This window comes from Zingiber officinale, chromosome 3A, assembly GCF_018446385.1.
Source record: "Zingiber officinale cultivar Zhangliang chromosome 3A, Zo_v1.1, whole genome shotgun sequence".
NCBI lineage: Eukaryota > Viridiplantae > Streptophyta > Magnoliopsida > Zingiberales > Zingiberaceae > Zingiber > Zingiber officinale.
Genome location: NC_055990.1, coordinates 115394404 through 115538582, shown reverse-complemented (window position 1 = coordinate 115538582; position 144179 = coordinate 115394404). Strand labels below are relative to the sequence as shown.

The 144179-nt window shown below is 39.4% G+C and overlaps 1 protein-coding gene across 1 annotated transcript; it reads right to left on the bottom strand.

Moving 5' to 3' along the window:
• Positions 1-55753: 55753 nt before the first annotated feature.
• On the bottom strand, positions 55754-136742 carry LOC122050598 (beta-glucosidase 26-like). Its single transcript, XM_042611492.1, has 12 exons — positions 136553-136742; positions 58264-58449; positions 58097-58155; positions 57713-57788; positions 57551-57622; positions 57387-57474; positions 57011-57254; positions 56743-56858; positions 56442-56659; positions 56326-56357; positions 56114-56216; positions 55754-56025 (listed from the first exon to the last, which is right to left on the bottom strand). Exons 1-12 carry the CDS (start codon positions 136740-136742, stop codon positions 55754-55756), a joined length of 1656 nt encoding a protein of 551 aa, XP_042467426.1.
• Positions 136743-144179: the final 7437 nt, after the last annotated feature.

Here is a 144179-nt window from a genome sequence, read left to right as displayed (position 1 = left end):
ATGCCTAAGTTGCATTCTTTTCCTGTGCTGCACATATTATCGAACACCTAGTGTGCACTATTGCACAACCTATGTGTCAAAATTCGTATGCTACTAAACAAAGCAGAAATTCACACGAGAGCTACTTATACTGCAGGTGAGGGGTTTCTTACCTCCTGCGCTAGTTTTCTTATGAATCTAGTCGCTAGTTTTCCAATGGAGAAGATCCCTTCGTCGATCTCCTCGCGTCTACGTGCTCTTCTCTCGGAGAGGAGCGCCCTCGTGTCGGAGTTGTTGCCGGAAGGAGCCCTTATAACCCTATGGATGAAACCCTAGCCTTTCCTTGGCTTTGGCGTGAAGAGAGGGTGCGGGAGAGAGGGGTTCGGCGGTGAGGGTTTGAGGGAGAAAGAAATCCCAATCCAAAATAAAACCTCACTTAATCCTTTCCCTATTTATATTAAGTGGGTTAATTCAGCCAACTCTAACTTAAATAAAATTGTTTCCCTTTCCTTTCAGCACAGCCCTGCTGGGTTCACTTGGTTACTAGAGTTATCTATAAGTCGTAGGACCCCAAGAGCTCTCGGGTTCAATACCCGCCTAGACCCTTTTACGATTCTATTTGTTTTTGCTACTTCCGCTACTCTAAAAATTCTGTAAAAATATCCTAAAATTCCAAAAAAATCATAGAATATTTCTAAAATAATTTTGAGAATTTTCGGACATTAAAAGAACTACACATAAAGTTATCTGCTATATCTATAGGAAACTGAACTGAAGCTAAGCTGAATCCACTTATCTATTTTGTGAAGTTTGAAAACTATTTTCATAAATAGATAAAAATACTAAACATGTTGCTGATGGGCCCAGCAACTGTACTTGCTATGCGCGCATCCCTAACTAGACCCGGGGTTTCAAGACCCGAATTTAGTAGGGTTTACTAGGTTATCTAAACCTAGGGATGACTATGGGAGCCCAACCCAAGGACATCTGAGAGTCCAGTACAGAGCCTCAGATAAAGTAAAATACTGTTTATAACTGATTTATCTTAACTTGCTTTTACTAGGTTATCTAAACCTAGAACTAGGTTATCTGAACCTAGAGGCGACTGTGGGAGCCCACCCATTGGACCGTAGTCCCATATAAGCTGAAGCAAGGCTAAGTATACTATTTAAATGCATCTACAGCATTTAACTAAACTATTAAAATGCCTATTGTGGCATTTAGCTGTGCTAACCATTTCATCGAGCACTTGGTGTGCACTAATTCACACCCTACGTACCGATGGATTTGCATATGACAAAACTAAAGCATAGAAACATACAAATAGCTACTTATACTGCAGGTGAGGGGTTACTCACCTCCTGCGCTAATTTTCCTTGCAATCCAATCGCTAGGTTTTCCAGAGAAGAGGATCTCTTCGACGATCTTCTTATGCCTATGCGTTCTTCTCGCGGAGAGGAATGTCCTCGTGCCGGAATTGTTGCTGGAAAGTGCTCCTATGATCCTAGGGACGGAACCCTAGGCTTCTTGGGCTTGGGCGTCGAGAGGTTTTGGAGAGAGAGAGGTTGGCGGTGAGGGTTTGAGGGAAAAGAAGAATTGCCGATCAAAATAACAACTCTCCACTTAATTTCCCTATTTATATTAATTAATTAATACACCCCAACTAAACCTTAAATATAATTGTTCTCCTCTTCTTTCAGCACACCCCTGTTGGGGCCTCCTGGTTACTAAGTCATCCATAAGTCGTAGAGTTCGCTAGGTCTCGGGTTCAATTCTCGCTTAGGCTATTTTACGTTTTTATCTAATTTTGCTACTTCTGCTACTCCAAAAATTCCATAAAAATATTCTAAAATTCTAGAAAAATAATAGAATATTTCTAAAATTACTTTGAGAATTTAGAATGGGTGAGATGCTAAAAAATTAAAATTTAAAATATTTTTAAACATTTTTTGAAAACTTATATATTATTTTCTTAAGAAATATTTTTCAAATTTTGGTTGATGATTGATTGGGTGTATTATATATAAAGTATTGTTATTTACCACATAAGTCTTTTAGATCTTTAAGTCAACCATGACCGTTAGACACATCTAGAAATATTTTCCTTATGGGTAACAAGGATATCTAAAAAGAGTGTATGGTTAAGGGGGAGAGACTTTACTAAAGGACATTTTTTTTAAAATGCTTAAAACAATATTCTTTACAAATATTTTTGAAAATTATCTTAATATCTCTTAATCAAATATTTTTTGAATTCACTTTTACAAAATTATTTTTTCAAGCATTATCTTTTCAAAATCATATTTTTCACACTCATACTTTTTGAAAAATCATAGTTTAAAAAATACTTTGAAAACTCCTTTAATACTTTATGTTTCAGACTTTGAAAAACTCTTTACAAATCTTTTTAAAAATTATTTTTATGACATTCTTATTCCTTAATAAATATTTTTTGAATGCATTCATATCTTGGTAAAATTCTTAGTAAAATATTTTTCAAATTAGCCTTGACATATTTTATCTTTATTCTGAAAATGATTTTGAAAACTTCTTCAAAAGAATTTTTGACACTAAGAATCAATATTTTTAAAAATATAATTGATGCATGTTCAATTTCAAAACCTATTATACATCTTATTATTGTCTTTCAAAAGAGTGAGGGAATACCTTAAGGACCAACTTGAAAATATTTATAAGTATTCCATCATTGTTGGTGCAAAACTTAGGGATCCTTAGCAATTAATGCTATTTATGAAGGGTCTTTTTGTTGTATGACAAAAGGGGGAGAAAAAGGGTTTAAGTTAGAAATCTAAATCTTTTGAATTGACCTAACTTAAACATATTTGTCAAACATAAAAAATAGGGAGATTGTTGGTGCAATCGACCTCCAAGGTTTTAATGTCAGACAAATATGTTTAAGTACGTTTAAGTATGGAGCTTGATTAAGGGAAGTCCTAGTTGTAGGCTAGGCAAGGGGAGAAATCTCGATAGATCGTGGAAGCCAGGTGGATAGGTCTGGAGGACCTGATCCCTGGGTAGCCGAATACTGAGTCATAGTTGTAGGCTGGGTAAGAGAAATCTCGATATATTGTGGAAGCCAGGTGGATAGGTCTGGAGGACTTAATCCCTGAGTAGCCGAATACTGAGTCTTGGTGAGTGAAGCCAAGTGGAGAAAATCCTAGGGGGTAGTAACCTTAGGTTCTGGTAAGTGAAGCCAGATAAAGTAAATTCTAGGGGGTGGTAACCTTAGGTAATGAGAAGTCTTGGAGGAGAAAACTCCAAGCAAGGATGATCGGATGATTTTCGGTCGACCACGCTTGGTCTACCGGACCAACGGATCTCGGTAAATCTAGGTTTATGTTTACCATTGTATTCTGTATTATTATTGATGTTGGCTAATACAATATTGCAGGAAAAGTCTTAGTGGATCAGGCGATCAGACACTGAGCAGGCAAAAGTCCAAACAGGTCAGGAAGACCAATGTTTGGCAGGTAAGTTGAGGTATGCAACTGGAGGGGCAATAGTGAGGTTGGGTTCCTAAAGGGAATAACCTAAGGTCGCTGATCCAACTGAAAAAACCGAGAAGGTTTCCAAGTTGAGATCAAGATAGTTCTACTATCTATATTACTCATGAATTAAATTACTGTGCTAACCTTTGTTTTGTAGGAATATTGTTTAACTCTGTTTTACAGATTCGGCCTGATCGATCGACTGAACAGGAGGATCATGTAACGACCCAATTTTCCTCATTAGAAGTTCTAAAAGTTCTTAAAAATAATTAGAAATATTTTAGAAATATTCTAGAGATTTTTAGAAATTTTTAGAGTATTTTTATGAAATTTTTGGAGGTTATTTGGTATTTTTACTAAATGAAGGAAGTTTTGACAAAAAATGTCCATGACAAGGTTCAAATCAACGACCCTTGAGCCGGTCAAAACGCAACTAACCAACTGTTCTGCAAGTATTTCGTGAACAAATATGGAACAAGATATATATATATAAGTTATGATACATGCCGAAGAGTATTAAAAAAAGGGATAAGTGAGGATCGGGATTTGTTCTCTCCCGAAACCCTTCTCTCCTTCACCTCTCGCGACGGTGATTCATCCTCGGGCAAAAACGAAGCTAGGGCTTCGTCTCTGGTGGCCGGCGAGCGCTTCTCTCCGTGGGTTCTTCACAGATTCGAGGTCTCCTCGTCGAAGAGAGCTCGTGGGCACGAGGAAGGGTTGAAATCTCAAGTTCTCCGAACCCTAGAGGCTTTCTCCTCTGGTTGTAAGTCGAGGGATTCCGGTAAGTTGCTTACTCACCTGCAGAAGAGTAGTTTTGGATTTCCCGTTAGCCTTTTCTTTTTGATTTTGCAGCATGTTATTAAGAAGGTTTGCTTCCTTAAGTTGCTGCCGCGAATTGAGGATTTAAATTCTTGTATCTTCTTGATGTTTATTTTGAAACATGCTGTAAGGAATAGGTTGTAAAGGGTTAGTACGCGGTTTGAGTTTTACAGAATTCAGATTTAAGCTGTAAGATTTATTGCTTAGGCTTTCTGCCGTGAGTTAAGTTTAATTCACCAAATGACTTAAGTCTTCTGCCATGAGTTAAAAGGAAGAACAGGAAAGGATGAGTATGTGGGGAAATTTTGTTTATTTTTGGTTTTCTGCCGTGCTACAGTTCCAGGAGGAATTTCTTACATGGCTTTCGGGTTTTAGGTTGTAGAGATTCTTGGTTGCTTATAGAAGTTTAAGCTGTGAATTTGCGTTAATGGAATCCTTAGATTTCAGAATCTGGTGCATCATTGTTTTCTTACAGCATTAGGATAGCTTGAAGTTTAAAGGGCAGCAAGTGCTTCATTGTTTTCCTTGGTTCGGATTTCTTCCTATGGTTTCCGGATCATGCTTTACAGTTCCTTAGTTGAGCTTGATCTCAGATTAGTGCCAAATCCAGATTAGTTTTAGATCAGCGTTAATTCTGAGCATGAATAGCTTTAATTCAAGTGTGCAGTCCAGATTTCTTTTATATCTCCATAAGCAAGAACCGACCACAAATTGCATACTAGTTTTAGATCTTTTGCAGACTTAATATGAGCAGTTTTCTTGTTGTAGTAGTGCAGATTTATCTAGAGCAGCTCAGTTTTTGGTTCTTTTCTTTTAGTAGATGCAGCATTAGTTTTTTGGCAGTACTGGAAACTTCGGGATAGTTTTGGATATGATGAGATCATTTCAAGCTATAATGGTTTCTTGTTTTTCGGTTTGTATTGCAGTGATCTCTTCATCGTGTAGTTTAGTCAACCCTTATATTTAGCATACAAGTTTAGATCTTTTTGTACCATTAATCGGCACGAACATCTCTATGTTTTAGCATTTTCTGTTTAGACCTTTTTGTGCTATTTAGAGGGCATGAACAACCTTTAATCTAGGTACATGGTATTAGTTTTCTTTGCTATTTAATAAACATGATCAGCCCTGTTTAGTAACATTGAAAATTTAGTTTTTCTTATTTATTTTATAAGCATGAGCAATTTTTTTTTAATTGCTGTAATGTGAGCATGTGCAGATTTTTATTAAGAAGAGTAGTGCAGATTTTTATTGAGTAGAGTAGTGCTGATTTTATTGAGTAGAGCAGTGCAGATTTTTGTTAAGTAGTGCATGTGTAGATTTTTAATATGCATTGCAATGTAGATTTTTCATTAAGCATTTCAGTTACAAATTTTGAGTTTAAGAAAAGTATAAGAAAGATAAAGAAAAGAAAGAAAAGGCCAAGGACTTAAGTAAATCCCAAAGTCAGGACTTTAGGGATTTTTGGCCCACAAGGTACTTATTAAAATACCGAGGCATTATATATTAGAAGTATTAAAAGATAACAAGTATTTTACTTTTATCAGTGGCACTGTACTGGACTCTCAGTTGTCCTTGGGCTGGGCTCCCATAGTCATCCCTAGGTTTAGATAACCTAGTAATAACGGCACGGTCAACGGTCGACGGTCGACGACCCGAGGGTCGCCAAATGGGCCGCCAAATGGGTCGGGTCATTACAATAGTAAAAGCAAATATAGTTGCCGGGCCCAAGAGAAGTTGATTATTATTTTAAAGTCTTATAAGTATAAGTTTTTGAACAAGTAAAGTAAGTTTCACATAAGTATAAAAGTATTAAAGGATAAGTTTTAAACAAGTGAGATAAAAGAATAAGATTAGAACAAATGAATTAAGTTTCACTTTGTTTTAAAATCAGCAAGTTTAGTTTCCTTTTATGCTAGCATGTTATTTAGATTAGCTTACTGTTCTTTGCTATTAGAAGAGCATGAGTAGCTTTACATGTTTAGCACTTCAGTATATTTGTTTATTTACTAGTAGATGAGCATGAGTAGTTTTCCTTTTGAGTATTCAGTTTTAGTTTTCAGTATATTCACATGCATATCGAGTTTTTGTGAGTTAGATAGCGCTTACTAAGCATTTTGCTTATAGTTTGCATTTCCTCTTACTGCAGATAAAGGAAGGCGACAAGGTGGCACAGATGATGTGTGATGCCAGGACTATGGAAGTCTTGGGACTAGAAAGTAGTTTCTTTAGTCTGCTTTCCTTATTCTTTTTAGTTTCTGCATTTTAGTTATTGTAAACATTTGAGACTGTACTTTACACTCTGTGTCATTGGAGTTTATTCTTGTTCTAGGTTGTATGTAGGATGAGTTCAGTTTAGTAAGTAAATATTTGTGTGTTTGATACTTATTTAACTGCGCGGGTGTTTGATAAATGTTCCAGCCGCCTGTGGCTGATGTATACTATGTTTGTATCTTGGTTTATGGTCATCGGTACAGGGGCGATTTTGCCAAAATTTTTCGGTAGGGATTCCTCGTGGTTTCGATCACACCGGTTAAGTAGAGTTAGTAGTTAAGTAACGGTTATTCTTAGAGTATAGTAGTAGTAGTAAGAAGGGTGGTCGTTATAGTTGGTATCAAAGCAGTTCCCATTCTCCAGCATCACACATCAACACCATTTTTGTCGTCTTCAAGTAAGAAAGTATTTAATTTTTCTTTTATGCTTATTAATTGCGGTATAGAGTATCTGCTTATATGCGGTTAAGTAAGAAGAAAATTCTTGTTTTATTTTTCTATGTTTAGATACATATGCTTAGGAAGAATAGAGATGATTTTAGTTTTGTTTCTCTCCTACATAATTAGATGTCAAGAAGAGGACGTCCCCGTATTGTTCATACTGAGTACCGAGCACAGGAAGACGAAGAGCCCAGAATAGCTAAACCAAATCTCTCTGAAGTTGTGCTCAACTCCAGAGACAAGTGGCGGAGCAGCAACAAGTAATCGTCAATCTGATGGCGAATCAGCAGCCAGTCCCTCCCACTCCTCCAATTATTAATGTGGAGACTCCAGTAGTGACTGAGATTCCACCAGCCGCTCTGGAAGTCCCCACAGCAACTAGAAGACAAGAAGCCTACCTGATACAGTGGTTGAAGCTGAAGCCAGAAAGTTTCTCAAGCACGACTGAGCCCTGGGATGCTCAAGCTTGGTTTAAGACACTGGAAAGCACCATGGAGCTTCTTGACTGGCCAGAAGTCGAGAAGGTCAAGTATGCCTCTTTCTGCCTATCAGGTGATGCTCGTATATGGTGGGAGAGAGTTAAGAGCAAGAGGTTGGTCAATCAGATGAGCTGGGCTGACTTCAAGACAGAGTTTTACGAAGAATTCTTTCATCAATGGATCACCAATAAGCATTTTGAGGAGTTTATAGAATTCAGACAAGGAGAACTGTCGGTGGAAGAAGCAGTAAAGAAATTCAATAGGCTAGCTCGTCTCTGTCTAGAGCTAGTAACTACGGAAAAGGAACGAGTCAGAATGATGCTCAGGATGCTGAGACCAGTAATAGCACTTAATGTGAGTAGTGGAACTCACCAGCCCCAGACTGGTGAAGAGCTGGTCAGCAGAGCATTAGTCGCTGAGCACTATCTGGACAGCATCAAGGCACAACAAGAGCAACACAAGTCAGTCAAGATCGAAAACAAGACAGTGGGAAGCCAGAAACCTCAGTCAAGTGATCAGAATTGGAAGGGCAAGGGTAACAAAAGGAAACGAGGGGATACAGGAGGCAACCAAAAGGGAGGTCCAATAGACGAGCAGGTTAAGTTCCCTTCCTACCCTAAATGCGGGAGATCACATCCAGGAGCCTGTCTTTTGGGTATGACCGGATGTTATTCCTGTGGCCAAGAAGGACATCTAGCTAAGGCATGTCCTAACAAGTTTAAGGCACCTCAGCCACTATCAATGCAATATGGAGACGAGCCTGCACAGTTACACCACATGACAACATCACTAGAGGGACCCTATCTCAGTCAAGGACAGTTGGAAGCCCCGCCCATTCCAACCAATGCCAGAGTATTTTCTCTCACTAAGGAAGAAGCTGCCGGTACCCCACAGTAGTCACAGGTCAAATAACTATTCCTTAGCATTTATCTACCGTCTTACTTGATACTGGGGCTACCCACTCTTGTGTGTCAATTTCTTTTGCCAAACTTAACGAGTACCCACTGTCCAGAATTATTCTAAGTTCGAGGATGAACTTTTTATAAGGTATGGGGGATTGTAACGACCCAATTTTCCTCATTAGGAGTTCTAAAAGTTCTTAAAAATATTTAGAAATATTTTAGAAATATTCTAGAGATTTTTAGAAATTTTTAGAGTATTTTTATGAAATTTTTGGAGGTCGTTTGGTATTTTTACTAAACGAAGGAAGTTTTGACAAAAAATGTCCATGCCAAGGTTCGAACTAGCGACCCTTGACCCGGTCAAAACTCAACTAACCAACTGTTCTTGTAAAATACCGGAAAATAGGCGAATCTTAATAAAGGAATTTTCCAGAATTTTTGGAGATTTTTCGGGAATTTTTCGGAGCTCGTACGGACGAGTTGACGGGGATAAAAATGGGGTCCGGAAAAGCCTGTTTAGGCTACCCTATTTAAGTAAGGAAATGTTTATATTTTCCTTTTTCCTTTTAAATTTATTTTTTTTTCTTTATTTCTTTATAAACTTCTCCTCATCCTCGCCATTTCATTCTCTGCCGACTCGCACCTGAGCCATCCCGACGCCGACGCCTTCTTCCGATCCTTGCCCTAACTGCTTCTCCCAACCGGCGGTTTCCTCCTCTCCTCTGCCGACGCCGGCGACCATCTCTCTGCCCTAATTTCTGCCGCCGACGACGAGAGCCACACCATCGACTTCTCTCCTCCCCAACTTCTCTGCCGCCGGCGACTAGAGCCACAGCCGACTCCTTGTTGCCCTAACAGTGGAGATACTGAGCAGAGGGCCACTGCCGACGCCAACCGACCGTCGGTGCCTTCTCTGTGTTGTGCCCTAGATCCTAGCCAACAAGGTGAGTTGGTTGCACTGGAAATGTTTGGTTGCACACTTGATTTTCTCCTTCTAATCTGATCCAGCAGGTGTAGGGTTTCAATGGAAGAGTGGTCACGGCTGTGAGGGAAAAGGAAGGCTCTGCCGTGAAGTGTTCTAATAACAATCTTGAGTTTCAACACAAAACACGGCTGTGAATTGAGGTAAAGGGTAGAGAATTGTAACCTTGTTGTGGTTTGTGTGTTGTTTGGATTGTTATGATAATAGATTTGATTTAGGTATGAGGTAATCAATTTATATTGGTAGATTGGATTAGCTTTAGATTTTTAATCTAAAGTTATCATTAGGGTTAAAGGTAATTAACCCTAGTTAAACGTTGGATTTAAATTAGGAGTCGAGACTTATGGTTTAGGGTTTTTCCCCTAAATTGTTCTTAAGGATTTTTGTTTAGCTATTCATTTAATTTGTAGCTAAATAAAAATGTATGTGTGATATCACAGGACTTTGATTCGAGACGAGCATCTCGACGCCCGGGTTGGACCATTTCGATTGGAGGCGGGTACTTTGACTTGTGTCTTTTGATATGCATGATAATATGTTTAACATATAACAGTAATTGTGTTACCTGTTTATTTCGGTTGGTCACTACATGATTAGTACATGTTGTTTGCTTATTTATTCTGCACTGCATATTATCTACCTGATCACATATGCCTTAGGTAGTGACCTAACCACATGCTCTGTTATATTCTGGATCTAGGGTTTATTTGATACCCTCTTCGATTTGTGTACCTTCTATTTGATACGTCTTCTTGTGGCACACACTTTGTATCTATTTATATGGATCATGCCATGTTATTCATGAGATTGCCATGTTCAGTATCATGCATCATGATTGCATGCTGTGCGATTGTCGGCTCTACTTTGGTTGAGCTCATCGCCAGTTACATGTACTGCACACATCACCCATGGATTTGTATATCTGGCTGGTGTATGGCGGTTCTGCTGTTTGGCTCCATTGGTCAGGCGACTCAGCGTGGTAGCCCGCTGTTTGGCTCCGTTGGCATTTAGGGTAGCAGCGTAGCCGGCAGATGGTGGACTTTGTTTGGCTCGTTGGTCGAGACTGGTAGCCGCAGAGATATCCTCCCGCCATCGTACCGGGAGATGGAGCATTGAGCTCCCCATTTATGATTTGGGGTCACAGGATAGAGTACTCCGACAAGATCCCGCTTACTCGTCATTGCAGGAGCATTGATTTCGAGTATGGGTTGATATATGCATTTATTGCATTTTTATTTGCTTGTGATTGCTGCACTTATATGCTGCATTTGTTTGGATGCATTGATTGACATGCATACAGGATTATGACTCACTCGGTCTGACGACCTGTTACCTTTATACTTTGATCCGGTCAGTACAGTTATCTTCTGATTTCATTTCAGTTGCATTTATCCTCCTCATATTCAGGAGACTGTACGCATGATTAGTGTTGTCTGTTATTTGTTTTATTATGCATATCAGTTGTACCTGCTGAGTGTTGGACTCACCCCGCCTCCATTGTTGATATATTTTCAGGTTGAGGCTGTCCGGAGCAGTTCCAGTCGCTGGCCCCCATCTGCACGTAGAGCTAGTTCTCTACTAGGTTGTTATTTGCTTTATTTTGGTTTTTCTTCCATCAGACTATGTTTTAGTTTTGTTTTGGATTTTATTTATGGATATTGTACGGATTGTTACCGTTTGATGGACTTTTGGATGGTTTGGTTTTTATTCTACTATATGCCTGCCTGGACGGCAGAAGAGGTGAGTTCGTTGTATTTGAGCTTTACGAGTGTAGTGGAGTAGGGTGGATTTCGAGTCAGAGTCCTATTGTTGTTGTTTACTATTATTAACTGCGTGGTTGTGACAGCTAGAGGCTGGATATCTTTATTAACTGCGTGGTGTTTGTCTTTATTTTTTTTGTTATCATTCCAGCCGCCTGTGGCTGATGTATATGTGATATGTAGAAAGTTTTATTATTGTCCGCCGTACAGGGGAGATGCTGCCGAATTTTCTTCGGACAGAGACTCCTCTGGGGCGTGACAATTTAGTGGTATCAGAGCCAAGTTTACGATACTTGCTGTGTGTTCTGGATTTATACGATCTTTGTTTTCGTATTATGGATACTTTGAATAATCTGATATCAGTTTATTGGGTATCAGCGCGCCAAAGTTTGGCGATAATTATTTGATTTTTGTGTGTTGGATTTTCATGATTTATCTGATACCAATTCATTGGTATCAGAGCAGGGTGTGATACCTGCGTTTGGTATTTTGGACATTTTTATACTAGCCCTAGTTGCGAGACAGATTAGTCTGGGCAGTTATTTTGGGTTGCACGAATTTTCCGTTTCGATTTTGTTATGGATTTCCGTTATTGATTTATATGGATTTCCGATTGTTTTCTCGCACGAATTCGAGGTTCATTTGGGGTCGGACAATGACGGAACATCTCCCGACAAATTAGGTATGGTGTCTTTGTAGTTGTTTATACTTGTAGTAATATCCGTAATATAATTTAACAGATATGAGGCGATCTACGCGTATTGCGGCGAGACGTGGTGCTGGACGAGCACGCACGAGGACCGCAGGATCTCCGGATGCACCAGATGCCTCGTAGATGAGCCTGTCGGCCGAGTGACAGACTCAAGATAATCGTGGTCAGGCTGGCCTTCAGACCGATGGCTCCCTTAGAGGTGCCTACCTCACCTGCACCGACAGTATCCATTACAGTATTTCCGGTACCACCAGGGATACCATTAGCATATCCGACACCAGCTCACCTATCAGATTTGCAGACCGGCCACCGGGCCTATAGTGTACCGATATCGGCGCCTGTGCCCCCAAAGACATCTTGTGTACCCAGCTCCTACATTAGGGATACCTGGGTTGCTTCACATCCTCAAGTGCTCATCAGACTCCACCGCGGCCACCTACCTCACCCTCACCGTACTGATCAGCTTATGCTCCGTTTATCCAGAAGACCGGAGTACCTCCTCCGCTTATCAATGTGCCACCGTAGTATCGGCTCGGTGGTTTCCGCCAGCCCGACAAACTGCCCGACACACTTCATAGATCCTGTTGCGGCACGAGCTAGGATTCCGTTCTTGGCAGAGTCGATGAAGAGTCGATTCACACTCTTCCGAGGTGATCGAGATCCGAGTGTGGCTTTGTCTTGGATCGAGACGATGGAGCGGACTTTCTTTTATATTGCTTGCTCTGAGTGGGAGAAAGCAGAGCTGGCTGCTTTCCACTTACGAGACGCTGCTGACACCTGGTGGCTCACCCAGCGTACTATCATCGGGGAGCAGAATATCACATGGGCCAGATTCAGACAGGCTTTTGAGAGCCGTTTCTTTCCACGGGCTTATCAGATTGCTCGTCGACAGGAGTTCCTGAGTTTGAGGCAGAATAATCGTACAGTGTCTGAGTATAATGCAGAGTTTGACAGATTGTCCAGATTTTGTCCAGAGCTCGTTGCTGAGGATAGTTCACGCATGCAGCAGTTTATACAGGGGCTGGATGGACATCTGCAAGTAAAACTTGCCGGTCTTGCTATTTCTTCCTATCTAGAGACGTTAGACAAAGCTCTATTGATTGAGGCAGCACAGCAGAGAGCGTTTCCAGACAGAAAGAGGAAACAGCCAGGTCAGACATCTGGGCAGATCCAGCAGCCTCAGACTACACCACCGCAGGTCAGACGTAGTCGGACAGATCAGGGTACATCTGGGGGATCACGTAAACCCCAGAAATCAGGGCAGTCATCTTCAGGACGTTCCCGGTTTTCCCAGCAGAACCGGAAACAACCCACTAGCGACATTCGTTGTTTCAGATGTGGGTCTAGAGATCATATCACATCAGCTTGCTCTCTGGGACAGTCAGTTTGCTTTCATTGCAAACTGCCTGGGCACCAGAGCCGAGATTGTCCGCAGAGGACCCAGCATATGACTTCCGGAGGGTCTGATCTTGGAGGACAGTCCAGTCAGTCCGGTACTTATCGAGGAGGGCGACGACTCCAACCTTCGCAAGGCCAGCCGCAGAGTGCTTCACCTGCAGCAGCGGCATTTGGTATGCTTGGACAGGAGTATTCCAGTGCTTCCATAGCACCTCAGAGTTCGGTTCCGGGACTTTATCATACGACACAGGGGCAGTATCAGATGCAGCCTCAGCTTACAGGCCAGTACCAGACTCAGTCCCAGCCAGCTGCCCAGTATCAGTTACCATCCTCTCAGTCTTCTCTGGCGCAGTATCCAGCACCGTCTCAGTGGCAGGCTTCTGCTCAGCCGCAGCAGCCGCTGGCAGCGTTACCTCCTCCTCCTCCGCCAGAGACTGGACGTGTTCATGCGATGACCAGAGAGGATGCGCAGCGAGCCGACAGATCCGTGTTCCGCGGTATGATTTCTATTTATGCCTTATCTGCAGATATACTGATAGATACTGGTAGCTCGCACTCTTTTATATCTCGTACTTTCATACGAGAGGTTGGTAGATTACCCACTTGCAGATCCCAGCGATTGACGGTTTCTCTACCCTCCGGTGACACCATGGATGTCACCCAAGAGGTCAGAGGTTGCCCGTTAGATTTTGGCAACCTAATTATTACAGTGGATCTTTTAGTATTGGAAATGGTTGATTTTGATGTTATTCTTGGCATGGACTGTTTGTCAGCATATCATGCCACAGTTGATTGCCAGACGAGGGTGGTCACATTCCGGCCTCCGAACCAACCCTCGTGGGATTTCACTGGCATTAGAGACGACGGATTATCGATCATTTCGGCGCTTCAGGCTCAGAAGTTATTGTCACATGGCTGTCAGAGTTTTCTGTTATCTTTGATCAGTACTGAGGACAGCAGCAGTTCGCAGCTCTCCGACGTTCCTATAGTCCGGGAGTACCTAGATGTATTTCCAGAGGAGCTGCCAGGTTTGCCACCCAGAAGGCCAGTGGAGTTCGCTATTGAGTTGATTCCGGGAACCGCACCGGCATCGAAAGCTCCTTATCGTATGACACCAAAAGAGTTGAACGAGCTGAAGGTTCAACTCCAGGAGATTTTGGATAGGGGATTTATTCGCCCTAGTGTTTCTCCATGGGGTTCTCCTGTTTTATTTGTTAAGAAAAGGACGGCACCATGAGGTTATGTATTGACTACGCATCTGAATGCAGTGACCGTTAGAAATAAATATCCTTTACCACGGATCGAGGATTTGTTTGATCAGCTCAGAGGTACATCGGTGTATTCTAAGATTGATCTGCGATCCGGATATCATCAGCTAAGAGTCAGAGACTCGGATATTCGGAAGACAGCTTTCCGTACTCGATATGGTCATTATGAGTTTTTGGTAATGCCATTTGGGCTTACCAATGCTCCAGCGGTATTTATGGACTTGATGAATCGCATATTTCTAGAGTATTTGGATCAGTTTGTTATCGCTTTCATTGATGACATATTGGTCTACTCGCATTCCGAGGAGGAGCATAGTCTTGGAGATTCTTAGACGACATCATCTGTATGCGAAGTTCGGCAAGTGTGCATTCCGGTTATCCTCATCGGTTTTCCGGGACATGTGGTTTCTAGTAGAGGTATTTCAATGGATCCTCAGAAGATCGAGGTCACCGGTTGGGAGCACCAAGTCGATCAGAGATCCGAGCTCGATTTTGGACGGATATTACCGACGCTTTGTCGAGGGTTTCTCGCGTATTGCTATGCCGTGACACGCCTTACCGGAAAGGCGTGAAGTTTACGTGGACCGAGGATTGCGAGACCAGCCGGAGCTGAAGCGGAGATTAGTGTCGGCTCCAGTTTTGGTTTTACCTTCTGGAGAGGATGGGTTTGTACTTTACACCGACGCATCTCTTCAGGGTTTGGGCGCTGTTCTGATGCAGCACGGCAGAGTAGTCTCTTATGCTTCTCGTCAGTTGAAGGAGCATGAGAAGAACTATCCAGTTCATGACCTAGAGTTAGCCGCCATCATTTTTGCTCTGAAGCTATGGCGACATCATTTATACGGTATCACATTTGAGATTCTCACTGATCATAAGAGTCTCAAATATATTTTCACTCAGAAGGAGCTTAATCTCCGACAGAGGAGATGGATGGAGTTCCTGAAAGACTACGATTGTACCATTAGCTACCACCCAGGAAAAGCTAATGTGGTTGCCGATGCACTCAGCAGGAAGTCCAGAGGGACTTTGGCTTGCCACTGGACTTCAGTTACAGACTTGATTCAGAGTTTTTCCGAGTTAGACCTTGAGGAGCAGGGATCTACAGAGCAGGGTATTCTTGTTTCTATGATTGCTCAGTCGTCGATCAGGACGAAGATCCGAGAGGCTCAGGCTGGTGATCAGCATTGTCAGTTTATTAGTAGTCAGATAACTTCCGGGCAGCAGACCGAGTTTACACGAGACGAGGAGGGTGTTATATTTTTCCGAGGCAGATTATGCATACCTCAGTCTCATCCGGTCTTACAGGAGCTACTTCAGGAGGCTCACCGATCTCGATTTGCGATCCATCCAGGCGGAACCCGTATGTATCGAGACTTGAGACGTTCCTACTGGTGGAACGGTATGAAGAAAGACATCGCGGATTTCGTAGCTAGATGTCTTGTCTGTCAGCAGGTGAAGGCTGAGCATCAGAGACCTACAGGATTACTTCAGCGGATTCCTATTCCTGAGTGGAAGTGGGATCATATTACCATGGACTTTGTGGTAGGATTGCCGAGGACACGACGAGGCCATGACGCGATTTGGGTAATCGTTGATCGATTAACCAAATCCGCGCATTTTTTAGCGATCCAGAGGACTGATCCCCTGGATCGATTGGCAGATCTGTATTGTCGGGAGATCATCAGACTACATGGTGTTCCGTTGAGTATTATTTCGGATAGAGATCCACGGTTTACGTCTCGTTTCTGGCAGAGTCTGCAGCAGGCCTTGGGCACACAGCTCCGACTTAGTACAGCTTTCCATCCACAGACAGATGGACAGTCAGAGCGGACTATTCAGACTCTTGAGGACTTGCTGAGATCATGTGTTATGGATTTTGGAGGCAGTTGGGAGGACCATCTGCCGTTGGTAGAGTTTGCTTATAACAACAGCTTTCATTCGGCTATCCAGATGGCACCGTTTGAAGCGTTGTATGGTAGACCTTGTCGGACACCCGTCCTCTGGGATGAGGTTGGAGAGGCCCAGTTGTTGGGACCTCAGAGAGTTCAGCAGGATGCAGAGTTGGTCCGTACTATCAGACGGAGGATGTCAGAGGCGCAGGATCGCCAGAAGAGTTACGCTGATCGGAGACGCAGACCACTAGAGTTCTCTGTTGGTGACCATGTATTTCTGCGAGTTTCACCCACGAAAGGGGTGAAGAGATTTGGCATCAGAGGTAAGCTAGCTCCGCGGTACATTGGTCCTTTCGAGATCTTGGAGAGGATCGGAGCAGTAGCTTACCGACTGGCACTACCACCGTCCCTGTCAGGCGTACACGATGTATTTCATGTATCCATGCTGAGGAGATACGTGCCCGACCCGACGCATGTGCTGGCAGATATTCCAGTTCCAGTTCAGCCTGACATTACATATGAGGAGGTTCCGGTACGGATTCTCGACCTGAAAGAGCGTCAGTTGCGGAACAAGACAATCCGACTAGTTAAAGTCGGATGGCAGCATCATTCGGATGAGGAGGCTACTTAGGAGCTCGAGGATACGATCCGAGCTCGTTATCCTCATCTTTTCACAGGAGGTATGTGATTTAATTTACCGTTCAGCATTTATACTTTATATCTGTTTTTAGTATTTGCTGATGGTAGATAATGAAATTTGGGGACCAAATTTTTATTAGTGGGGGAGAATGTAAAATACCGGAAAATAGGCGGATATTAATAAGGGATTTTTTCGGAATTTTTTTGAAATTTTTCGGAGCTCGTACGGACAAGTTAACAGGGATAAAAACGGGGCCCGGAAAAGCATGTTTGGACTACCCATTTAAGCGAGGAAAAGTTTATATTTTCCTTTTCCTTTTAAATTTATTTTTTTTCTTTATTTCTTTATAAACTTCTCCTCATCCTCGCCGTTTCATTCTCTGCCGACTCGCACCTGAGCCATCCCGACGCCGACGCCTTCTTCCGATCCTTGCCCTAACTGCTTCTCCCAACCGGCGGTTTCCTCCTCTCCTCTGCCGACGCCGGCGACCATCTCTCTGCCCTAATTTCTGCCGCCGACGACGAGAGCCACACCATCGACTTCTCTCCTCCCCAACTTCTCTGCCGCCGGCGACTAGAGCCACAGCCGACTCCTTGTTGCCCTAACAGTGGAGATACTGAGCAGAGGGCCACTGCCGACGCCAACCGACCGTCGGTGCCTTCTCTGTGTTGTGCCCTAGATCCTAGCCAACAAGGTGAGTTGGTTGCATTGGAAATGTTTGGTTGCACACTTGATTTTCTCCTTCTAATCTGATCCAGCAGGTGTAGGGTTTCAATGGAAGAGTGGTCACGGCTGTGAGGGAAAAGGAAGGCTCTGCCGTGAAGTGTTCTAATAACAATCTTGAGTTTCAACACAAAACACGGCTGTGAATTGAGGTAAAGAGTAGAGAATTGTAACCTTGTTGTGGATTGTGTGTTGTTTGGATTGTTATGATAATAGATTTGATTTAGGTATGAGGTAATCAATTTATATTGGTAGATTGGATTAGCTTTAGATTTTTAATCTAAAGTTATCATTAGGGTTAAAGGTAATTAACCCTAGTTAAACGTTGGATTTAAATTAGGAGTCGAGACTTATGGTTTAGGGTTTTTCCCCTAAATTGTTCTTAAGGATTTTTGTTTAGCTATTCATTTAATTTGTAGCTAAATAAAAATGTATGTGTGATATCACAGGACTTTGATTCGAGACGAGCATCTCGACGCCCGGGTTGGACGATTTCGATTGGAGGCGGGTACTTTGACTTGTGTCTTTTGATATGCATGATAATATGTTTAACATATAACAGTAATTGTGTTACCTGTTTATTTCGGTTGGTCACTACATGATTAGTACATGTTGTTTGCTTATTTATTCTGCACTGCATATTATCTACCTGATCACATATGCCTTAGGTAGTGACCTAACCACATGCTCTGTTATATTCTGGATCTAGGGTTTATTTGATACCCTCTTCGATTTGTGTACCTTCTATTTGATACGTCTTCTTGTGGTACACACTTTGTATCTATTTATATGGATCATGCCATGTTATTCATGAGATTGCCATGTTCAGTATCATGCATCATGATTGCATGCTGTGCGATTGTCGGCTCTACTTTGGTTGAGCTCATCGCCAGCTACATGTACTGCACACATCACCCATGGATTTGTATATCTGGCTGGTGTGTGGCGGTTCTGCTGTTTGGCTCCGTTGGTCAGGCGACTCAGCGTGGTAGCCAGCCGCTTCTGCTTGGCTCCGTTGGCATTTAGGGTAGCAGCGTAGCCGGCAGATGGTGGACTTTGTTTGGCTCCGTTGGTCGGACTCAGCATGGTAGCCGGCAGAGATATCCTCCCCGCCATTGTCACGGAGATGAGAGCATTGAGCTCCCCATTTATGATTTGGGGTCACGGGGATGAGTACTCCGACAAGATCCGCTTACTGTCATTGCACAGAGCATTGATTTCGAGTATGGGGTTGATATATGCATTTATTGCATTTTATTTGCTTGTGATTGCTGCACTTATATGCTGCATTTGTTTGGATGCATTGATTGACATGCATACAGGATTATGACTCACTCGGTCCGACGACCTGTTACCTTTATACTTTGATCCGGTCAATACAGTTATCTTGATTTCATTTCTGTTGCATTTATCCTCCTCATATTCAGGAGACTGTACGCATGATTAGTGTTGTCTGTTATTTGTTTTATTATGCATATCAGTTGTACTTGCTGAGTGTTGGACTCACCCCGCCTCCATTGTTGATATATTTTCAGGTTGAGGTTGTCCGGAGCAGTTCCAGTCGCTGGCCCCCCATCTGCACGTAGAGCTAGTTCTCTACTAGGTTGTTATTTGCTTTATTTTGGTTTTTCTTCCATCAGACTATATTTTAGTTTTGTTTTGGATTTTATTTATGGATATTGTACGGATTGTTACCGTTTGATGGACTTTTGGATGGTTTGGTTTTTATTCTACTATATGCCTGCCTGGACGGCAGAAGAGGTGAGTTCGTTGTATTTGAGCTTTACGAGTGTAGTGGAGTAGGGTGGATTTCGAGTCAGAGTCCTATTGTTGTTGTTTACTATTATTAACTGCGTGGTTGTGACAGCTAGAGGCTGGATATCTTTATTAACTGCGTGGTGTTTGTCTTTATTTTTTTTGTTATCATTCCAGCCGCCTGTGGCTGATGTATATGTGATATGTAGAAAGTTTTATTATTGTCCGCCGTACAGGGGAGATGCTGCCGAATTTTCTTCGGACAGAGACTCCTCTGGGGCGTGACAGTTCTGCAAGTATTTCGTGAACAAATATGGAACGAGATATATATATATATATATATAAGTTATGATAGATGCCGAAGAGTATTAAAAAAAGGGATAAGTGAGGATCGGGATTTGTTCTCTCCCAAAACCCTTCTCTCCTTCTCCTCTCGCGACGACGATTCCTTCTCGGGCAAAAACGAAGCTAGGGCTTCATCTCCGGCGGCCAGCGAGCGCTTCTCTCCGTGGGTTCTTCACAGATTCGAGGTCTCCTCGTCGAAGAGAGCTCGTGGGCACGAGGAAGGGTTGAAATCTCAAGTTCTCCGAACCCTAGAGGCTTTCTCCTCCGGTTGTAAGTTGAGGGATTCCGGTAAGTTGCTTACTCACCTGCAGAAGAGTAGTTTTGGATTTCCCGTTAGCCTTTTCTTTTTGATTTTGCAGCATGTTATTAAGAAGGTTTGCTTCCTTAAGTTGCTGCCGCGAATTGAGGATTTAAATTCTTGTATCTTCTTGATGTTTATTTTGAAACATGCTGTAAGGAATAGGTTGTAAAGGGTTAGTACGCGGTTTGAGTTTTACAGAATTCAGATTTAAGCTGTAAGATTTGTTGCTTAGGCTTTCTGCCGTGAGTTAAGTTTAATTCACCAAATGACTTAAGTCTTCTGCCATGAGTTAAAAGGAAGAACAGGAAAGGATGAGTATGTGGGGAAATTTTGTTTATTTTTGGTTTTCTGCCGTGCTACAGTTCCAGGAGGAATTTCTTACATGGCTTTCGGGTTTTAGGTTGTAGAGAATCTTGGTTGCTTATAGAAGTTTAAGCTGTGAATTTGCGTGAATGGAATCCTTAGATTTCAGAATCTGGTGCATCATTGTTTTCTTACAGCATTAGGATAGCTTGAAGTTTAAAGGGCAGCAAGTGCTTCATTGTTTTCCTTGGTTCGGATTTCTTCCTATGGTTTCCGGATCATGCTTTACATTTCCTTAGTTGAGCTTGATCTCAGATTAGTGCCAAATCCAGATTAGTTTTAGATCAGCGTTAATTCTGAGCATGAATAGCTTTAATTCAAGTGTGCAGTCCAGATTTCTTTTATATCTCCATAAGCAAGAACCGACCAGAAATTGCATACTAGTTTTAGATCTTTTGCAGACTTAATATGAGCAGTTTTCTTGTTGTAGTAGTGCAGATTTATCTAGAGCAGCTCAGTTTTTGGTTCTTTTCTTTTAGCAGATGCAGCATTAGTATTTAGGCAGTACTGGAAACTTCGAGATAGTTTTGAATATGATGAGATCATTTCAAGCTATAATGGTTTCTTGTTTTTCGGTTTGTATTGCAGTGATCTCTTCATCGTGTAGTTTAGTCATCCCTTATATTTAGCATACATGTTTAGATCTTTTTGTACCATTAATCGGCACGAACATCTCTATGTTTTAGCATTTTCTGTTTAGACCTTTTAGTGCTATTTAGAGGGCACGAACAACCTTTAATCTAGGCATATGGTATTAGTTTTCTTTTCTATTTAATAAACATGATCAGCCCTGTTTAGTAACATTGAAAATTTAGTTTTTCTTGTTTATTTTATAAGCACGAGCAGTTTTTTTTTAATTGCTGTAATGTGAGCATGTGCAGATTTTTATTAAGAAGAGTAGTGCGGATTTTTATTGAGTAGAGTAGTGCTGATTTTATTGAGTAGAGCAGTGCAGATTTTTGTTAAGTAGTGCATGTGCAGATTTTTAATATGCATTGCAATGTAGATTTTTCATTAAGCATTTCAGTTACAAATTTTGAGTTTAAGAAAAGTATAAGAAAGATAAAAAAAAAAAAAAGGAAAAGGCCAAGGCCTTAAGTAAATCTCAAAGTCAGGACTTCAGGGATTTTTGGCCCGCAAAGTGCTTATTAAAATGCCAAGGCATTATTTATTAGAAGTATTAAAAGATAACCAGTATTTTACTTTTATCAGTGGTACTGTACTGGACTCTCAGTTGTCCTTGGGCGGGGCTCCCATAGTCGTCCCTAGGTTTAGATAACCTAGTAGTAACGGCACGGCCGACGGTCGACGGTCGACGACCCGAGGGTCGCCAAATGGGTCGGGCCACTACAATAGTAAAAGCAAGTATAGTTGCCGGGCCCAAGAGAAGTTGATTATTATTTTGAAGTAATATAAGTATAAGTTTTTGAACAAGTAAAGTAAGTTTCACATAAGTATAAAAGTATTAAAGGATAAGTTTTAAACAAGTGAGATAAAAGAATAAGATTAGAACAAATGAATTAAGTTTCACTTTGTTTTAAAATCAGCAAGTTTAGTTTCCTTTTATGCTAGCATGTTATTTAGATTAGCTTACTGTTCTTTGCTATTAGAAGAACATGAGTAGCTTTACATGTTTAGCACTTCAGTATGTTTGTTTATTTTCTAGTAGATGAGCATGAGTAGTTTTCCTTTTGAGCATTCAGTTTTAGTTTTCAGTAAATTCACATGCATATCGAGTTTTTGTGAGTTAGATAGTGCTTACTAAGCATTTTGCTTATAGTTTGTATTTCCTCTTACTGCAGATAAAGGAAGGCGATAAGGTGGCGTAGATGATGTGTGATGCCAAGACTATGGAAGTCTTGGGACTAGAAAGGAGTTTCTTTAGTCTGCTTTCCTTATTCTTTTTAGTTTTCGCATTTTAGTTATTGTAAACATTTGAGACTGTACTTTACACTCCGTGTCATTCGAGTTTATTCTTGTTCTAGGTTGTATGTAGGATGAGTTCAGTTTAGTAAGTAAATATTTGTGTGTTTGATACTTATTTAACTGCGTGGGTGTTTGATAAATGTTCCAGCCGCCTGTGGCTGATGTATACTATATTTGTATCTTGGTTTATGGTCACCGGTACAGGGGAGATTCTGTCGAAATTTTTCAATAGGGATTCCTAGTGGTTTCGATCACACCGGTTAAGTAGAGTTAGTAATTAAGTAACGGTCATCCTTAGAGTTTAGTAGTAGTAGTAAGAAGGGTGGTCGTTACAGATCGGTCGACCGAACCAGCTTGACTCAGACCAGAGATCAGTTCAGACCAAAGCGAAGCACAGTCAGATCGAAGCTTGATCGGTCGACCGATCCAATCAGTATTAATGGAGCATTAAATGAAGATCTCAGCAGATTTCAACGAACAGGGAAGGAAGTTGTTCGATCGACCAAAAATGAGGTTCGGTTGATCGAACCCTTAAAGAACAGTAAATGCAGAAGATCGAGCCAGCGTCAGACTCTAGTCAGGAAGGAAGGGAGTGGGTTCAATCGACCGAACAGAGGGATTGGTCAATCGAACGACAGTGGATCTTATAAAAAGGAGCTCGAGATCTGAGGCTTAATATAACACTATTGATTAATCAAAAGGCTCTTCTCCGCACAAGCTGCTCGTACTGTAAGATTCACTACAACTCTTCAAGCTACTTCGGAAGTACCGACCGAGCGTCCATTTCTACATCTTGTCGGTATAATTTTTATAGCTTGCATTGTAATTAATTTAAGCAAGATAGTAGGGTGTTACTATCTTGCTCATTTGTACGATCTACTTCTTTCTAAGGATCTCGGAAAGAAGGGTTATAGTGGATTGCCCATCGGTGCGATCAAGGATCGCGGGCCTTCGAGTAAAAGTCGAGCTAGGCTCCGAATGAAGTAAAAGAACTTGTCTCTTTTCTTATTTTCCACTGCACGATTCTGATTTACAATGTAAAAGAAAAGTTTTAAATGAAGTGATATTCACCCCCCCTCCTCTATCGCTCGCATCCGATCTATCATGCATGTTTCACCCTATTACGATATCTCTCAAAACAAAACTCAGCATAATCTGCAAACACATCCCTAAACAAAATGATTAAATACTAAATCAAATATACATATGATCTTTGGATATGTGACATTAGAAATTCTTAGATTACAATAAGCATAATCAATTTCAATACTATGAGTAATTATTCTACTCTACTACTTACACTATCTTCGGAAAAATAAAAATAGAATCTTTATGTATCAATAGAAGATCGTAGTGATAGAGATAGACATATGGAGTAATACCTAATAAAAAATAAAAATAAAATATTTAAAAAATAAAAAATATGTAAAATGGAAATATTATCTATTAGTTAAAAGAAAAAAGATCAAACATATATGTCATGGTTTCTTTCTTTGACAGGGTGAAAATATTTAAATTTCATCATCCTTTTAGAGATTTTTTCAGAACCATTGTTGATACTAAGGTTAGTAGGCATAAATTTGATATTTTCATGTATCAAATATAATATCATGGTTAATTCCTAAAGTTACCTTCTAGTATTAAACTATCAATTAACCTATCATAATAATCTACACCTTTCCAGTTCATAGCTCTCGTATCTCGTTCCATCTACAAAATAAAAGGAATAACAAATTATTAATATTTAAAAAGGTAAGCTAATGTAAGATATTGAAAAAGAATTATATCTTTCCATTACTTAGTAAAATTCTACTCCTAGAGATTGAGAATCAATAAGCATCAAAATTGTGCTCCTTCATAATGTCAATATCTTCCTATACAATCAAACTCAAGAAACACTTAAGGAAAAGATAAAATCTATTTGCATTTTAGTTGTCTCCGGATAACAATAATTTTAATTTTTTTTCCAAAAATATAAATCAGAATTTACCTTGAAATGATGATACTCATTAACTGTAACATCACTAGTTGCATTACCTGGAATTATAGCTACACTTACAACAAACAAATCAAATCCATTTCACAATATAACTTCAATTTAAGAAATAAATAAGTAAATTTATACAATGAGTGCCTAGAATTTTTACAAATTCTTCCTAGATGCTAGGTCCCCGACCACCTTTGAATGCCTCCCTCTCAACTTGATAAGAAGTCCCAAATACAAAACCATCGGAGAAGATACTGTGACTTAGTTTATGTACACTTGAAGTCAATTTCACATTGTTTATGCCATATCCATACATACATTGGACTATGAGAATTGAGAAGTAAAATGAATGCAAAGGAAAACAAAGAGGAAGACTCTCTAAGATTCAATGTGGAGATGAGTGTGTGCACTATGATTAATAAAGAAGAGGAAATGAGTTCTATATATATAGGAGAACATCAATATTATCTAAATCTAAAATATCATACAATGTTTACGCACAAAAGATTAATTCGTTTGAGATTTTCATCTATATTTAAAATATCATTTAAATTTTTTTAATAGACATAGAAGAGATTGATTTGTGTGACTTTATCATCCATATCTAACATATCATATATAAATGTTTAGAGATTGATCACTTATTTTTCATTTGACTTGTTCTTATCATTAGAATTGTTTAAAAATATATCATTCATTATTTTAAAATTAAAAAATAAAATTAATACTATAATAAGTATATATCCATATATCGGTTGTTAATATATATTTTTAGATTGACATATTAAATAAAAATAATAATAAATATTGAATGAAAATTAAGTGACTTTAATTTATAATTTTTTTAAAAAATTATATAAAATTATATACTCACCCAAAACCCTAAGGGTACATTTAGTTCAAGTCATCATGTATAACATTGGTTATATAATTATCTGGTAATCATATAACTAAAATTACGAAAGAATAAAATATAACTTAATGTTGTTTGGATCAATCTAAATAATGCAATAAAAACTTATTTATTTGGAGATTCTAATGTATATTTTAATTTAATATTTTACTATATTATCTTACAATACAAAATCAAATATTATTATTATTATTATTATTTAAAAAATTTATGTTTTTTTTAATTTTATATATTTTCCTCTTTTTGAACATTACGCATTTCTTTTTTTACTTTACGAGTTTTTCCTTTTTAAATGTTTCATTTTTTTCTCTTGTTTTTTTTCTATCTTTATGAATTTTTAATATTTTTTACTTTCCTATATATATTTATATATAATAAAATATCACATATTTTTATTTTTTATTTAATAATAAAATATCACATATTTTTACATATATAATAAAATATCACATATTAAAATAAAATTTTTGTTATAAAAAATTCAAGGGTATTTTTATCTCAAGTATAAATATCAGAAGATATTTTTGGTCAAAAAATTTCATTAACCCTAGAATCAAGAAAAATCTCACTTTTTTAAAGTTTTCCGATTTCAGTTGCGTGCGCTTTTGATGACATATCGGGCATGGATCATTACTCAGGAATAATCGATTACTTAAACCAAATAAAGTTTTTATTGATAACCTTATATGGATAACTAAGATTATCAAGGATAAGCCCTAACCAAATACACCCTTATATATTGCATTCATATTTGTTGAATCCATTGTTATTTTAAAAAAATCATTTAGTAAAAATGAATGGTAGATCAAACAATTAAAAATATATTGATAAATCTACAATAGTGACTGTAATAACTTGAATTATCAAAAAAAAAATTCTAGTTTTGCTTTTCATTTTTATTTAAATAAAATTTAGAAATACAAAGAAATACAAAGAATATAATTTGTATCATTCACTTATTTAAACCATGTGGTACATGGGGATTTGATGTGCGTAGATTATATACATTTATTTAATATGTTTTGACACACATTTATATATTTTACTCATACTTTGTCTATGCACTTTCATACTCTTAGTCTTACTTTCAGCATAATTACTCTTCTTTGTTCGGAGATCTGCTCTTGTGTATTTTCTGCTTATAGGAGTCGAATGTGGAGAGGAAATGATGCTCGTGGTCAATCCTGTCAACAAAGGACGGAGGACAACACTGGCCATGTGAGCCACATGGTCATGCCAAAGAAGTAAGGAGGAAAATAGCCTAGCCTGTGTGGTGCAAACAGGCCGTGTAGCTTTACTAGAGGAGGAGGATGACATGGCCATGTGGATCCACACGACCGTGCCATCCCAGCAGCTTTTCCAGCACACGGTCGTGTAGATCTATACGGATGTGCAATGACTCCACAATGAAAGCAAGCTCAGGTCGTGTGTGCCACACAACCGTGAAACGTTTCCAGAAGCCAATAATGGCCTGGCCGTGTGAGCCACACAGCCGTGTAAGCCATCCAGAGTTGCAGCAGCATACAGCCGTGTAGATCTACACGGTCGTGTTACCTTGGCCGAGAGCAAGACTTGTGAGGCCATGTGAGAGCCACACGGCCATGGCACGGGTTGTGTGGTGCCCGTGCCCTGCTCTATATAAGAGGGTTTCTTCCCCTTTCAAGAGGAGAAGGCTCTCCATTTTGGGGAGATTCAACTTAGGGCTATTATTCATCCTCTCCAACTTTGTTCCAATGATCCTAAGTCATCTCCACCTCCGTATCGACTCCAGAAGCTAAGGATTGGTTCCGAAGATCACTCATCATCTCTAGATAAGCATTTCTATTCTCTCTTCTCATTTGGGAATTGGAATGTTTGTAATCTCTTTATCTTCGGATCTCTATCTTTGTACTATGGAGTAGATTCATTATTCTAGGATTAAGAGTGTAATTGTGGTGTGATTTGATGTATGAATCTCATGGATATGTCAATTTCCTATTTGGATGATGTTGATGTGTTTTGTATCTATTTGATCTTGTATCACTACAACAAAATTGTTAAAAGATAACACCATAAAGACAACGGTTTTAGAAGGAACTGTTGTTAATTTAGTTAAAGACAACAGTTTTTGACAAAACCGTTGTCTTTGAGCGCCTGAAAAAAAATAAAAGACAATAGTTTTGTAAAAATCGTTGTTGTTGAGCGATTTTTTGTAAAATCAACAACACATTTTACAACAGTTTTCTAAAACTGTTGTCTTTAAGCGCTTTTTTAGGGGTCAAAAATAACAGTTTTAATAAATCGTTGTCTTTGACTTTATTCTTTCGTCGTTTTTCTCCTTTGTTGTTTTTTTGGCGCTCTATTTTCCCCCCTTAACCTACCCGAACCCTAAACCTCTCCCCTCATATGATCTTTCTCCTCATACGGCTACGCGACATGGCGCTGAAACCAAACCTTGATCCCTTCGGGGACTTCACCAATAATCTGCGACACCTTCCGCCGCCATCTGCTTCCCCCGATCAACCCCCTCCCCTACTCCGTTGCCGGCGTCATCAAGGGCCAGCTTCGTGAGTCTCCTTCTTCTTTGCCTCTTGTAGATTTGAGGTTTTAGGTATGGATGGCGGTAAAACTCAGATCTGAAAGAAAGATCTGGTTTTCCCTTTTTGATCGAGTTACCCCTCGCTCACAAAGCTTGATGCCCTTCTCTCTCTTGGCTACGTTCTCAGCTCCGTGACCAATTAGGAGCCCCCTCGATCGCCGAGATGGACTGTGGATCGACATCCCAAAACTCCCGCCTAGTGGAGGAGGTGTTCCGCGACATCAAGGGCCGGCGAGCCGCCATCATCAGGGCTCTCACCACCGGTAACTCCACTCTGCTTCTTTCTTCTTTTCCTTTCTCAACGATGTTATCGTCATTGTCCTTCTGTTGTTTCCTGGTTATTTGCCTGTGCAGATTTCGAGAACTTCTATCAACAATGCAATCCCGGTTAGTAATTCCACAATCTTAGCTGCTGGTAGTCAACTTGGTTTTTGAATTTCAAGTACTTGGGAGTTTTATCTCAAATGGGGTACGGTGTGTTGGGAGGTGCTTATGGTGCTCTAGCTTCAGGGTTTCAGCAGGTATAAAGTACAACATGCTTCTTTAAGGAAAATGAGAAAGGCTCATTGTTTTACTGCATTATTTGCCTTACCTTTTGTTTCTCATATTTCTGTTCAGAGGGTTTTGCATATCTCATTTCGCCTACTTTGCAGGCTATGGCTTATGGAAGGGGACAGATCCCTACTGGCATGACAATGGTGCCCATGGTCTTACCCGATGGATGACTTGGATATGTGATGTAAGTGAGCTAACAATTGTTTCAATAGATAAACATTCTCGTGGAGTAACAAAAGCTCTTTGTTTTTTGTCTTCCATATGTTTTTTTTGTCTTGTTTTGCAACTAAGATTGTTAAATCATCAATACATTCTCCATTTATCTTAGGCAACAGCCTGAAGCACCTGTCTCAAGACCGCAGCATGGGGGAAAATATGGTGGCAGCTCAAGTGGAGGTCAGAACAATGACAGTGGACGTGGACGCAGATATAAGCCATACTAAGTCATTTTGGTTCTCTCTTCTAATTCCTGGATTTCAAGCTGTATTGATTGGATCCCTATGAGTTCAACGTTAATTTAAGTAGCTTACTTTTCATAACCTCTACGTTAGATTATGCCGGAGCCTGTTGAATCAATTAGGGAATTTAGAAATATGTTGGGTGGTCTTATTTTGAGTCCTATTTTAGTCGATCCCATCTAATAAGAAAAAGTTTAATTGTTGTGGTAGTTGTTTGTCGTCTCATGCCATTATTTCATATTCTGTCAATTATATTAACTTAGCTGAGACTTGTCTCTTTTCTTTCTATTAACTCCAATTTCACCACTTATGGCCACCGTCCCTCTGTCACTTAGGTTTTTTATGTTCGCCTTTTCACAATAAATAAATAAATAAATAAATAAGGTAGGTGCACCGTGGTGCCGGTCGTCAATTTTTCTGGATTACAAGCTTATTGATGGATCGATGAGTGTGAACACATGAAGTAGCACTGTTACCTACTGTGTTTTCACGTTTTGAGTCAGTTTCACCTACATAGTTGGAAGAGGATGGTTTTGAAAGCACGACTATCCGGGATGTTCTTACAGCTAAGGGGAAGAATGCTGATGGTTCCTGGCTGTGGTGCACAACTGATGACACTGTTTATGATGCTGTCAAATCTGTAAAAGGCCATTGTGTCAATCTTGTTTGGGATTACCATCCAGCTTTAAATAGTTTTAACTGATGGCTTATGCTCTACTGTTTCTAGATGACACAACATAATGTTGGAGCTTTAGTGGTGGTGAGACCCGGAGAAGAGAAGGCAATTGCTGGAATTGTTACTGAGAGAGGTAATTGGTTGTCCATGTTTGTTTTTGTTGGCTGTGAAATGGTATTAAATGTGCTCATGGGTGCATGGATAAAGCTAAACATTTATGTGAAATCATATGATATTTTCCAATTAGTTGGTAAATTTCTCAATTCTATGGTTGCTCCAGTAGATTCAGCTGGGTAGATGATTTTCATATGTTCTTCGGTAGCTTCAATTTTTATAGAAATCTTTTTACAACTGAGTGTACGCCAATGTGAAGTTTTAAATTTCAATTAAGTTAAAAATTATCTAATTATTCTGAAAGTTATTTTCATGACATTTTGATAATCACATTGTCTCAAACACAATCATTTACTTGATGCAAATCAATTGTGTGATGGTCCAATGTGTGTGCCAGTTCTCTCTAAGCAGCAGATTTGTTCTTCACCTCTTCAAGACATTAGGGAAATAAGTTTAAGACAATTTTAACATCCTACAAGAGCAGTTGATTAGCAGATAAATTTGGTCTTCACCTCTATTCAATATCTTTTTTGAAAACTAAGAACCATTTTTGATAATGGTTCTTTTATGCAATTATACTTGCCGTGCAAATTACTTATGTTCTTAACGATTCCTTCTTCTTCAGATTATCTCTGGAAAATGATTGTACAGGGAAGATCTTCCAAGTCAACTAAAGTTGGTGACATCATGACTGAAGAGGTAATTTTCAATCTCAAGTTGTACAGACAATGTCTGAAAATTTTGAATTGAGTAGAAGTATTATTTCAAGATTTTGTTATTTTGCTTCCAATCTGATGTCAATTCTTTTCCTATATCCAGAATAAACTGATCACAGTGACTCCAGATACCAAGGCTCTGCAGGCAATGCAACTGATGACAGGTCTCTTTAGCAAGATTTTGTTAATAGATTGTCTAAATCAATTCAACTAGTTAATCTCTCAACATGTATTAAACTGTTGGTTTCATGCATTTCAATACAACTTTGTTGGCTGTTTACTAGGACCACGTGGGAACTCCTTAAAAAGAGTTGAAGCTTCAACTCAATGCAGGGTTTATATATGAGGTCGAGGTTCAGTGAAGGATTCTATAATGGTATGTGGATATCATGTAATATTTATCTTAACGAAAAATGAGTATATTCCAATCTCCCAAACCTTGATGTATTATCCTCACTATTAACTTTTTAAGGCCTACCTACATAAAAAAAAGATCTTTGTCTTTATGTTTGAAGGCAAAATAATCCATGTTTTTGAATGTGATATGGGTTTCTCTTCTCTTGTTTCTGCTAGAGTATGTTGTTCTTTGTACAAGTTACACCGACATTAAGTTAATCATGCATTTTAGAACTTATGTAATTTTCGATATTAGTATCCTATAATATGTCCTAATTAATGGATTATTATTATCAACTCAAAAGCTAAGGTGCATTATTTCTTGTCTTAATACTCAAGTTTTCTCTCCTTTTTTTGAACAGGAATAAAGCTTATGGGATAAATCTGGATATGAACACTTAAACGAACCGCTGCACATACTATTGGAGGCAGAATTTACACCAGACATAATTGATGCTCGCTTAAACCAAGCTGTTGCCACCCTTGAAGATCTTTTGAAGCCTGTGGCAACAAAAACTTTCACCTAGGTTGCATCCTCCTCATTATTCTACAAGATGTCGACGCGAATGTTATTATCGAAACATAGTCACTATTCAAACTCCAAATCTTGCAGGACGAGTCAATGGACTACTACAAGAAGCAAAAGCTCAGGGAGTTGGCCATACTCAACGACACGTTGAGGGAAGAGAGTCCACAAATGAGCCCACAAACATTCAGGGAGTTGCCCCACAGGAAGCAGTTGTAGATGGAGTTTATTTGTTTATTTGTATTGGGATAAATTTTATTTGAATATGAGACATGTTTCTTCTTTTATGATTATAATACTTGTATAAGTAACATTTTGAATGACATTGATATGAGAAATATTCTTTCTTTTGTGATTATAAGCTTTTATTATATATTTATATTGAAATATAATATATTGGTATTAAAAGACAATAGTTTAAAAGACAACGATTTAAAATTGTTATTATTGTTGTCTATCACCCTAAAAGACAACGGTTAAAAACCGTTGTCGTAGTCCCAAAAACTGTTGTAACTGACAGTAGCGTTATTAAAAGTGCTCTAAACAACAACGGCTTTAAACCGTTGTCTTTTCATTCAAAGACAACGTTTTTAAACCGTTGCAAAACTGTTGTCGTTTCATTCTATGACAACGGTTTTAAACCGTTGTCGTAGCCCCCACTTTTAACAACACTGCCAATTGCAATGGTTTTAAAGGGCCTATGACAACGGTTTTTAACCGTTGTCTTTTAATGTTTTTGTTGTAGTGTATGGATGCTTATGTTTGGATCTAATTACCATGTTTAATTGAATGTTTGTGAGGCTTTTGGATCCCGTAGAGGGATACCCTAGATTGTATGACTGAGGGGCATTTGTGACAGGCTGCCCCGCTAACGGACGTCTAAGGGATCACCTTGAAAGGTGAAGCTAGTCTCTACAAGGAGGTGGGATAGTTGAATGCATTTAGTTCCTGCACTTTTATGTGAATTGAGTGGTGTTGTGTTTCTGTGTTGTATGACCGAGGGGCGTTGGTGACAGGTTGCCCCACTAACGGGCTTCATAGGGATCATAACCATTTAATCGCTAGAGGTGTAGATTGAAGTCCCTTGCAAGTTGTCTTCTATAGGAGAAAACCGGCAACTTCCTACAAATGCATGTCAATTGAGAATATGAATTGGAGAACCATGCTACATCAATGAATATCACAATGAAACTGAATCCTAGAACACTCACCAAACCATATACTCCATTTACTTTCCTAGTTCCATTTCTAGTTGCTACTTAGTTTATTCCTTACCTTATTGATTGTTTAGCTAATTCTACGCGAGACTGTTGGTTGCTATGCGGAATATCATACCGGTTCCCCTATATAAAAATTTTGTACAAGTCCTGAACCTTTACTAACAATCTATTGTGTTATTTAGAAATTAAATTAGGAATCGCAAACAGAACTTAACATTATTGATTCAAAATTTAACTTATCTGTTCTTAGAGGTTTAGACTTGAATCGCAAACGATACTTAACATTATTGATCCAAATCCACCCATGTTACAAATTCAATTAAATATTAATTTCAGAAATCGGCTTCCAAGTTAAACATGGCGAGGCACTAGGCCTTCTTGGGTATGGGAGCATCCATCACTTCCTAGATGAATCCTTTCAATGAAATCTAATATTTAATTTTCTTATATAACCCTAGGTTTAACCAAAAGGAATAATCGAATCACAAATTCAAAAAACAAAAAAAAAACACAAGCTCGAATCACAAATTCGAAAACTAAAATCATATGCCTCTTGTGTTTGGAATTCATACAAAGAAAACTAGTATGATGCAGAAAACAATTACTAGTTATACCTTTCTTTGTAAAAAACAACCTCTTAATCTTCTATCGTATTCCTCTCCTAATCTCGAACGTTGTGTGGGTAACGATCTACCGAGATGAGAATCCACTAAGCCTTCTTCTTCCTTCTTCCAAGTTTCGGCCAAGCACCTTTCTCCAAGAGATAGCAAGTCTCGGCCACCAACCAAGCTCCAAGGGATGCAAGAGCAAAGCCTCCTTTCTCTCCTTCTTCTCCTAGCAAGAACCGCACACCACAAGAACTCCAAGAAGGGGATGCACCAGCCACTAAAGAAGAAGAGAAGAGGAGAAGAATAGGGCCAACCACACACCAAGGAAGAGAGGAGAAACTATAGAAGATATATTGTGAGGTGAGGCACCTCTATCCCCTCTTTTATATTTCTTGGTCTTGGCATATAAGGAAATTTAATTAAAATTTCTTTATTCTCCTTGCCATTGGTTAACAAAAAAAATTTAATTAAAAATTCCTTTTAACCCATGCTTTGGCAGACCACATCACATACTCCAAATAAGGCAAGTTTTAAACACAAAATTAAAACTTCCTAATTTGTTTCCAGAAATTTTAAAATAAAAATTTCACTAATAATTTTTCCCTTCATGGTTGGTTATAAAAGGAATTTTATAAATTAAAATCTCTCTATTAAAACATGTGGATGATTTTCAAAAAGGAAAGTTATCTTTAAAATTAAAATCTTCCTCTCAATCTATAGATAAGGAAATATATCAAATCTTTTCTTAATCTTTTATAGAAACTATAATAGGAAAAATTTAATTTTAAAACTCTCTCTTATATCATCAAGATGGTTACAAAAAAGGAAAGTTTTATCAAAAATTAAAATCTTCCTTTTAACTACAAATAAGTAAAAAGATATCAAACCTTTCACTTAATGTTTTGTAGAAAGCTATAAAAGGAAAGATTTAAATTTTAAACTCTCTTTTAAAACCATGGTATCCACATATGGAAAAATTTTGAATAAAATCCCTTTTATTCTTTACATGGCCGGCCACACCAAGCTTGGGCTCCAAGCTAGGGCCGACCACCTATACTTGGCTCAACCTATGGATTAGCCGACCCAAGCTTGGACTCCAAGCTTGCTTGGCCGGCCACCTAATGGTTGGGTAAGAAGGTGGGTATAGGTGGGTATAACAATTTATAAATAAGAGACTACGATAGGGACCGAGAGGAGGAATTAGTTTGGTCTCCTGATGAAATTAAGCTTCTCGTGTTCGCCCCGAACATCCAACTTAATTTCATCAATAATAATTCATACCACTAAAGAATTATTATTGAACTACCGCACCAATCCCAAATTACATTTTGGGATCCTTTTTATTATGAGTGTATCAGTCTCCCTGTGTTTAAGATATAAAATGTTCACTAATTAAATGAATTACTAGCAACTCACTTAATTAATATCTAGCTCCAAGAGTAGTACCATTCAACTTCATTATCATGTCAAACTAAGTCCACCTGCAGGGTTTACATGACAATCCTAATGAGCTCCTCTTGGGGACATCATCAATCTAGATTACTAGGACACACTTTCCTTCTATAATCAACAACACACACTATAAATAATATCATTTCCCAACTTATTGGGCCTCTTGATTTATCGAACTAAATCTCACCCATTGATAAGTCAAAGAATAAATACTAGATATATGTGTTTGTTATTATATCAGGATTAAGAGCACACACTTCCATAATAACAAAGGTCTTATTTCTTTATTCAGTCAGTATAAAAAGAACTTACCTTAAATGGTCCAGCTTAATATACTCAGAGTGTACTAGTGTAATTTTATAGTTAAGATAAACTAATATCAAATTACACTACGACTATTCCAATGGTTTGCTTCTTTCCATCTTAGTCGTGAGCTACTGTTTATAATTTATAAGGAATTGATAACATGATCTTTTGTGTGTGACACCACACACCATGTTATCTACAATATAAATTAATTGAACAACTACACTTAGCATTTAAATGTAGACATTTGACCAATGTGATTCTTTATTTCAAAATAAAATATTTACAAAAGGATAGGCTTTTAGTATACACTCTAACAGAGACATCTCTTATGCTTATAACCAGTCCCTGTGGGATCGATATCTTATTATTACTGACAATGAAACCATGCACTTGCGGTTGCGTAACATGATTCCATGATTACTTTGATTCACTTGTTGTGAAATCATAATAAAAAATGATTAGATATTTCTCACTTAAAGGCTACACCTTTAAATCAAAACATAGAAAAATTTATTAAATGACTTTAAATTGACTAAATCGTATAAATTTTTTATCAGTGATTGGAACCATGTTGAACAATACCCATTTTCATCCAAATACACTTAAAATTTTTATAAGTGAATTGTAACTTAAACAAAAAAGTCATTCCATCCAAATATAATTTTTAAATGCTTACACTTCTAAATTGAGATAACTTTGAGATCATGTTAGTAACTAACAGTCATCCACCAGAGCCACAACGATACTAGAATTGATAATGTAAGACCCAGATTTTGAAATTCTCGATAGTTCTATTTATAAAAGCAAGGGTTCTCAAGATGAAAACAACTACAATATGCAACTCAACTACTCTCTTTCAGAACTCGCACTTCAGCTGCAACCATGGGATTAGTATTGGTTTCAACTTCTTTTTTTCTCCCCTTCTCTCTCTTCTACTAATTTTTTCTAGTGAAGCTCCTCCACTATGTGTATAGTAATTGCAATGGTTTCTTTATTTCTGGCAATTAGAATAGTTTCTTTATTTTTTAATGTAAAAAAAAAGAAGAGTCAACGAATATAAAAAATGAAAAGTTAATATAACTAACTAATTATTATCGATGTTTTTCATAACACTAGTGTTAGTTATTAAAAGTTACTTCAGAGACAAGAAAAATAAAGTTAAATTTATTTGGGTTATTCACTCAATTCCAATTGAATGCAACTGAGAAAGGTTTTGCTCATTATTAAACTAAATCTCACGCATTGATAAGTCAAAGAAATAAATACTAGATATATATGTTTGTTATTATATCAGGATTAAGACCAGGCACTTCCATAATAACAAATGTCTTGTTCCTTTATTTAGTCAGTATAAAAAAAACTTACCTTAAATGGTCTAGCTCAATACACTCAGAGTGTACTAGTGTAATTTTATAGTTAAGATAAACTAATATCAAGTTACACTGCGACTATTCCAATGGTTTGTTCCTTTCCATCTTAGTCGTGAGCTACTGTTTATAATTTATAAGGAATTGATAACATGATCTTCTGTGTGTGACACCACACACCATGTTATCTATAATATAAATTAATTGAACAACTATACTTAGCATATAAATGTAGACATTTGACCAATGTGATTCTTTATTTCAAAATAAAATGTTTACAAAAGGGTAGGCTTTTATTATACTCTAATAATCTCCCACTTATACTAAAAGACTATGCTGTTATAAAAGCTGCCATACATATGATTCTCATTCCTTCAGCATCCCGATCGAAAGCTTTCGCCGGAAGGGCCTTAGTGAAAGGATCTGTCAGGTTATCCACTGATGCAATCTTAGAGACAACAACTTCTCCTCGCTTGACGATATCTCATATCAGGTGATACTTGCGCTCTATGTGTTTACTTGTCTTATGGGCTCGTGGTTCCTTCGAGTTTGCTACTGTACCGCTATTATCACAATAAATTGTGATGATCTTGGGCAAACCAGGAATCACATCTAAGTCCATTAGGAAGTTCCTGAGCCATACAGTTTCTTTGGCTGCCTCAGAGGCTGCCACATACTCAGCTTCCATGGTTGAGTCAGAAACACATTTCTTCTTAACACTCCTCCATGTAATGGCTCCACCTCCTAAAGTAAACACATAGCCTGATGTAGACTTACTATTGTCCCTATCTGATTGAAAGTCAGAATCTGTGTAACCCACAGGGAATAAATCATCTTCTTGGTAAACTAGCATATAATCTCTAGTCCTTCTCAGGTACTTTAATATATACTTTACAGCAGTCCAATGTCCTTGTCCAGGGTTACTTTGATATCTGCTAACCATGCCCACGATAAAACAGATATTCGGTCTCGTGCACAACATATCATACATTAGGCTTCCGACAGCCGAAGCATAAGGAGCTGCCTTCATGTCCTCTATCTCCTTTATGTCTTCGGAGACATCTCTTTAGATAAAGCTACTCTAAGACGAAAAGGTAAGAAACCTTTCTTGGAGTTTTGCATGCTAAAAAGAGCAAGGATTGTATTTATATATGAAGCTTGAGATAGGCACAATATCCTTTCCTTGCGATCCCTTATGACTTTGATCCCAAGGATGTGTGCACATTCTCTTAAGTCCTTCATATATAATTTTTTGGAAAACCATACCCTTACGTCCAATAACACTTTGACATTGCTGTCAATTAACAAAATGTCATCTACGTATAGTACAAGAAATACCACCACATTTCCGTTATACTTCTTGTATACACAAGACTCATCCGGACACTGAATAAATCCATATGACTGGATTACTTCATTAAATCGGATGTTCCAAGATCTTGAAGCTTGCTTCAGTCCATAAATGGACCGATTAAATTTGCACACTAGATGCTCTTTGTCTTTTTCAATGAACCCCTTTGGTTGCTTCATATGGATGTTTTCTTCAAGACTTCCGTTAAGGAAAGCTGTCTTGACATCCATTTACCAAACCTTATAATCCATATGAGTGGCAATAGATAAGAGTATCTGGATAGACTTAAGAATAGCTACCGGTGAAAAGGTCTCCTCATAATCAATTCCCTCTTTCTGAGTATACCCTTTCGCAACAAGTCTTGCTTTGAAGGTTTCTACCTTCTTGTCTGTCCCTCTTTTCCTTTTGTAGATCCACTTGCATCCAATGGCTTTTACACCATTTGGTGGTTCTACAAGCTCCCAGACCTTATTAGAATACATAGATTCTATTTTAGAATTCATTGTTCTTTGCCAAGATGCTATATCTTTATCTTGGAGTGCTTCGTCATATGTCCGGGGATTAGGTTCATGTTTACTAGGGATTAAGTCCGAAGACTCTCCCAGAAACATGAATATTTCAGGTTGCTTAACAACCCTCCCACTACGACGAGGCACTGTCTGTAACTGTGCATCATTTGTGACACGTGTTGGAGTTTCTTGTGGTACTTCATCTTATACTGTTGGTACTAAAGTAGACGTGTCCTCTCTCATTTCTTCTAGAACAATCTTACTCATGGGCTTGTGGTCCGTTATATAGTTTTCTTCTAAAAATTGAGTATTGGTGCTAACAATGACCTTCTGATCTTTAGGTCTATAAAATAAAGCACCTTTCGTTCCTCTAGGATAACCCACAAACACGCGAACTTCTGTTCCTGATTCCAACTTGTCAGTGTCTCCCTTCAGTATATGTGTTGGACTACCCCAAATCCTAATGTGTCTTAGACTAGGCTTACGCCCATTCCACAATTCCGTGGGAGTAGAAGGTACTGATTTAGAAGGTACCAAGTTCAGAATGTGCGTTGCCGTTTCCAGAGCATATCCCCAAAACGAATTTGGTAATTCAGAATTACTCATAATCGATCTAACCATTTCCATAAGAGTCCTATTCCTTCGTTCTGCCACACTGTTCTGTTGGGGTGTACCAGGTGCAGACAATTGGGATTGAATCCCAGCCTCTGATAAGTAATTTCTAAACTCTTCAAAGAGGTATTCGCCACCACGATCAGACCGTAGTGTCTTGATACTTTTACCATGACGTTTCTCCACATCAGCCTTGTATTCTTTGAACTTATCAAAGCATTTAGACTTGCAGCGCATCAAGTAAATGTATCCGAATCTCAAATAATCATCTATAAAAGAGATAAAATATTCATAACCACCTCTTGCCTGGATAGACATAGGACCACACAAATCAGAATGAACCAGTTCTAACGCATCTTTGGCTCATACCCCTTGGCCTTAAAAGGTCTCTTGGTCATTTTACCTTACAAGCGAGATTCGCAAGTTGGAAAGTTTTCCAACACTAATGAACTCAAGAGTCCATCGACTATTAGCCTTTGAATCCTACTTAAGTTAATATGACTAAGTCTTAGATGCCAAAGATATGTTTGGTTCATTTCCGAAGGTTCCTTTCTCTTATTAGAATTAAAAGATGTGTTATTAATTTCCATTTGTTGCTTTGTGGGAGAAATTAGATTTAAAGTATACAAATTGCCTACTAATGTACCAGAATAGATAATAACCCTATTCTTCTTGATAACTACTTTGTCATCAAAAGAAATAGAATATCCATCCACAAATAATTTAGAAACTGAAATTAAATTCTTTCTAAAAGTTGGTACATAAAGATAATTTCTCAAAATTAAATTTCTATTCCAATCGAATGATAAGTAGACGTCTCCCACTACAACAACCACCACTTTCGTAGCATTACCCATGTAGACCATTATCTCTCCCTCATATAGTCGTCGGGTTTTCTAGAACCCCTGCAATGTATTACAGACATGATGAGTGACTCCTGTATCTACACACCAGGTGCTGGTAGATAACACCACAAAATATGTTTCAACTAATAGAGAATAAGATATACCTTTATTGTTCTGATTCCTACGAGGACAATCTGCCTTCCAATGTTCAGTTTGCTTGCAGATGAAGCACTTGCCCTTTGGCTTCTTCACTCCAGCTTTAGGTCCAGTACCTAGAGATCTCTTCTTTGCTGAGCCAGCCTATTTCTTCTTCTTCTTTCCTTTCAACTTAGAAGTAGAAACATTTTCAGTAAAGTGAATCTGAGAACTATGACAAAATATACCTTCTGCTGCCTATAGTTTGGTCAGAAGTTCCGCCAACGTATAAGCCCTTTTGTTCATGTTATAGTTCAGGTGGAACTGCTCAAAATTTCTAGGTAGCGTTTGGAGAATAATATCGATCTGGGTTTCTCCATCGATCTCACCTCCAAGGATCTGTATTTCATTCAGATAAGCCATCATCTTGAGGATATGATCCCTTACGAGTGTCCTCTCTGACATGGTGGCTGTCATTAACTTTCTCATTGTCTCTTACTTAGTAGCTCGATTCTGGTGTCTGAAGAGTTCTTTGAGATTATTCATCATGTCATAAGCAGTTGGTAAATCCTGATGCTGATGTTGCAGCACATTTGACATTGAAGCCAAAATGTAACACCGCGTCATCTCATCTGCCTTTACCCATTTCTTAGAGCCTCAATCTCCTCTTGACTAGAATCACTATTAGGCACATTATGGCAGATCTCTAATAGTACAAACTTATAGTCTTCAATAGTTAGGACAATGTCCAGATTTCTTTTCCAATCTATGTAATTTGGACCAGTAAGTTTGTTCTCTTTTAGTATAATGACCAGTAGGTTGAAAGTCATCCTAAGAATCACAAACTAAACTTTGGTCAAGACTCTAAATTTAGAATAATATTGATTCCTCAAACAATACTATTTAAATTTACCAATACCTCAAAACACCAAGAATTTTGCATGCCACGATAGTATGGACGTATACAAAATCAAACATTTGTAAGAGGAGGTTTTACCCATTAATTTTATTCTTGTCAACCTAACTTTATGATAAATAAAATTAATAGTTGGTTTTTCCTTCGGTTGCACAAATAATAGCAATGACTCTGATGGGGAGGATACTATTCAATGTGTCTAAGTGTATACCATTACTTAATACTTAGTCCATTAAATAGGATTGTGCCCCTTCAGATGGAGAAGATCACACACTCCTAAATAATTTCCTATAACCATCCATAAAGGAAATTTGATCTAGTGATCTGCAAACAAACTCATCCTATGGGGAGGGAGGCACTAAGTGCCAACACGCAAGTTTGTCGCATCACTTACAAACCAGTAATGGAGACCGTGAAATTTATTTACTAATCCCTCTCCCACTTAGCAATTTAAGGTGAGGAATTTTAACTATGCAAGCACACATCACACACATCACAGTAAATAAAAGCAATAAATATGAAAATTAATTTTCCAACTATTATGGTTTTTTTCATCACTGTCCTCCGTATGCTTGCTGCCATCTTTAGCCACCGCAATCGGGTCCAGTCACCGCATCCATCTTGCTTCCTTTTCCGCAGCATCTCTGGTCCTCAAAAAGTACCATACCTCACAAGGATACGATTCGCGACAAAAATAGAATTTTACATTTATCGATCCTATATTCCATAAAGGAATGTACATGTAATCTAGATCGAAAGAAAAATATAAAATCCTAAAACTAGTACAGCTCTTGCTGTATTTAATACATACAATCATGCACACACATAAAATGCCCTTGACATATCCAAGGGTCCTATCACACACAATATCTATAAGCCATAATAATTGGAGTCTGCAACCACAGAGTTAGCACATCCTACAATTATCCTACCTAAATTATGTATGATATATGCATAATTAAACTGAAAACCAAACACACAGAGGCAAACCCTATCTCTGATACCAATTGTTGGTTATTATGCGGAATATCATACCGGTTCCCCTGTATAAAAATTTTGTACAAGTCCCGAACCTTTACTGACAACCTATTGTGCTCTTTAGAAACTAAATTAGGAATCACAAATGAAACTTAACATTATTGATTCCAAATTTAACTCATCTGTTCTTAGAGGTTTAGACTTGGATCACAAACAATACTTAATATTATTGATCCAAATCCACCCATGTTACAAATTTAATTAAATATTAATTTCAGAAATTGGCTTCCAGGTTAAACATGGCGAGACACTAGGCCTTCTTGGGTATGTGAGCATCCACCACTTCCTAGACAAATGCTTTCAATGAAATCTAATATTTAATTTCCTTATATAACCCTAGGTTTAACCAAAAGGAACAATCGAATCACAAATTTGAAAAATATAAAAAACACAAGCTCGAATCACAAATTCGAAAACTAGAATCATATGCCTCTTGTGTTAGGAATTCATACAAAGAAAACTAGTATGATGCGGAAAATAATTACTAGTTATACTTTTCTTTGTAAGCAACAACCTCTTAATCTTCTATCGTATTCCTCTCCTAATCTCGGACGTTGTGTGGGCAACGATCTACCGAGATGAGAATCCACCAAGCCTCCTTCTTCCTTCTTCCAAGTTTCGGCCAAACACCTTTCTCCAAGAGATAGCAAGTCTCGGCCACCAACTAAGCTCCAAGGGATGCAAGATCAAAGCCTCCATTCTCTCCTTCTTCTCCTAGCAAGAACCAGCCACCACAAGAACTCCAATAAGGGGATGCACCAGCCACTAAAGAAGAAAAGAAGAGGAGAAGAATAAGGTCGACCACACACCAAGGAAGGGAGGAGAAACTATAGAAGATATATTGTGAGGTGAGGCATCTCTACCCCCTCTTTTATATTCCTTTGTCTTGGCATATAAGAAAATTTAATTAAAATTCCCTTATTCTCCTTGCCATTGGTTAATAAGGAAAATTTAATTAAAAATTCCTTTTAACCCATGCTATGGTCGGCCACATCACATGCTCCAAATAAGGCAAGTTTTAAACACAAAATTAAAACTTCCTAATTTGTTTCCGGAAATTTTAAAATAAAAATTTCTCTAATAATTTTTCCCTTCATGGTTGGTTATAAAAGGAAATTTTATAAATTAAAATATCTCTATTAAAACATGTGGATGATTTCCAAAAAGGAAAGTCATCTTTAAAATTAAAATCTTCCTCTCAATCTACAAATAAGGAAAGATATCAAATCTTTTCTTAATCTTTTGTAGAAACTATAATAGGGAAAATTTAATTTTAAAACTCTCTTTTATATCATCAAGATGGTTACAAAAAAGAAAAGTTTTATCAAAAATTAAAATCTTCCTTTTAACTACAAATAAGGAAAGATATTAAACCTTTCACTTAATCATTTGTAGAAAGCTATAAAAGGAAAGATTTAAATTTTAAACTTTCTTTTAAAACCATAGTAATCAACATATGGAAAGATTTTAAATAAAATCCCTTTTATTCTTTACATGGCCGGCGACACTAAGCTTTGGCTCCAAGCTAGGGCCGGCCACCTATACTTGGCTCAACTATGGCTTGGCCGGTCCAAGCTTGGACTCCAAGCTTTCTTGGCCAACCACCTAATGGTTGGGTAAGAAGGTGGGTATAGGTGGGTATAACACTTTATAAATAAGAGGCTACGACAGGGACCGAGTGGAGGAATTGGTTTTAGTCTCCTGAAGAAATTAAGCTTTCCATGTTCGCCCTGAACACCCAACTTAATTTCATCAATAATAATTCATACTACTAAAGAATTATTATTGAATTACCGCACCAATCCCAAATTATATTTTGGGATCCTTTTTATTATGAGTGTATTAGTCTCCCTGTGTTTAAGATATAAAATATCCACTAATTAAATGAGTTACAGATAACTCACTTAATTAATATCTAGCTCCAAGAGAAGTACCACTCAACTTCATTATCATGTTGGACTAAGTCCACCAGCAGGGTTTACATGACAATCCTTATGAGCTCCTTTTGGGGACATCATCAACCTAGATTACTAGGACACAGTTTCCTTCTATAATCAACAACACACTATAAATAATATCATTTCTCAACTTATCGGGCCTCTTGATTTAACGAACTAAACCTCATCCATTGATAAGTCAAAGAAATAAATACTAGATATATGTGTTTGTTATTATATCAGAATTAAGAGCACACACTTCCATAATAACAAAGGTCTTGTTCCTTTATTCAGTCAGTATAAAGAGAACTTACCTTAAATGGTCCAGCTCAATATACTCAGAATGTACTAGGGTAATCTTATAGTTAAGATAAAATAATATCAAATTACACTACGACTATTCCAATGGTTTTGTAACGCCCCGCCTTCTACTGACTAAACTATAAGGTCGGGGGTTATGGTTGCTAAACTATTCTGTGCTTTCACTGAAGTATAATGTGCGGAAAGCTGAACTAATTTAAATCTTCTGCTAATTGTTATAGAATCTGGAATTTATGATCAAAATACATTTTCATTGTTGTACATATGCTAAAGGATGGAACCTAACCTTTACATGCTATATCATACAATTGAACACCATAAACTAAGCATTTACACAACTAATCATGCCGCTAACAGTGTCCCAACATCCCATATGGTCAAGGAGCCGAAATCAGATGTTTCCAGCCGAGTTCAGACTTTCCAATCGATTGAAATTGGGACTCAATCGATTGAAGTCATTTCGATCGATCCATTGATCGATTCAACGTGCTCCTGTGCCGGAGGTCAATTCTGAATCGATCGGCTGATCGATCCAGCCTGGGCCAATCGATCCGATGATCGATTCAGCAGCTCTCTATTCGCGGAAATTACTTTCCGATCGATCGGCTGATCGATCCATGGCCAATCAATTAGCTGATCGATTCATCAGCTCTCTATACATGGGAAATCACTCCCCAATCGATCGTTGATCGATTGAGGACCCTCCAATCGATCGACTGATTGATTGGAGCTCTAATTTTTGTTGCATTCACCCACTAATCCCTATCCAATGCCAATGTATCAACTTAAAAGCATTACTAAACTACTAGGCATGCCATTACTTTCACTATTCATAGTTTATTAACTAACATCAAGATAATTAGAAGTCTAGGCATAGCATAGTGCATATTTTCACAATCCATGACATTTAAACATTCTAAAGGTGTGGAATGATAAGAATATAAGAAGTCTAATTCTTAAACTTGCTAGTCCCCGAGAGTCTTTATTCCAAGTTCCTTCTCACACACATCTTGACACATTGCTCTCCAGCCTCCGCTAATCCATCTTCCCTTTACCTTTATCTGCAGTATAAGGAAAAGGAAACTATAAGCTTGGGAGCTTAGTAAGAACCATCTACCTCACAAAATATGTATTCGATGAAATCATGCTTTTTAAAGATGCTATTGGAAATGCATGCTGATAGTTACACTGAAAATGCTAAAACATGGCATACTGATATATGAGTCATGGCAAACAAATGTTGATCAGAGAACTATCTTATTGTATCAATAAGAAAATAACTGAACTGATACATAAACTAAGCTAAGCTAATGCTAGGCTAATGCTAAATCTGAATTATATTCACATAACTGAATTGTGAAGTTTTTGAAATTATTTTTCATAATAAATAAAAATAATAATCACGCTGTTGATGGACCGACAACTGTACTTGCTATGCGCGCATCCCTAACTAGACCCGAGGTAGCTAGTCCCGAGTCTAGTAGGGTTTACTAGGTTATCTAAACCTAGGGACGACTATGGGAGCCCAACCCAAGGGCAACTAAGAGTCCAGCACAGTGCCACTGATAAAAGTAAAATACTGATTCATAAGCTGATTTATCTTATCTTGCTCTTACTAGGTTATCTGAACCTAGAGCTAGGTTATCTGAACCTAGAGGCGACTGTGGGAGCCCACCCATTGGACCATAGTCCCATATAAACTGAAGCAAGACTAAGCATGCTATTTAAAATGCTTTTATGGCATTTAACTGAGCTATTAAAATGCCTACTATAGCATTTAACTGTACTAGTCATTTTATCGAACACTTGGTGTGCTCTATCTCTCCTCTCTATTAGAGGACCACCTCTAGGCACCCAACAGCGTCTAAAACTCCAAAATTGGAGAGGGAGACATGTCTGGCCCATCTAGAGATGCTCGGATAAACCTTAAACTTACGAGGAGGGTCAAATACACCCTACGTGCTAAAAAAATCTGCATATGGCTGAACTAAGACATAGAAACATTCGATTAACTACTTATACTGCAGGTGAGGGGTTACTTTCTTCCTGCGCTAAGTTTCTTACAATTCTGATCGCTAGGTTTTTGAAGAAGAAGATCTCTTCGATGATCTCCTTATGTCTACGCATTCTTCTCGCGGAGATGAGCGTCCTCGTACTAGAGTTGTCGCCGGAAGGTACTCCTACGACCCTAGGGATGGAACCCTAGGTCCCTTGGGGTCTTGGTGTGCCGCGAGGGTGAAGAAAAGGGAGGGGGCGGCGATTAAGGGTGAGGGTGAGGAAAAGTTGCCGATCTAAAATAATTAAATCTTCACTTAAATTCCCTATTCATATTAAGTGATTTATACAACCCAACTAAAACATGAATATAATTTCTCTCCTCTTCTTTCAGCACACCCTTGCTGTGGCCTCCTGGTTACTATAGTCATGCTATAAGTTGTAGGGTCTAATAGGTTGCGGGTTCAATTCTCGCTTAGACTATTTTACATTTTTATTTAATTTTGTTATTCCCGCTACTCCAAAAATTCCATAAAAATATTCTAAAATTCCAAAAAAATCATATAATATTTCTAAAATTTATTTGAGAATTTTCGCGCGTTACAATCCCCCATACCTTATAAAAAGTTCGTTCTCGAACTTTAAATAACTCTGGGTACTTCTGTCTCACACTAGCTTCTGTCTCCCAAGTTGCCTCTTCTGCGGTGTGATTTTCCAAATGACTTTTACTAATGGTACCTCCTTGTTTCGTAATTTCTTAACTGCTCGGTCTATTATCTGAATAGGCCGACTGTCATAGCTGAGGTCCTCGTAGACTGGTACCGACTGGGGCTCAATCACCTGGGTGGCATCTGGGATATGCTTCTTCAGCATAGAGACATGAAATACGTTATGGATAGTTGACATCTCCTAGGGTAGCTCTAGCTCATATGCTACCTTGCCAACTCTTCTGGTGATAAGGTATGGTCCCACATATCTGGGACTTAATTTGCCCTTCTTCCCAAAACGCATTACTCCCCTCATGGGAGCCACTTGGAGGAATACTGTATCCCCCACTGAAAACTCTAAGGGTCGACGTCGTGTATCAGCATAGCTTTTCTGGCAGCTCTGAGCTGTCTCTATCCTCTGGCGGATCTGCTGTATAGCTGCTGTGGTATCTGCTACTAGATTTGTCTGAAGTTCTAGTTCTTTCTGTTCACCACTTTCATACCAGCAGATTGGAGATCTACACCTTTGCCCGTAGAAAGCCTCGTAGGGTGTCATGCCGATAGTGGCCTGATAGCTATTATTGTATGTAAATTCTGCTAAACACAGATATTTGCACCAACTTCCCTTGAAGTCTAGGGCACACGCTCAGAGCATATCTTCGAGTACTTGATTGACTCCCTCCGTCTGACCATCTATTTGAGAATGGAAAGTTGTGCTAAACTTTAACCTGGTGCCCAATGCTGACTGTACACACTCCCAGAAGTGTGACGTGAATCTACTGTCTCTGTCTAAAATGATGGTCCGTGGAACTCTATGCAGTCTGACAATCTCCTTGAGATACAACTGAGCTAACTGCTCCATGGAGTAAGATATCCTGATAGCTAAGAAGTGGGCTGATTTAGTCAATCTGTCGACTATTACCCATATGACATCAAAACCATTCGTGGTTCTGGATAGTCCCACTATGAAATCCATGGAAATATCCTCCCACTTCCATTTTGGAATCTGAATGGATTGCAGAACTCCTCCTGGTCTCTGGTGTTCTGTCTTGACCCTCTGACAGGTACTGATATATCTAGCGATGTCTCTTTTTATCCCAGACCACCAAAAACATCTCTTTAGGTCTTGGTACATCTTGGTGGAACCAGGATGCATCGCATAAGGAGTCTTGTAAGCCTCGTCTAGGATCTTCCTCCGTAGTTCCTCCTGATTCAGAACACATAGTCTGTCACCAAAATACAATACCCCACTATCAGATACTCTGAACTCTCCACTTTCTGATTCTGCTAACCCTTGCTTGATTTTTTGAATTTCAGGGTCCTGACCCTAAGCTGTCTGGATGTCACCAAGCAGGGTAGATGCCAATGTCATAGTAGAGAGCTGTCCAACTATAAGTTTGAGACCAAAATCTGTAATTTCCTTTTGAAGGGGTGGTGACATGGCTGCTAGGGATAGTAAGGTGGCACTGGACTTCCTGCTAAGTGCGTCTGCCACCTTATTGGCTTTTCCTGGGTGGTAGAGGATGTCTATGTCATAGTCTTTGACCAGCTCGAGCCATCTGCGCTATCGCATATTCAGATCCTTCTGAGTGAAGAAGTACTTCAGACTCTGATGGTTTGTATACACTCTGCATTGAGCTCCATACAAGTAATGTCTCCAAATTTTGAGGGCGAAGACAACTGCTGCAAGCTCAAGGTCATGAGTAGGGTAGTTCCTCTCATAGTCCTTGAGTTGTCTGGAGGCATAGGCGATCACCCTGTCATTTTACATCAGTACTGCTCCTAGTCCCAATTTAGAGGAATCACTGTAAATATTAAAGCTGTCTGTGTTTTCTGGCAGAGTCAGAATGGGAGCACTGGTCAATCTTCTTTTTATCTCGATGAAGCTATTCTCACAGTCCTCTATCCACTAAAATTTTCTGTTCTTCCTGGTGAGAGCTATCAGTGGGGAGGCTATCCTGGAGAAATCCTCTACAAATTTTCTGTAGTAGCCTGCTAGTCCTAGAAAGCTTCTGATTTCACTGGCGTTCTTAGGTCTTTTCCAGTTACTCACAGCCTCTATCTTATTGGGGTCTACCATGATACCATTCTTGGAGATGATATGACCCAGGAAGGATACCTGATCGAGCCAGAATTCACATTTCGTGAACTTGGCGTACAGCTGGTTCTGCTGAAGGGTCTGCAGAACTATCTTCAGGTGTCCTGCGTGTTCTTCCTGAGTTCCGGAATAGATAAGAATTTCGTCGATGAACTCGATAACAAACTTATCTAAGTATTCTTTGAATACTCTGTTCATGAGGTTCATGAAAGTAGTTGGAGCATTTGTCACGCCAAAGGGCATGACTACAAACTCATAATATCCGTATCTGGTCTTGAAAGCTGTCTTGGGTATATCACCTTCTTTAACTCTCACCTGGTGATATCCCGATCTGAGGTCTATTTTAGAGAACACTGTTGCTCCCTTTAGCTGATCAAACAGGTCATCTATCCTAGGAAGAGGATACTTGTTCTTAATCGTGACTTGGTTTAGTGCCCGGTAGTCTATACACAGGCGCATGCTCCCGTCCTTCTTCTTCACAAACAACACAGGCGCTCCCCATGGTCAGTGACTAGAGCGTATGAAGCCCTTGTCGAGCAGCTCCTGTAGTTGCTCCTGAAGTTCCTTCAATTCCGCTGGAGCCATGCAGTAGGGTGCTTTGGAGATAGGATTTGTACCGGGGACGAGTTCTATCTCAAACTCAATCTCTCTGTCTGGTGCTAGGCCCGGTAACTCTTCAGGGAAGACTGCTGGGTAGTCACATACAATTCAGACCTCCTCTAGCTTTTGGTCCTTGTCCTGACTGGTACTGACTACATGTGCTAGGAATCTCGTACATCCTAAATCCAGCAGTTTCTGTGCTTTCAGAGTTGAGAGAAACTTCTTGGCCTTTCTCTTTGGTTCTCTGATGTACCCAAACTGCACTCCTGCTTCAGGTTGGAATACAACTTTCTGTTTACGACACTCTATGGAGTCACCGTACTTGATCAAGAAATCCATTCCCAAGATGGCATCATAGTCAGTCATATCTAGCACGATCAGATCACCAAAGAGTTCTCTGTCCGTTATAATGACTGGCACTGCTCGGAGCCAGTGCGTGGATGCCATGATTTCTCCGGAAGGTAGTGTTGTCAAAAACTGACCACTAAGTACATCTGGAGATATTGCTAACTTTTCGGCAAATATCCTGGATATATAAGAATGGGTTGCCCTAGTATCGAATAAGACAATTGCACTTTGCTGTAAAATACTGATCTGACCTGTAACAACTGTCGAAGCATTCACTACGTCCTCTCTGGTTAGTGAGTAGATTCTCGCATTCGTCGTGGCTGAGGGGGCTTCTAGTCTGCCCTGGCTGATGCATGGGCCATCTAAAGCATCCTGCATCTGGTGTAACTGTGCTAGTTTGCCTCCGTACTGAACCGGCTATGGTGGGGGAAGGCTGGTCTTGTTCGGGCATTGTTTAGCCATATGCCCTTCCTAGCCACATTCGAAGCATCCTCGTGTGCCCATGCGACAAACTCCTGGGTGGAATTTCCCACAAGTAGAACACTTGGGATAGCTAGGCTGTTTACTATCTGGTCCTCCTTTTGGGTAACTCCCTGGTTTACGTTTGTTACTAGAGTTCCCTTTCTAGTTAGAGTTGTGGCCCTGGTGTTTCTGAGTACTTGAGCCTCCTTGGCCTTTGGACTCTGAGAAGGCTTGCTTCTGTTGTTTGATGTTGTTCTGATAATGCTCGGTGATCAGAGCACTACTTACCAGTTCTTCAGTGGTTTGCGGCCTATGGACGCCGCTAGCCATGTTCAGTGCTATTTCCGGCCTTAGCATTTTGAGTATCAGCCGGACTCATTCTCCTTCGGTGCTGACTAGTTTGGGGCACAAACGAGCCAGCCTGTTGAATTTCTTCACGGCCTCCTCAACTGAAAGGTTGCCCTGATGAAATTCAGTGAACTCGTCGTAGTGGCGGTTTATGACCTGCATGTGAAAGAACTCCTCATAGAATTCTCTTTCGAAGTTGACCCATGTCATCTGGTTAACTGGGCACTTCGCTTTAACCCTCTCCCACCACATACGTGTGTCTCCTGCCAGGCAGAAAGAGGCACATTTCACCTTTTCATGTTCTGGCCAGTCCAGAAGCTCCATCGTACTCTCCAGTGTTTTGAACCAGGCTTGGGCATCCCATGGTTCACTGGTGCCTGAGAAGTTCTCTGGCTTGATTTTCTGCCACTGGATCAGATAAGCTTCTCTTCTTGCCTCTGCTGCTGGGGCTACTGGTGCTGTAGGTTGGGCTGGTGGAACCTCTGTAACTACTGGGGTTGCCATATTAGGTTCCGGGGTGGCAGTGGGGGTGTTCTGTTGATTAGCCCTTAAGGTGGCTATCTCTTGTTGTTGTTCAGCTAGTTGCTTCTATAACTGAGTCATTACCTCTATAAGGTCTTGGGGAGGCACTAAGCTGTCCGCCTCATGCTGGGGCTCAGTAGCTAGTGCCTTTCTAGCTGGGCGTCCTCGTACCATTTCCTAGAGAAATAGAGGACATATATAACTACTACAATCATATTCACATAACTACTACTATCATGTTAGATGTTATCATATATAATCATGCTTTAGTTATCTATAAACATGAAAGCAAGAAACATAAATAAGTTGAGGTATTCTTACTTGGAAGCTACAGGTTCAATGCTGATGTGTGTGTGGAGGAAGTATGAAACTTGCTCTGATACCACTCTGTAACGCCCCGCCTTCTACTGACTAAACTGTAAGGCCGGGGGTTATGGTTGCTAAACTATTTTATGCTTTCACTGAAGTATAATGTGTGGAAAGCTGAACTAATTTAAATCTTCTGCTAATTGTTATAGAATCTGGAATTTATGATCAAAATACATTTTCATTGTTGTACATATGCTAAAGGATGGAACCTAACCTTTACATGCTATATCATACAATAGAACACCATAAACTAAGCATTTACACAACTAATCATGCAGCTAACAGTGTCCCAACATCCCATATGGTCAAGGAGCCGAAATCAGATGTTTCCAGCCGAATTCAGACTTTCCAATCGATTGAAATTGGGACTCAATCGATTGAAGTCATTTCGATCGATCCATTGATCGATTCAACGTGCTCCTGTGCCGGAGGTCAATTCTGAATCGATCGGCTGATCGATCCAGCCTGGGCCAATCGATCCGATGATCGATTCAGCAGCTCTCTGTTCGCGGAAATTACTTTCCGATCGATCGGCTGATCGATTCATGGCCAATCGATTAGCTGATCGATTCATCAGCTCTCTATACGCGAGAAATCACTCCCCAATCGATCTGCTGATCGATTGAGGACCCTCCAATCGATCGACTGATCGATTGGAGCTCTAATTTCTGCTGCATTCACCCACTAATCCCTATCCAATGCCAATGTATCAACTTAAAAGCATTACTAAACTACTAGGCATACTTTCACTATTCATAGTTTATTAACTAACATCAAGATAATTAGAAGTCTAGGCATAGCATAGTGCATATTTTCACAATCCTTGACATTTAAACATTCTAAAGGTGCGGAATGATAAGAATATAAGAAGTCTAATTCTTAAACTTGCTAGTCCCCGAGAGTCTTTATTCCAAGTTCCTTCTCACACACATCTTGACACATTGCCCTCCAGCCTCCGCTAATCCATCTTCCCTTTACTTTTATCTGCAGTATAAGGAAAAGGAAACTATAAGCTTGGGAGCTTAGTAAGAACCATCTACCTCACAAAACATGTATTCGATGAAATCAAACTTTTAAAAGATGCTATTGGAAATGCATGCTAATAGTTACACTGAAAATGTTAAAACATGGCATACTGATATATGAGTCATGGCAAACAAATGCTGATCAGAGAACTATCTTATTGTATCAATAAGAAAAAAAAACTGAACTGATACATAAACTAAGCTAAGCTAATACTAGGCTAATGCTAAATCTGAATTATATTCACATAACTGAATTGTGAAGTTTTTGAAATTATTTTTCATAATAGATAAAAATAATAATCATGCTGCTGATGGGCCCGACAACTGTACTTGCTATGCGCGCATCCCTAACTAGACCCGAGGTAGCTAGTCCCGAGTCTAATAGGGTTTACTAGGTTATCTAAACCTAGGGACGACTATGGGAGCCCAACCCAAGGACAACTAAGAGTCCAGCACAATGTCACTGATAAAAGTAAAATACTGATTCATAAGCTGATTTATCTTATCTTACTCTTACTAGGTTATCTGAACCTAGAGGCGACTGTGGGAGCCCACCCATTGGACCGTAGTCTCATATAAATTGAATCAAGACTAAGCATGCTATTTAAAATGCTTCTATGACATTTAACTGAGCTATTAAAATGGCTACTATAGCATTTAATTGTACTAGTCATTTTATCGAACACTTGGTGTGCTCTATCTCTCCTCTCTATTAGGGGACCACCTCTAGGCACCCGACAACGTCTAAAACCCCAAAAATAGAGAGGGAGACATGTCTGGCCCATCTAGAGATGCTCGGATAAACCCTAAACTTACGAGGAGGGTCAAATACACCCTACGTGCTAAAAAAAAATCTGCATATGGCTGAACTAAGACATAGAAACATACGATTAACTACTTATACAGCAGGTGAGGGGTTACTTACTTCCTGCGCTAAGTTTCTTACAATTCTGATCGCTAGGTTTTTGAAGAAGAAGATCTCCACGACGATCTCCTTATGTCTACATGTTCTTCTCGCGGAGATGAGCGTCCTCGTACTAGAGTTGCCACCGGAAGGTACTCCTACGACCCTAGGGATGGAACCCTAGGTCCCTTGGGGGCTTGGTGTGCCGAGAGGGTGAAGAAAAGGGAGGGGGCGACGATTAAGGGTGAGGGTGAGGAAAAGTTGCCGATCTAAAATAATTAAAACTTCACTTAAATTCCCTATTCATATTAAGTGATTTATACAACCCAACTAAAACATGAATATAATTTCTCTGATCTTCTTTCAGCACACCTTTGCAGGGGCCTCCTGGTTACTAAAGTCATGCTATAAGTTGTAGGGTCTAATAGGTCGCGGGTTCAATTATCGCTTAGGCTATTTTACGTTTTTATTTAATTTTGCTATTCCCGCTACTCTAAAAATTCCATAAAAATATTCTAAAATTCCAGAAAATCATAGAATATTTCTAAAATTTATTTGAGAATTTTTGGGCGTTACAGGTTTATTCCTTTCCATCTTAGTCGTGAGCTACTGTTTATAATTTATAAGAAATTGATAACATGATTTTCTGTGTGTGACACTACACACCATGTTATCTACAATATAAATTAATTGAATAAATACATTTAGCATATAAATGTAGACATTTGACCAATTTGATTCTTTATTTAAAAATAAAATGTTACAAAATGCTAGACTTTTAGTATACACTCTAACAGAGACATCTCTTATGCTTATAACCAGTCCCTGTGGGATCGATATCTTTTTATTACTGACGACGAAACCATGTACTTGTGGTTGCGTAACATGATTCCATGGTTACTTTCATTCACTTGTTGTGAAATCATAATAAAAAATGATTAGATATTTCTCACTTAAAGGCTACACCTTTAAATCAAAACGTAGAAAAATTTATTAAATGACTTTAAATTGACTAAATCGTATAAATTTTTGATGAGTGATTGGAACCATCTTGAACAATACCCATTTTCATCCAAATTCACTTAAAATTTTTATAAGTGAATTGTAACTTAAACAAAATAGTGACTCCATCCAAATATAATTTTTAAATGCTTACACTTCTAAATTGAGATAACTTTGAGATCATGTTAGTAACTTACAGTCATCCACCAGAGCCACAACGATACTAGAATTGATAATGCAAGGCCCAGATTTTGAAATTCTCGATAGTTCTATTTATAAAAGTAAGGGTTCTCAAGATGAAAACAACTACAATATGCAACTCAACTGCTCTCTTTCAGAACTCACACTTCAGTTGCAACCATGGGATTAGTATTGGTTTCAACTTCTTTTTTCTCCCCTTCTCTCTCTTCTATAAATTTTTTCTAGTGAAGCTCCTCCACTGTGTGTATAGTAATTGCAATGGTTTCTTTATTTCTGTCAATTGTTAATATAACTAACTAATTATTATCGATGTTTTCCATAACACTAGTGTTAGTTAGTTAAAGTTACTTCAGAGACAAGTAAGATAAAGTTAAATTTTTTTGAGTTATTCACTCAATTCCAATTGAATGCAACTGAGAAATGTTTTGCTTATTGTTAAACTTAGCTGCAAAAAGTTTGACAATAAAAAAACCTTGAATTTATATCTTATGATTAAACATTTATTTTTATTATTAATTTAATTTTAAAATTAACTCAGGTTCTAAATCAATTTTTAGTGGCTGACTATTAAACTCTTCTTTTAAAATTATCAGGAAAAAATATTATACTTGTTTAAAACTTTAAATGTATGTACAAATATTATACTTGTTTAGCTTAAAATATTTATAGAAGATTCTTTGATCATAGTGTTGTCAATTCTAAGATATAGGACTAAAGAGAAGTATATTTTTTTTATATAAAACCACCAAAAAAAATTAATGGTGAAAAAAATTCATAATAATGCGCTGTAGCTGAGTCTCGAACTCTAGAGAATTGATTGTTTCGCTTATGGAATTACTAATAAAACTTGGAATTATTTTTAATAAAATAGTAAGATATATATATAATTTTTTCGTATTCATTTTAGCTTTAATATTAATCACGAACTTATATAATTGATCAGTTGACATACAAATCTTTTTGAAGACTAATTAGGCTTGTCGTATATTGAAAATACAAAATGAATGAGACACAAATAAAAGTACCAAAATGAAACACATTCATATTGAAATATAATTTTATTTATTTATAGTGCCTCAAAGAACAAAGAGTGATTATTTCATGATAAAAGTAGCAAAGATAAGAAAAACCTATGGCTATAAAAATTTATAAAAGAAAAAAAATTATTAACTCCGCTGAAGAATCTTCTTAAACCAACGAGCTGATTCCTTCGGGAAGCGCTTATTATTCTTAAAGTCAACATAGACAATACCAAATCTTGATGTGTATCCTAGTCTCCATTCAAAGTTATCAAGAAGAGACCATACAAAGTACCCAATCACTGAAGCACCATCATCGATAGCTCTCTTTAGTTCAATAATGTAGTTATGATAAAAATGTCTCCTTTGAGTATCTTGTAAGCCTTTTGGAAGCGTGACATTGCCGGGTTGATCCATGCCTATAATTACAATCAATTAATTATGTGGTTAGAGAATAAATGTAATTTCTTAAATAGAAGATAGATTAAAAAAGTACTAAATATTCACCATTTTCAGATAGAAAGATAATTGGATTGCCATAGTTTTCCTTAACATATGTCACTGCCTTATACAATCCCCACGGAACTATGTAGAGCCAATCAGAATGAGCCTAATGACATATAAACAATTAAATTTGATTAATTATAGGCCTACATTTGGTTTTTAAAAGCAAAAATCTATAATATAATCAAAAAAGTTATAAGAAGGTTATCTCTTACCCTTGGTCCAATTGGTACCCCATTTCGATCATCTGAAATTATTAGTAGAACAATATTATTAGCATATCATTTTATTTAATTTAACATTATCAAAAAAAATATTGTATATATCTTACATTTAAATTCAACGAGCCAATCATCTTGATAACTAATAGGTTTAGGATTCATTGTACTATTATCCTTAACATAATAGGTTGTGTATTGATTAATTCCCAAATAGTCATATGAACCTCTGACTAGCTCCACTTCATCATTAGTAAATTTTGGCAATCTTTCTTTAACAATATCTTGAATAGATTGAGGATAGTATCCATATGTTAGAGGGTGAATGAACCTAAGAAAAGTAAACAAAATTAGGTTACATTGAAAAGGATAACCATAGTTAGATGTTGAAACCAAAGATGCACAATTACTTACCATCCCACATGAAAATCATTAGCTCTTTGAGCAGCAGCTTTATCATTGTCAGAGTAAGTGTGAGGCTCGTACCAAACAAAATCCAGAAGAATTCCAATTTTTCCTTGTTGCTCTTTCTGAATAAGAAAAAAAAATGGTTTTAGTATTATGTATATTTGTAAACTTACAATTTTCAAATGAGTTTGTTATATTTGATAACAAGAGATTTTATGAATTAGCTAAGAATGAATTTACTATCAATATATAAATTTTGTTAAAGAGATATTACTTGGTACTTCTCACGATATCTATTAACTGCTGCAGCATGAGATAAGATGAGATTATGAGCCACAATATAAGGCTCCGTAGATGAGTTTCCTCCAAATTTGCTACCAGTAGCTCTTCCAGGGGCATGAGAACCAGTATCATAACCTAGAGCTGCCACCACTCTTGGCTCATTAAATGTGAACCAATTTTTCACTCTATCACCGTATCTCTTAAAGCAAAAGTCAGCATAATCCGAAAATGCATCCCTAAACAAAATGATTATAAACTAAATCAAATATTTATGACATCTTTTAATGAGTTAGATTAGAAATTCTTAAATATACAATAAGCATAATTAATTTAAACAATATAAGTAATTATTCTATTTTACTACTTACACTATCTTCGGACTCAACCAACCCAAGTACTCATTTTGGAGTGCCAATGGAAGATCGTAGTGATAGAGATTGACATATGGAATAATACCTAATGTGAAGATAGAAAGATTAGAAAATATGAAAACATGTCAAACTTATTTGTTTAGCAAATAAAAATAAATTACCTTTGAGTATTAAATTATCAATTAACCTATCATAATAATCAACACCTTCCCAATTAATGGTTCCAGTTCCATCTACAAGATAAATAACAAATTCTTAGTAATTTAAAACGGTAAGATGATGATGTATATAATATTATGAAAAAGAATGATAGCTTCAATTACTTGGGAAAATTCTACTCCAAGAGATCGAGAATCTATAAGCATCAAAATTGTGCTCCTTCATGATGTCAATATCTTCCTAGAAGACAAAACTCAAATTTTAACATATTTAAGAAAAAGCTAAAATCCAATTTATTTTCATTTTAATTGTCTCCAAATATCAACAATGAGAATATCAAAAATTTGTTTGTTTGAACTTAATTATCAAACATAAAATTATATTAAATAAGATCTTTTTAAATTACAAAAAGAAATCTTGAACCAAAGGAGTAATGATTTTAAAAATAAAATTTAATATTTGATTCTTCATAAAAATTAAATTTTTCCTCTTTTATTAAATTTAAAATTATTAAATTGTCAACGATAACACAAAAATATGAATTTGACCTTATAATGATGATACTCATCGTCTGTTACATCACCCGTTGCGTTATTTGGAATGAAACCTACACCACAACAAACAAATCAAATTCAAATTAAATTTACTCTATTGTACAACTTTCATTCTAGAAAGAAATAAGTAAAACTATAAAATTTAAAGTTTAGTATGTTACCTGGAATTTTTACAAATGCGTCCCAAATGCTAGGTCCTCGACCACCCTTGTGTGCCTCTCCCTCAACTTGATAAGCAGATGAAGCAGTGCCAAATACAAATCCATGAGGGAAGACATCACGACTTAACTTGTGCACTTTTGAAACTAGTTTCGCATTGTTTATTTTATAACCATATGCACATTGGACTACGAGAAGTAAAATAAATAAAAAGAAAAATGCGAAGGACCCTTTAAGGTTCATTGTGGAAGAGATATAGAAACACTACAATTAGTGAAGAAAATAAGAAGCAAGTGATACCTATATATAGGGGCGTAATTACTAGATAAACATTGTAAGAGTTAAATGGATGAGTATAAAAGAAAGCTTGGACCAATTCTTAAGGATAAAAATTTCAAGCTAATGATAAAAATTCAAGAATTCAATGAATTGATTTCCAATTTAAAATATATCTTTAATTTTCTCAAAGTCTAACTTTTATATCATTTATTTCGAATTTTAAAATCAACGAATATTACTCTCTAATTTTTAGCCTATGCCACTTTTTAAAAAAAGAAAAATATCAATAGTATTATCGGTATAAGGCCGAGATCACGGTCAACTAGCACACACAAGGGTATAAGATATAGATCAAAGATAAGAAAAAAGTTTTGGCTAGTGATGACGATTCAAATGGTGTTTTAATGTCACAAATGGAGTTTTGTCATTTGTGTTAATATAAAATTTATTATATATTTTTTAATAAACTAAATTTTTATGATAAAAGTAACTAAACATTTTAGAAATTACAATTGTGGATACAAAAGGTTGTTAAAATTAATTTAGCTTGCTAACTTAAATTGTAACATGTCACAAAATTTATTTCTATTAATTGTGTTTCAATGGACTAAACCACGTATAAGGTCACACGGCCATGCCCAATTTTATCATCCATAGTTTCAGTCGAACCCCTAAAAGCTTCATTCGTTCTAATTTATTATTGTATCTATAGGCCTTGATTGACACATCTTCATTATCCATTATTATGGCAAAAGCGAATACACTCGCCCCTAGCGCCCCTGTCAACTCATCCCAGGACCAACACGGAAGAGGTAAATCACGAACAGCTACAAGCATTTGGAATAATGACTAGTCCACTTTAATCAAGTCAAATTAAACATGACCAAAATGAATGAAGTATCGTAGGAAGATGTGCAATCCTTCCTCTTCATATATCACCGCCAACTAAAATATCTTGTACATTTTTGTATCTGTTCTAAAAAAAATTTATTATTTGTAAGCTTTGATTATCTATGAGAAGATACAAGCGCACTTAAAGATTTTATCTTAAACAATAATTCAATTAAGTGCATGATAATTAGCATGCATCTAAACTGAAGATACAACGACATGGCTATTCTTTGGTTAACTGCATAAATTTGGGTTCTTCAGGATAGTTCTATAAGCTCAAAATACCAAGGAAAATAAAAAAGCAAACCATGTAATGGAAAAGACAAGGTTGAATTGATTCTCTAATTCTAAGTACTGAAGAAGACTTCAATGAGTTGTTCTTCCATTTTTGTTCTGTAACTGTAATTTGGCAAACAAGGTTTGTCATTGCTGATTTATGCATTGGATCCTTCAGATGTTGGTCTAAAACCAAAAGGGTAGAGAAGATGACATCATGATACAAACAAGCCATGGTTTGCAACTAAATACGTATGACACTCTAAAATTTATCAAATGTATTTATTTTATTTATCAAATGATAACAAATTGAGCATAGTGGTGATTAGATTATTTCTTTGATAATAGCAAATACTTTTATCAAGTCAAAATTTTTAATTTATTTGTCTATTTTTAATTATTTTTATTTAATTGAATCTTATTTCATTATATATTTTTAACAAACAAGCCCAGCTGGTTTCTCACCAACCAACTTGCAACCATATATACTTGATGTGCACCTCTACCTCATCAACGACCACGAGCGTCCACCGAGCCTTAATATGCCAACTCCCGTCCCCACTTCTTCGTAGAATTCCATAAATAAATAAACAATAAAAATTCAATTTTTTTTAGCGCCACTTAATTAATACATCTAACCAAAATAATGAAGTAATTAAATTGCAATAATGGCTTCATGGGATGCAACTACCAAGGCCTCTTTAGCATGTGATTGTGTCCTAATAAAAGTAAATATAATTCATATGTAAATTAAATATATATATATATATATATATATATATATATATATATATATATATATATATATATATATATATATATATATATATATATATATTTGTGGGATGTAATACCAAACTTGTGAAATACGGTGGATGTTTATAAACCCACTGGAGTGTGAAAGATAATATAGAACAGCTAGCTAGTAGAAAGTAGGAATGAACAAGGATTTTATATATGACGTTAATAGTGATTGTTCTGGTTAAAATATTGTGCATGGTCAAGTCATTCGTTAATAAATTAGTTGATGTGTGCGTGTTCCGATGATCATTGATAAAAGGGGTGAAAGAATTTGGGACACACTCAAATGGAGGATTAAATTGATCATGGTATGGATCCCTCCGACCTTCAATTTAAGGTCTACTTGAGATGATGTTTGGAAAAATGAAGTAGGAGGAAGATAAAACCTAGTGGAATTGTGAAGAATCAGACATCTTTTAATTTCTTTACCTCCATGGGCGATAATATGGTTCTCTAAAGAGTATCTACACATTAGTTGGAATATTATCATCGCAGGGGCTGAAGAAGAGACAAGATCCGATAGCCGTTGTTGTCTTCCCATTCACCTAGCAACACATGTTACTAAGAGGAGTATCTAGGAAATCAGATTTGACAACCTCATAGCTACCTCGCCATTCTCAAGATATACCAGGTGTCTTGGAATATTTGTAGTTACCACCATCAAGCCCATGTAGGGCATAAACTTGTTTTAAATATAATTCATATGTAAATTAAATATATAAATAGATATATTTGTGGGATGTAATACCAAACTTGTGAAATACGGTGGATGCTTATAAACCCACAGGAGTGTGAAAGATAATATAGAACAGCTAGTAGAAAGAAGGAATGAACAAGGATTTTATATATGATGTTAATAGTGATTGTTCCAGTTACAATATTGTGCATGGTCAAGCCATCCATTAATAAATTAGTTGATATGCGCGTGTTCTGATGATCATTGATAAAAGGGGTGAAATTAAAGAACCTAGGACACACTTAAATGGAGGATTAGACTGGTCGTGGGATGGATCCCGAGACCATTCCGACGTTCAATTTAAGGTCTACTTGAGGTGATGTTTGGAAAAATGAAATAGGAGGAAGATAAAACCTAGTGGAATTAGTGAAGAATCATACCTCTTTTAATTTCTTTACCTCCATGGGTGCTTATATGGTTTTCTAAAGAGATCTCCACATTAGTTGGAATATTATCATCGCAGAGCTGAAGAAGGGACCAGATCCAATAGCCATTGTTGTCTTTCCATTCACCTAGTGACACAAGTTAGAAAGAGGAGTATCTAGGAAATCAAATTTGATAACCTCATAACTATCTCGCCATTCTCAAGATGCCAAGTGTCTTGGAATATTTGTAGTTACCGCCATCAAGCCCATGTAGGGCATAAACTTGTTTTAAGGATAGAGATGATATCAATACAAAGTGGCCTTGAGGGAGACGATGTTGGAATTCACCTTTGGAGGAGAATGCCAATGACTAGAGCTGAGACGAAGATATCATCAGGGATGATAGGGAAGACTAGGGTGACATCTACTGCCGAAGTGGAGTCCAAGATTGAGACAGAGTTTGAGACAATATAGAGTCTGAGACTGAGATAGAGTTCAAGACAGAGATCGAGTCTGAGACTAAGATAGAATTTGATACTGAGATGGGGTCCAAGACTGAGACTGAGATGAAGCCCAAGACTAAGATGAAGTTTGAGACTAAGATGAGGTCCGAGATTAAAACAGAGTCTGAGACAGAGATAGAATCCGAGATAAAGATGTAGTTTAAAATTGAAATGGAGACTGAGATAGAGATAGAGTCTGTCTCACTTGAACGGAGTTAATCCTCCTTGGGGTGATGTCTGTTGTTGAGGTGGAGTCCAAAACTGAGATAAAATCTAAAACTGAGAAGAGTCTGAGACTGAGACGGAGTTTGAAATAGAGACGGACTTTGAGAATGAGGGGGAGTCTGAGACTAAGATGAGATTCGTGAGGATTGGATGGGGGAGATGATGGTACTGAGCAAGTTCAATTAGATCTGAGTCCCACCTGAATAGAGTTAGCCCTCCCTTGGGTCAAATTTGACTTGTTGTGACTTTGACTACTAGATCAACAGGATTCTTGATCTCCATGACACGTAAGGGCTGAAGGAAACCACTGTATCACAAGCCTTCCCTTCAAGTAAAATTGAAAGAGGTATAGTTCGATTGACTAGATTAGGATGGGTTATCATTTGCTCTCAAAGGTTATTTTCTTGGAGTGTTGAGATGAAATAGTTATCTTAACCAGAGTAAACATCTGAATATTGGTACTTGGGAAGAATAAATCCTTTCATTTAATAAATGTGATACGCGAGATAACATATCGTTCTGATGATTAGTGTCTTGGGATGTGGCATTAAAGGATGAGGTGACTTACCTGCTTCAGGTTACGTGAGTATGTTACCACAATAAATACAGCGAAGTGCATTGATGTCACCCTTTATCAGACGATGGGAGTGCATTGGCATGTACTTAGTCTCCCTATCTGATAGCGACATTTAAACTTCTTTAGGAATTGATACACCACATCATAACCTAGATTTACTACTTGTTAATGACAAAAATTAGTTCATGATCATGATGATTCGATCTGATGGTGGAGAATAGATCTCATCATCTAGTGGTTTGATGAATCGATGCGACATTTCTACTGTGCCGCCGCCAACGTATATTAAGTTAATAGAAAGTGGTGCCCCGTCCATCTGTCCGTTTCTTTTGGCCTTTTGCATCTTGTGCCTTCATCTTCTTCCTTGCGTCCTACCACACCATAAGTTTGTTGGTGCGGGAAGCATCCGACGATCGAACCTGAGTTTTGATAATAGCAAAGGATTCAAAGTTAAGGTGTGTTGTGATCTAACGTACTTGACTAAGTATTTCAGGAAAGTCTTAACTGTGGTTAGGCAGGTGAAAACCCTAGGGGTGGTAACCCTAGGTCATAGGGGGTGGTAACCCTATGCGGAAAGTCTTGGTGGGTCGAGTGCTTCAGGCAAAAGTCCTAGGGGGTAACCCTAGGTGGAAAGTCCTGGTGTCGCGAACCAGGTAAAAGACTGGACCAGCCGGGAAGTGGAAGTCCAGCAGAAAGTCCGGAAGCATCGAGCATCGAGCACCGAGTAAAAGTCCAGTCGATCTGGAGGATCGCACTGGCATCAAGTAAATCTCCTGAGTGGAGTAGGTGAGGACGTGTTCCCCATAGAGGGAACAGTAGGTCTCGGATCGACCTAGGATTTTCGGTTGGAAACCCGAAGTCAAACCCGGACAGTCCGAAGACTGTCATTATCATATCTATTATGTTTTACGTGCTAACTTTGTGTTGCAGGGTATATTTGGGATTAATGTATCTTGCAGTGACCAAAGTGCAAAGAATAGCCTCGGATGAACAGTATCTGAGGCGTCTCCATGGAGCTTGGAGGCGCCTCGGGTGTGAGCCAGGAAAAGCCAGCGCAGCAGACTGAAGGCGCCTTGAATGAAGCTCAAGGCGCCTTGGACCGAAGGTTGAAAGCGCCTTGGAGAGGCTGAAGGCGCCTTGAACCAGATAGAGTTCGACCAGGTCTGTGCTGATCCACGCGTGCGACTCGGCGGGCTGGAGGCACCTTGAGAGGGTTTGAAGGCGCCTTGAACACAGTATAAATGAGGGTTTCAACTAGCAGCTCAAGACAACTCACTCCAAGTAATCCTTCTGCGACTAGCTGCTAACGACACGATCCTGAAGTGCTGCGACGACCCCCCGACAACCTGGAGCTCCGAATATTCAGTTATTCATATTGTCATCGGTATAATTTAATTATTTCTTATTGATTATTGTACTTCACTTGTAATTCTATTCGAGCTTATAGTTGTTGCCCACGGAAAGCGATCAAGGATCGCGGGTCTTCGAGTAGGAGTAGATTTAGGCTCCGAACGAAGTAAATTCCCCTGTGTCTCTGTGTTTGTTTCTTTATTCCGCTGCGTGTTTTAACTCCGATAGTTTTACGAATCGAACGAAATAGCCACGAGCGCTATTCATCCCCCCTCTAGCGCATCTCGATCCAACAATTGGTATCAGAGCGGAGTCGTTTTGAATTGGTGCAACTACCATTCAAAACAATTTTTTCATGGTAATTTTCAGATTTTCGGAGTCAATTAGAATTTAGCTTTATAGCTATATTCTAATTCTTTTCTCGAATCGGTTTTTGCTCGAAGTTGGTGCAACACCACTCGAGATCGTTTTCTTTTAAATACTTCCCACACTACTAATCCAGGACAAAGTCCTGGAATTTTTCTTGTCGTTTATTTTTCTTCATAGTTGACCTAAAATGGCCCAACAAGAGGGTTATAGCACTGTCCGCCCCCCTCTCTTCACCGGAAAGGACTTTGGTTATTGGAAGGGTAGAATGGAGAACTTCCTGAAGATCCAGTTCGGGATGTGGATGATTGTCAAGACTGGTTTGGATCTGCCAATGGATAAAGACGGAAATCCTACACCCTGCGAGGATTGGGAACCTGCATTAATCAAGAAGGTGGAGGCAAATGCCAGAGCAACGTGTACCCTCTAGTGCGGACTAACAAAGGAGGAACTAAACCGCGTAGGTCCATTCTCAAACGCCAAGGAGCTATGGGAGAAGCTGATCGAGCTTCACGAAGGGACCTCCAATACCAAGGTAAGTAAAAGAGATCTTTTACTTAATAAATTATATAATATGAAAATGCAGGAAAATGAGACGGCAAGCCAACTACACCCAAGAATTCAAGACATCCTCAATTCTCTCCACGGAATCGGGCAAAAGATAGAGAATCGGGACGTCAAAAGGTACGCACTAAACTCGTTTCCGAGGAGCACATTGTGGGCATCAATGATAGATGCCTACAAAGTCTCCAAGGATTTATCTTCAATAAAGTTAGATGAATTATTCTGTGAGTTTGAATTACATGAGCAGACTAATGCACAGCCAACCGAGAAGGAGGTTGCTTTGGTTGCAGGTACCAGTCGAACGCGCGAACTGAGATCACGACGAAGAACTAAACCAGAGTTAGAAGAAGAACCCGACTCAGATGATGAAGATGAAGAACTAACAACCGAACTCATGATGTAACGACCTAATTTTCCTTATTTCGAGTTCCAAATGTCCATAAAAATATTTGGAAATGCTTTTAAAATATTCTAGAGATTTTTAAAAAATTTTAGAGTATTTTTATGTAATTTTTGGAGTTCATTTGGTATTTTTACCAAGAGGAAGAAGTTTAAAAAAAATAATAAATAAATGTGTTGAAGCTAGGTCTCGAACCCGAACCCGTGACCTCGGGTCAGACACGACCCAACCGGACACAGCTCGACCAGATGAGCCAGCGAGTTTTTGTTAGTTACATATGGAGCAATATTTATATAAGTAGTAGTTAGGAATAAGAATAAATAGGAAGGAAAATAGTGGCAGCCGAGTCTCGAATCCACGAGCCCTGACTTAGTTAAAGCGCAGCCAACCAACCGGTCTACGAAAGCTTTGTTAATTGTATAGGAGGTGGAATATATTTAAGCTATAGTTAGAGCGTTTTGAATAAAAGGGGAATAAAAGTGCGCGGCTGGGATTCGAACCCATGAGCTGGGCTTTAAGCAAAACCGGCACAAACCAGCTGAGCTACACGGACTTTGTCAACCTAATATGGAGAGAATTGGTATTAAAGTGTAGTTGTGATTAAACCCGAATATAAGAAAGGGTATTAGGTTTTTATTTTTAGAAAAACCAAAAATTTTCTATCAAAATCTCTTCTCTTCTCTTCTCTTCTCGTGACGGCGCCGGCTCTTCTCGGGCAAAAACTGCAGCAAGGCTAGGGTTTCTCCGGCGGCCGGCGACAGTCAAATCCGAGAGCTTTGCATCTTTTCACGTTCCTCTCGGCAAGGTGGACGCATAGGCACAAGAAGAGGTCAGGAACTCAAGCATCTCAGCAACCCTAGAAGCCCTTTCCTCTCCTCGGTTGTAAGTCCAAGAACCCTCGGTAAGTACTACTCACCTGCGGTAGGAGTTGTTTCGAGTTTTCCGTTTTGATTTTTCCTTGCTTCCGAGGCCTAGCATGAACCCTAGACTTAGTATTTGGGCTGCACAGCAAGTTGCCCTTTCCTTTTCATGAGCATAGCATGTTAAGGTCAAGAAATTGTGTTCTTTGTTCATTTTGAATTCAAGCACGTTGTAAAGATTTTTGGTTTCTTTAGTTTTCTACCGTGAGTTTTCCTTGATTGGATGATTGCTGTGGTGTAGATTTTATTTACATGAATAAAGATGAAACCCTTAGATAAGTGGTTTTCTTTGTTTTAGATGATTGCTGCTATTTTCATTTTTCTACCGTTAATTGATGGTTAGGTAATTGCAGTCCATGTGTTTCTGTGGGCAGACAGTGAGCACAAAGAAGAGCATGACAAGTTCGTGGGTTCTTTGTGGACACTGCAATGGATAGCAACATGTAGCACTTAGGTCTCTTTCGTTTATTTTCCTGCCGTGCCACTAAACCGAAAGAAACCTTTCAGATTTTGGGTAGCAAATCAAACGTTCTGCGTACTTAGATTTTATGCTACTATTGTGTCTAGTTACACAGTTCTGTTCCAGATTCTTACCACAAATGTTTGGTCACTGATCTAAGGGTTAGGACAATTTCCTGATTTAATTAGGGGCACTTTGACCATGTATAGTTTAGAGTAACAATGTAAATTTAGTAATATGATTAGCAAGATCAAATTAGTTTTCTTTTTGCTCTATTTTGTAGCATGATTTGTAAGGTTAGATTAGCTTTCTTTTCCTTTTATCACAGCATGTTTAGGAATTCTAAATAAGCTATCTTTGGCCCTATTTTACAGTATGTTTAGAAAGTCCAAGTTAGCTATCTCTTGCCCTATTTTACAGCATGTTTAGAAAGTCCAAGTTAGCTATCTCTTGCTCTATTTTACAGCATGTTCAGAAAGTCCAAGTTAGCTTTCTTTTGCTCTATTTTACAGCATGTGTAGAAAGTCCAAATTAGCTCTCTTTTGCTCTATTTTATAGCATGATTAGCAAGTCTGAATTAGCTTTCTTTTGCTCTATTTTATAGCATGATTAGCAAGTTTGAATTAGTTTTCTTTTGCTCTATTTTATAGCATGATTAGTAAGATTAGATTAGCTTTCTTTGCTCTTATCACAGCATGTTTTAAAAGTTCAAACTAGCTCTCTTTTGCTCTATTCTAGAGCATGATTAGTAAGTTCAGATGTGCTTTCTTTTCCTTTGTTTTACAGCATGTTTAGAAAGTTCAGATTTGCTTTTCTGTTGCTTTGTTTTATAACATGCTTAGAGAGAGTCTAGATTTGTTTCCCTTGTATTGTTTTTATATAGCATGCTTAGTTAATTGTAATCCTACACTTGTTAGGTATATCTAAAGGATTCCAATAAACTCTAATAAAGGATTATGAGAAAACTGAGTAAAAAGAAAAAGACTAGAGTCTAGTTAAAAAGAGATAACTAGTACATTAAAGTAAGAGGCTAGTACCCGACTTCCGGGGTTGTCGTTAAACAAATCCAGGAGACCAATTCCGAGGTCTTGGCTCTGGTAAGACCGAGGTCTTTATCCTCATAGAGCTGGAGGCTCGCTACCCCAGTCACTATTAGAGAGCGCGCAAAACAAAGATGGTACTAAGCCTGGGCCCAAAGAAGAAAGAAGAAGAAAGAAAAGAAAAAAAAGAAGAAAGTGAAAGAGAAATTAAAAGATTAATTTCTGGTATAAAGATATAAGAAAATGAAACAAATTTATGCTTAGAATCAATAAAAGTTTAGTTCTTTAATTCTAAGCTTACAGTAGTTGTTTCATTATTTTCCTGTCAGTTAGTGAGCATGTTTAGTATTCAGTTTTATTTCTGTATACCATGAGTACATGCAGTTTTGCTTTAGCATTTCAGTTTCAGTATTATTGCATTACTTTTATGCACTTCGAGTTTTTGTGAGATAGATTAGTACTTACTAAGCGTTTCGCTTATAGATCTATTTTCTTTCCTCCTACTTCAGATAAAGGAAAAGCTAAGATATGAAGGGAGACGACAGGATGGTGGTGGTGATGAAGGTGTGTGGTGACTGGACTGTGGAGAGATCCAGAAGTAGCTGACAAAATTGTCAAGACTTTGTTTTAGTACTATGTTAATGTTATATTAAATTTGGGATTGTAGTTGAGTTTATTTCCGCATGTCTAGCTAGTCTCTTTCATTATTTGTGGAGTGCGGTAGTCATTGCTTTTGCTAGAGTAGTTTCTTTGTTTTTATTGTGATTTTTATTACTGCGTGGTTGTGGAAAAATATGTTTCAGCCGTCTGTGGCTGAGTATATTATGTTTGTATTATAGATTTGGTTACCGGTACAGGGGAGACTCTGCCGAAATTTTTCGGTAGGGTTTCCATGTGATATTTAATCATACCGGTTAAGTAGAGTTAGTAGTTAAGTAACGGTCATCCTTAGAGAGTAGTAGTAGTAAGAAGGGTGGGTTGTTACAGTTGGTATCAGAGCAGTGTTCCATTCTCCAGCATCACCCTCACATCAGCATCATCCTTGCCGTCTTCAAGTAAGAAAGTATTTAAATCTTTTCTTTATTCTACTTTCTTTATTATTAACTGCAGTATAGAGTACTTGTTTTTTTTTTAGTACTAAAGTAAGATAGAAGATTTAGTTTTCCTTTTCTTTATTCATAATTATGTATGATTAGAAGGGTTAGAGAGAGGATACCAAGTCTTTTCTTTGCATAATTAGATGTTAAGAAAAAGAATGTCCCCGTACTGTTCGTACTGAGAACTAAGATCAGGAGAACGAAGAGCTTAGATCAACTAAGCCCAATCTCTCTGAAGTTGTTGCTTAACTCCAGAGACAAGTAGCAGAACAGCAGCAAGTGATTGCCAATCTGATGGCAAACCAGCAAGCAGTTCCTCCCCCCTCCTCCAACCATCACTATAGAGGCTCCAATGGTAATTGAGACTCCACCAGCTACTCAGGGAGCCGTCACAGCATCCCAGAGACTAGAAGCATACCTTATACAGTGGTTGAAGCTGAAACTAGAGAGCTTTTCAGGCACGACTGAGCCCTGGGATGCCCAGGCTTGGTTTAAACACTGGAGAGCACTATGGAGCTTCTTGACTGGCCAGAAGTCGAGAAGGTCAAGTGCGCCTCTTTCTGCCTGTCTGGAGATGCTCGTATGCGGTGGGAGAGGATAAAGACCAAGAGAGCAGTCGATAAGATGAGCTGGGCAGATTTTCAGTTAGAGTTCTATGAAGAGTTCTATCACCAACAAGCACTATGAGGAGTTTATAGAGTTCAAGCCAACCAAGATAGAAGACAAGACAGTAGGGAGCCCGGAGCCCCAGTCAAGTAAGTGCAGAAGAGTAGAAATAAGGTGAGAAAGAGGGGGTTCGGGTGGTCTGTGAATATCCCGAGGTATTCCCAGCAGATCTACCTGGACTACCTCCTAATAAATGAGTGGATTTGAGATTGAATTGGTTCCTGGAACCGGTCCAATTTCAAAAGCTCCGTATCGCATGTCTCCAGCAGAGCTGAAGGAGTTACAAGAACAACTACAGGAGTTACTTGACAAAGGCTTCATTCGCCCTAGTCATTCACCCCGGGGAGCTCCAGAGTTTTTCGTTAAGAAGAAAGACGGATCCGTGCTAATGTGTATAGATTTCAGAACGCGGAGCAAAGTAGCAGTTAAGGACAAGTACTCCCTTCCCAGGATTGATGACTTATTTGATGAATGAAGAGGAACAACAGTGTTCTCGAAGATAGACCTGCGCTCTGGGTACCATCAACGGAAGGTGAAAGAAAGAGATATACCCAGAACGACGTTCAGGACTAGATATGGACATTACGAGTTTGTAGTTATGCCTTTTGGAGTGACCAATGCACCTGCGGTCTTCATGGACTTAATGAACAGAGTGTTCAGAGAATATCTTGACAAATTTGTCATCGTATTCATCGACAACATTCTGGTCTATTTAAGGACCCCAGAGGAGCACGACACGCACTTGAGGATGGTACTGCAGACTCTGCAGCAAAAGCAGCTTTATGCTAAATTCTTAAAGTGCGAGTTCTGGTTAAATCAGGTGGCGTTTTTATGCCACATTATTTCTGAAAAAGGTATTCAAGTGGATCCAGCCAAGGTGGAAGCGGTCAACAACTGGAGTAGACCCAAGAACGTCAGAGAGATCAGAAGCTTCCTTGGTTTAGCTGCGTACTACAGGAAGTTCATGGGGGACTTTTCCAGGATAGCCTCTCCACTAACAACCCTCACCAGAAAGAACAAGAGATTCGAATGGTCAGATAAATGTGAGCAGAGTTTCGAAGAGCTAAAGAAGAGATTGATCAATGCTCCCATTCTGACTGTTCCACAGAGCGACAAGAGTTTTGACATCTACAGTGATGCTTCCAAGATGGGTTTAGGAGCTATACTCATGCAGGAAGGAAAAGTCATAGCTTATGCTTCTAGACAACTCAAAGATTATGAGAAGAACTACCCTACTCATGATCTTGAGCTGACAGCTGTGGTTTTTGCACTGAAACTCTGGCGACATTATTTGTATGGAGTTCAGTGTAGAATCTTCACAGATCATCAGAGTCTTAAGTACTTTTCACTCAGAAGGACTTAAACATGAGACAGCGCAGGTGGCTAGAGTTGGTCAGAGATTACGACTGTGAGAATCTCTACCACCCAGGCAAAGCTAACAAAGTGGTAGATGCACTAAGCAGAAAGTCCAGTGCATCCCTGATATCTCTGTCATCATTAGCCCTGTCACTGCAGAAGGAGTTGTCAAATTTTGGACTTGAAATTATTTACGGATAGCTCTCCGCATTGACCTTAGAGTCTACCTTGCTTGAGGACATACAGAGAGAGCAAAGTGAAGATCAGACAGAGGATTGAGACTGCCCAGAGTAGACAGAGGAGTTATGCTGACAACCGTCGTATGCCATTGGAATTCCAAGTAGGAGATTCAGTTTTCCTCAAGGTCGCTCCTATGAAGGGAGTGATGAGATTTGGCAAGAAGGGCAAATTAAGTCCTCACTATGTAGGACCTTACATGATTACAGAGAGGATTGAGAAAGTAGCTTATAGGCTGAACTTACCACAAGACATGTCAGCAATACACAATGTATTTCATGTCTCCATGCAAAAGAAGTGTCCCCATGACCCGAGCCAAGTGATTCAGCCTCAGTCAGTGCATATCCAAAAGGATCTTAGTTATGAGAGCAGACCTATACAGATAGTGGACAGAGCAGTCAAGAGACTAAGAAATAAAGAAGTACCACTAGTGAAGGTCATCTGGTAGAACCAGAAGCACGAGGAAGTCACTTGGGAGCGTGAGGACAGTATGAGACAGAAGTATCCAGAGCTATTCTAAGTTCGAGGACGAACTTTTTATAAGGTATGGGGGATTGTAACGACCTAATTTTTCTTATTTTGAGTTCCAAATATCCATAAAAATATGTGAAAATGCTTTTAAAATATTCTAGAGATTTTTAGAAATTTTTAGAGTATTTTTATGCAATTTTTGGAGTTCATTTGGTATTTTTACCAAGAGGAAGAAGTTTTAAAAAAAAATAATAAATAAATGTGTTGAAGCTAGGTCTCGAACCCGAACCCGTGACCTCGGGTCAGACACGACCCAACCGGACGCAGCTCGACCAGCTAAGCCAGCGAGTTTTTGTTAGTTATATATGGAGCAATATGTATATAAGTAGTAGTTAGGAATAAGAATAAATAGGAAGGAAAATAGTGGCAGCCGAGACTCGAATCCGCGAGCCCTGACTTAGTCAAAGCGCAGCCAACCAACTGGTCTACGAAAGCTTTGTTAATTGTATAGGAGGTGGAATATATTTAAGCTATAGTTAGAGCGTTTTGAATAAAAGGGGAATAAAAGTGCGCGGCTGGGATTCGAACCCATGAGCTGGGCTTTAAACAAAACCGGCCCAAACCAGCTGAGCTACACGGACTTTGTCAACCTAATATGGAGAGAATTGGTATTAAAGTGTAGTTGTGATTAAACCCGAATATAAGAAAGGGTATTAGGTTTTTATTTTCAGAAAAACCAAAAATTTTCTCTCAAAATCTCTTCTCTTCTCTTCTCGCGACGGCGCCGGCTCTTCTCGGGCAAAAACTGCAGCAAGGCTAGGGTTTCTCCGGCGGCCGGCGACAGTCAAATCCGAGAGCTTTGCATCTTTTCACGTTCCTCTCGGCAAGGTGGACGCATAGGCACAAGAAGAGGTCAGGAACTCAAGCATCTCAGCAACCCTAGAAGCCCTTTCCTCTCCTCGGTTGTAAGTCCAAGAACCCTCGGTAAGTACTACTCACCTGCGGTAGGAGTTGTTTCGAGTTTTCCGTTTTGATTTTTCCTTGCTTCCGAGGCCTAGCATGAACCCTAGACTTAGTATTTGGGATGCACAGCAAGTTGCCCTTTCCTTTTCATGAGCATAGCATGTTAAGGTCAAGAAATTGTGTTCTTTGTTCATTTTGAATTCAAGCACGTTGTAAAGATTTTTGGTTTCTTTAGTTTTCTACCGTGAGTTTTCCTTGATTGGATGATTGCTGTGGTGTAGATTTTATTTACATGAATAAAGATGAAACCCTTAGATAAGTGGTTTTCTTTGTTTTAGATGATTGCTGCCATTTTCGTTTTTCTACCGTGAATTGATGGTTAGGTAATTGCTGTCCATGTGTTTCTGTGGGCAGACAGTGAGCACAAAGAAGAGCATGACTAGTTCGTGGGTTCTTTGTAGACACTGCAATGGATAGCAACATGTATCACTTAGGTCTCTTTCGTTTATTTTCCTGCCGTGCCACTATACCGAAAGAAACCTTTCAGATTTTGGGTAGCAAATCAAACGTTCTGCGTACTTAGATTTTATGCTACTATTGTGTCTAGTTACACAGTTCTGTTCCAGATTCTTACCACAAATGTTTGGTCACTGATCTAAGGGTTAGGACAATTTCCTGATTTAATTAGGGGCACTTTGACCATGTATAGTTTAGAGTAACAATGTAAATTTAGTAATATGATTAGCAAGAACAAATTAGTTTTCTTTTTGCTCTATTTTGTAGCATGATTTGTAAGGTTAGATTAGCTTTCTTTTCCTTTTATCACAGCATGTTTAGGAATTCTAAATAAGCTATCTTTGGCCCTATTTTACAGTATTTTTAGAAAGTCCAAGTTAGCTATCTCTTGCCCTATTTTACAGCATGTTTAGAAAGTCCAAGTTAGCTATCTCTTGCTCTATTTTACAGCATGTTCAGAAAGTCCAAGTTAGCTTTCTTTTGCTCTATTTTACAGCATGTGTAGAAAGTCCAAATTAGCTCTCTTTTGCTCTATTTTATAGCATGATTAGCAAGTCTGAATTAGCTTTCTTTTGCTCTATTTTATAGCATGATTAGCAAGTTTGAATTAGTTTTCTTTTGCTCTATTTTATAGCATGATTAGTAAGATTAGATTAGCTTTCTTTGCTCTTATCACAGCATGTTTTAAAAGTTCAAACTAGCTCTCTTTTGCTCTATTCTAGAGCATGATTAGTAAGTTCAGATGTGCTTTCTTTTCCTTTGTTTTACAGCATGTTTAGAAAGTTCAGATTTGCTTTTCTGTTGCTTTGTTTTATAACATGCTTAGAGAGAGTCTAGATTTGTTTCCCTTGTATTGTTTTTATATAGCATGCTTAGTTAATTGTAATCCTACACTTGTTAGGTATATCTAAAGGATTCCAATAAACTCTAATAAAGGATTATGAGAAAACTGAGTAAAAAGAAAAAGACTAGAGTCTAGTTAAAAAGAGATAACTAGTACATTAAAGTAAGAGGCTAGTACCCGACTTCCGGGGTTGTCGTTAAACAAATCCAGGAGACCAATTCCGAGGTCTTGGCCCTGGTAAGACCGAGGTCTTTATCCTCATAGGGCTGGAGGCTCGCTACCCCAGTCACTATTAGAGAGCGCGCAAAACAAAGATGGTACTAAGTCTGGGCCCAAAGAAGAAAGAAGAAGAAAGAAAAGAAAAAAAAGAAGAAAGTGAAAGAGAAATTAAAGGATTAATTTCTGGTATAAAGATATAAGAAAATGAAACAAATTTATGTATAGAATAAATAAAAGTTTAGTTCTTTAATTCTAAACTTACAGTAGTTGTTTCATTACTTTCCTGTCAGTTAGTGAGCATGCTTAGTATTCAGTTTTATTTCTGTATACCATGAGTACATGCAGTTTTGCTTTAGCATTTCAGTTTCAGTATTATTGCATTAACTTTATGCACTTCGAGTTTTTGTGAGATAGATTAGTACTTACTAAGCGTTTCGCTTATAGATCTATTTTCTTTCCTTCTACTGCAGATAAAGGAAAAGCTAAGATATGAAGGGAGACGACAAGATGGTGGTGGTGATGAAGGTGTGTGGTGACTGGACTGTGGAGAGATCCAGAAGTAGCTGGCAAAATTGTCAAGACTTTCTTTTAGTTCTCTATTAATGTTATATTAAATTTGGGATTGTAGTTGAGTTTATTTCCGCATGTCTAGCTAGTCTCTTTCATTATTTGTGGAGTGCGGTAGTCATTGCTATTGCTAGAGTAGTTTCTTTGTTTTTATTGTGATTTTTATTACTGCGTGGTTGTGGAAAAATATGTTCCAGCCGTCTGTGGCTGCGTATATTATATTTGTATTATAGATTTGGTCACCGGTACAGGGGAGACTCTGCCGAAATTTTTTGGTAGGGTTTCCATGTGATATTTAATCATACCGGTTAAGCAGAGTTAGTAGTTAAGTAACGGTCATCCTTAGAGAGTAGTAGTAAGAAGGGTGGGTTGTTACACATGAACCTTGTGAAGAGACTCTACAAGAAGAAGAAAGGCTTCAACAAGAAGGACCTAAAGAAGGCAGTCCAATCCAAGGAGGCTCAACCAAGTTCTAAGGTAAAGTTCGAAGTGATCTGCTACGGGTGCAACCAGAAGGGGCACATCAAGGCCAACTGCCCTAATCAAAAGGATGCAATGAAGCAAAGAAGGAAGAAGGCCTTAACGGCGACATTGGACGAATCTTCCTCAGAAGACGACGATGACGAACTTGATCAGACAAGTTTACTTGCGCTGATGGCCCGGGACCAGATCGACGAATCCGAGAGCAAGATCGAGTCGGAGGCCGAGTCCGAGCGAAGCCACGGATCCGTATTCGTTTCCGAAGGGACCGATCCTCTATAAGTATCCCTCGACTCAATAACTTAGTCAATTATTTATTGCGAAAATTAGCTAAGTCGAACCTTAGAATTAAGTCACTTCTAAAGGAAGTAGCTGTTCTTAAAGAAGTGACTGACTCCAAATCTTTGACTGAACCAGTTCAGACTGGAAACTCAACTCAAGTTCAAAAACTTGAAGAAGAGAACTCCAGTCTGAAAACTCAAGTGAAGGATATGGAGAAAACACTAGAACGGTTTTCTTTAGGTTCCAAGAATCTTGACCTAAATCTTGGGACGCAAAGAGCCATTTACAATAGAACTGGTATAGGATTTAAACAAAGAAAAAAAATACAAATCTTATTTATCTCTTGTACAAAAATCAAATAGAAAAACAGTCCAAGCATGGGTCCCCAAGTCCAAATTGATTAATCAAGTTGGACTTGCTCAATATTGGATCCCGAAGGATCAAATACACTACCTCGATAGACCATATCGAGGCTATGATCCAGGGGGAGCAAAAAGAAAAACGATATTAATAAAACGAACTTAATTCAAAATTAAATTAAAATTCAAAAATTCAAAATTAAATTAAATTAAAAAATTCATTAAAAATTCAAAATAAAATTAAAATTCAAAATTAAATTAAAAAATTCATTAAACATTCAAAATTAAATTAAAATTCAAAAATTCAAAATTAAATTAAAAAATTCATTAAAAATTCAAAATAAAATTAAAATATAAAAATTCAAAATTAAATTAAAAAAATTAAAAATTCATTAAAAAAATTCAAAATACAATTAAAATTCAAAATTTCGAAATTAAATTTAAAAATTAAAAATTCAATTAAAAAAATTCAAAATTAAATTAAAATTCAAAATTCAATTAAAAAATTCGAAATTCAATTCCAAATTAATTCAAATTCAACATTAATCAAATAAAAAAATATAGAAGGAGGATCCAAAATAGCTGGCACCACCAACTAAACTACCCGACTGGGTAACCAAAATTAATCTACCCGAAATGGGTAAACAAAAGTAGACTACCCGGCAGGGTAATTAAGGTTAGATAAAATGGGCTAGGTTTAACTTGACCCACGGTACTGGTGAAGTGTTTGGATGATAGTACGTTAGGGAAGCTTGGGCATCGCATGTCTAGGAAGATATGACTTCGACCTGATGCATTTGGCCAAGTGGAACTGACCGAAACTACCCTTAAATGGATCCTAACTAGTTAGACCAAGGTTTTGTACTAAGTTCAATGGGTAGGACTATTTGGAAAATCTCAAAGGCATGGTTACTTTAATGATGTCCTTGAGACTCACCATAGCCCAGAAGTTTATCCAAAAAATGCCTACTTGTTGAACCCAAAGCTAAACCTGAATCTAACACAAAATTAAACCAAACCCTTAAATTGAACCTCAATTCATCTCACAACAATCATAGGAGTACCTGATTAAAAATTTAGATCGGGTGAGATGACTAAGAAAGTTAAAAATTCAAAATTAAATTTGTAACTATAATTAATTCAAATTCGTTACTATAATTAACTCAAATTCTATAATTAAATTCTTAATTAATATTACTTTTTCAAATAAAACTTAATTTCAAAATTACTTGAAAAATCTTTTAAAATCATTTTAAAAACTTTTAAAATTTAATTTCAAAATTATTTGAAAAATCTTTTAAAAATCATTTTAAAAATCTTTTAAAACTTAATTTCAAAATTTAAAAAAAATTTCTTTTAAAAATAATTTTAAAAATCTTTTAAAACTTAATTTCAAAATTATTTGAAAAAATCTTTTAAAAATCATTTTAAAAATCTTATAAAACTTAATTTTAAAATTATTTGAAAAAATATTTTAAAAATCATTTTAAAAATCTTTTAAAACTTAATTTCAAAATTATTTGAAAAAATATTTTAAAAATATTTTTAAACTTAATTTCAAAATTATTTAAAATCAATTTCAAAATTATTTAAAAATATTTTCAAAATAATTTCAAAATAATTTAAAAATTATTTCAAAATTAATTAACTTATTTTTCAAAATTAATTTAATTAAAATTATTTTTCAAAAATTAACTTAAAATTATTTTTGTCAAAACTTAAATTAACCTAAAATATGTGTTAACTTAAAATTAATTAAACTCATAAAAAAAAAAGACACGTAGCGCCTGTGTAACGACCACCCTTCTCACTACTATTCTCTAAGGGTGACCGTTACTTAACTACTAACTCTACTTAACCGGTAAGATCGAAACCACGAGGAGTCTCTACCGAAAATTCTGGCAGCATCTCCCCTATGCCGGTGACTATAAACTGAGATACATACATAGTATACATCAGCCACAGGCGGCTGGAACATATATAAAACAACCACGCAGTTAAATAAGTGTCAAACTCATCTCAGCATACAATCTAAAACAAAATAATCTCCAATGACAAGAAATGTAAGATACAATCTCAAATATTTATTAATCACTAAAATACGGAAACTCAATAACATCCCAAGTCTCTACCATAGTCCTGACATCACACACCATCCGCACCTCCTTGTTGCCTTCCTTTATCTGCAGTAAGAGGAAATGCAAACTATAAGCAAAATTACTTAGTAAGCGCTATCTAACTCACAAAAACTCGAATATGCATGTAAATATACTAAAATCCAAGAACTGAAAGCTCTAAAGAAAATACTACACATGCTCATCTAATAGCAAAAGAACAATGCATACTGGAATGCTAAACATGTAAAGCTGCTCATGCTCTTCTAATAGCAAAGAACAGTAAGCTAATCTAAATAACATGCTAGCATAAAAGAAAACTAAACTTACTGATTTAAAACAAAATGAAACTTATTTCATTTGTTCTAAACTTATTCTTTTATTCCACTTGTTTAAAACTTATACTTTAATACTTTTATCCTTATGTGAAACTTATTTATCTTGTTCAAAAGCTTATACTTATAATACTTCAAAATAATTATCAACTTCTCTTGGGCCCAGGCGTAGTACCATCTTATGCGCGTTCCCTAATAAGTTGGGGTAGCGAGCCACCAATCCTAAAAGAGCAGACCTTGGTCTACCAGGGCCAAAACCTCGGAATTGGACACCTGAATTTCTTTAACGACAAGCTCGGAAGTCGGATACTAGCCTCTTCAAAGTAAAATATCTTAATTACTTCATCTTTAAATGTCTTGACATTTTAACAAGCACCTTGTGTGCCAAAATCCCTAAAGTCTTGACTTTGGGATCTACTTAAGGCCTTGGCCTTTTTCTTTCTTTTCTTTATCTTTCTTATACTTGTTATCTTAATATTCTTATAATAGAATGGCTTGGCATTTCTTTGAGCACTTGGTGTGCTACTGATCCCAATTCTTAAACTTAGGGATCCTGTTAAGACCTTGGTCTCTCTTTCTTATAGCTACTTATAAACCTCTAAATAATTTAATAGAACTCTTATTTTTCCACTAAAATACATGGTTGCTCATGCTTGTTATAATAGCAAATGAAAACTAAAGAAACTGCTCATATGTATTTAGTAGTAAAGAAAATTGATAATGCTCAACTCATGGCAAATAAAAGCTACACATGCTCAATAATAGCAAATGAAAACTAGAAAATCTGCTCATGTACATCTATTGCTACACAACAAAAATGCAAAGAGGAACTGCTCATGCTCGCAAACAGCAAGGAAAGTTAAACAGCAGAAAGGGAAATTATACAGCAAAGGAAAAAGTCTAAACAACATGTTAGAATAAAAACTAAACTTGACATGAAAATAATTCTAAAATAATGAAGTACTGCTCAATAAACTAATTCTCATTGACATCTCTCACACTGTTAGCCATTTACAAAAGAAATGTAAAGCCTGGCATCAAGTTAATTAAGCTCCACATACAAACTACGAACAGAATCTGTACTAACTACACAAGATGATGAGCAACAACATATCACTTAACTCAAACTTTTCCTATGCATGGAAACTCAACGAAATTAAACCAAAGGTCCAGCAAGCTACTGAAATCTACTAGAATTCCATAAATACAACAACTTCACAACATTTACCTACAACAACTCATAAGGTCTAACAAAAACATTTTACTGCATCCTCATCTAGAGGGTCTTTCCTACACATGGCGGCACACTTTGAAAACCCTATTCCCTTACAGCATACTTCGAAGTAAAATCAAGGAGAAAATAAGAATCCAAATCCTCAATTCACGGCAGCAAGCTTTACAAGCAACCAACTTCATAGCATGACCCAAAAAGATCAAGAGACACAAGGAAAACTCAAATCAAATTCGAAACTACTCTTACCACAGGTGAGTAGCAACTTACCTCGTTCTAGGACTTACAACCGAAGAGAAAGACTTTCTAGGGTTCGGGTGAGCTTGAGATCGTTGCCTCTTCCTCGTGCTCACGACTTCCTTCTTGACGAGGGGAACTCGGGTCCAAGAAGAGCTCGCGGAAATCCTCTTTGGTCGGCCGTCGGAGAAACCCTTGTTTGTTGCTGCGGTTTCGCCCGAGACGAGAAGTGCCGACGCGAGAGGGAAAGGTGAGTAATTTAGGTCACGGGAAAAAAAACTAAGCTCCCCTTAATAACTCTCATACCCTATTACCAATTACTTCTTAAATAAAAGTCGCTCCTTTCTTAATCAGCAACATCCGCTTGCCCACTTGGTCAGCCGAATTCGCTTAAGACATTGGTTCGGCCGGAGGTCTCGGGTTCGAATCTCGGCTTGGACATTTTTTTGTTGAAACTTCTTTCATCTAGTAAAAATACCAAACGACCTCCAAAAATTGCATAAAAATACTCTAAAAATTTCTAAAAATCCCTAGAATATTTCTATAATATTTTTAAATATGTTTAAATTACTTTTAAGACTATAATTGAGGAAATTTGGGTTGTTACAATTCCCCATACCTTATAAAAAGTTCGTCCTTGAACTTAGAATAATTCTGAATATTTCTGTCTCATACTGTCCTCACGCTCCCAAGTGACTTCCTTGTGCTTCTGGTTCTGCCAGATGACCTTCACTAGTTGCACTTCTTTGTTTCTTAGTCTCTTGACTTCTCTGTCCACTATCTGTGTAGGTCTGCTCTCATAGCTAAAATCCTCCTGGATCTGCACTGACTGAGGCTGAATCACTTGACTAGGGTCGTGGAGACACTTCTTTAGCATGGAGACATGAAATACATTATGTATTGCCGACATGTCCTGTGGTAAGTCCAGCTTGTAAGCTACTTTCCCAATCCTTTCTGTAATCAGGTAGGGTCCTACATAGCGAGGGCTTAACTTTTCCTTTTTGCCAAAGCTCATCACTCCCTTCATAGGAGTGACCTTGTGAAAAACTGAATCCCCTACTTGGAATTCAAGTGGCCCACGACGTGTCTCAACATAACTTTTCTATCTACTCTGGGCAGTCTCAATTCTTTGTCTGATCTTCTGGATAGCCTGAGTGGTCTCATCTATCATCTCAGTCTGAATGCCCAGCTCTACTTCCATTTCTTTTCTTTCACCTGCTTCTTGCCAGCAAATGGGTGATCTGCACTTCCTGCCATACAACACCTCATAAGATGCCATCTTGATAGTGGCCTAATAACTATTGTTGTAGGCAAATTCAGCTAAGCATAGATACTTGCACCAACTTCCCTTGAAATCTAATGCACAAGCTCTGAGCATATCTTCTAAAATCTGATTTACTCGCTCTGTCTGTCCATCAGTCTGAGGATGGAAGGTTGTGCTGAACTTGAGTTTGGTGCCTAGTGCATTCTGAACACACTCCCAAAAGTGAGAGGTGAAACGCCCATCTCTATCAGAAACAATAGATTTAGGAACTCCGTGAAGTCTGATCACCTCCTTAACATATAGCTGTGCCAACTGTTCTATAGAGTGGGACACCTTGGTGGCTAGAAAATGAGCAGACTTGGTCAATCGATCCACTATTACCCATATCACATCATATCCATTCGTGGTTCTTGGAAGATCTGTTATAAAGTCCATGGATATGTCTTCCCACTTCCACTCTGGTATTTGGAGAGGCTGTAGAACTCCTCCTGGTCTCTGGTGTTCTGCTTCCACCCTCTGACATGTCAGGCAAGTACTGACATATTTAGCAACATCTCTTTTGAGTCCAGACCACCAGAACCTCTGTTTCACGTCTTGGTACATCTTGGTAGAACCAGGTGTTGGAGTGTATACTTAAAAGTTTAGCTTTTGTACACATTTATTTTGAAATAAAGAATCACATTAGTCAAATGTTTACATTTATTTGTTAAATGTAATTGTTCAATTAATTTATATAGTAGATAACATGAAGTGTGGAGTCACACTTAGAAGATCATGTTGTCGGTTCTCTATAAATTATAAACAGTTGCTCATGACTAAGATGGAAAGGAACAAATCATCAGAATAGATGTAGTGTAATTAAGTATTAGTTTATCTTGACTAATAAATTACACTGATACACTTTAAGTGTATTGAGTAGGATCATTTAGGTAAGTTCTTTTTGTACTGACTTAGTAAAAGAACTAGACCTTAGTTATTATGGAAGTGTGTGCTCTTAATCCTAATATAATAACAGGCATGTATATTTAATATTTATTTCTTTGACTTATCAAAGGGTGAGGTTTAGCTCGATAAATCAATATGCCCGATAAGTTGGAAAATGATATTACTTATAGTATGTGTTGTTGATTATAGAAGGAATCTGTGTCCTAGTTATTTAGGTTGAGAATGTCCCCAAGAGGAGCTCATAAGGATTGCCATGTTAAACCCTACAGGTGGACCTAGTCCAACATCACAATAAAGTTGAGTGGTACTACTCTTGGAGCTAGATATTAATTAAATGAGTTGTCAGTAACTCACTTAATTAGTGGACATTCGTAATCTTAAACACAGGGAGACTAACACACTCATGATAAGAAGGAGCCCATAATGTAATTTGGGATTGGTGCGGTAGTGCGGTAATAACTCTCTAGTGGAATGAGTTATTATCGATGAACTTGAGTTGTGTGTTCGGGGTGAGCACGGGATACTCAAGCTCATCGGAAGGCCAAAACCAATTTCTCCTCTAGGTCCCTATTGTAGCCTCAATAAAGCCTCAAGTCCATCCAAAGAAAAGTCTATCTTGGTGTCCAAGAAGGGGCCGGTTCATTGCTTGGTGACCAAGCAATGGTCGGCCACATATTCTCTAGAAGTGGTCGACCCTTGCCTTGGGCAAAGGGGTCGGCCGCAATATTTAAATTAGGAAGGTTGTTTTTGAATTTTTTAAATTTTCTCAGATATTTACAATTTGTAAAAAGAGATATTTTAAAATTTTCCTTATTTAAATTAGGCCACAAGGTTTTAAAAGAGAGTTGTAAAATTTATAAAACTTTCTTTTAAAAGAAATATTATTAGAGATGTTTTAAATTTTAAAACTTGGTTTTAAATTTTAAAACTTTCCTTTTAATATCCACATTAGAAAAAAAATGAGAGTTTGTAAAATTTTATTAGAAGTTTTCTTCTTTTAAAATTTTATAAAAATTTTTTCTTTCTTTCCCTTTTAATAAGTGGCCGGCCACCTTGCTTGGTGCCCAAGCAAGGGGCTGGTCAAATAATTAAACATCAACAAATAGTTGTTTAATTAATAAATCAATCTATAATTGATTAATTAAAAGGAAAGAAAAAGAAAAAATTAAAAGGAAATAGGAATGAGTCTAATTTTTTATAAAACTCTTTCCATAATTTTCCGTTGGGAAACTAATATAAAAGGGGGGGGGGGGAAGGGGAGGCCTTGAAAAACATAACAATTGATATTGTGTTGTTGGAGATCATCAAGTGCCCGGCACCTCTCCCTCTCTTCCCTTTGCTCTCTTTTGCTTCTTTGTGGTGGTGGTGGTGGCCGAATTCTAGAGAAGGAGGAGAAGTTCTCCGGGTGGTGTTCGTCTTGGAGGATCGTCGCCCACATGACGTCCAAGAGGAGGCGAGGGATACGGCAGAAGATCTCGAGGTTTTTAGCATACAAGGAAGAGGTATAACTAGTATTTAATTTCCGCATCATACTAGTTAATTTTTCTTTGTATAAATACCAAATACAAGAGACATTCGATTCTTGTTTTTCGAATTTAATTTTGATGTTGTGTTCTTTTTCTTTTTTCCTTGTGATTTGATTGTTCCTTTTGGTTAACCTAGAGTTATATAAGGAAATTAAATATTAACTTTCCTTAAAAGGCTTTGTCTAGTCGGTGGTGGTTGCTCTCATATCCAAGAAGGTCAAGTGCCTCGCCATGCAGTACTGGAAGCCAATTTTGGAAACTAATATTTAATTGAATTTATAACCTAGGTGATTTGGATCAAACGTGTTAAGTTCGGTAGGAGATCCAAATCTAAACCTAAAGGAACATATAAGTTAAACTTGGAATCAAACGTGTTAAGTTCTGCAGGAGATACAAGTTTAACCTAAAAGAACACATGGTAGCTAGGAAAGGTTCAGATCACGTACAAAATTTTTGTACAGTGGAGCCATTGGGTTTTCCGAGTAGCAACCAACACCAGGATGCATAGTGTAAGGTGTACTATGAGCTTCTTCTAAAATTCTCTTTCTCAGTTATTCATCATTAGGGACACAAAAGCGGCTCCCCTGATAAAAAATTCCTCCGACTGATACTCGAAACTCCGAATTTTCTTCTTTTTGTATCCCTTGCTTGATCTTCTGGATGTCTAGATCTTCACTTTGCTTTCTCTGTATATCCTCAAGCAGGGTTGACTCTAAGGTCAATGCAGAGATTTGCCCATAAATAACTTCAAATCTGAAATCTGACAACTCCTTCTGCAGTGGCAGGGCTAATGATGGCAAAGACATCAGGGATGCACTGGATTTTCTGCTTAGTACATCTGCCACTTTGTTAGCTTTGCCTGGGTGGTAGAGGATTTTACAGTCATAGTCTTTGACCAACTCTAGCCACCAGTGCTGTCTCATGTTTAAGTCTTTCTGGGTGAAGAAATACTTTAAACTCTAATGGTCTGTGAAGATCCTGCACTGGACTCCATACAAGTAGTGTCGCTTGAGTTTCAGTGCAAAGACCACAGCTGCCAGCTTAAGATCATGAGTGGGGTAGTTTTTCTCATAGTCTTTGAATTGTCTGGAAGCATAAGCTATAACTTTTCCTTCTTGCATGAGTACAACTCCTAGGCCCATCTTGGAAGCATCACTGTAGATGTCAAAACTCTTGTCACTCTCTTGAACAGTCAGGATAGGAGCACTGGTCAATCTCTTCTTCAATGCTTGGAAACTTTACTCACATTTGTCTGACCATTTAAACTTCTTGTTCTCCCTGGTTAAGGCCGTTAGTGGAGAAGCTATCCTGGAAAAGTCCTCCACAAATTTCCTGTAGTACCCAGCTAAACCAAGGAAGGTTCTAATCTCCCTGGCGTTCTTGGGCCTATGCCAATTATTGACTGTTTCTATCTTGGCAGGATCCACTTGAATACCTTCTTTAGAAATGATGTGACCTAGAAACGCCACCTGCTCTAACCAGAACTCGCACTTTGAGAATTTAGCATAAAGCTGCTTTTGCTGAAGGGTCTGCAGGACTATTCTCAAGTGCTTGTCATGCTCCTCTGGGGTTCTGGAATAGACTAGAATGTCGTCGATGAACACAATGACAAATTTGCCAAGGTATTCTCAGAACACTCTGTTCATCAAGTCCACGAAGGCTGCAAATGCATTAGTCACACCAAAAGGCTTGTCTACGAACTCATAGTATCCGTATCTAGTCCTGAAAGTTGTTCTGGGTATATCACTTTCCTTCACTTTCAACTGATGGTACCCAGAGCGCAGATCTATCTTAGAGAACATTGTTGCCCCCTTTAACTGATCAAATAGATCATCTATTCTGGGAAGAGGGTACTTGTTCTTAATTGTTACTTTGTTTAGTGCTCTATAATATACGTGCATCCGCATAGATCCATCTTTCTTCTTGACGAACAACACCGGAGCTCCCCATGGTGAATGACTAGGGCGGATGAAACCCTTGTCAAGCAGCTCCTGGAGTTGTTCTTGTAGCTCTTTCAGCTCTGCTGGAGACATTCGGTAAGGAGCTTTTAAAATTGGACCAGTACTAGGAACCAATTCAATCTCAAACTCCACTTCTCTATTGGGAGGTAGTCCAGGTAGCTTTTCTGGAAATACCTCTGGATACTCGCAGACTATCTGAACTTTCTCCTACTTGGGTCATTCTTGTTTTTCTGTACTCACAATGAATGCAAGAAAACCAGCACACCCTTTAGCTAACATCTGGTGAGTTATGAGGGATGAGAGGAATTTCTGGGTCTTCCTCTTCGACACTCCCATAAACTCAAAGGATGGGAGGGTCTGACTCATTCTTTCTCTGTACTTACAAGCTCTGAGCAGAGACGAGCTAGCCTATTGAACCTTTTGACTGTTTCTTCCACTGTCAGGTCACCTTGTCTGAATTCTATAAACTCTTCACAATGTTTATTGGTGATCCGTTAGCGGAAGAATTCTTTGTGAAACCATGTCTCATAGTCAGCCCAACTCATCTGATTGACTTCTCTCTTGCTTTTAACTCTCTCCCAACACATACGAGCATCTCCAGATAAGCAGAAAGAGGCACACTTAACCTTCTCGATTTCTGGCCAGTCAAGAAGCTCCATTGTGCTCTCCAATGTCTTGAACCAAGCCTGAGCATCCCAAGGCTCAGTCGTGCCTGAAAAGTTTTCTGGTTTCAGCTTCAGCCACTGGATGAGGTATGCTTCTTGTCTTCTAGGTGCTGTGGCGACTTCCAGGACAGCTGGTGGAACCTCAGTCACCACTGGAGTCTCCACATTGATAGTTGGAGGAGTGGGAGGGCCTGGCTGCCAATTCGCCATCAGATTGACGATCACTTGTTGCTGCTCTGCCACTTCTCTCTGGAGTTGAGCAACAACTTCAGAGAGATTAGGCTTAGTTGTTCTGGGCTCTACGTTCTCCTGAGCTGGGTCCTCAGTACGAGTGGTACGGGGACACCCTCTTCTTGACATCTCGTCATGCAGAGGGAAAACTTGAAATCATCACTATACTTTCTAGATATATCTTACTTAAGCATGATTCTTGACTTTAAACACATATGAGCAGATACTTCTAAACATTTCTCTATACTGCAAGCACCAAAGGAAAAGCATAAAAGAAAGTATAAATACATTCATACTTGAAGACGGCAAGGCTGGTGCTGATGTGTGATACTGGAGAATAGGAACTGCTTTGATACCAACTGTAACGACCACCCTTCTTACTACTACTCTCTAAGGGTGACCGTTACTTAACTACTAACTCTACCTAACCGGTAAGATTGAAACCACGAGTAGTCTCTACCGAAAAATTCCGACAACATCTCCCCTGTACCGGTGACCATAAACTGAGATACATACATAGTATACATCAGCCACAGGCGGTCGGAACATATAACAAACAACCACGCAGTTAAATAAGTGTCAAACTCATCTCAGCATACAATCTAAAACAAAATAATCTCCAATGACAAGAAATGTAAGATACAATCTCAAATATTTATTAATCACTAAAATGCGGAAACTCAATAATATCCCAAGTCTCTCCCATAGTTCTGGCATCACACACCATCCGCACCTCCTTGTCACCTTCCTTTATCTGCAGTAAGAGGAAATACAAACTATAAGTAAAATTGCTTAGTAAGCACTATCTAACTCACAAAAACTCGAATATGCATGTAAATATACTGAAATCCAAGAACTGAAAGTTCTTAAGAAAATACTACACATGCTCATCTAATAGCAAAAGAACAATGCATACTGGAATGCTAAACATGTAAAGCTACTCATGCTCTTCTAATAGCAAAGAACAGTAAGCTAATCTAAATAACATGCTAGCATAAAAGCAAACTAAACTTGTTGATTTAAAACAAAATGAAACTTATTTCATTTGTTCTAAACTTATTCTTTTATTCCACTTGTTTAAAACTTATACTTTAATACTTTTATACTTATGTGAAACTTATTTTTCTTGTTCAAAAGCTTATACTTATAATACTTCAAAATAATAATCAACTTCTCTTGGGCCTAGGCGTTGTACCATCTTATGCGCGTTCCCTAATAGGTTGGGGTACCGAGCCACCAATCCTAAAAGAGCATACCTCGGTCTACCAGGGCCAAGACCTCGGAATTGGACACCTGTATTTATTTAATGACAACCTCGGAAGTCGGGTACTAGCCTCTTCAAAGTAAAATATCTTAATTACTTCATCTTTAAATGTCTTGACATTTTAACAAGCACCTTGTGTGCCAAAATCCCTAAAGTCTTGACTTTGGGATCTACTTAAGGCCTTGGCCTTTTTCTTTCTTTTCTTTATGTTTCTTATACTTGTTTTCTTAATATTATTATAATAAAATACCTTGGCATTTCTTTGAGCACTTGGTGTGCTACTGATCCCAATTCTTAAACTTAGGGATCCTGTTAAGACCTTGGTCTCTCTTGCTTATAGCTACTTATAAACCTTTAAATAATTTAATAGAACTCTTATTTTTCCACTAAAATACATGGTTGCTCATGCTTGTTATAATAGCAAATGAAAACTAAAGAAACTGCTCATGTGTATTTAGTAGTAAAGAAAATTGATAATGCTCAACTCATGGCAAATAAAAGCTACACATGCTCAATAATAGCAAATGAAAACTAGAAAATCTGCTCATGTACATCTATTGCTACACAACAAAAATGCAAAGAGGAACTGCTCATGCTCGCAAATAGCAAGGAAAATTAAACAGCAAAAAGGGAAATTATACAGCAAAGGAAAAAGTCTAAACAACATGTTAGAATAAAAACTAAACTTGACAAGAAGCTAATTCTAAAAGAATGAAGTATTGCTCAATAAACTAATTCTCATTGACATCTCTCACATTTTTAGCCATTTACAAAAGAAATGTAAAGCCTGGCATCAAGTTAATTAAGCTCCACATACAAACTACAAACAGAATCTGTACTAACTACACAAGATGATGAGCAACAACATATCACTTAACTCGAACTTTTCCTATGAATGGAAACTCAACGAAATTAAACCAAAGGTCCAGCAAGCTATTGAAATCTACTAGAATTCCATAAAAACAACAACTTCACAGCATTTACCTACAACAACTCATAAGGTCTAACAGAAATATTTTACTGCATCCTCATCTAGAGGGTCTTTCCTACACATGGCGGCACACTTTGAAAACCCTATTCCCTTACAGCATACTTCGAAGTAAAATCAAGGAGAAAACAAGAATCCAAATCCACAATTCACGGCAGCAAGCTTCACAAGCAACCAACTTCACAGCATCCTCCAAAAAGATAAAGAGACAGAAGGAAAACTCAAATCAAATTCGGAACTACTCTTACCACAGGTGAGTATCAACTTACCTCGTTCTAGGACTTACAACCGAAGAGAAAGACTTTCTAGGGTTCGGGTGAGCTTGAGATCGTGGCCTCTTCCTCGTGCTCACAGCTTCCTTCTTGACGAGAGGAACTAGGGTCCGAGAAGAGCTCGCGGAAATCCTCTTTGGCCGGGCGCCGGAGAAACCTTTGCTTGTTGCTGCGGTTTCGCCCGAGACGAGAAGCGCCGACGCGAGATGGAAAGGTGAGTAATTTAGGTCACGGGGAAAAAAAATAAGCTCCCCTTAATAACTCTCATACCCTATTACCAATTACTTCTTAAATAAAAGTCGCTCCTTTCTTAATCAGCAACATCCGCTTGCCCACTGGGTCAGTCAAATTCGCTTAAGACATTGGTTTCGCCGGAGGTCCCGGGTTCGAATCTCGGCTTGGATATTTTTTTGTCGAAACTTCTTTTGTCTAGTAAAAATACCAAACGACCTCCAAAAATTACATAAAAATACTCTAAAAATTTCTAAAAATCCCTAGAATATTTCTATAATATTTTTAAATTACTTTTAGGACTCTAGTTGAGGAAATTTGGGTTGTTACAATTCCCCATACCTAATAAAAAGTTCATCCTCGAACTTAGAATAATTCTGGATATTTCTGTCTCATACTGTCCTCACTCTCCCAAGTGACTTCCTCGTGCTTCTGGTTCCGCCAGATGACCTTCACTAGTGGCACTTCTTTGTTTCTTAGTCTCTTGACTTCTCTGTCCACTATCTGTGCAGGTCTACTCTCATAACTAAGATCCTCCTGGATCTGCACTGACTGAGGCTGAATCACTTGACTAGGGTCGTGGAGATACTTCTTTAGCATGGATACATGAAATACGTTATGTATTGCCGACATGTCCTGTGGTAAGTCCAGCTTGTAAGCTACTTTCCCAATCCTTTTTGTAATCAGGTAGGGTCCTACATAGCTAGGGCTTAACTTGCCCTTTTTTCCAAACCTCATCAATCCCATCATAGGAGTGACCTTGAGAAAAACTGAATCCCCTACTTAGAATTCAAGTGGCCTACGACGTGTCTCAGCATAACTTTTCTGTCTACTTTGGGCAGTCTCAATTCTCTGTCTGATCTTCTGGATAGCCTGAGTGGTCTCATCTATCATCTCAGTCTGAATGCCCAACTCTACTTCCATTTCTTTTCTTTCACCTGCTTTTTTCCAGCAAATGGGTGATCTGCACTTCCTGCACAACGCCTCATAAGGTGTAATCTTGATAGTGGCCTGATAACTATTGTTGTAGGCAAACTCAGCCAAGCATAGATACTTGCACCAACTTCCCTTGAAATCTAGTGCACAAGCTCTGAGCATATCTTCTAAAATCTGATTTACTCACTCTGTCTGTCCATCAGTCTGAGGATGGAAGGCTGTGCTGAATTTGAGTTTGGTGCCTAGTGCATTCTGAACACACTCCCAAAAGTGAGAGGTGAAACGCCCATCTCTATCAGAAACAATAGATTTAGGAACTCCGTGAAGTCTGATCACCTCCTTAACATATAGCTGTGCCAACTGTTCTATAGAGTTGGACACCTTGATGGCTAGAAAATGAGCAGACTTGGTCAATCGGTCCACTATTACCCATATCGCATCATATCCATTCGTGGTTCTTGGAAGATCTGTTATAAAGTCCATGGATATGTCTTCCCAGTTCTACTCTGGTATTGGGAGAGGCTGTAGAACTCATCCTGGTCTCTGGTGTTCTGCTTCGACCCTCTGACATGTCAGGCAGGTACTGACATATTTAGCAACATCTCTTTTGAGTCCAGACCACCAGAACCTCTGTTTTACATCTTGGTAGAACCAGGATGCATAGAGTAAGGTGTACTATGAGCTTCTTCTAAAATTCTCTTTCTCAATTCTTCATCATTGGGGACACAAAGGCGGCTCCCCTAATAAAGAATTCCATTGTCTGATACTCGAAACTCTGAATTTTCTTCTTTTTGTATCCATTGCTTGATCTTCTGGATGTCTGGATCTTCATTTTGCTTTCTCAGTATATCCTCAGGTAGGGTTGACTCTAAGGTCAATGCAGAGAGTTGCCCATAAATAACTTCAAATTCGAAATCTGACAACTCCTTCTGCAGTGACAGGGCTAATGATGACAAAGACATCAGGGATGCACTGAATTTTCTGCTTAGTGCATCTGCCACTTTGTTAGCTTTGCCTGGGTGGTAGAGGATTTTACAGTCATAGTCTTTGACCAACTCTAGCCACCTGCGCTGTCTCATGTTTAAGTCTTTCTGGGTGAAGAAATACTTTAAACTCTAATGGTCTGTGAAGATCCAGCACTGGACTCCATACAAGTAGTGTCGCCAGAGTTTCAGTGCAAAGACCACAGCTGCCAGCTCAAGATCATGAGTGGGGTGGTTCTTCTCATAGTCTTTGAGTTGTCTGGAAGCATAAGCTATAACTTTTCCTTCTTACATGAGTACAGCTCCTAGGCCCATCTTGGAAGCAACACTGTAGATGTCAAAACTCTTGTCGCTGTCTGGAACAGTCAGGTTAGGAGCACTGGTCAATCTCTTCTTCAATGCTTGGAAACTTTGCTCACATTTGTCTGACCATTCAAACTTCTTGTTCTCCCGGGTTAAGGCCGTTAGTGAAGAAGCTATCCTGGAAAAGTACTCCATGAATTTCTTGTAGTACCCAGCTAAACCAAGGAAGGTTCTGATCTCCTTGGCGTTCTTGGGCCTATGCCAATTATTAACTGCTTCTATCTTGGCAGGATCCACTTGAATACCTTCTTTAGAAATGATGTGACCTAGAAACGTCACCTGCTGTAACCAGAACTCGCACTTTGAGAATTTAGCATAAAGCTGCTTTTGTTGAAGGTTCTGCAGGACTATTCTCAAGTGCGTGTCATGCTCCTCTGGGGTTCTGGAATAGACTAGAATGTCGTCGATGAACACGATGATAAATTTGTCAAGGTATTCTCTGAACACTCTGTTTATCAACTCCATGAAGACTGCAGGTGCATTAGTCACACCAAAAGGCATGACTACGAACTCATAGTGTCATTATCTAGTCCTGAAAGCTGTTCTCGGTATATCACTTTCCTTCAATTTCAACTGATGGTACCCAGAGCGCAGATCTATCTTAGAGAACACTGTTGCCCCCTTTAACTAATCAAATAGATCATCTATTCTGGAAAGAGGGTACTTGTTCTTAATTGTTACTTTGTTCAGTGCTCTATAATCTATGCACATCTGCATAGATCCATCTTTCTTCTTGACGAACAACACCGGAGCTCCCCATGGTGAATGACTAGGGCGTATGAAACCCTTGTCAAGCAGCTCCTGGAGTTGTTCTTGTAGCTCTTTCAACTCTGTTGGAGACATTCGGTAAGGAGCTTTTTGAAATTGGACCAGTACCAGGAACCAATTCAATCTCAAACTCCACTTCTCTGTTGGGAGGTAGTCCAGGTAGCTCTTCTGGAAATACCTCTGGATACTCGCAGACTATCCGAACTTTCTCCTGCTTGGGTCTTTCTAGTTCTTCTGTACTCACAATGAATGCAAGAAAACAAGTACACCCTTTAGCTAACATCTGGTGAGCTATAAGGGAAGAGAGGAATTTCTGGGTTTTCCTCTTCGACACTCCCGTAAACTCAAAGGATGGGAGGGTCTGACTCGTTCTTTCTCTGTACTTACTAGCTCTGAGCAGAGACGAGCTAGCCTATTGAACCTTTTGACTGCTTCTTCCACTGTCAGGTCACCTTGTCTGAATTCTATAAACTCTTCATAATATTTATTGGTGATCCATTGGCGGAAGAATTCTTCGTGAAACCCAACCTCATAGTCATCCTAGCTCATCTGATTGACTGCTCTCTTGCTTTTAACTCTCTCCCACCACATACGAGCATCTCCAGATAAGCAGAAAGAGACACACTTAACCTTCTCGATTTCTGGCCAGTCAAGAAGCTCCATAGTGCTCTCCAGTGTCTTGAACCAAGCCTGAGCATCCCAAGGCTCAGTCGTGCCTGAAAAGTTTTCTGGTTTCAGCTTCAGCCACTGGATGAGGTATGCTTCTTGACTTCTTGGTGCTGTGGCGACTTCCAGGGCGGCTGGTGGAATCTCTGTCACCACTGGAGTCTCCACATTGATAGTTGGAGGAGTGGGAGGGACTGGCTGCCATTCGCCATCAGATTGACGATCACTTGTTACTGCTCTGCCACTTGTCTCTGGAGTTGAGCAACAACTTCAGAGAGATTAGGCTCAGTTGTTCTGGGCTCTACGTTCTCCTGAGCTGGGTCCTCAGTACGAGTGGTACGGGGACGCCCTCTTCTTGACATCTCGTCATGCAGAAGGAAAACTTGAAATCATCACTATGCTTTCTAGATATATCTTACTTAAGCATGATTCTTGACTTTAAACACATATGAGCAGATACTTCTAAACATTTCTCTATACTGCTAGCACTAAAGGAAAAGCAAAAAAGAAAGTATAAATACATTCTTACATGAAGACGGTAAGGCTAGTGCTGATGTGTGATGCTGGAGAATAGGAACTGCTCTGATACCAACTGTAACAACCACCCTTCTTACTACTACTCTCTAAGGGTGATCGTTACTTAACTACTAACTCTACTTAACAGGTAAGATTGAAACCACGAGGAGTCTATACCGAAAAATTTCGGCAGCATCTCCCCTGTACCGATGACCATAAACTGAGATACATACATAGTATACATCAGCCACAGGCGGCTGGAACATATATCAAACAACCATGCAGTTAAATAAGTGTCAAACTCATCTCAGCATACAATCTAAAACAAAATAATCTCCGATGACAAGAAATGTAAGTACAATCTCAAATATTTATTAATCACTAAAATGCGGAAACTCAATAACATCCCAAGTCTCTCACATAGTCCTGGCATCACACACCATCCGCACCTCCTTGTCGCCTTCCTTTATCTGCAGTAAGAGCAAATGCAAACTATAAGAAAAATTACTTAGTAAGCGCTATCTAAGTTACAAAAACTCGAATATGCATGTAAATATACTGAAATCCAAGAACTGAAAGCTCTAAAGAAAATACTACACATGCTCATCTAATAGCAAAAGAACAATGCATACTCGAATGCAAAACATGTAAAGCTACTCATGCTCTTCTAATAGCAAAGAACAGTAAGCTAATCTAAATAACATGCTAGCATAAAAGAAAACTAAACTTGATGATTCAAAATAAAATTAAACTTATTTCATTTGTTCTAAACTTATTCTTTTATTCCACTTGTTTAAAACTTATACTTTAATACTTTTATACTTATGTGAAACTTATTTTACTTGTTCAAAAGCTTATACTTATAATACTTCAAAATAATAATCAACTTCTCTTGGGCCCAGGCGTAGTACCATCTTATGCGCGTTCCCTAAAAGGTTGGGGTAGCGAGCCACCAATCCTAAAAGAGCAGACCTCGGTCTACCAGGGCCAAGACCTCGGAATTGGACACCTAGATTTGTTTAACGACAACCTCGGAAGTCGAGTACTAGCCTCTTCAAAGTAAAATATCTTAATTACTTCTTCTTTAAATGTCTTGACATTTTAACAAGCACCTTGTGTGCCAAAATCCCTAAAGTCTTGACTTTGGGATCTACTTAAGGCCTTGGCCTTTTTCTTTCTTTTCTTTATCTTTCTTATACTTGTTATCTTAATATTCTTATAATAGAATGGCTTGGCATTTCTTTGAGCACTTGGTGTGCTACTGATCCCAATTCTTAAACTTAGGGATCCTGTTAAGACCTTGGTCTCTCTTTCTTATAGCTACTTATAAACCTCTAAATAATTTAATAGAACTCTTATTTTTTCACTAAAATACATGGTTGCTCATGCTTGTTATAATAGCAAATGAAAACTAAAGAAACTGCTCATGTGTATCTAGTAGTAAAGAAAACTGATAATGCTCAAGTCATGGCAAATAAAAGCTACACATGCTCAATAATAGTAAATGAAAACTAGAAAATCTGCTCATGTACATCTATTGCTACACAACAAAAATGCAAAGAGGAACTGCTCATGCTCGCAAACAGCAAGGAAAGTTAAATAGCAGAAAGGGAAATTATACAACAAAGGAAAAAGTCTAAACAACATGTTAGAATAAAAACTAAACTTGACATGAAACTAATTCTAAAATAATGAAGTACTGCTCAATAAACTAATTCTCATTGACATCTCTCACACTGTTAGCCATTTACAAAAGAAATGTAAAGCCTGGCATCAAGTTAATTAAGCTCCACATACAAACTACGAACAGAATCTGTACTAACTACACAAGATGATGAGCAACAACATATCACTTAACTCAAACTTTTCCTATGCATGGAAACTCAACGAAATTAATCCAAAGGTCCAGCAAGCTACTGAAAGCTACTAGAATTCCATAAAAACAACAACTTCACAGCATTTACCTACAACAACTCATAAGGTCTAACAAAAACATTTTACTGCATCCTCATCTAGAGGGTCTTTCCTACACATGGCGACACACTTTGAAAACCCTATTCCCTTACAGCATACTTCGAAGTAAAATCAAGGAGAAAACAAGAATCCAAATCCTCAATTCACGGCAGCAAGCTTTACAAGCAACCAACTTCACAGCATGATCCAAAAAGATCAAGAGACACAAGGAAAACTCAAATCAAATTCGGAACTACTCTTACCACAGGTGAGTAGCAACTTACCTCGTTCTAGGACTTACAACTGAAGAGAAAGACTTTCTAGGGTTCAGGTGAGCTTGAGATCGTGGCGTCTTCCTCGTGCTAACGGCTTCCTTCTTGACGAGGGGAACTCGGGTCCGAGAAGAGCTCGCGGAAATCCTCTTTGGCCGGCTGCCAGAGAAACCCTTTCTTGTTGCTGCGGTTTCGCCCGAGACGAGAAGCGCCGACGCGAGAGCGAAAGGTGAGTAATTTAGGTCACGGGAAAAAAAACTAATCTCCCCTTAATAACTCTCATACCCTATTACCAATTACTTCTTAAATAAAAGTCGCTCCTTTCTTAATTAGCAACATCCGCTTGCCCACTTGGTCAGCCGGATTCGCTTAAGACATTGGTTCGGCCGGAGGTCTCGGGTTCGAATCTCGGCTTGGACATTTTTTTGTCGAAACTTCTTTCGTCTAGTAAAAATACCAAACGACCTCCAAAAATTTCATAAAAATAATCTAAAAATTTCTAAAAATCCCTAGAATATTTCTATAATATTTTTAAATATTTTTAAATTACTTTTAGGACTCTAATTGAGGAAATTTGAGTTGTTACTGCCTGTTGGAGGCGCCTCCCATACACGGGAGGCACCCTAAAAAGCGATGGGAAAACTCCCGCCGCCTGAGACTAAGGCACCTCGGATCATGTCCGAGGCACCTCCAATGCCTTTATAAGGTGCCTTAAACTCATGTTTAAGGTGCCTTCAATTCTTCATATTGCCACGAACAGAAGCTTATTCTGTTCGTGTTCTACAGAAACACAACCCAAGCTCGTGTGCGATTTCTTCATGATCTAAGGTGCCTTCCACCTGTTCTTCCCCTTCTACACCCCATAATGCCTCCTAGGTAAACTTTAAACACTACCCAGTCAATTTTTACATAATCTTTGTGCTTATTTTGCCAATTTTTGTGTAAAAATGTTGAAAATAGGAAACGATGTCAAGTCGATCCCAATCCGGCTAGACTCCCATCAGTCGACCTTAGATTCCCAACCGACCAACTTAGGGCTACATTTGCTAGCTTTAAATTTAACCCTATCAAACCTAGATACGTAAATAGGCCCTTTTTTAGTCAATTCTATCACCCATTGGTCCAGATGATAGAATACTATCAGCTGGACAAATTGGTTTATTGCAGTAATGCAATAAATCATGATTTATGTGCACAGTTCTATCACAACTTTGAAAGGGTTGATGATAGAACATACTCCTCTAGAGTTGGTAGCACTGACATTCAGCTTACCCCCACTTTGTTACGTACCGCTTTAGGGCTTAGAGCGTCAGAGTGTACCTTCCTTTGCTACCGCGGTAGAGATCTGTCATTTGGCGATCCCTACTCTCATATTACGTTAGACACTCTCTATACGTATTTTTTTTTTTTTGAGGGGGGGGGGGATCACTTGGCTTGACTGAGTTCAGGTCAATTTCTCTTAGAGTCCAGGACTATGTCATGTATAGGGTCCTGACAGCATGCATATTGCCCATCTCATCTCGAGATGTCCCGAAGATGCGATATTCACATTCAATTTTTCTATATGCCTTGAGTCTTCGGTTGGACATTGATATAGCCTTACACATGTTCCAGAACATCATCTCAGCATCTAGTACAGTCACTTCCCATATAATGCATATGCCCTACTGTCATATTTTGACTTCCATCTTTTCGACCATCGAGGGTATAGATGTGACCAGATGAACAGTTATCCCTTTAACCATATACGACGAACTAGGGTCACGCAGTTGTAGACTAGCCCGTGCTGAGGTCAACGCTGATGGAGTTCTAGCCTGGACAGGTCGACCACAGCCAGCCGCTGCCCCTATCGATCCAGAGGCCGAGGATATACCAGGCGAGGGAGAGGAGTGGGATTACTTCTTAGCCAAGGACTTTTTCTCAGATCCTTCCACCTCTGTTGGACCCTCTACATCTGCCGGTCCTTCAACGTCGGCACCACTTTCTGTCGAGGACAGACTCACTTGGCTCGAGATCCAGTCCTCTCAGACGCGATGAGCTGTATTAGATAGCCATCGCTTCCTTCGATCTATGCGATCCGAGATGGCTGCAGGGTTCGCGTCTCTCCGAGGCGAGATACGGCGTTAGGGACAGCCTCAGTCAGCACCCGAGCAGCCTCTAGCTGATCCTCCAGCTGATGATCCACTTGCTTGACTCTATCTTTTTAGATTGTCTGGATATGTCATTCACTTTTTGGATCTGGATATTTCACTCACCTTTTGGTTGTATCTTGGAGTTGATTATCTTATGTTTAGCTGACTTATGTTTTAATTCAGTATTATTTGTCACTTTTTTGTTAGTATAATTTCAAAACCACTTTTAAATTGTTCTTAAATATTCTAGGAAAAATAATAATTTTAAAAATCTCATTTTCCTAGATTTTCAAAATATGGAATTAGCTTAGGCTTTCCCCCTAGAAATCCTGTTCCCCTATATTTAAGCCAGAGCATCTCACAAACACCTAGGTATACCTTGCTTGTGTTTGAAAAACATAGAATGGTGTGAGATGCATAGGGTACAGCCTGGACTCAAGAATGCTTATTTCTGTGCATCAATATGAGTCTGGGCGTTAAATACTTTATTAACAGTAATCAAGTCAAGTCTTCCAGCCTTAGTCAAATCTAACTGGACTAAATGACTTAACTTGACTAACCAGGTGAAAGCTGCTGTCCTCTAGGCAATCAGCAAGTAGCTAAAGGTTAGACAGTTGGTGAAGGAAATGGAAATATTAAGCTTAAGCATGCTTGTACTTTAGGGCTCTGATACCTGATCAAAACAAATTAATAAGTTAACAACTATTTAACTTGACTCATGCTTGGACTTAAGGACCAACTGAATAAAAAACCTAAACTTTTAGCTACTCCCTCTGCGTCCTATAATTTCATAAATTCTTACTCCTAATTTTTTTAAAAATAAATATTATTTTATTCAAATTAAGCTAAGTATCTTTTCACTTAAGTTATATTTTCAAAATTTAATGTTTGCAAAAGATTTGGCTAACTGACTCATATAGCAACCCTCAAACTTAGCTATCTTTATGAATTTTTGCTAAGTTACCTATTAGATTAATTCTATACTTAGCTAAAAGTATTAAAATCATATTTCTTTACTTGCAAAAGTTAACTCCTGGATTTCAAATTTTTTTGTTTTTGTTTTTGCTAAGTAAAAAGAAACTTCAAAATGATTTGCAACTTTTTTTTAAATTAAGAGAAAAATATTTCTTTTTAAAGTCCTCTTTCTCCTTTAACTAACATCTTTTTTTTCAGTAAAACTTAATTATAAGCTAAGTAATACACAAGTTTTTTTTCATTCGAAGACTAAGTCTATTTTTTTCTAGAAAATTAAAACTTGCTGTCAACTGGCTTATTTTTTTGGTAAATGACAAAGGAGGAGAGTAGGAAATTCAAAAGTAAAACTGACTTATTTTTTGATAAATGGCAAAGGGGGAGAGTAGGAAATTCAAAAAGTAAAAATCTATCTAATTCAAAAGTAAAAGGAAGCCCTGTATTAAGGGGGAGCTTCACAAAGTTTAAGTGTTAGCTTAAGTTATGCTTTTATTTGAATTTATGTACTTAAGCTTGCTCACTTAAACCTTTTGATATATTTATGCATTTGTTTTAAGTTAACTTTGAATTTGGGTTGCCATAATCAAAAAGGGGTAGATTGTTGGTGCGGGAAGTATCCGATGATCGAACCTGAGTTTTGATAATGACAAAGGATTCAAAGTTAAGGTGTGTTGTGATCTAACGTGCTTGACTAAGTATTTCAGGAAAGTCCTAACTGTGGTTAGGCAAGTGAAAACCCTAGGGGGTGGTAACCCTAGGTCATAGGGGGTGGTAACCCTATGCGGAAAGTCTTGGTGGGTCGAGTGCTTCAGGCAAAAGTCCTAAGGGGGGACAACCCTAGGTGGAAAGTCCTGGTATCGCGAACCAGGTGAAAGACTGGACCAGCCGGGAAGCAGAAGTCCAGCAGAAAGTCCGAAAGCATCGAGCACCGAGCAAAAGTCCAGTCGATCTGGAGGATCGCACTTGCATCAGGTAAATCTCCTAAGTGGAGTAGGTGAGGACACGTTCCCCGTAGAGGGAACAGTAGGCGTCGGGTTGACCTAGGGTTTTCGGTTGGAAACCTGAAGCTAGACTTGGACAAGCCGAAGACTGTCATTATCATATCTATTATGTTTTACGTGCTAACTTTGTGCTGCAGGGTATATTTGGTATTAATGTATCTTGCAGGGACCAAAGTGCAAAGAATAGCCTCGGATGAACAGTGTCCGAGGCGCCTCCATGGAGCTTGGAGGCGGCTCGGGTGCGAGCCAGGAAAAGCCAGCGCAGCAGACTGGAGGCGTCTTAAATGAAGCTCAAGGCGCCTTGGAGAGACTGAAGGCGCCTTGAACCAGATAGAGTTCGACCAGGTCTGTGCTGATCCACGCGTGCGACTCGGCGGGCTGGAGGCACCTTGAGAGGGTTTGAAGGTGCCTTGAACACAGTATAAATGAGGGTTTCAACCAACAGCTCAAGACAACTCACTCCAAGTAATCCTTCTGTGACTAGCTACTAACGACACGATCCCGAAGTGCTGCGACGACCCCCCAACGACCCGGAGCTCTGAATCTTCAGTTATTCATATTGTCGTCGGTATAATTTAATTATTTCTTATTGATTATTGTACTTCACTTGTAATTCTATTCGAGCTTATAATTGTTGCCCACGGAAAGCGATCAAGGATTACGGGCCTTCGAGTAGGAGTCAATCTAGGCTCCGAACGAAGTAAATTCCCCTGTGTCTCTATGTTTGTTTGTTTATTCCGCTGCGTGTTTTAACTCCGATAGTTTTACGAATCAAACGAAATAGCCACGAGCGCTATTCACCCCCCCCCCCCTTTTAGCGTGTCTCGATCCAACAAAGTTTACTAAACCTTCTTTTGCTTTTTTCCTTCATTGATCCATTCTGCCTTCCTCCTCCTTGTCTTTCAAATCCATGACTGTCGATGATCTCTATGACAAGTGGTATTGGTCCTAACGAACAACACTTCCCAGGGATTTAGCTTCATAGCTTCGAAAAACCTATGAAATCCCTCTTGACCATGAGATTAGGATTTTGATGTTAGAGCACTAACTACATGACCTATAAGGAACTATAGCGCTAAATATGCAAAAAAACGCAGCAGAAAAATTAGTTTCTTTCCAGAAGATCCATGCAAAGGAAAACCATATACTAAGTATTTGTTAAAGGGAGTTACATTTGCTGCGTAAACACGAACTCCTAATAGCTTGGATCTCAGCATGATCAAGTGTTCGCGCCTCTTTTGGTATTCACATGAACAAGTCTTTCGTCCATCTCATGAACTCACGAAGTGGAGAAGAAAAACAACCAAAGGTTGTGCTACCAACCTCTTTGGAAGTTTCGGCCAAGAGTGGAAGAAGGAAGAAAAGGAGCAAGAACACAAAAATCTTTTCATGAAAATGAATCAAACCCCCTTTTAAACTCATTCATGAAATTGCCTTAATGTCAATTGCCTTAATTGACATTAATATTTATCTTCATTCAATACATAAGCAATTCAAAATTGACCACTCTTCATCCAATGTATAATTAATTCTAAATTGAACACTCCTCTTCTTACATGAATTTAAATTCATAAAATCACTCAATGAGTCTAACTCATTAATCATTAATCCAAATTAACTCAATGAGTCTAATTCGAATTGGACTCAATCCAATAGTGAGTCTAAATTAATGAGTCCAATTTAAATTAGACTTAATCTAATGATCCATCATATGAACCTATCTCCAAATTAACTTGTTTTTTGTGTGTAATCCAATAGATTCTCGTAACGTTGGCAATGTCTCTAAAACTATTTTAGATACATAAACTATGAGTGACATCTACCAAGGCATCATTGCTACCCAAGTGGCAAGAATGTTGAGATCCGACTTAACCTTTCCGTGTCCATTATCATGTATGACTTAATGTTTCTATCATTGATATCTAGATTGATTAATAAGGTATAGACTATCTTATCCTCTTATCAATTTTTGTATTTCTTGATCTCTAAGTAGACACACTCAATCAAATAAGCTCAATATCATATATTGACTCATTTGAGCATGGTCATGCATTCTTGTGTCCTACTAATCAAGGGGGCCCATAAATATCACTTTCATCATATAGAAGGGATAGATCTCATCTACATCACTCACATCTCTCTACATAACTTTGCATACCTAGTGATCGACTTTATAGTCCACCTTGTTACAGGTGATATTTATCGATACCAAAGTACACAACTCCTTATGTAGGGAACCGTAGTGACTTCAGGTCTAAAGATTATTCACACTAATAACAACTATGAGAATGTTTATGATACTCATATAATGATCTATGAAACATCTTATGATAGGTCAATTCAGTACATATACTCTAATATATACCCATGTGTCAACTTGATATCGCATAGCCATGACTTATAAGATTAAGTCATTTGTTGACCTACATACTAGTCTCAACGTATTAATATTATCCTTGTATATTAATACTTGACTAGGAATGGTTAAGAGTAGTATTCTATATATCCAAAACATTCCACTATCAATTCAACCAATTGATATGTTGTAGACTAGAACCTTCTACTCTAAGACATTATTATACTTGTTCATTCTACACTGAATTAAAGTAAATATAATAACCAACTTTACCTTTTATTAATAAGTAAAATATGATACAAAAAGTATCTTTGTCAATCATCTCATAATTAATACTAGGACTAATACTAATACGACCCTCCGCTAGGATTCATCACCTTTTTCCATGTCCCGGCCCCAATGGCCTTTGGTTTTCAATCCCTTATGTTCTTCAAGAATTTGCCCATCATTTCTAGTTATCTCTTACTCAACTAGTCCCTAAGTCCTACCGCCTGATCTGTAGCCCAGCTATCGTCTTTAAGGCATAACATATTTCCTTCGACCCTGCCATCTTTCATTACCCTTTTTATCTTTGACACATCGAACCTGGAATCTTCTGCTTCACTACTAGAACGAAGTGTAAATTTTTGGATGAATGTCCTTTTTCACATAAAGGGTAGAAAGGTGGCTTCTTCATCATCAAATCACCTTAGTTGTACACTTGGCCCATACCCTAGCTGGATTATATACCGTAGTAGCCTTAGTTGGAGAATATAAGTCAGAGCTTATGTATGTGGAGACACTTTGCATCCTGTGGGATTTGGAGTTCAATGTTATCCTGTTGGATGAGGATGAGGCATTACTTCATTGGGCGAAGCTAAGCCCAAACGTCGTGCCTCTAGATGACACCTTGGGTGAGATGCTCCGCTTAGAAAGTTTTTCTTTTATACTGACTAACTTTTCATTACCCTTACAGAAAAAATCATGTATAGAACATCCATAAATAGTAAATTGAGCTGGGAGCTAACCTCCACTAGTGAGTTGAGTCACCCTAAGGATGGGGCTAAAAGATCTTCAGGGTTACCAACCTCTTGTCCTTCTCTGGTAAGTGATCTTGTAACCACTTGGGCCTTTAGATCTACAATCGAGACTATAGTTCTTCCTGTACTAGATTAGATGTTGACAGAAATGCCATGCCATATAATTGAGTTGACAGAGGTATCATAGTCGAATACTTAGTTTGAAATTCATCCCTGAGGAAGAAGAAAGTCACCAAATCTCGATCATCATTTCCAAGTGGGAGTTGGAAGTCAGCTCCTGAGTCTAAGACCCCACAAGAATGCCCATAAAAGACCCAAGAGGAATGATTGGGTCAGAAGAAAAGAAGAGAAGGAAGACATTGACCAGGCTCTTGGGGGAGCCTTTTTTGGCACCACACTCGATGAGGAGATGCCCTCTTGAGGCAAAATCGAAAGCAAGTACTGAGGATCCTAGGATAAGGATCCACCCTTAGCGGCAAGAGTTCAAGAGAGAAATAAGGGGGAACCTTCTCATGGTGTTAGCCATGCTTTTCTAGATGATATTTCTGTTAGTTAGAGCCCTAGAGTCAATCATTTGATGATTGTATTATGGACTTGTTGTATCATATTCTTATATAAATAAAGGCATTTGTTTTTTATTATTATACTTACTTGTATTGGTGCCAAATAAACTAAGTATAATAGCGTCATTGAGTAGAAGATTCTCACCTATATCAATCGGTTAGTTGAACCGATAGTGAGATGATATAGGGAACACTACTCTTAATCATTCCTAGTCGAGTATTAACATTCAGGGACAATGTTAATGCAATAAGACTAGCATGTAGGTCAACTCGATAACTTGATCTCACAAGTCATGGATATAGAGATATCAAGTTGACACATGGGTATACATTGGAGAATATATACTGAATGACTCGCCATGAGAAAGTACCATGGATCGTTATATGAATGTCATATACTTTCTCATGTAGCTATTAGTATGACTACTAGTCCTTAAACCTGAAGTCACCATGGTTCCCTACATAAGGAGTTATGTACTTTGGTTTCGTCAAACGTCACCCGTAACTGGGTGGACTATAAAGGCGATTACTGGGTATGTAACGAATTATGCAGAGGGATGTGAGTGATGTAGATGGGATCTATCCCTCCTATATGACGGGAGAGACATCGATATTCTTGATAGAGTGAGACCACGAAGTGCATGACCATGCCCAAATGAGTCAATATGAGATATTGAGCTCATTTGATTTAGTGAGTCTACTTGGAGTTCAAGATTTAGTTTGATCAGAGGATGACACAGTCTATGCCTCATATTGATCAATCTAAATGTCTAGGATAGAAGGACACTTGTCATATATTGTAAGGAGTCACAATTAGTAGTCACAAAGGTGATGTTGGATCTCGACATTCTTGTAACTTGGCTAGTAATGATGTGTTGCTAGATACCGCTCACTACTTATGCTCTTAAATGAGTTTAGGGGCATTGCCAACGTTATAAGAACCTATAGGGTCACACACTAAGGACAATCAGATGGAGATTAGGTTCATATGATGAACCAAGAGGATTAGATTCATTTGATGAATCAAATTGGATTAAGAGTAATCCTAATTGGGCTAATTGAGTTAGACTCAAGTTGATTCATGTGTTCAATGAGTCTAATTTAGATTATGACTCATTGAATCAATTTAATTAAATAAATTAGATTCATTATATTAAATTGTCTTGAATTAAATGGTTGGATTAGATCAACCATGAGAGAGATTAAGTCAAGTTTGACTTGACTTGAGAGGAAGAGGAAGAGTCAAGTTTGACTTGACTTTATGCCACATCATTAGTGAGTTGGCAAGATGTGGACCAATGATGATGCTCCACATCATCATAGTTACTTAAGTGTGTACCACATCATAGAGGTTACAAACCTCCATTCCATTTAATGTGGCCGGCCACATTAATTGTAATGGAGTTACAATTGTGGCCGGCCACACACAAAAATGAAGGGAAATCATTTTTCTCATTCAAGGCTATTCACTTCTTCTTCCTCCTTGAGTTCACTTCTTGCTCTCCCTCTCCTCATCTTGTCGTGACCTACTAAGGTGCTAGCACACCTATAGTTTGGTTATCTCCTTCTTGTGTTCGTGTGGATACGCATAGAGAGTTGTCTACCTTGACAACTTGAGATCCGTCACTTCCTTGGACGAGCGGGATTCGTAAAGGGCACGCATCAAGGGTAATTCCTTCTCCTAGTTTAGAACTAGCATAAAACTCGTACTCATAAGTTTTTCGAAAGTTTTTACTTCTCACGGATCCGGTGGCTGGGGCTTACGGGGTTTCCGCGATGCGAAAAAGCGGTTTTCGCGATCCGAAAAACCCAACAGTAGTATCAAAGCCACGTGCGAAGCTTGTACGAGTTTAGTTTTTATTTTTATGACAAAAATTTAGTACTGTAACATTCTGTAAATTTCTAATTTTTAGAGTTTTTATGGGTATTTTTCTCGTAGAAACGAAGCACAAGTGTTACGACACTTGTAGGCTTCGACTACCGAGAAGAGTTTTCCGAAACGGAAAGGTTTCGGCCAAAAAGTTTTTGGGACAGTAGGCTAAGGCGCTATAGGATCGCTAAGGAACCCTCGTGATGGTTAAATCAGGGGTAGGGGCGCTGCCTCTGGCCCCGCAAGGGGATTCGTTCCGCGATTGCACCAGAAAATCGCTAAACGGGATCGCCGGGAATTTTTACTCGTAAAAATTGTAAAAATTGGTATTAAAATTGCATAAAATTATATAAAATACATAATTTAGAATTATGTATAATTTGTGATAGTTATGGCCCAAAAAGACCTAATTGGATTGGTATATTTGTGTTGTAATTCATATTACGGCCTGCGCGCCGTCATTTGATTGTGTGCGCTGTATTTTTGATACGCGACCTGCGTGTCGTGCCTTTCTCTATTTATTCTTGTTGTAAATTAGTTTAGACTCGAATGTAACTCGAGTTTCAAAATTGTAATTTACAAAATTGGAGCCATGGAAGGTCCACTCGAGACGAAGTTACGAGGAGGGCGCGAGCAACACAAGGTGGTCAAAGGGAGGAGCTTGAGAAGCTGTTGACCCTAGGTTGACCATCCGATCTTCTCATTGGCTTGAGAAGATCGTAGTAGGGCCATGACTAATCACAAATAAATTTAATTAATTGCTTGTGTATATGTGATGCATGATTAAGTAATTAATTAGTGCCTAACGATTAGATTAGATCTAAGTCGTGCACATGATGCACCCCTCGATTAGATTAGATCTATCGCGTATTTGATACACATCGACGATTAGATGTCACGCCCCAGAGGAGTCCCTGTCCGAGAAAATTTCAGCAGCATCTCCCCTGTACGGTGGACAATCTGAAACTTTTCTACATCTCACAAATACCTCAGCCACAGGCGGCTGGAATAATAACAACAAAATAAAACATCACCACGCAGTTATATATAATCTATTCAGCCTCTGGCTGTCACAACCACGCAGTTAAGATAATTAAACAGTAAAATAATACTCTAACTCGAAATCCACCCTACTCCACTATACTCGTAAAGCTCAAATCCGACGAACTCACCTCTTCTGCCATCCAGGCAGGCATGTAGTAGAATAAAATCCAAATCCAAAACATATCATATTCAAAACAGTCTAGCACAGAAAAGAAACCAAAGAAAACCAAACATATCCTCGAGGTCTGCAGGGACCAGCACTACGTGCAATGAGGACTAGCGACTGAACTCCCTCCTGACAGCATCAACCTGAAAATAACAACAATGGAGGCGGGGTGAGTCCAACACTCAGCAGGTACAGTTGATATGCAAAGTAAAGAAATAACACCTAGCACTAATCATGCATACAGTCTCCTGATAAAATAAAGGTAAATGTAAACCGAAGTAAAACAGGAGAGAAACTGTACTAATCAGGACCTGGGTATAAGGACAAACAGTCCGAGTGATAGGGAAATCCTGTATGCATGTCAAACATAGATATCCAAACAATATGCAGCATATAAATGCAGCAAACACAAACATAATCAATAAATGCATCATGCATATGATGCCAATGTCATGGTCACCCCTGACGCCAGTCAGCCAACTCACAACAAAAGTGGGACCGAGTGGGTAGGGCTGTGACGACCGTGTACTCTGCATAACTACCCCTGATGAGTGACCGAGTGGACGGGATGCTGTCGGAGTACACACGTACTCCTACCCCAAATCATAAATGGGGGAGCGCAATGCTCTCATCTCCCGGTACGCTATAACGTGGAGGGATCTCTAACGTGCTACACGCTGCGTCACACTACCCCTGAGCGGATCAACGGAGCACCAGAAGAGCCAAACTGACGTGCTACTACGCTGTGTCACGCTACCCATGAGCGTCACAACGGAGCACCGAACAGTGATGAAAACTGGCAAAGTGCTCAACAATAATGGAGCAATCTATCGCACAGCATGCGATCATGCAAATGGTGCATGTCATTAAGCATGGTAATATACTAAACCAACCTCTGAACATATAATAATGGGCACCATAATGAAGAGATCATATCAAGATATACTGATCAATAAGGTATCAAACCTAGGTCCTGAACATGTGAAACATGGTTATATCACTACCCATGAGCATGATAGATCGGGTACAAGATCAATACGAGATGAAATCAAACAATCAATCAAACAGGTAACATGTATTGGGCAGTGATTAACCGAAACAAATAGAAAACACAATTAATGCAACATATTATTTTCATTACTAAGCATATCAAAGACAATAAGTCAAAAGTACCCGCCTTCGAAAATAGAAAGGTCCAATTAGACTCTGAGATACTCGTCTCGCGTCAAAGCCCTGTAATACCAATAGATATACTTTTATTTAGCTACATTCATAAAAATAGCTAAATAAAATCTAAAAAAAACTAATTTAGGGAAAAACCCTAATCACATAACCTCAATTACCTAATTAAACTAATAGTTAACTAGGGTTAGTAACTTAATCCCCAATTAACTCAGTAGATTAGAAATCCAAACTTAATTCCACTACACAAATAGATTTAAAGGTAAACCTAAAACTAATTCTAGTAACAAATTCTTTCTTTTCTTCACAGTACACATTCTTACCTTTGCTCTTGATCTAAAACCCCTGGCAATGTTTGTTTGAGTGCTGCCAGCACGAAACACCACTAGAACCAAGATCACTTCCAACAAATCCTCACTGGTTAGGATCAGAAGAAGAGATCAAGCAGTGACGATTACAAATCAAAGAATATACCTCGATCAAGCTGCTGTTCTACTGCTGACTGAATGCTACCAGAACCCCATAGAACACAGAACTTCACCTCACCACCATGCCTTCTAGCCTCTACCCGATAGCTCAAGAACACATCCTCCTCTTCAACTGAATCCCCACAGAACAGAACTTCACTCTTCTTCTCCAATCCCGTGGCCTCAATCCTCAACACCCTAGGGCATCTACAAGTCGACGGTCGGATCGGCAGCGGCGCTATGCAAAGGCTAGGGCACAGGGGAGGTCGGCGGTGGCAGAGTCGCCGGCGCTTGGAGAAGAGGATAATCGGCAACAGCTTCGGGTGGAGGGAAGAAAGGAAGAGAAAGTGGCCGATTGCGTCGCCGGCGGCTAGGGCTTCAGCTCCGATCTAGGGCAGAGGCGTCGGGCGCTGTGGTGGCGTCGGGTGAGGCTCGGGCAGAAGAAATAGAAGGAGAAGAAGTGGCCGAGGGTTTTGTGCTCTCGGGGAGGAGGAACCGCTGGCCGGCGGTTAGGGCCGGCGTCGGGCGCGAGAGAAGAAGAGAGCTCGGGTCGGCGTCGAGAGAAACCGGAGGAAAAGATAAATAAGAAAAGAAAATAAAATATAAAGGAAAAGAAAACTTTTCCTCGTTAAAATGGGTCGCCTAAACAGGCTTTTCCGGACCCCGTTTTTATCCCCGTGAACTCGTCCATACGAGCTCCGAAAAATTCCCGAAAAATTTCTAGAAATTCCGAAAAATTCGCTTATTAATAATTGTCATTTTTCCGGTATTTTACATTCTCCTCCACTAATAAAAATTTGGTCCCCAAATTTCGTTATCTACCATCAGCAAGTACTAACAACAGACAGCAAGTATAAATGCTGAACGGTAAACTGAATCACATACCTCAAGTAAAAAGATGGGGATATCGAACTCGGATAGTATCCTCGAGCTCCCAAGTAGCCTCCTCGTCCGAATGATGCTGCCATCCGACTTTAACCAGTCGGATAGTCTTGTTCCGCAATTGACGCTCTTTCCGATCGAGAATCCGTACCGGAACCTCCTCATATGTAATGTCAGGCTGAACTGGAACTGGAATATCTGCCAGCACATGCGTCGGATCAGCTACGTATCTCCTCAGCCTCGATACGTGAAATACATCGTGAACGCCTGACAGGGACGGTGGTAGTGCTAGTTGGTAAGCTACTGCTCCGATCCTCTCCAATATCTCGAAAGGACCAATATACCGCGGAGCTAGCTTACCCCTGAGGCCAAATCTCTTCACCCCTTTCGTGGGTGAAACTCGTAGAAATACATGGTCGCCAACAGAGAACTCTAGTGGTCTGCGTCTCCGATCTGCATAACTCTTACGCGGTCTGTGCCTCGACATCCTCCGTCGATAACGGACTAACTCAGCGTCTGTTGAGCTCTCCGAGGTCCCAATAGTTGGGCCTCTCCAACCTCATCCCAAAGAGTGGGTGTCCGCCAAGGTCTACCATACAACGCCTAACGGTGCCATCCGGATAGCCATGAAAGTTGTTGTTGTAAGCAAACTCAACCAACGGCAGATGGTCCTCCCAAGCGCCTCCAAAATCCATAACACATGACCTCAGCAGATCCTCAAGAGTCGAATAGTCCGCTCTGTTGCCCATCCATGTGGATGGAAGGTATCAAACGGGCTGTACCCAAGGCTGCTGCAGATCGCGTAACCGAGACGAAACCGTGGATCTCTATCCGAAATGATACTCAACGGAACACCATGTAGTCGATGATCTCCCGGCAATACAGATCTATCAGGGAATCGGTCCTCCGGATCGCTAAGAAGGCGTTGATTTGGTTAATCGATCGACTACCCAAATCGCGTCATGACCTCGCCGTGTCCTCTGCAATCCTACCACAAAGTCCATGGTAATGTGATCCCACTTCCACTCGGGAATAGGAATCCGCTGAAGTAATCCTGCAGGTCTCCACCTTCTGGCAGACAAGACATCTAGCTACGAAATCGCGATGTCTTTCTTCATGCCGCTCCACCGTAGGAACGCCTCAAGTCTCGATACATACGGGTCCCGGATGGATCGTAAATCGAGAACGGTGTGCCTCAAGTAGCTCCTGTAAGACCGGATGAGACCGAGGTACATCTGCCTCGGAAGTATATAACACCCTCCTCGTCTCGTGTGAACTCGGTCTGCTGAAGCTATCCGATTGCTAATGAACCGCAAATCCCGATCACACCGGGCCTCTCGGATCCTAGTCCTGATCGACGACTGAGCAACCATGGTAACCAGAATACCCTGCTCTGTCGGTCCCTGCTCCTCAAGGTCTAACTCAGAAAAACTCTGAATCAAATCCGTAACCGAAATCCGATGGCAAGCTAAAGTCCCTCTGGACTTCCTGCTAAGCGCATCGGCAACCACATTAGCTTTCCCCGAGTGGTAGCTAATGGTAAAATCGTAGTCCTTCCGGAACTCCATCCATCTCCTCTGTCGGAGATTAAGCTCCTTCTGAGTGAAAATATATTTGAGACTCTTATGATCAGTGAGAATCTCAAATGTGACACCGTATAAATGATGACGCCAAAGCTTCAGAGCAATGATGATGGCAGCTAACTCCAAGTCATGAACTGGGTAGTTCTTCTCATGCTCCTTCAGCTGACGAGAAGCATAAGAGACTACTCTGCCGTGCTGCATCAGAACAGCGCCCAAACCCTGAAGAGATGCGTCGGTGTAAAGTACAAATCCATTCTCTCCAGAAAACACCGGAGCCGACACTAATCTCCGCTTCCGAAGCCGATCTCGCAATCCTCGGACCATATGAACTTCACGCCTTTCGGTAAGACGTGTCGCATGGCAATACGCGAAAGCCCTCGACAAAACGTCGGTAATATGCCAATCGTAAAAGCTGCGGATCTCTGAATCGACTTGGTGCTCCCAACCGGTGATGACCTCGATCTTCCGAGGATCTGAAATACCTCGCTAGAAACCACGTGTCCCGAAAATCAATCGAGGATAGCTGAATGCACACTTGCGAACTTCGCATCGATGTCGAAGAATCTCCAAGACTGTGCAAAGATGCTGTGCATGCTCCTCCTCGGAACGAGAATAGACCAATATGTCATCAATAAAAACGATAACAAACTGATCCAGATACTCCAGAAAGATGCGGTTCATCAAGTCCATAAACACCGCTGGAGCATTGGTAAGCCCAAATGGCATTACCAAAAACTCATAATGACCGTATCTGGTACGGAAAGTTGTCTTCTGGATATCAGAGTCTCTGACTCTCAGCTGATGATATCCGGATCGCAGATCAATCTTAGAATACACTGATGTACCTCTGAGCTGATCAAACAAATCCTCAATCCATGGTAATGGATATTTATTTCTGATGGTCACTGCATTCAGCTGCCTGTAGTCAATACACAACCTCATCGTACCATCCTTTTTCTTGACAAACAGAACTGGAGAACCCCATGGTGAAACACTAGGGCGAATAAATCCCCTGTCTAAAAGCTCATAGAGTTGAACCTTCAGCTCATTCAACTCTTTTGGTGCCATACGATACGGAGCTTTCGATGTCGGCGCGGTTCCCGGAAATAGCTCAATAGCGAACTCCACTGGCCTTCTGGGAGGCAAACCTGGCAGCTCCTCTGGAAATACATCTGGGTACTCCCGGACAACAGGAACGTCGGAGAGCTGCTCATTACTGATCAACGATAACAGAAAACCATGACAGCCGTGAGACAGCAGCTTCTGCGCCTGAATCGCCAAAATAATCGAGATACCGTCGTCTCTGATGCCAGTGAAACTCCACGAGGGTTGGTTCGGAGGCTGGAAGGTGACCACCCTCGTCTAGCAATCAACGGTAGCATGATATATTGACAGCCAATCCATGCCAAGTATGACATCAAACTCGACCATCTCCAATACTAGAAGATCTACCGTAAGTATCATGTTGCCAAAGTCTAATGGGCAACCTCTGATCTCCTGGGTGACATCTAAAGTATCACCAGACGGTAGAGAGACAGTCAATCGCTGGGGTCTGCAAGTGGGTAATCTACCAATCTCCCGCATAAATGTACGAGATATAAAAGAGTGCGAGCTACCAGTATCAATCAATATATCAGCGGAAAATGAATAAATGGAAATCATACCGCGGAAAACGGATCCGTCGGCTCGCTGCGCATCCTCCCTGGTAATCGCATGAACACGTCCAGTCTCTGGCGGAGGAGGAGGAGGTAACGCTGCCAGCGGCTGCTGCGGCTGGGCAGAAGCCTGCCACTGAGGCGCTGCTGGACTATGTGCCAGATAAGGTCCTGGAACAAAACTCTGGGGTGCTACAGAAGCACTAGAGTACTCCTGTCCATGCATGCCAAATGCTGCTGCTGAGGGAGCTGCTCCCTACTGACGCTGTGAGGGTGAAAATCTCTGCCCTCCTCGTCGAGACACTGACTGACTAGACTGCCCCCTCTGCTCTGACCGTCCGGAAGCCGTGTGCTGAGCCTTCAGCTGACAATCTCGGCTTTGGTGCCCAAGCAGTTTGCAATAAAAGCAAACTGACTGCTGAAATGTGCAGGCTGAAGTGATGTGGTCTCTAGAACCACATCGGAAACACTGTATATCACTGGTGGACTGTTTCCGATCCTGCCGAGGAGACCAGAAACGTCCTGAGGAAGACTGTCCTGACTTCTAAGGCCTACGAGATACCCTAGAAGAACTCTGACCTGACCTGTGTCTGCTGGACCTGCCCTGATGTCTGACCCGTATGCTTTCTTTTCCTGTCCGGATATGCTGTCTGCCGAGCTAACTCTATCATCAAAGCTCGATTCAATGCATAAGAGTACGATGAAATCCCTAATCCGGCCAGCTGTACATGCAGATAACCATCCAATCCCTGTATAAACTGCATCATGCAAGTTCATCCTCCAACTAACTCGACAAAAGCGGCCCGAGGAATTCGATTATACTCGGTCGGCGATTATTCGCCTCGGACTCATAAAATCTGTCACGAGCCATCGATGGACGGTGGAAAAGCGGCTCTCAAAACCTCTCTCAACTGGTCCATATTCGTTGCGCTCACCAATAATAGAACGCTGAGTAACCCACGTGCATTAGCTTCATCCGTAAATGGTAGCGGCCGACTCTGCTTTCTCCCACTGAAAGCCATATAAAAGAAAGCGCTCCATAGTCTCTATCCATGTAGCCATACTCGGATCGAGATCTCCGTGGAAAAGAGTGAAACGAGTCTTCATCGACTCGGCCGGAATCCTAGCTCGGTGACAATATCGATGTCGGGACGATGGCGGGCTCTTGGGCGATACTACGGTGGTACCGGAATAAACCGAAGGAGGAACTCCGGTCTTCTTTGTATATCTGGGAGCATAAGTCGGTGGTGCTGGGAACAAAAGTGGTGGCGGTGGACAGTAGGTAATGGTACGGATATGTGTGCATCCGGGGCACAGTGGTGTGTGCTGTAGGTCCGGTGGCGGTGGTGGAGTCGTGGTGCTCTGGAGCAAATGTCGGATGCCAATGGTACACGATGGTACACGATGGTAAATACGGTGGGAGTGGATCCGGTGTGGCCAAAGTAGATATCTCTCGGGAGCTATCGGGATTGAGGCCCGATGCTCCGCTGCATCTGAGTGCATCACGGTAGCGGGCTCACTAAAGGCATCTCGGCATATCCGGAGATCCGTGGTCCTCGCCGTGGTCGTCCGGCACCACGTCTCGAAGAATATCTGAGTAGATCATCTCATATCTGTTAAATTAAATTACAGATATCAATACCAATATAACAAACATAACATAACAACATACCTATTTGCCGTCCGGAGATGTTCCATCGTTGTCCAGTCCCAATTTGACCTCAAAATTCGACGAAAATCCAAATAAATCCAAATGGAAATCAAACATAACCATATCGAAAATCCGAAAATGCTCGGTTTGACTCGCAAACCTGGCTAACCCAAATACGAACAACAGGTATCCGATAAATCTCTAGAACACCAAAAGCAGGTATCTGATACCAATAAATTGGTATCGGATAAATCTCGAAAATCCAAAATACGAAACAAAAGATCATAAACCTGCTCCGATACCACTAAATTGTCACGCCCGGAGGAGTCCCTGTCCGAAATTTCAGCATCTCCCCTGTACGGTGGACAATCTGAAACTTTTCTTCATCTCACAAATACCTCAGCCACAGGCGGCTGGAATAATAACAACAAAATAAAACATCACCACGCAGTTATATATAATCTATTCAGCCTCTGGCTGTCACAACCAGCAGTTAAGATAATTAAACAGTAAAATAATACTCTGACTCGAAATCCACCCTACTCCACTACACTCGTAAAGCTCAAATCCGACAAACTCACCTCTTCTGCCATCCAGGTAGGCATGTAGTAGAATAAAATCCAAATCCAAAACATATCATGTTCAAAACAGTCTAGCACAGAAAAGAAACCAAAGAAAACCAAACATATCCTCGAGGTCTGCAGGGACCAGCACTACGTGCAATGAGGACTAGCGACTGGAACTCCCTCCTGACAGCATCAACATGAAAATAACAACAATGGAGGTGGGGTGAGTCCAACACTCAGCAGGTACAGTTGATATGCAAAGTAAAGAAATAACACCTAGCACTAATCATGCGTACAGTCTCCTGATAAAATAAAGGTAAATGCAAACTGAAGTAAAACAGGAGAGAAACTGTACTAACCAGGACCTGGGTATAAGGACAAACAGTCCGAGTGATAGGGAAATCCTGTATGCATGTCAAACATAGGTATCCAAACAATATGCAGCATATAAATGCAGCAAACACAAACACAATCAATAAATGCATCATGCATATGATGCCAATGTCATGGTCACCCCTGACGCCAGTCAGCCAACTCACAACAAAAGTGGGACCGAATGGGTAGGGCTGTGACGACCGTGCACTCTGCATCACTACCCCTGATGAGTGACCGAGTGAACGGGATGCTGTCGGAGTACACACGTACTCCTACCCCAAATCATAAATGGGGGGAGCGCAATGCTCTCATCTCCCGGTACGCTATAACGGGGAGGGATCTCTAACGTGCTACACGCTGCGTCACACTACCCCTGAGCGGATCAACGGAGCACCGAAAGAGCCAAACTGACGTGCTACCACGCTGTGTCACGCTACCCATTAGCGTCACAACGGAGCACCGAACAGTGATGAAAACTGGCAAAGTGCTCAACAATAATGGAGCAATCTATTGCACAGCATCCGATCATGCAAATGGTGCATGTCATTAAGCATGGTAATATACTAAACTAACCTCTGGACATATAATAATGGGCACCATAATGAAGAGATCATATCAAGATATACTGATCAATAAGGTATCAAACCTAGGTCCTGAACATGTGAAACATGGTTATATCACTATCCATGAGCATGATAGATCGGGTACAAGATCAATACGAGATGAAATCAAACAATCAATCAAACAGGTAACATGTATTGGGCAGTGATTAACCGAAACAAATAGGAAACACAATTAATGCAACATATTATTTTCATTACTAAGCATATCAAAAACAATAAGTCAAAAGTACCCGCCTCCGAAAATAGAAAGGTCCAATTAGACTCTGAGATACTCGTCTCGCGTCAAAGCCCTGTAATACCAATAGATATACTTTTATTTAGCTACATTCATAAAAATAGCTAAATAAAATCTAAAAAAAACTAATTTAGGGGAAAACCCTAATCACATAACCTCAATTACCTAATTAAACTAATAGTTAACTAGGGTTAGTAACTTAATCCCCAATTAACTCATTAGATTAGAAATCCAAACTTAATTCCACTACACAAATAGATTTAAAGGTAAACCTAAAACTAATTCTAGTAACAAATTCTTTCTTTTCTTCACAATACACATTCTTACCTTTGCTCTTGATCTAAAACCCCTGGCAATGTTTGTTTGAGTGTTGCCAGCACGAAACACCACTAGAACCAAGATCACTTCCAAAAAATCCTCACTGGTTAGGATCAGAAGAAGAGATCAAGCAGTGACGATTACAAATCAAAGAATATACCTCGATCAAGCTGCTGTTCTACTGCTGACTGAATGCTACCAGAACCCCATAGAACACAAAACTTCACCTCACCACCATGCCTTCTAGCCTCTACCCGATAGCTCAAGAACACATCCTCCTCTTCAACTGAATCCCCACAGAACAGAACTTCACTCTTCTTCTCCAATCCCGTGGCCTCAATCCTCAACACCCTAGGGCATCTACAAGCCGACGGTCGGATCGGCAGCGGTGCTGTGCAAAGGCTAGGGCACAGGGGAGGTCGGCGGTGGCAGAGTCGCCGACGCTTGGAGAAGAAGATAATCGGCAACAGCTTCGGGTGGAGGGAAGAAAGGAAGAGAAAGTGGTCGATTGCGTCGCCGGCGGCTAGGGCTTCAGCTCCGATCTAGGGCAGAGGCGTCGGGCGCTGTGGTGGCGTCGGGTGAGGCTCGAGCAGAAGAAATAGAAGGAGAAGAAGTGGCCGAGGGTTTTGTGCTCTCGGGGAGGAGGAACCGCTGGCCGGCGGTTAGGGCCGGCGTCGGGCGCGAGAGAAGAAGAGAGTTCGGGTCGGCGTCGAGAGAAACCGGAGGAAAAGAAAAATAAGAAAAGAAAATAAAGAAAAGAAAATATAAAGGAAAAGAAAACTTTTCCTCGTTAAAATGGGTCGCCTAAACAGGCTTTTCCGGACCCCGTTTTTATCCCCGTGAACTCGTCCATACGAGCTCCGAAAAATTCCCGAAAATTTTCTAGAAATTTCGGAAAATTCCCTTATTAATAATTGTCATTTTTCCGGTATTTTACATTAGATTAGATCTAAATCGCGTCAACTCTAATGCCAACCGTGCCGTGATACCTATCACTACCTCGATCACATGTGTTGTTGAATCTGTCAAATCAGAGCAACACATATTATCTTGGTAGGGTACGGAGGGACAACCTTGGTCCCGCTTATCAACGCATGGGCAAGTACAAACTCAATTAGATTGAGTATTCCTAGTTAACTCGGTTGGATCGAGTATAACTATAGGCATTCTTCCAACGGTTGGAAAGATAGGACATAAATCATATTTATATTAATTAATTCTTAGGCGTATTAGCCAAAGCTAACTCATGTTTTAATATAACTGCGGACAATGATCCTATAAACAAGAGTTGCATAGAGATGTAATTGGTAAATTGTTACCTATCGATCATACTAAGTCTTGGGCGATTTAGCCAAAGCTAACTCAAGGCGTAGTATGATGTGGATCTTGTCCCACATGAATTATAGAATTCAGTGGGAGCATCATTTAGTTAAAGGCCTAATTAAATGATTTAAAAGAATATGATATTTATTTCTGCATTTTCTGTTATAGATAACCATGACGTCGAATACAAACTCCTTCTCCCTGCGTTCTGTCCTTGAGAAGGACAAGCTCAACGGAGCAAATTTCTTGGACTGGTACAGGAACTTGAGAATAGTTCTCACCCAGGAACGTATACTGTACGTTCTGGAGCAGCCCATTTCGGAGGCTCCTCCTGCCAATGCCCCACGAGCAAATAAAGATGCTTACAAGAAGCATCAAGATGACGCATTAGATGTGTCCTGTCTAATGCTCGCGACCATGAACTCTGAGCTTCAGAAGCAACACGAGTTGATGGGCGCTTACGATATGGTTGAACATCTTCGTCAACTATATCAAGGACAAGCGAGGCATGAGAGATTTGAGATCTCAAGGGCACTATTTCAGTGCAAGATGTCAGATGGGGCTCCGGTAGGCCCATATGTACTCAAAATGATTGGGTACATAGAAAACCTATAGAGGTTAGGATTCCCGCTTGGCCAAGAGCTGGCCACTGACCTGATCTTGCAATCCTTGCCGGATAGCTATAGTCAGTTCGTTCTAAACTACAATATGAACGAAATTGACAAGCCACTGAACTGCTGAGCTGAACCTTAAGAAGGCAAAGCCCTACTCTGTTCTGATGGTTCAGAAACACAAGGGCAAGGGCAAGCCCAAAGGCAAAGAAAAGTCCCAAGCCAAGGGCAAAGGCAAGGCACTGAAGCCTAAAGGAGGGGTCGCCAAGGATGTTACCTGCTTCCACTGTGGTCAAACCAGTCATTGGAAGAGGAACTGCAAGGTGTACCTGGAAGATCTTAAGAAGAAGCGAAGTGAGACTTCCACTTCAGGTATATATGTTATAGAAGTCAATCTATCTATTTCTTCATCTTGGGTATTAGATACCGGATGTGCATCTCACATTTGTACTAATGTGCAGGAGATGAGAAATAGCAGGGCATTGGCGAAGGGCGAGGTGGACCTACGCGTAGGCAATGGAGCACGGGTTGCTACTGTTGCTGTAGGGACTTATTTTCTATCTCTGCCCTCTGGGCTTGTATTAGAGTTGGATGATTGTTGTTATGTGTCTGCATTAACTAAGAACATAATTTCAATTTTTTGTTTAGACAAGAAAGGTTTCTCTTTTATTATAAAGGACAAATGTTGTTCTGTTTATTTAAAAGATATGTTCTATTGTAGTGCACCTCTGATGAACGGACTCTACATTCTAGATCTTGAAAGCCCTATCTATAACATAAATACCGAGAAGTTCAAGTCAAATGACCTGAACTAAACTTATCTCTAGCACTATCGCTTAGGTCATATAAATGACAAGCACTTATCCCAGCTCCATAAGGATGGTTTGCTGGACTCATTTGATTTTGAATCTTATGAGACGTGCGAGTCATGCCTACTAGGCAAGATGGCCAAGACTCCGTTTAGTGGGCACAGTGAGAAAGCGACTGACTTGTTAGGTCTTATACATAGTGATGTATGTGGCCCTTTCAATGTTACTGCTAGAGGCGGTTATAGATACTTCATCACATTTACTGATGACTTCAGTAGATATGGTTATGTGTATTTTATGACACATAAGTCAGAATCCTTTGAAAAGTTCAAGGAATTCAAGAATGAAGTATAGAACCAGCTTGGCAAGAGTATTAAGATACTTCGATCAGATCGAGGTGGAGAATACCTTAGCCATGAGTTTCGTGACTACCTAGCTGAGTGTGAGATTCTATCCCAACTCACTCCTCCTGGAACACCATAGTGGAATGGTGTATCCGAAAGGAGGAATCATACCCTATTAGATATGGTACGATCTATGATGAGTCACACAGATCTTCCGACATACCTTTGGGGCAATGCTCTAGACACGACAGCTTTTATACTCAACCGAGTTCCATCCAAGTCCGTGATAAAGACACCATATAGGATATGGACTGGGAGAGATGCCCAGGTGTCTTTCATGAGCATTTGGGGTTGTAAGGCTTACGTTCAACGTCAAGTCTCAGACAAATTGGGACCCAAATCCGACAAGTGCTATTTTATTGGATATCCCAAGAAAACTAAGGGATATTACTTCTACATTCCCAGTCAGCACAAGGTAGTTGTGGCAATGACTGGGGTCTTTCTAGAAAGGGACTTTGTTTCTAGAAAGACTAGTGGGAGTACGTTCGATCTTAAAGAAGTTCAAGATGCGGACCATAGCACTGAAGCCTCAATGGAAGTTGAACTGGAACCACAAAGTGTTGTGGATGATGTTGTTCCACAAAGAGTTGAGGAACAATAACCAGTTCAAGTAGACATACCTCTTCGCAGGTCTGATAGGATACGTCGTCAGCCTGAGAGATACTCATTTCTCTTATCTGACCATGATGACGTTGTGCTCATAGATCATGAGCCTACCACCTATCAGGAAGCTGTGATGAGACCAGATTCCGAGAAATGGCTAGAGGCCATGAGATCCGAAATGGAATCCATGTACACCAACCAAGTATGGACTTTGGTTGATCCACCTGAAGGGGTAAAACCTATAGGGTGTAAGTGGGTCTTTAAGAGAAAGACTGACATGGATGGACTTATCTATAAGGGTCGCTTGGTAGCTAAAGGTTTCAAGCAGATTCATGGTATTGACTACGATGAAACCTTTTCTCCAGTAGCGATGTTTAAGTCTATTCGGATCATGCTTGCTATTGCAGCTTACCATGACTATAAGATATGGTAGATGGATGTCAAAACCGCGTTTCTGAATGGAAACCTACTCGAGGATGTGTACATGACACAACCTGAGGGTTTTGTAGATCCACAGCATACTAGCAGAGTATGCAAGCTGCATAGGTCCATTTATGGACTAAAGCAAGCTTCTCGGAGATGGAATCTTCGATTCGATGATGCAATCAAACAGTTTGGTTTCATCAAGAACGAAGATGAGCTTTGTGTCTACAAGAAGGTTGTAGGTTATATAGTTGTCTTCCTCATATTGTATGTGGATGACATACTACTCATTGGGAAGGACATCCCTTTGCTTCAGTCTGTCAAGACCTGGCTAGGGAGTTGCTTCTCAATGAAGGACTTAGGTGAGGCATCCCGCATTCTAGGGATACAGATCTATAGAGATAGATCTAAGAGATTTCTTGGCCTAAGTCAGAGTACATATATTAACAAGGTACTCCTTCGGTTTGCCGTGCAGAACTCCAAGAAGGGGTTTCTGCCGATGTCACATGGCGTGAGTCTTTCGAAGACTCAAGGTCCCTCTTCTAGAGAGGAGAGAGACCGCATGGATCAGATCCCTTATGCCTCAGCCATAGGATCCATCATGTACGTCATGCTATGTACTCGACCTGATATCTCGTATGCTTTGAGCATGACGAGCAGATACCATGTAATGACCCACCCTACTTACTACTACTCTCTAAGGGCGACCATTACCTAACTACTACTCTACTTACTAGTGTCACTGACGCTATTATTAGCATCAGTTAGATTTATCACGGTCCAGAGGAATTCCTACCGAAAAATTTCGGCAGAGTCTCCCCTGTACCGGTGACTAAATCCATAATACAAAAGATATATACGCAGCCACAGGCGGCAGGAACACATTTTTCACAACCACACAGTTATAAAACAATAGAAAAAGAAAGAACTACTCTAGCAAAAACAACCAACTACTTCACTCCACAAATAATGAAAGTGACTAATTACATATGCGGAAATAAACTCAACTACAATCCCAAATTTAACATAACATTAGAGGAAAGCTAAAAGCAGAGTCTTGACAATTTTTGCCAACTAATTCTGGATCTCTCCACAGTCCAGTCATCACACACCTTCATCACCACCACCACCCTGTCGTCTCCCTTTATATCTTAGCTTTTCCTTTATCTGTAGTAGGAAAAAAGAAAACAAAACTATAAGCGAAAACACTTAGTAAGTACTAATCTATCTCACAAAAACTTCGTAGTGCATAAAAGTAATGCAATGATACTGAAACTGTATGCTAAAGCAAAGCTGCATGTACTCATGGTATACAGAAATAAAACTGAACACTAAACATGCTCACTAGCTGACAGGAAAGTAATGAAACAACTACTGTAAGCTTAGAATTAAAGAACTAGACTTTTATTGATTCTAAGCATAAACTTGTTTCATTTTCTTATATCCTTATACTAGAAATTAATCTTCTAATTTCTCTTTTACTTTCTTCTTCTTGTTCTTCTTACTTTTCTTATATTAGAAATTAATCTTTTAATTTCTCTTTCACTTTCTTCTTCTTGTTCTTCTTTTCTTTTCTTTTCTTCTTTGGGCCCAGGCTTAGTACCATCTTTGTTTTGCGCGCTCTCTAATAGTGACCGGGGTAGCGAGCCTCCAGCCCTATGAGGATAAAGACCTCGGTCTTACCAAGGCCAAGACCTCGGAATTGGTCACCTGGATTTGTTTAACGACAACCTCGGAAGTCGGGTACTAGCCTCTTACTTTAATTTACTAGTTATCTCTTTTTAACTAGACTCTAGTCTTTTCTTTACTTATACTTCTCATACTCCTTTATTAGAACTTATTAGAATCCTGTAAATATTTCTTAACAAGTAAAAGATTACAACTAACCAAGCATGCTATATGAAAATACACAAGGGAAGAAGATCTGAACTCTCTAAGCATGTTATTAAACAAAGCGAAGGAAAGCGACTTTGAACTTACTAATCATGCTATAAAATAGAACAAAAGAGAGCTAATTCAAACTTGCTAATCATGCTATAAAATAGAGCAAAAGAAAGCTAATTTAGACTTTCTACACATGCTGTAAAATAGAGCAAAAGAAAGCTAACTTGGACTTACTAAACATGCTGTAAAATAGAGCAAAAGAAAGCTAACTAATCTTACTAATCATGCTACAAAATGGAGCAAAAGTAAGCTAATTCAAACTTGCTAATCATGCTATAAAATAGAGCAAAAGAGAGCTAATTTGGACTTTCTACACATGTTGTAAAATAGAGCAAAAGAATACAACTTTAAGCTTTCTTAAACATGCTGTCCAAAAACTAAATCCCTAATCAACTTTGATTCTGTACAACATGACCTGAAAGCAAGGAAGGAAACTATAACAGAATATAGAGCTCAGACTGTATACTAATGCTTGCAAGAACTAATCTAGGAACTAGCATAGATGGTTGGAAACTAAAATGAAACCCAATGAAAATCCATCTGATGCAAATTCGACATACTGTCAAGCTACACGATCCAGTTGCAAACCCAATGGTAGGAAACAAAGGCATCATTAATCAAGGTTAAATCCACTACACCCTTTTTCCTTCCTAAAGGCCACGACAGGTTCAACAAGAACAAGGAGAAACAAAAACTTGATCTCCTGCAAGCTTAGATTCGGCACAAACAATACTACATGCTCAATCAAACAAAAACTAGTTCTTGGAATCTCTGTGAAGCCCACGGCAGAACACCCAAAGCCAAAATCTTCATAGCATGGTTCGGATTCAAGAAGAAAACAAGGTTGAAGCTACTCCTACCACAGGTGAGTAGTACTTACCGACGATTCTTGGACTTACAACCGAGAAGGAAGGGGATTCTAGGGTTCGGGTAGCTCCAAATCTCGGCCTCTTCTCTTGCCCGAGCGTTTGCCTTGCCGAGAGAAGCTTGGTTTGTGAAGAACCCTTGAAGAAGAACGCTCGCCAGCCACCGGAACGCAACCCTAATTTCGGCTTCATCTTCGCCCAAGCAACGCCGACGCTGCCACACGCGAGAACGAGAGGAGAGGGAAGTTAGGTTTTGGGGAAAAGAAAACCTAAACCTTCACTTATAATTCGGGTTATTATTAATTACTATCTATGCTTTAAATTTATTTCTCCCCATACTTAGTTAACAAAGCGTGCGCAGCCCAGTTGGCTGGCTGTGTCCGGTTAGGTCGGGTCCGACCTGAGGTCATGGGTTCGAGCCTCGCCTTCAACTCTTTTTGTCAAAATTTCTTTCTTTTTGTAAACATACTAAACGACCTCCAAAAATTACGTAAAAATACTCTAAAAATTTCTAAAAATCTCTAGAATATTTTAAAACCATTTCCAAATATTTTTATGGACATTTGGAATTCGAAATAGGGAAAATTGGGTCGTTGCAATCCCCCATACCTTATAAAAAGTTCATCCTCGAACTTAGAATAGCTCTGAATACTTCTGTCTCATACTGTCCTCCCGCTCCCAAGTGATTTCCTCGTGCTTCTGGCTCTGCCAGATGATCTTCACTAGTGGTACTTCTTTATTTCTCAATCTCTTGACTGCTCTGTCCACTATCTGTGTAGGTCTGCTCTCATAACTAAGATCCTCTTGGATTTGCACTGACTGAGGCTGAATCACTTGGCTCGGGTCATGGAGACACTTCTTTAGCATGGAGACATGAAATACATTGTGTATTGCTAACATGTCTTATGGTAAGTCTAGCCTGTAAGCTACTTTCCCAATCCTCTCCATGATCAGGTAAGGTCCTACATAGCGAGGACTTAATTTGCCCTTCTTGCCAAATCTCATCACTCCCCTCATAGGAGCGACCTTGAGGAAAACTGAATCTCCTACTTGGAATTCCAATGGCCTACGGCGTGTGTCAGCATAACTCTTCTGTCTGCTCTGGGCAGTCTCAATTCTCTGTCTGATTTTCTGGATCGCCTGAGTGGTCTCGTCTATCAGCTCCGTCTGAATACCCAGCTCTACTTCCATTTCTTTTCTCTCTCCTACTTCTTGCCAGCATATGAGTGATCTGCATTTCCTGATAGCTATTGTTGTAGGCGAATTCAGCTAAGCACAAATAGTTGCACCAACTTCCTTTGAAATTTAGCGCACAAGCTCTGAGCATATCTTCTAAAATCTGATTCACTCGCTCTGTCTGTCCATCAGTCTGTGGATGGAAAGTTGTGCTGGACTTAATTTTGGTGCCTAGTGCATTCTGAACGCATTCCCAAAATCGTGAAGTGAAGCGCCCATCTCTATCAGAAACGATAGATTTAGGAACTCCATGAAGTCTGACTACCTCTTTAACATATAGCTGGGCCAACTGCTCTATAGAGTGGGACACCTTGATGGCTAGGAAGTGAGCAGACTTGGTCAATCGGTCCACTATTACCCATATTGCGTCATATCAATTGGTGGTTCTTGGAAGACCTGTTATGAAGTCCATGGATATATCTTCCCATTTCCATTCTGGTATTGGAAGAGGCTGAAGAACTCCTCCTGGTCTCTGGTGTTCTACTTTGACCCTCTGACATGTCATGCAGGTACTGACATATTTAGCTACATTTCTTTTGAGTCCTGACCACCAGAACTTCTGTTTCATATCTTGGTACATCTTGAAAGAACCAGGATGCATGGAGTATGGTGTGCTGTGAGCTTCTTCTAAGATTTTCTTTCTCAGTTCTTCATCATTGGGGACACAAAGGCGGCTCCCATGATAAAGAATTCCACTATCTGATACTTGAAACTCCGGATTTTCTTCTTTCTATATCCCTTGCTTGATCTTCTGGATATCTGGATCTTCACTTTGCTTTCTCTGTATATCCTCAAGCAGGGTAGACTCTAAGGTCAATGCGGAGAGTTGCCCTTCAATAATTTCAAGTCCAAAATCCGACAACTCCTTCTGCAGTGGCAGGGCTAATGATGACAAAGACATCAGGGATGTATTGGATTTTCTGCTTAGTGCATCTGCCACCTTGTTAGCTTTGCCTGGGTGGTAGAGGATTTCACAGTCGTAATCTTTGACCAACTCTAGCCACCTGCGCTGTCTCATGTTTAAGTCCTTCTGAGTGAAGTACTTAAGACTCTGATAATCTGTGAATATTCTACACTGAACTCCATACAAATAATGTCGCTAGAGTTTCAGTGCAAAAACCACAGCTGCCAGCTCAAGATCGTGAGTGAGATAGTTCTTCTCATAGTCTTTGAGTTGTCTGGAAGCATAAGCTTTGACTTTTCCTTTTTGCATGAGTACAACTCCTAAACCCATCTTGGAAGCATCACTATAGATGTCGAAACTCTTGTCGCTCTGTGGAACAGTCAGAATGAGAGCACTGATCAATCTCTTCTTTAGCTCTTGGAAACTCTGCTCACACTTATCTGACCATTCGAATCTCTTGTTCTTTCTGGTGAGGGCTGTTAGTGGAGAGGATATCCTGGAAAAGTCCTCCACGAACTTCCTGTAGTACCCAGCTAAACGAAGGAAGCTTCTGATCTCTCTGACGTTCTTGGGTCTACTCTAGTTGTTGACCGCTTCCACTTTGGCTAGATCCACTTGAATACCTTCTTTAGAAATAATGTGATCTAAAAACGCCACCTGATTTAACCAGAACTCGCACTTTGAGAATTTAGCATAAAGCTGCTTTTGCTGCAGAGTCTGCATTACCATCCTCAAGTGCGTGTCATGCTCCTCTGGGTCCCTGAATAGACCAGAATGTCGTCGATGAATACGTTGACAACTTTGTCAAGATATTCTCTGAACACCCTGTTCATTAAGTCCATGAAGACCGTAGGTGCATTAGTCACTCCAAAAGACATGACCACAAAATCGTAGTGTCCATATCTGGTCCTGAACGCCATTCTGGGTATATCTCCTTCTTTCACCTTCAGCTAATGGTACCCAAAGCGCAGGTCTATCTTTGAGAACACTGTTGTTCCTCTTCATTGATCAAATAAGTCATCGATCCTGGGAAGGGGGTACTTGTCCTTAACTGCTACTTTGCTCAGCGTTCTGAAATCAATGCACATTAGCACGGATCCGTCTTTCTTCATAACAAACATCTCTGGAGCTCCCCGGGGTGAATGAGTAGGGCGAATGAAGCCTTTGTCAAGTAACTCCTGTAGTTGTGCTTGTAACTCCTTCAGCTCTGCTGGAGACATGCGATACGGAGCTTTTGAAATTGGACCGGTTCTAGGAACCAATTCAATCTCAAATCCACTCATTTATTGGGAGGTAGTCCAGGTAGATCTGCTGGGAATACCTCGGGATATTCATAGACCATCCAAACCCCCTCTTTCTTACCTTCTTTCTGTTCTTCTGCACTTACTTGACTGGGGCTCCGGGCTCCCTACTGTCTTGTCTTCTATCTTGGCTGGCTTGAACTCTATAAACTCCTCCTAGTGCTCGTTGGTGACAGAACTCTTCATAGAACTCTAACTGAAAATCTGCCCAGCTCATCTGATCAGCTGCTCTCTTGGTCTTTATCCTCTCCCACCACATACAAGCATCTGCAGACAGGTAGAAAGAAGCGCACTTGACCTTCTCGACTTCTGGCCAGTCAAGAAGCTCCATAGTGCTCTCCAGTGTTTAAACCAAGCCTGGGCATCCTAGGGCTCAGTCGTGCCTGAGAAACTCTCTGGTTTCAGCTTCAGCCATTGTATAAGATAAGCTCCTGGTCTCTGGGGTGCTGTGTCGGCTCCCTGGGTAGCTGGTGGAGTCTCAATTACCACTGGAGCCTCTGCAGTGATAGCTGGAGGAGGGGGTGGAACTGCTGGCTGGTTTGCCATCAGATTGGCAATCACTTGCTGCTGTTCTGCTACTTGTCTCTGGAGTTAGGCAACAACTTCAGAGAGATTGGGCTCAGTTGATCTAAGCTCTTCGTTCTCCTGATCTTGGTTCTCAATACGAACGGTACGGGGACATCCTTTTTCTTAACATTTAATTATGCAAAGAAAAAGACTTGGTATCCTCTCTCTAACCCTTCTAATCATACATAAATATGAATAAAGAAAAGGGAAACTAAATCTTCTATCATACTTTAGTACTCAAAAAAAAAAAAACAAGTACTCTATACTGCAGTTAATAATAAGGAAAGCAGAATAAAGAAAGGATTTAATACTTTCTTACTTGGAGACGGCGAGGATGTTACTGATGTGTGTGTGATGCTGGAGAATGGAACACCGCTCTGATACCAACTGTAACGACCCACCCTACTTACTACTACTCACTAAGGGCGACCATTACCTAACTACTACTCTACTTACTAGTGTCACTGACGCTATTATTAGCATCAGTTAGATTTATCACGGTCCAGAGGAATTCCTACCGAAAAATTTCGGCAGAGTCTCCCCTGTACCGGTGACTGAATCCATAATACAAAAGATATACACGCAGCCACAGGCGGCTGGAACATATTTTTTACAACCACACAGTTATAAAACAACAGAAAAAGAAAGAACTACTCTAGCAAAAACAACCAACTACTTCACTCCACAAATAATGAAAGTGACTAATTACATATGCGGAAATAAACTCAACTACAATCCCAAATTTAACATAACATTAGAGGAAAACTAAAAGCAGAGTCTTGACAATTTTTGCCAACTAATTCTGGATCTCTCCACAGTCCAGTCATCACACACCTTCATCACCACCACCACCCTGTTGTCTCCCTTCATATCTTAGCTTTTCCTTTATCTGCAGTAGGAGAAAAGAAAACAAAACTATAAGCGAAAACGCTTAGTAAGTACTAATCTATCTCACAAAAACTTCGAAGTGCATAAAAGTAATGCAATGATACTGAAACTGTAATGCTAAAGCAAAGCTGCATGTACTCATGGTATACAAAAAAAAAACTGAACACTAAACATGCTCACTAACTGACAGGAAAGTAATGAAACAACTACTGTAAGCTTAGAATTAAAAAACTAAACTTTTATTGATTCTAAGCATAAACTTGTTTCATTTTCTTATATCCTTATACTAGAAATTAATCTTCTAATTTCTCTTTTACTTTCTTCTTCTTGTTCTTCTTACTTTTCTTATATTAGAAATTAATCTTTTAATTTCTCTTTCACTTTCTTCTTCTTGTTCTTCTTTGGGCCCAGGCTTAGTACCATCTTTGTTTTGCGCACTCTCTAATAGTGACCGGGGTAGCGAGCCTCCAGCCCTATGAGGATAAAGACCTCGGTCTTACCAAGGCCAAGACCTCGGAATTGGTCACCTGGATTTGATTAACGACAACCTCGGAAGTCGGGTACTAGCCTCTTACTTTAATTTACTAGTTATCTCTTTTTAACTAGACTCTAGTCTTTTCTTTACTTATACTTCTCATACTCCTTTATTAGAACTTATTAGAATCCTGTAAATATTTCTTAACAAGTATAAGATTACAACTAACCAAGCATGCTATATGAAAATACACAAGGGAAGAAGATCTGAACTCTCTAAGCATGTTATTAAACAAAGCGAAGGAAAGCGACTTTGAACTTACTAATCATGCTATAAAATAGAACAAAAGAGAGCTAATTCAAACTTGCTAATCATGCTATAAAATAGAGCAAAAGAAAACTAATTTAGACTTTCTACACATGCTGTAAAATAGAGCAAAAGAAAGCTAACTTAGACTTACTAAACATGCTGTAAAATAGAGCAAAAGAAAGCTAACTAATCTTACTAATCATGCTACAAAATGGAGCAAAAGTAAGCTAATTCAAACTTGCTAATCATGCTATAAAATAGAGCAAAAGAGAGCTAATTTGGACTTTCTACACATGTTGTATAATAGAGCAAAAGAATACAACTTTAAGCTTTCTTAAACATGTTGTCCAAAAACTAAATCCCTAATCAACTTTGATTCTGTACAACATGGCCTAAAAGCAAGGAAGGAAACTATAACAGAATATAGAGCTCAGACTGTATACTAATGCTTGCAAGAACTAATCTAGGAACTAGCATAGATGGTTGGAAACTAAAATGAAACCCAATGAAAATCCATCTGATGCAAATTCGACATACTGTCAAGCTACACGATCCAGTTGCAAACCCAATGGTAGGAAACAAAGGCATCATTAATCAAGGTTAAATCCACTACACCCTTTTTCCTTCCTAAAGGCCATGACAGGTTCAACAAGAACAAGGAGAAACAAAAACTTGATCTCCTGCAAGCTTAGATTCGGCACAAACAATACTACATGCTCAATCAAACAAAAACTAGTTCTTGGAATCTCTGTGAAGCCCACGGCAGAACACCCAAAAGCCAAAATCTTCATAGCATGGTTCAGATTCAAGAAGAAAACAAGGTTGAAGCTACTCCTACCACAGGTGAGTAGTACTTACCGACGATTCTTGGACTTACAACCGAGAAGGAAGAGGATTCTAGGGTTCGGGTAGCTCCAAATCTCGGCCTCTTCTCTTGCTCGAGCGTTTGCCTTGCCGAGAGAAGCTTGGTTTGTGAAGAACCCTTGAAGAAGAACGCTCGCCAGCCGCCGGAACGCAACCCCAATTTCGGCTTCGTCTTCGCCCAAGCAACGCCGACGCTGCCGCACGCGAGAACGAGAGGAGAGGGAAGTTAGGTTTTGGAGAAAAGAAAACCTAAACCTTCACTTATAATTCGGGTTATTATTAATTACTATCTATGCTTTAAATTTATTTCTCCCCATACTTAGTTAACAAAGCGTGTGCAGCCCAGTTGGCTGGCTGTGTCCGGTTTGGTCGGGTCCGACCCGAGGTCATGGGTTCGAGCCTTGCCTTCAACTCTTTTTGTCAAAATTTCCTTCTTTTTGTAAACATACTAAACGACCTCCAAAAATTACGTAAAAATACTCTAAAAATATCTAGAATATTTGAAAAGCATTTCCAAATATTTTTATGGACATTTGGAGTTCGAAATAGGGAAAATTGGGTCGTTACATACCAGTCAGATCCAGGTGAAAGTCACTGGATTGTGGTCAAGAATATTCTTAAGTACTTAAGAAGGACTAAAGAATATTTCTTGATATATGGAGACAATGATGAGCTAGCTGTAAAGGGTTATAGTGATGCTAGCTTCCAGACCGATCAGGATGATTATCGATCGCAGTCAGGGTTCGTATTTTGTATAAATGGTGGTGCTGTGAGCTGGAAGAGTTCGAAGTAGGACACAGTAGCTGATTCTACGACAGAGGCCGAGTACATTGCTGCATCAGAGGCAGCAAAGGAGGCAGTTTAGATCTGCAAGTTCATCACTGAACTTGGGGTGGTTCCCAGTATCGCTGACCCTATTGAGCTCTATTGTGACAACAATGGAGCTATAGCACAGGCGAAGGAACCTCGCTCACACCAACGGACCAAACACATACTACGACGCTTCCATCTCATTCGAAAGATTATCGATAGAGGAGATGTGAAGATATGCAGAGTACCTACAGAGGCTAACATCGCAGATCCCTTGACCAAGGCTTTGGCACAGAGGAAGTATGATGGTCACACTAGGTCATTGGGGCTTAGAGCCTACACTGATTGACACTAGTGCTAGTGGGAGATTGTTAGTTAAAGTCCTAGAGCCAATCATTTGATGATTGTATTATGGACTTGTTGTATCATATTCTTATATAAATAAAGGCATTTATTTTTGATTATTATACTTACTTGTATTGGTGCCAAATAAACTAAGTATAATAGCGTCATTGAGTAGAAGGTTCTCACCTATATAAATCAGTTAGTTGAACCGATAGTGAGATGATATAGGGAACACTACTCTTAATCATTCCTAGTCGAGTATTAACATTCAGGGACAATGTTAATGCAATAAGACTAGCATGTAGGTCAACTCGATGACTTGATCTCACAAGTCATGGATATAGAGATATTAAGTTGACACATGGGTATGCATTGGAAAATTATACTGAATGATCTGCTATAAGAAAGTATCATGGATCGTTATATTAGTGTCATATACTTTCTTATGTGACTATTAGTATGACTACTAGTCCGTAGACCTGAAGTCACCATGGTTCCCTACATAAGGAGTTATGTACTTTGGTTTCGTCAAACGTCACCCATAACTGGGTGGACTATAAAGGCGATTGCTGGGTATGTAACGAATTATGCAGAGGGATGTGAGTGATGTAGATGGGATCTATCCCTCCTATATGACGGGAGAGACATCGATATTCTTGATAGAGTGAGACCACGAAGTGCATGGCCATGCCCAAATGAGTCAATATGAGATATTGAACTCATTTGATTTAGTGAGTCTAATTAGAGTTCAAGATTTAGTTTGATCAGAGGATGACACGGTCTATGCATCATATTGATCAATCTAGATGTCTAGGATAGAAGGACACTTGTCATATATTGTGAGGAGTCACAATTAGTAGTCACAAAGGTGATGTTGGATCTCGACATTCTTGTAACTTGGGTAGTAATGATGTGTTGCTAGATACCGCTCATTACTTATGCTCCTAAATGGGTTTAGGGGCATTGCCAATGTTATAAAAACCTATAGGGTCACACACTAAGGACAATTAGATGGAGATTAGGTTCATATGATGAACCAAGAGGATTAGATTCATTTGATGAATCAAATTGGATTAAGAGTAATCCTAATTGGGCTAATTGAGTTATACTCAAGTTGATTCATGTGTTCAATGAGTCTAATTTAGATTATGACTCATTGAATAAATTTAATTAAATGAATTAGATTCATTATATTAAATTAGCTTGAATTAAATGGTTGGATTAGATCAACCATGAGAGAGATTAAGTCAAGTTTGACTTGACTTGAGAGGAAGAGGAAGAGTCAAGTTTGACTTGACTTTATGCCACATCATTAGTGAGTTGACAAGATGTGGACCAATGATAATGCTCCACATCATCATGATTACTTAAGTATGTGCCACATCATAGAGGTTACAAACCTCCATTCCATTTAATGTGGCCGGCCACATTAATTGTAATGGAGTTACAATTATGGCCGACCACACACAAAAATGAAGGGAATTCATTTTTTTCATTCAAGACTATTCACTTCTTCTTCTTCCTTGAGTTCTCTTCTTGCTCTCCCTCTCCTCATCTTGCCGAGACCTACTAAGGTGCTATCACACCTATAGTTTGGTTATCTCCTTCTTGTGTTCGTGTGGATACACATAGAGAGTTGTCTACCTTGACAACTTGAGATCCGACACTTCCTTGGACGAGCGGGATTCGTAAAGGGCACGCATCAAGGGTAATTCCTTCTCCTAGTTTAGAACTAGCATAAAACTCGTACTCATAAGTTTTTCGAAAGTTTTTACTTCGCACGGATCCGGTGGCTGGGGCTTTCGGGGTTTCCGCGACGCGAAAAATCGGTTTTCGCGGCCCGAAAAACCCAACACTTCCCTTGCTGAAGCACCCCAAATCCCAATTGAGCCCCCTCCGCTAGGCACCTCTCTACTAGAGAAACTTTCCATCTATGCTAAGGAGACCATACCAAATATGGTTTCTTGACACTAAGTAGATGCTTGCTCTAGTCCATTCAGAGGGTAGGGTCTTTAGTTAAGAAAAAATCCATAAATTATATGTGACTATTAACTTTGCTTGTGTAGTCTATTAGCAAAGATTTCTAGTAGAGGAAGGATACAATAATAGAACTAAGGAGTCAAATAGATAAACTGAGACAAACTTCAATCAGGACTTCGTCAACCGCCAAGGAAACTTAGCTTGGGAAGAATTCGGCTTAGAAAATAGTAGAGAGAACCCAACTGGAGGAGACTTTGACTAAAACAATAGCAGCAAAAACTTAATTGGAGGAGGCTTTGGCTAAGACAACAAAAGAAAAACCTAAAAATGAGACATCAGTTATGTATTAGAGCAAGAAAGCCAAGGGCTATTCTGACAAAACTCAAAGACTGGAGCAAGAGCTTATTGAAGCTTAGCTGCTTTAAGGGTCTCTAAAGCATTGGCCAAAAAGGATCAAGAAGAGTAATTTCAAGTTCAACATGATTTTCTAACCAAATTGGTGAGGTCTATCGCTACAGAAACTTGAAGACTAAATCTCTAAAGTGACATTCGTGTCGAGACTTCAATCAAGAAGAAATGGGCGCTAGAAATAGCTAAACCCAAAAGACAGGATATGAACATGACTTCTAAACTAGAAGCTCTTAAGATCCAGGTAGCATTAGAGTCGGGAATCACCATTGAGAAAGAGAAGGCCATGAATGCCCAATAGGAGGTTGCTCAAAAAGATTTGAGTGACTACAAAGCAGATGAGGAATCGATGAGCAGAGCAAAAGAAGACTTTTCTAACCTCCGTTAAATTTTATGAAAAACTATCAACATGACTAGTGACATGCTATGATATGAATTTGAGGGTGCCCTCCACCAATGTGTTGAAAAAATTCTACTAACTAGAGGAGCAGACCTTTCCATTTTAATGTTATATTTGAAAGGTGTCCAAAGGAAATCATTTTAGATATTATATTATTTATTGGATAAATTAATTCACTATTTAAGTATGCATTCTCTATGTATTTGATATCGATCTTAAACTTAATTAATAAAGTTTACAATATGATTTATAGTATGAGAAAACTTATGATTAGATCATAACTAGTGAATATCTTTACATATGTAATTTTGGATGTATTGAAATATTTCATAGTCAATGAATTGATGAGTTCTGACATTATCGATTTCGAGAGACTAGAATGTGTTATACTCCTTGGTTTATCCATGCAGTTGCTTCTCATTGGCTGGAGACATTGGTATGTTGAGAGTTAAACGTGAATACTAATTAAAGGTAACTAGTTCATTAGAATGACCCGCCATTAGACTTCATATGATTTTATACATATATGAATATTTCAATAATAATTTTAATGCAGTTCAAGTGCAAGTTTCCTTTGACTTGTGGTATTCAAGTCATCTTGATCATGGAGACTTATGCTTTAACATCTTAAACAAACATCTCCTTTGAGGTATAGATTCGGGATGATTGGGTATATAAGTCAAAGTACATGAAAATGATTGAATAACTCATAGAAGATTCATCACTTCTTTATTAGGAGATGTATATCCTATGGTCTCTTGTCACCATTATTACTCGTAAATCTGTGGCTAAAGAATTACACATTAAGAGGATGGTCTTCTTGGACACATGATTGAGTAATTTAAATCCATAAAACAAGGAACTAGTACTTGGGCTAGGTGTGACATAGTTAGTTTAGTGGAAACTGATACATAAAATATGTCATAAACTAAGAGGGTATAAGACAAGTGAAAGGAACGAGGCATGACTCACTGTAATTACTGAAATATTCAAAAGTGGTTTTAGAATCAATTGTAATTTTTCAGTTAATTGGGGATCATAATGCACTACTAGGTGTCACTCATGCTCGATTCATAATTAATGATTAATTATGAATGACCAACATAAACCGGAAATCTATTGGATTATACATATTACAAGTATATTCAAAAGATATAAAATAAGTTTGAGAATTAAATTATCAGATTAAAAGAGACTAAGTCTAGTATAACTATATGTGGAGCAAATATGGAAGGTGTTTGGCAAAACATAAATAATAGTGGGTCATGCCTCTTATAGACAAGTTTACATTCCAAAAGCATTTAGTTTAATTATGATCCATGATGGTTTAATAATAAGCCAAAAGGGTTTGGTTTAATTATGAATCAAGATGATTTAGTTTTGAACTACATTTAGTTATGTCCATTTTTGGTATTTTACAACTAATTTGTCAGGTCATTAAAAGTGCCAAAATGAAATAGTGTCGTGATTGAAATATAATTTTATTTATTTTCAGAGACATCAAAACAACAAATTGTGTTTATTTCATGATCAAATCAATTAAACGGGGGACTAAAGACAATAATAAATATTTTTTTAAACAAAAACCTAATTTATTGACTCCTCTCATGAATCTTCTTGATCCAACGTGTTGATTCCTTTGGATAGCACTTATTATTCTTGAAGCTAACATAGACAACCTTGATGTGTCCATTCAAAATTATCAAGAAAGGATCATACAAAGTATCCAATGCTAAAGCATCATCATCTATTGCCCTATTTAGTTCAGTAATATAATTCTTATAATAATGTCTCCATTGAGTATCTTGGAAGCTTCATGGAAATGTGACATTGCCAAGTTGATCCATACCTAAAATTATAATCAATTAAGTTTGAATTTAGAGAATATATATAATTTCTTATACAAATATTTATTATTTTCTGATAGAAGGATAATTGGGTTGTCATAATTTTCCTTAACATATGTACCTGCCTTATATAAACCCTATGGAACTATGTAAAGCCAATTTGAATGGGTCTAATAGCATATAAAAAATTACTTTTTATCAATTATAAGCCAACGTTAAATCAAAATCCAAAATTTCATGGCATAACCACATGGGGAAAAAATATAAGGTAATTTCTTACTTTGGTCCAATTGGCACGCTATTTCAATATCTAAAAAAAGAAATAGTAGAAGAAATTATATTACTAATAGATCATTTTATTAATTAAGTTAAACATGGACAAGAAATAAATGGTTGAATATGTCTCACATTTAAATTCGAATTACCAATCATTATGATAGCTAATAGGTTTAGGATTGATTGTACCATTATCCTTAACATAATAGGTTTTGTATTGATTGACTCCCAAATAATCATATGTGTAAAATACCGGAAAATAGAGAAATAATGATAAGCGAATTTTCCGAAATTTTTGGAAATTTTTCGGAAATTTTTCGGAGCTCGTACAGACGAGTTAACGGGGATAAAAATAGGGTCCGGAAAAGCCTGTTTAGGCTACCCTATTTAAGTGAGGAAATGTTTATATTTCCTTTTCTTTTTATATTTCTTTTTCTTTTATTTATTTTATCACCGCTTTCTCTCCTTTTTCCCCTGCCCGACGTCGCGCCCTCTTCTTACCCTAACCAACGCCGCAAACAACCGTCGCACGTGACGGATTCCTCACGATTAAAGCCGCGGCCGAGGGTTGTCGATCCCCTTTCCTCTCTTCCTCACTTCTCCTGAGCGCCAACCGCTGTGCCGTGGATTTGAGCCACTCCGCCGACGCTCTCTTCATTCGCAGAGTGTCGCCGCCGCACCGTACAGCGCCGGCCATCTCCACATTGTGCCCTAATCATGGACGCCGACGCCTTCCTCCTCTCCTCTGCCGATGCCGACGCTGTGAGAGCCATCACCGGCCGACTCTCTGTGCCGACACCCGAGCCCCAGTTCCGTTGCCGATGCCCTAGCCTCAGCCGCGACACCCCTCTCTTCAGCGACATCCGAGCATAGCCGACTGCCGTCCCTCTCTGCCCTAGCGTCGGCAGCCAACCAATTTGCCTACACGGGTTCGCTGTGCCACTGTTTCCCTTTGTGCTACACTGCCCTTCCAGCGCTGGATCTCAGCCTCGGGTTGCTGTGAAGTGCAGACAGTGAGTACGGTGATCAGACCCCCAAGGTGAGCCTTGATTTGGTCTTGCATGGTTGAGCATGTACACACTGTGAATTGGACATTGGATTTGTCTAGGTGCTGTTTTGGAAGGGTTGACTTGCTAGGCAACGGTTCCACCTCGCTCCGGATAGGATTATTGGCAGCAACTTCGTCTACTGTGCTGCAACAGCGAATCTTCTCCAGCGGTGATTTGAGGTGAAAATGTGTTTTATGTATGAATTGATACGTACCTAATTTGGTTATAGGATGATACATTGATGGCGGATCCTTGTTGTAGATTGAGTTGGTTTTAAATGAATCTAATGGAACGATTAGGGTTAAGACCATTAACCTTAGTCAATGGTTAGATTTAATTTTGGGTAGGTAATTGGTTATGTTAATTAGGGTTTTCCCTGATTTAGTTTCGTGGATTTTATTAAGCTATTTAAATTCATTTGAATTGTAGCTAAATAAAATATGTCTATATGTTCGACACAGGACTTTGATTCGGGACGGTATCTCGACGAGTATCTTGATTACCAGATTGGACCACTTTATTGGAGGCGGGTACTTTGACTTATGTCTTTTGATATGCATAATAAAGTGTTTAACATATAGCAATGATTGTGTTTTCCATTTGTTCCGGTTGGTCACTACATGATCTGTTACATGTTGCTTGTTTACTTATTATGCACTGCATGTTATTATTTATCTGACCATACATGCTTTAGGTAGTGACCCAACCATATGATATATTATGTTCAGAACCTAGGGTTTATTTGATACCCTATCTGTTTGTGTACCTTCTATTTGATTCGTTATCTTGTAGTACACATCTTATACATATGTATAGAGCATGCTATGCTATTTGTGATATTGTCATGTTTAGTGTCATGTATCATTTTGCATGATTGCATGCTGTGCGATTGTCTGCTCCATTATTGTGAGCACATCGTCTATGTACACACCACCACTCATGGGTTAGTGGTATATCGGACAGGTGTGTGGCGGTTCTGCTGTCTGGCTCCGTTGGTCTGAGGCGGAGTCGCTCTGCTTGGCTCCGCTGGTTTAGTGTAGCCGTGTGGTAGCAGCGCTTTGTTTGTCTCCTCTGGTCCGCTCATGGGTAGTGTGACTCAGCGTGGTAGTCGCCCCGTCATCATGTACTGGAGATGAGAGCATTGCGCCCCCATTTATGATTTGGGGTAGGACTATGTATGACAAAGATCCCGTCCTCGGTCACTCATCGTGACAAGTGATGTCGAGTGCACTGTCACTGACCTAACCACTGACTCACCATTGTGTGAGAGGGTCGACCGGTGACCATGTCATTGGCATCATATGCATGATGCATTTATTGTTTGTGTTTGCTGCATTTACTTGCTGCATTTATTTGGATGCATATGATTGACATGCATACAGGGTTATGACACTCTCGGTCTGACGACCCAGATATCTTTTTACCTTGATCCTGGTTAGTACAGTTTTCTCCTGTTTCTGTTCCAGTTGCATTTATCCTTCTCGTATTCAGGAGACTGTACGCATGATTAGTGTTGTCTGTTATTTACTTTATTTTGTATATCAGTTGTACTTACTGAGTGTTGGACTCACCCCGCCTCCATTGTTGTTATATTTTCAGGTTGAGGCTGTTCGAAGCAGTTCCAGTCGCTAGTCCCCACTGCACGTAGTGCTAGTCCCCTGCAGCCACAAGACTGTTTACTTATCTTTTGATTTTATGTTTTAGATTATGTTTGATCTTGTATTGTTTAGATACTTGGAGCTTGTATGGATTATATTTGTCGATGGATTTTGGTATGATTTGGTTTTGTTCTACTACAGAAGAGGTGAGTTTGTCGGATTTGTGTTTTATGAGTGTAGTGGAGTAGGAAAAATCGGATTTGAGCTTTACGAGTGTAGTTGAGTAGGGTTGTTTTCGAGTCATCTTATTACTGTTTTGTTTGTTTCTATATAAACTGCGTGGTGATGGTTTATTTACATGTTATTATTCCAGCCGCATGTGGCTGAGGTATATAGTGATTGTAGAAAGTTTCAGATTGTCCGCAGTACAGGGGAGGTGTTGCCGAAATTTCTTCGGACAGGGACTCCTTGGGGCGTGACAATATGAGCCTTTAATCAACTCCACTTCATCATTAGGAAATTCTGACACTCTTTCTTTAACTATGTCTTGAATGGATCCAAGATAGTATCCATATGTCAGAGGGTGAAGGAATTTGAAAAAAAAAAATTAGAGTATGTCAAAAAGGGTAATCATAATTAATAGGTAGGTTTTGGAAATCAAGCTTGCAATCAGTATTACCATCCGATGTGAAAATCGATAGCTCTTTGAGTCATAGTTGTATCATTATCAGAGTACGTGTGAGGTTCGTACCAAATAAAATCTAGAAGAATTCTAATTTTTCCTTGTTGCTCCTTCTGAATAAGAAAATAAAATATTTTTATTATTGTTTGCATTTGTAGCTTACATGTACCAAAATCTTTCATGAGATAAGTTTTCCTAATTCATTATAAAAGCAATGATATTGCAATTTTTAAGATTACGTTTGGTTGGGTGTAATGTAATTGAACTTGTAATATAATCAAATTTGTAATATAATGTAATGTAATCTTGATTACATTACTACGTTTGGTAATGAAATGTATGTAATCTTTGATTACAAAGATAATTACATTCTTTTGTTTGGTATCCATTATTTTTATAAGCAATGTAATTCGTATTATTATAAAATGGCAAAAATATCCTACGACTTCTATCGGTGGGCGCTACATCTCTGTCGGAGCTTGCGGTGGCCGCCGTCGGTCATCGGAGTCGCCGGCCGGCGCTGGTTGTGTCACGCCCCAGAGGAGTCCCTGTCCGAGAAAATTTCGACAGCATCTCCCCTGTACGGTGGACAATCTGAAACTTTTCTACATCTCACAAATACCTCAGCCACAGGCGGCTGGAATAATAACAACAAAATAAAACATCACCACGCAGTTATATATAATCAAACAAAGTAGTAATACTCTGACTCAAAAACCACCTTACTCAACTACACTCGTAAAGCTCAAAACCGACGAACTCACCTCTTCTTCCGTCCAGGCAGGCACGTAGTAAAAAAAACACATCGAATAAAAATTCATCATCATCACAAAAATCCATACAACAACCAAGTATCCAAACAAACCAAGTCCACACATAATCAATAAATGCAAAACAAAACTAAACGATATATAAACCATCGAGGTCTGCAGAGATCTAGCACTACGTGCTGTGAGGACTAGCGACTGGAACTCCCTCCTACAGCATCAACCAACAATGGAGGCGGGTGAGTCCAACACTCAACAGGTACAATTGATATGCAAAGTAAAGAAATAACACCTAGCACTAATCATGCGATAAAAATAAAGGTAAATGCAAACCGAAGAAGACAGGAGAGAATCTGTACTAACCAGGACCCGGTATAAGGACAAACAGTCTGAAAGGTATAGAAGACCTGTATGCATGTCAAACATAGGTATCCAAACAATATGCAGCATATAAATGCAGCAAACACAATCACAAACAATAAATGCATCATGCATATGATGCCAATGTCATGGTCACCCCTGACGCCAGTCAGCCAACTCACAACAAAAGTGGGACCAAGTGGGTAGGGCTGTGACAACCGTGCACTCTGCATCACTACCCCTGATGAGTGACTGAATGGACGGGATGCTGTCGGAGTACACACGTACTCCTACCCCAAATCATAAATGGGGGAGCGCAATGCTCTCATCTCCCGGTACACTATGACGGGGAGGAATCTCTAACGTGCTACACGCTGCGTCACACTACCCATGAGCGGATCAACGGAGCACCGGAAGAGTCAAACTGACGTGCTACCACGCTGTGTCACGCTACCCATGAGCGTCACAACGGAGCACCGAACAGTGATGAAAACTGGCAAAGTGCTCGACAATAATGGAGCAATCTATCGCACAACATGCGATCATGCAAATGGTGCATGTCACTAAGCATGGTAATATACTAAACCAACCTCTGGGCATATAACAATGGGCACCATAGTGAATAGATCAAATTAAGACGTACTGATCAAAAAGGTATCAAACCTAGGTCCTGAACATGTGAAACATGGTTATATCACTACCCATGAGCATGATAGATCGGTACAAGATCAATACGAGATGCAAACAAACAATCAATCAAACAGGTAACATGTATTGGGCAGTGATTAACCGAAACAAATAGGAAACACAATTAATGCAACATATTATTTTCATTACTAAGCATATCAAAGACAATAAGTCAAAAGTACCCGCCTCCGAAAATAGAAAGGTCTAATCTGACTCCGAGATACTCGTTAGCTAATATTCAAATGAATGGCTAAATAAAATCCTTAAGGTTAAATTAGGATAAAACCCTAACCAACCTACAACAAAATAATAATACCTAACTAATATCAAGTTCGAAACATGAACTATAATTTACCATGTATCAAAACGTACCTAAATCACTTCATAACCAACTCCACAATATTCTTTGATCGGATTAGTGCTCAACATGGAAACTAACCTTAGTAACCTCCTTTTTTTTCAATCCTCAACTGAAGCAAGATCGCTGCAATAAATCAACAAGCCCCAAAACTGAATGCCCAACTATTAGGTCACTGTCGGATAAGATCTGCCGTAGAGCAAAGTGATTAACCCTAAGAGATGTTACTGCCAAAACAAACTACGCCAATTTGCACAACATCACTTTCAAAAATCTAATATCAACCATGTCTTACCTAAAACGGTGTCAATGGCTTCCTCTTTGGCAAATTGTGCATCTAACCAATAACACCCTACTGTTGGCTCATGATCCGGAAAACCCACTGCCGAATGCTTGAGAGACTCTTGCTCTCGGAGCCGAAACCAAAGATGAAATGGTTGCTGTGATGGGTGAAGAAAGAACCCATCAGTGGAAATCTAGTGCTCGGCAGAACCTGGTGGCCGGCTGTCACCGCTAGGGCAGAGGCTCTGCTCGACGATCGGAGGGAAGGCTCTAGGGCTGAGGAAGGCCGGCGGCAGCGCTAGGTCGGTGGCAGCGAAGCAAACTCGGCGCTTGGGAGAAGAGAAGAAGATAAAGAAAAGATCCAGCAATTTGGGCGGCACCGTGAGTCGATCCCACGACCTCGAGGTCACGGGAACACCACCGGCTGAGGAGGACAACCCGGCAACCGTACCCCTGGTCGGCGGCGAAGACGCGACAGTGTGGATCGGTGCCGGTGAGTCATCCGCAAGAGACTAGAGAGAGGAAGAAGAGAGGTCGCGTCGGGGAAGAGAGGTAGAAGAGTCGGGATCGGCGTTTTGGGGGAAATAAAAAGAAAAGGAAAAGGTTTTTATAAATAAAACATTTCCTTCATTAAACGAGTATCTCAAACAGGCTTAATCCGAACCCGAAATTGATCCCCTCAAAACTCGTCTTACGAGCTCCGAAAAATTTCCAGAAAATTTCTAGAAATTCTGGAAAAATTTCTTATTAATATTCGCCTATTTTTCAGTATTTTACAGGTTGTCGGTGGTCGCTGGCCACCCGGCGGTTGCTGGCCGCCCGGCGGTCCCCGACCGTCGGCGGTCATCGATCGCCGGTCGCCGGTGGTCATCGATCGCCGGCCGCCGCCGGTCGTCGGCCGCCGCCGGTCGTAGTGGCGGCGACAGACTAGGGGTATATTTGACATTCAAATTTTTGTTAAAAGATGACCTCGTAATGTAATCGGATTACAATGTGTTTGTTTTGTAATCTAGATTACAAAACTTCATTGCATTTTGTAATCCAAATTACATTATATTACAAGTTAAAAATGAAACCAAACAAAATAATCAGCCTAGTGGATCCGGTGGTAAGAGCCCGGGACCCCCTAACGAGGGGTCAACGCCACGTGGAGGTCAAAAGGCCAGGTGGTCCGTCGAAGAAGGGTGAGCCGACCGGACTCATGAGAAAAGGGCAAGCCGATCGGTCTACCAGTAAACATCTGATAGTAAAAGGCGCCCTGACAGGGATCGGGGTTTCGACGCTCAATGAAACAGTAAATAATGACCGAGCGGAAGGCCTAAGAGAAGGCAGGACGTAATGGGCGCGCCGCCCGGCCGGCGCAGGGAATTAAAGCCTTCCGGACGGCGCTATTCGTCTAGCCGGCCGGATGGACGCCCCGCCGACGGTAAATAGGGACAGAACATCTCACGACACAAGTCGTATGGCTGCCATACTCATAGTCCGACAATGGTGTCTGTTGTCCCATCAAGGCGCGATGGGATGCATGACGCCGTAAGCTCGACAAACACATACCGAGGTATGGACTACGTAGGCATGTAGAAGCTCTTTCACCGCCTATATAAAGAGCCGTAGACTTCACGGAGGTACGCGTTCTACAAGCTTTGGAGCTACTTTTTCCACCACTTGCTTACCCGACTTGGCCGGAGGGTCGCCACGGAACCCTTTCCGCCCGACAGTTCACGAGCTTCGTGAGACTAGCCGAGATCTACATCAAGAACCCGAGAGAGCGCCAGTCCGCTGATTCAAAGATTCTGACAAGATCAATTTCGTCGTGAGAACGCTCCGCATCCGAACGGAAACAATGGACGAGGCCGGACGATACACGGTGACGCTTTCCACGGAGGAACTCGACGCCTGATCGAGTGGAGGGCCGCCACGCCAGGAGCAAAATAGAAAGCAACAAATGGCGGAGAAGCAAGCAACGCCGGTGGTCAAGGAAACACCACCGGCTATTCCGCTGGCCCTATTCTCGACGCCCGCAGTGAATCGCAATCGGGGATCTTCGTCAGATGAAATACCAATACGGGACAACAGAAAAGGCAAGGCTCTCCGAGCGGACGCTTCTCCCGAGTGGAAGCACCGACTGCCACAGTCCCATTTCCTTCAAAAGCAGATACTTCATCTCCCGAATTCAACTTATAGTAAGCCCCTCCTTCTGGAACCTCAAGAGCGGGAGTTTGATGTCAGGCGATGAATCGACCGCATACGAGGGAGTTGGGTGGACGAGCTGCCGAGCGGATGAAGATGGATTGACACTTGGATCCACCATGAAGCGCAAATTATCTCCAGCCTATCCGGGTCAGGGTGAA

What these genes read in the sequence shown, in the direction of transcription:
- LOC122050598 (XM_042611492.1), bottom strand. Translation starts at nt 136,742, where the DNA reads ATGGCCGGCGCTGTACGGTGCGGCGGCGACACTCTGCGAATGAAGAGA. An exon ending in AATGATTTTCATGTGGGATG is followed by an intron (nt 56,660 to 56,742) that starts GTAAGTAATTGT and finishes TACTTTTCTTAG; the next exon opens with GTTCATTCACCCTCTAACAT. An exon ending in TATCTTTCTATCTGAAAATG is followed by an intron (nt 56,026 to 56,113) that starts GTGAATATTTAG and finishes TTGTAATTATAG; the next exon opens with GCATGGATCAACCCGGCAAT.